This window comes from Ictidomys tridecemlineatus, chromosome 3, assembly GCF_052094955.1.
Source record: "Ictidomys tridecemlineatus isolate mIctTri1 chromosome 3, mIctTri1.hap1, whole genome shotgun sequence".
Taxonomy (NCBI): domain Eukaryota; kingdom Metazoa; phylum Chordata; class Mammalia; order Rodentia; family Sciuridae; genus Ictidomys; species Ictidomys tridecemlineatus.
The window spans coordinates 81,169,944-81,314,122 of NC_135479.1; the positions used below are offsets into that span (position 1 = coordinate 81,169,944).

Genomic DNA, 144,179 nt, shown 5'->3' on the forward strand with positions numbered 1-144,179 from the left:
GGGGATGGAGAAGTGGGGAGAGGGTCTAGCTGTGGGTGTGCCCAGGGAGTGACCCTAGCCTTGGGTCAGCCTCTGCAGGGTTTCCAGGTTCAGTGGAGAAGCAGGGACATAAGGAGGCCTCAGACTGGGAAGGGACCAAAGACCTACAGTGGCCTTCTTAAATGCCTAGGACCTTGGGATGGCTCTGGGAGCTAGTCCCAAGCAGAGTTGATATTGAACTTCCAGCCAGTCAGCAAGATGGGGGTTTGACATCCGGCTCAACTGATTTAAAGAGATAATTATAACAAGCTTGTGGACAGAGAGTCCCTCTCTCAGGACTGATAGGAGCCTGATCTAAATGTGAGCTTGTTTTTGGGCCTGCTTGTTCCTGGTTGCAGCCATCCAGGAGATGGGACTCCCTGGTGTCCCTTCACCCTGTCATCCTTCACACATATTTAAATTTACCAGAGGCCTATCCGACTATATGTTTTTCAGTGGACAAGACTCATCTAAACTCAAGGGCAGGTTAGGCCTCTCCAGGGCCTGGCACCATAGACCTTTAACAGTTTTCTGCAGAACTTCACTGGTACCTGCTCAGGACCAACTGACAGGTTGAGAACAGCAGTACCTTCAATGCCACTGGCCATGGGTTCAGAGGGCCTAGGCATGGATACTTCCTCTGTCTAGAAGGTGCAGGTTCTGTCTCTTCTTGGATAGATGTATGTGAAACAGCACAAATTCATGACCAAGTTACATCACTAGTAAAATTATAATATATTCATAGCAATATAATAGAATAAAGGATTAGGAGGGCAACCGATCTTCTAGAACCTGAAGGTTGACATTCATTGTTCATGAGCTCAGGTGAAGGCAGCACCTTGGGAATTTGGTTAAATTGTAGCGAGAAAGACCAGGGTTAGTTGGAGGAAACCGTTTTCCCAAGCAGAATCATTGCAAATGCTGAAACTAGCCCCTGAGGTGGCCTGGAGCCTCCTTTCCTGAGTGAGATCTGTGGAAATAAGGCTGGTGGCTTTGGAAAGAGGGCTGTCTGTCATAGTGGCTCCCAGAAGACATGAGTCTCACAGCAGTTGGGCCACTGACACAAACTGCTGACATGAGACCTTTCCAAAGGTGGCCTCCACTATGCTGCTGGAAGGGGGGGTCTTCCAAGAGGAGCAGCACCAAAGGTCATGCATGGCATTGACCAATGCCCAGCTACTCCAGGGGACCCAGTGAGCCAGGTCTCCATCACACAAAGGACAAGGTGCAGAGTCAGTCTGGAGGGGCCATGGATGGCACCAATGGTCATGTCAGTATCCTTCTTACCGATCTTGGGTACTTGCTGTTCTTGACAAGCATGTGTGTCCCCTACATGCATTGTCCACACTGCCCATGAAGCACACACTCTGGGAGGAGGCCCTGGTGTACATGGAGGGAGGTGAGGTAAGATCTGAGGCAAGCTTCCTGGAGAACCATACACTGGCACTGCCCAGCACAATGCCGGTCTCCAATAAATAGAGTAATCGATGAAGGCCTCCTCTGTTGGCCTCTATCTCTGACCTCCATCACGTAGCAGCAGTATCTCCCAGCCCAGGCCCACCAAGGGCACTCGCTCCTCTGGAGTTGGTGAGAAGAGGCTGAGAGGATGTGGAGGATTATAAGCAGGTCTGAAACGGGGGAAGTCAACCTTGCTTCCTTCGGTTTTGTGCCTACAGCTTGCCATTCAGGTGGGGTGACCGTTGACATCCACTCTGCTCTATTACTTGCCCATGCTGGCATCTCAGAGCGTCTCTCTCCACTCCTCGGCCACGGGCTGAAGTCCAGATGGGGAATTCCATGTGAAATCCCTTCTTCTCCTCCCAGGCAAGTGTTGGGAGGGCCTTCCTGTTACTCTGAGATGAGGGGAATCTCGTCCCCACTCTGAGATCGAGACTGTGACATTTCGGGCCTTCAGTGTGTGTGACTTTCTTTGCTTGAAATGTAACCCCAGGAAGACAGAGATAAACACAATGCAGGTCCAGGGACACAAAGGGTTCAATGTGAGCAGCACTGGGAGGACCCACCCTCAAGGCGTCTTCTGCCTGCTCTGGTGCCACAGTGCGGGCACTGGAGAGGGATGGTGCTTCCCAACATGGCAGCCTCCAAAATGGCCTCTGTAGCAGGAAGTGAGGATAAAGGGAGCCAGCCCCTTCTGGTTCTATACTATGCTGGATCCAGATGTGGAGGAGGTTATAGCTTCCCCCTCCTCTAGCCTAACTCGGGTTATGAATAACTCAGCCACTCTCTCCGTCCTTCCATTCTGCTTCTCTGTGGGGGTGTGGGCAGTCAGAGGAGAGTCAGACTACCCCCCAGGGCTGGTGAGGGGCAGGGACTGCCTAAGTGGGCATCCTGGTTGGAGGACCCATGGCTAAGGAGAACCTGGGCATGTGGGGGCTCCTTCCAGGGAACCAGGGGGAGAATGGATCCTCCATCTCTGTGCCTACCTGGTGGTCCTACCCAGCCCAGGTATATATGTCAGCTCTTAGAAGCCATGGGAGAGGCTTTGGGAGGAGGAGACAGGGAAGGCAAATAGTGGCTGGTGTTTTCTTTCTTATTTAAAAAAAACAAAAAGGAAAAGATCTGTTAACATTAGTAAAGGCAGGCAGGGTGGAGGAGGAGGCAGGGTCCACTCTGGAAGAGGGCGGTGGTCCAGGGGGCCAAAGGTCAGACAAGGCCCGCAGCCTTCTCCTGCACATTGTACTCCCTGTTCTTCTTTACCCTCCAGCTGATGAAGAAGAGCAGCAGCGTGCCCAGCGCCTTGTAGCCCACCTGCAGGCCCAGGTAGCTGTGGGACAGGAGGAGACAGGAGCAGTGAGGTAGCTGGCCACACTATAGCTGGGCTGAGCTCCTTGGAACCCACCACCCCGGATCTCTGCTAGGAGTTTCTCTCCCTTTCCATAGCCACAGTCTCTCCCTTTAACCAACTTCTTTCTATGGCTACCTGCTCCTCCCTACCCATCAAGGGCCTGTGGGGTCAGCATACTAGGGGACTATGGTTTCCACAGCTCCCTACAGGCCCTGAAATGCCTGTCACAGTGACCCTGCTCCCTTTCCATGGCAGGACCTACAGAGATGGCCCCTTGGGGAAGCCTGACAAGCCCGCACCACAGTTGCCAGACCAATGACCATTGTTTGCTCTTTGCCTAGCCTTCTGGATGCACACGCAGGCAGGACCCTCACCTGTCCCGGAGAGCGTCGTTGTCATAGTAGGCACAGGCCCCTCGCCTCCCTGAGCACTGGTAGTTCCACCGGATGCAGGAGTAGTCAATGGTGAGGCCATAGAGGGCTGGAGACGGCAGCCAGGCTGGCAGCAGCGGGGAAGAGAGTTCAGAGAGCCCAGGTCAGGTGGAGCCACAAGCAGAGGTGCCAGCAGGGTGGGGCGCTAAGCCCACTTCAAGGTTCACACAGGTGAACAGCTCTGCCTGCCCCACCCATGGGGACCACAGTGGCTTTGAAAAGCAGAATAACTATCAGCGAAGCCTGAATTTCTCTTTCACCAGAAGGCTTAGGAGATAAAAGGAACGCAGGCCATCCTTTCTGGGCAGAATGAATCACAGGGTCACCTTGATGCCAGCTCAGACATACAACATAGTTCTCGTGCCCAAGGTTGGCCCTAGGTAAAGACTTGGATTCCCCAGGTCCTCACATAGTCTCATGAAATAAGGGAAGGTAAGCTTGGTCTGTTCACTGTTCCAGAACCAAAGGGGCTCAGGACTGGACTCTTGAATCCCTATTTACCAAGGTTCAAATCCCATGTTCTTTCTCCATGACTTTACATTGTCCTATTGGGTCAGACAGGATCCCTGGAAGACCTGCCACACCACGTCCACAGCAGCTGCATGGCAGCACCTTGTGCAGCAGACACTGTGTCTTACTGCTGTGCCTTTTCGTGTTGAGCATTTTGGATGCCCACCCCCATCCCACCCCAACTCTGTACCATTAGGTCAAACGCAAGCAGCCACTGGCCTGGGAGGAGAAAGAAAGAGGTGGTATGTACTTGTGACCCCACCCATGAGTGGGAAACTTCCAGAAGTGATCTCTCTAATTAGAACCTGCTCACTACCCAGTCTCCAAGGGAACAGGGAGAGAGAGAATCTGCCCCAAAAGATTGACCTCCAGCGATCCTTTCCTACATAGAAATGAAATCCCGAAAAATGTTCAAACAAATCCCAGTGGGTAATTATAAACCTACTGCAGTTTATAAATAGGGAGTCTTTTGGTCTGTCCCAGAGTGGAACTATATTCTCCAGCGATGAATGGAATCTCTCCTGGTCTGGGTTTGCTAACCATGGCTCTGTATCGAGTTTTCTGAGCTCAGATGGAAAAAACTAAAGCAGCAAAGGCTTTGAGCAGTGGGAGAGAGTGGTCCTTTTTCTTTTCTTGCTTGGTGGTACTGGAGATTGAATCCAGAGGGGCTCAGCCATTGAGCCATGTCCCCAGTCCTTTTGTATTTATTTATTTTTTATATTTTGAGATATCTCACTAAGCTGCCCAGGCTGGCCTCACGCTTTGCAATCTTCCTGCCTCAGCCTCTGTGATCACTGGGATTATAGGCAGGGATCACTGTACCTAGCAAGAGTAGCTATTTTAAAGGTCACTGAAAGAATCAGGGCAGGGCTCATAGGAGCCTGTCCCAGCAGCTGGTTGGATGGAAGGAATCAAGGTCTCCCTCCCAGCAGAGCCCATAGAGCCTTGGCCAGGAGAACAGGGCACCCTGCATCTTGCGTATTTATAATACAGGTCACAGGGCCCGGAGGGACTCCTCAAGGACAAGAGGAACCAGTGGTATGAGACAAGAGGTCAAGAAATCCCACTGAAAAAGCTGGTTCATTTCTCATCAGTATCTCCAGCTGGGCTGGATTCCTGCAAAGGCTCCTGCTCAGCCCACCCCAAAAAGGACATGGCCAATACCCAGTGGCAGCCACTGCAGGGTAAGGTCTGGACCTGGCCCCCAGGGCTAGCATGCAGAGGGGACTGCACAGTGTTACACCTTGATAGCAATGAAGTCCCCCTCTTTGGAATCTCCACGTTCCCCTCTGCAGTTTCCACCCACCGGGTCCTTAATAGATCCATCCTCAGTTGAAGGGACCCTCAGTCCCTTTCCTTCTATTTACCTGTATCTCCAGGGTCCCACTTGTGTGCTTTATGTTAATCTAGTGCATGGATGTGTCAAAAAGGGGCAGGCTCCCAGTGTGAGCAGTCCAGGAAAGAATCTCACTCGGGGAGCGTTGGGTGTCACGGATCCCTGTGGGCAGCTTGTCCTCCCTGCAGGGAACTGTTGATCACTTGTACAAGCTGGGTTCCTCCAGGGGGCTCTGGGGCTGTTGGACAGGCAGGGTTCACAGGCAAAAGACCCCGCACAGAAGAAACATTGGCTGAATAGAGGTAGGAGGAGGGACTTTTTAAAATGGGAAGAAAGCCAGGGCTGGGTTCAGCTGCTGTTTGATGAAGGGCAGGAATGTAAGGTTTTTGTTCCTACGACAAATTCTTGGAGAAAGGTTTAAAAATACCTGCTGTTAACTCTCCAGGAGGTATTCTCAGCTGTGTCCACTTTTCCTTTTTCTTATATAATTTGGTTTGGAATTCATGCCATGGATGGAATCTTTCCTAACCTCAAGCAATCAGGGGAACGTCCATGTGGGGTTTAGCCATCTGCTGTTAATTATGCACAGTTTCTGTGTGCACTGGAGATGAGATGGGCTACCCCTAATCCTTCCCCACTCCCCATAACCCCTGAAAGCCCACAGCCCAGGTCCACTACTCAGAAAGGGGGCTCTAAGATACTCACCCAGCAAGCGCATCAGCAAGAACTGCACCCCGATGGCAAATGACTTTTCTTCCTGGTTCACCACACTGAAAAGGCAGACAGGAGATTAGTAGTGCAAAGATTCGGGGCCGTACCATGCCCTGGTCAGAGGGGCAATTATCCTTGGAGTGGGTCCAAAGCTGCCCTCATGTGGCCCGAGAAGCCATCTGGCCAACTGGATTCACCTGGGCTGAATGTCCTGCTGTTTTACTGGTGGTTTTCAGAGCCTATTCCTAGATCAGCACTTATTAGAAATGCAGGTTCTTTGGCTCCAGGGCTAGTGTATGGATGTTCCCAGAAGAGACAGACTTTGGGGAGGGGGGAGAGAGATCTGTGCTTTCACAAATCCTCTAAGAGATTCCAATGCAAGCTCACATCTGAGAATCGCTGGTCTAGGTGATTTTTCAGGGATGCCCGCTTTAAGAGAATGGGAGCAGGAGAGACTAGGAGGGAAGAATTGGTGGCGGAGGATTTTACTGCAGCAGGTCTGAACAACTCCCAGAGAGTGTCTGATACCAGGAAAAGACAGCCCTGGTATAATTAGGGCCCCTGGGCTGTTGGCTACTGTGCACAACTGAAAGAATTCTTTACCCCAGGCCAGCTTTGTGGGCATGTGACCTGCAGTGCAGCACAGGAGTGCTCCACCCTCAGAGAGGCCCGTGCTTGTTCTAATGGTCGGCTGCGGCTGTCCTTAAATTACATTTTCACTTGCACTAGGTCCTGCAAATTAGATAGCTAGTCCTGTTCCCACCTGACTCCTTCCAGAGGGGAAGTGCGTTTGGCTGAAGGAGGTTCAGAAAGAGGGTGGGTGGCCCTGCCATCCCAGCGGGGGGCGGGGGGGGGATGGAGCAGAGAGGAGCAGGAACTGGCCTCAGAGGCACCTGTTGACTGCCTGGGTTCTCTATGCAGTCAGCGCACACTCTTGGAGGGTGCTTGTTGGGAGAAAAGCATGGAGGGCTGAGGACATAGTGAGGAAGGGAATCTGCAAGGAATCCCACTTCCCTCTACAGTTTGTTTTGAGCCCACTACCAAAGTTCTCCTAGCAAAGGGAAAGGGACCTCATTCCAGACCCCTGGAGGGATGGTCCAGGGAAGGGATACTTATTGGGGTGTAGGCAGGAGAAAGAGGCACCATCTGGGATCCCCTCAATGGAAAATACCTCAAATCCTGATCTAATTTATGCTCCCTTTAGCCTATAGAGCCCTAAATGGCCCAGTCCATAAGAGAGGCACCCTCTTGATCTTTATCCCTATCCTGGCCAGACTCTCCCAGATTCTTAACTTATGAGACTTGGGAACCCCAGTTTTACTTTTGATTGAGATCCTAGTGCCCACCCGCCTTACTCCTGCCCCATTTGGCCCTGAATCAGTGCCGGCTTTCTGACCACTCTCTCCTTCCACATTTGCCCCCAAGCCTCTTTTCACATGCCTGGCTGGGGACTAGGACTAAGAGAAATCATGCTTGGGGCACCTGTGGTCACCTTAAGTCTCACCTTCCTGACAGTAAGTAGCATCCATTCAGTCTTCCTTCCCGGGGGGATTTATCTTTAAACCATCATGGGATCCTCAGATCTCCTGTCTAGTTTTACCCTAGACCATGACCAGGCTTGGAAAGGAGAGATTTTTCTAGAAAAGCCCATCTTGGGGTTGAAATAACACTCTGTTCTCCATGACTTCCCCATTCCCTGAGGTGTGGGGAAGAAGTCCTCAGGGTGATGATTTGATGGGGATTGTCCTCTCTCCCTTGAACTTGTGAGATTTCCTTACCCTGTCTCTCTCCTCCTCATGGCCTCGTCTAGATTTATCCCAGGGTTGGAGGATCTACTTACTAGGGTCCATCTGACCCAGAGTGCTAGAAGGGACTCCTACTGAAGTGCCTTAGTTGAAGGCATCAGTGCTTGGAGCACAGGATGGGGAGCAGTAGAGAAGAGGGTGAGAGTGGCGTTGGTGGAAGCAACATGGGCTCTGAGCATCCCTGTGTGTCCTTGGTGAGTTTTGCTGAGCATGCGTGGTCCTGGCTGCTCTGATGCTGGGCCATTTCTCAGGGCTGTGATTGCAGTGAGCAAACTTGGGGCATGAGTGAGACTCTAGACCAAATAAGAAGCTGGCTCACTGCTCACTGTGTCAGCGCTGGCTCTCCCAAGCTTCGCATTCCTCAGCTGTGGTAGAAACCCACTGCAGCGAAAGCATCTACCTGAGCCTCTCCATGTTACCCCCGCCCCCTTAGGATGTGGGGGGTCAAGGATAACTGGCAGAACACCAGGGTCATACTGCTTTCTGTATTGTATGGAAGTCCTTTGTCTCTGATCCAGGAGATTCCTATCTTCTGTCAGCATCTTCAAAATAGCAACCGTGCTAGGAGCTTGTTGGCTGCAAGCTAACTCAATTGGCTAAATTGTAAACAGGGTAAAAATCTCAGATCTTGACAAGTAGCTGCTTTGCTCTGTCCTTATCTCCTAGTCTTCTGGGGGAGAAGAGGTCCTGGGTACCTAGCTGTTCATAGTCATTATTGCAATTTGCTTCATAGTGAAAATTGACCAATGTATAGAAAACCGGAGGGGCTGGGGATGTGGCTCAAGCGGTAGCGCGCTCGCCTGGCATGCGTGCGGCCCGGGTTTGATCCTCAGCACCACATACCAACAAAGATGTTGTGTCCGCCGAGAACTAAAAAATAAATATTAAAAATTCTCTCTCTCTCTCTCTCTCTCTCTCTCTCTCTCTCTCTCTCTCTCCTCTCTCACTCTCTTTTTAAAAAAAAAAAAAAAAAGAAAACCCAATGTTTACAAAGCAACTGACCATAGAATTTTGACACTGACACTTTGAGGTCAATGTCATTATCCCCATTTCATAAATGAGGAAGCTGAGATTCAGTGAGATTAGACAATAGCCAAGGGCACTCAGCTGGTATGTGGCAGCATAGGGACTTTGACCTTGGCACTGAGAGTCCAAATCCTGTGTTCCTCCCTCTTGACCTTGATTCAAGGTGAGTGAGTAAGGACAGGAGGGAGGGTACCCTGTGAAGCGGGCAGCGGGTGGGGAACAGGCGTTCACTGCATAAATCTCAGAGGCACCTGAAGGCCGTTTTGATGGACACCTCTTCTCCCCGTCCCACCTTGGCCAGCCTTTCCCTTCTGTCCTGAGGTCAAGGTCCTAGCTCCAAGCATGCTGGGATTTTCTCAACAGCCCTCACTCTGTCTCTAGAACTTTCCTTAGTTCCTGCTTCAATTTTGTGCCTCCCAGCTGAATCATTTTCCTTTCTCTCAGTGTTTTTAGGATTTTAAAATAAGTGAACCTAATAGTCATTTCCACCACAGGAAGCCAGGCAGCCTGGCTCCCCCTTGGGACTCAACCATTCACCAGCTCTGTCACCCCGGGCCAGTGATTGATGGAGGCACTAAGAGGGCCTGCCTCAGATGGGTGCCATGGGACTGAACCAAGCCATGCAACAGAGAGCCCAGCAGAGAACCTTCCATCACTGCCACGAGTATTATTCCCCCCATTATAGGAATACCTTGCACATCATTATTCAAAGGACTCTGTGGGGCATCAAAGGAAGGAGAGATGAGAAGAAGCAGGTGACAGGGTGTAAAGGAAAGGGAGATGTGGGAAGTCAGAAACCTAGCTCTGGGCCTCAGAAAGCACCACTCACCGCAGAACCATCATGTAGAGGGGGTTGTGGGAGATGCAGGCTATCAGGGCCACAAAGGAGATGAGGAAGATGGTCGGGAGCAGGAAGTGGGCGCAGGGGATCGGGCACGACCCCGTCTTTGCTGAAGCAGATCCCCCGGTCACGCAGCTGCAGTTCAAATAGATCTTGAAGGGCAAGAGAGGACACAGGGAGGAGGATTACCATCACGATCTCTTCTCTGCGCACTTCAAACATCCACACCAGCTCTTGCCAGAGAGTCCCTCTGGTTTGAACCCCTCTACCCTCCAGGGAAGAGGCTGAACTGGATTTGGAAGCTGCAGAGGAGACCAAGTAAGGTTCCAAGGTGCCCCAGGGAGTTCCACTTCTCTTGATGTCTGGGCCACAGGAACCATCTTCAGCAAACCCAGCAGCCATTGTGGGCTAGCCTCCCACAGTTACGCCCACACTCAGATGCCCAAGATCCACCACCAGGCAAGGCTCACGCAGCTTGGAGCCAGAGGCCTGGGAGGACTCTCCTCGGGACAGGGCCACCCCAGGCCCAGCTGTGCTGATTGTGCAGCTACTGCTTTTGCTGTTTGTGTGTTTTCTGTGGGGGAAGGTATCAACAGCAGGAAGTGGGAACACATGGAATCGCCTGAGCTCTGCATCTCTTAGGGCTTTGCAGGAGCTTCCTGCCTGCTAGGAATTCTCTCTGCCTATCAAGGGACTCTAGAAGAGGTTCTCGTCCCAAGTCTGCAAGTCTATAGGGCTCAATCGTGTTACACAACTCAACTTTGGTGGCCACTACTTATCTGATGGTCTTCACCTTCCTTCCTGCAGTGGCTGATGGCCCAACCCCTGACCTTGTGTTACAGCAGTGAAGGGGCCACTATTGGAACGAACGAACTGGTATGCTTTCCCCGCCACACAGCGGAAATGATGTACCCTCTTTACCTTGGGCTCAGAAATATGTTATATATCATGTTGTAATATTTTTTAAAATGTATGAACTTTTTCCCTTTATACTTCCCAATATTTTCCTTTAGTATATTTTAAAAATATAGGGTTCCCCCCCCCCTTTTAATTTGCTATTTTTCCCCTTGATACTATGCTAATGGATTTTTTTTTTATCTTGATGGTACTTATGCTGTTATTGGAAACTTTTCAAGATTATTTCTGGAAGTAGATGAGTCAGAGGTAAGTAAATAAAGATAAGGAAACCACAAAAGCCACTGCAGACTCCTCCAAGTTGAAGGCAGGTGAGGGAGCATCTTGTCCAAGCCCCTCGTCCTCCCTATGTCTAAGAACCATGTTCCTTTGCCTATCGAGACAGCTGGGAAGCAGCCTAATTCTGTTCCCCCAGAGGATGGTAAGCGGGGGCCTGTCAGACCATGCCTTCCACAGAGGCTAAAGGGAGCAGGCTCACTCCTTTCCTTAGGAATCCTTTTGTAACAGTGGAGACTTCCATTGCTCTTAAGAGAAAGACATCTAAATGCTAAGTCTGACCTGTCCAACTCTGGCCCTTCCTGCTCCCTGGCCCAGCTGGGCATGACACTCCTCTGTCGGCACTCCCCTGCCCTTTCTCTGTCCCTACTGCCCAGCCCGTCCAGTGCATTCACACCTGGGGCCATTTTGCACCTGCTGTTCCCCCTACCTGCAATGCTCCCATGATTCCCAGGTTTTCATAGGTTCTCTTTTGATGCCTGCTCAGTTTTAACCAATGCCACCTTCTCAGGGAATTCCCCAGGCACCCTCTGTCCCACTAAGTCTCTCCTTGACATGAATTACTGTCTAAAACTCTCTTGTGTCTTTATGGAACAGATGCAAAGTCCAGGAAGGTAGGGACCTTGTCTTCAGTACCTGTGGCTGTGCCCAGAGTCCACTATTTGTTGAATAATGACACAAATAACTTAAGTTGGTTTGCTGTTAGCTGATCCTGAAAGGCCCGGAGCTACAGTGCTGAGTGACATTGTTGGACCTGGGTCCATCTTTAGCTGACTTTGGGCTGTCGGCATCTGGCCATGACCTCTAGGACAGGGGAGGAGGAGAGAGGGCTGACAGGGCCCAGAGGAGGCCAGGAGGCTGACAATGAGTCCCAGAGCCCAGGATGGGTCTGCAAGGGAACACATTGAGCTCTAAGATCCTGTGGGGGCTGTGCCTGTCCCTGGGGACCCCAGCTGTCCTTACCACTTGCTTGGAGCCTACAGAGCTCATGTTGATGCCGCTGCAGCCGGCATGGCAAGGAGAGATGTATTCAATCCCATTGTCTCCGCAGACAGGATGGAAGATGGAATCCGGGCACGAGCAGTCCCTGCGGCAGGCCAGAGGCTGCGGACGTATAGAACTTGATGTGCTGCCAGCAAAACAGGAAATGAGGAATCAAACAAAGAAAGACCAAAGGAAAGAAAAAAAAAAAAAAAAAGAACAACGCTACACTCCAGCCCAATGTGAGTTCCTGGCCTGCTTAGTGTGCCTGTGCGTCTCTGTTTGTCTTGGGTCAGTGCCACCCTGGGATCTAAATTATACCTATGGGAGCCAAAAGTGAATCTGCCACTGTTGGAGGGGTCACGACATCTCTATTTCTTCTGACATTTGGAGCCCAAACCCACAATTACACAGTTGGAGAGGTCTGGTCAGCAGACCCCCTACAGTAGGAGTCAAAATAACCAAGGAAGCTAAGATTCGGAGGAGAGAAACAGCAGCTGTAAGAGGAACATCGCAGGTAGCTTTTGCTCTCCTCCTCTTCCATCTGGATTCCTGGCGACGGCAGTGACTGGGACCCTTGGAGGCAACTGGGGTTCTTGTCGGCTGCCCGTTCTCTGGGTCAACCTGGGCATTGCTCAGGTCATTGCATCCCCTGAACTCCATTCAGGGGGCTCTCACAGTCTGATCTTACGTTCCCATCCTGACTCGGATCTGATATTCATGATCTTCTTTGGGGAGGGTTGAAAAACCACAGTCCAGAGCTTCACTAAAGTAATAATACTAATGATAGTTACAGTTTATGAAGCATCTCTCAAGTGCCGGGCGCAGTGCCCGGGTGCTTTCCATGTAGTCATGACAGTCAATCTACCATTAACGGCTCACCTTTGATGACGGATGAAGAAACTGAAGCTGAGATAAGTAACTTCCCCCAACTAGGAAAGGGCACCGTGAGTGGCTTTCAGGCCAGTCTGATGGCAAAGTCATGTGCTAACCTCCCAGTGAAAAATCCCCAAGGGGCTCAAAGGTTTCTGGGCTTCTCTCTACCCACCGTCAGCCTGCAGAAAAGCAGTGCATTGCCCACCCAGAGCCACCCTCCCATCACTTACGGGGCTCTCCTTCCCCTACCAAAGACAGGAGGTAATTTCAAAGGGAAAAGTGGAAACACCGCAGCTGAAAGGTTTAGCATCTTCAAATCTTGCAAAATCCAAAAGAAAAGGCCAAGTGGCATAGGACAAAACAGACACTCTCCTTGCCTAGCATCCTGCCTCTCCTGGGGCTCTAAAGCCCTTCCTGAACATGAAGCCAGGCTCCAAACTACGACCCATATTGCTTTACAAAAACTGACAGACATGCCTCTCCTGCCCTCCTCCTCACCTGTCCTGATTTTTCAAGTGTGCCATCTCTTTTATCGTTCTTCTCCAGATCTTTTCAAATCTCCTCTTATCTTTCTTCAGCTGTTCAATGAGACTCTGTAATTCTGATGCTACAGATAGCTTATTTCCTGGTTCCTGGGGCTCAGGTTGGTCCTGAAACCAAACTAATTAGTTTTGGGTGCTTCTTAAAAAAGCAGAACCCTAACCCTGACTGCTGGTGGCCCACTAGGACCCTTTGATCATGTCTCATAGTGGAATGTGTATTTAAGGCCTGATTTTCTAAGTTCCCGTGTGAGAGATCAAATCAAAAGTGAACAGGAGAGAGGACAGGAGAGGGAGCAGAAAAGAAGCCCTACGACAGTCAGATTCAGGCCCTGGTTTTAGCAAAAGATCTCTCTGCACACTTTATTCCCCTTACCTAGGGGGGTAGACCTCGGCCACAGTGGGGGTGGAGCACCCCATGAAGAAGAGAGGGGCACAGAGGATCATGGAGATGGTGATGATGGTGGCAGCCACACGGGGGATGGTTTGCAGAGAGAAAACAAAACGCTTCATGAGGATTCCTCCAAACAGCATCCCTAAGGCGGCTGCGGGGAGGTTTACGGCACCTGCAGGGGAGAGACAGAGCTGGTCTGTGTGCTGGGCCTGGGAGCTCTGAGCTGGACCCCCAGGAAGGGAGCATGGCTTCAGGATGAAACACTAGACATGTTAAATTATCATAGTAATTGCTGGCATGAATTAAGCACTTATTGTTTGCCAGGCATATCTAGAGAGTTATCTTCACTAAAGCATTATCCTGCCTGTGCCAAAAATAAAGTGCAACCTTTGCAACCCAAGAGATGGCATTTATTAAGCACCTTTCACTACCTGAGAAGGTAAAAAAAAAAAAAAACAGGAGGCATCGTATCTGCCTCCACTGCCAAGTCCATCTTCTCTCTCTCTCTCTCTCTCTCTCTCTCTCTCTCTCTCTCTCTCTGCTGTCCCTGATGATGTCAGCTGGGAGGCTGTCAGACTTCCAGCCCCTGAACAGGGAGGAAGGCAGCCCCCAGCCTCCACCCACTCCTGAATGGAATAATGAGAGTCCCAGAAACCTGCCAAGAACATTCTAGATTGCCAACCAGGAAAAATGTCCTTAAAATGCTTTCTCCTGGGCAAGTCCTCCTGTCTCCTGTCTGTGTCGGGTCTGGTCTCTCCCTCAGCCAGAGCGGCCCCAGGCCCGCAGCCCCCTCTGGACTAACCAATGAGAAAGTTGGCATAGGCCGCGGAGGCGCCATACTGCTTCTCCAGGAACTTGTTGAGGAACGTGGAAAGTCCGGCGATGACGGAGGAGAAGGTGCACTGGGCCAGGACCACGAGCATGAAGAGTGGGTTCATCAGGAGCCTCATGAAGATGCGGGGGAACCCTGCAAGCAGACTGCTGTCAGGGCCCAGGCGACCTGGAGACCTGCCACCATCCCGCTCTGAGGAACCAAGAGTGCAGGACCAGTCTAGGGCCACACAGCCACGGCGGCTCCTACAGAACATGCTCGAGGGCTAAAACCAGGCTGTGTCTAAAAGAAATCTGGGATTAACACGGAAAACTGTCTCCTCCCACGACCGCCACCTCCACATGCAGAGGGAGGAGGGACAGGACGCGGGGGTCAGATTTCACAGTGCAGTACAAACTGCCTCTGCCTACAGACACCTGCTTTTAATGTCCCTTACAACACACCTGACCACCTCCCCCACAGCCACCCAGAGCCAGCCCACCCAGGGCAGGGGAGGTTGTCAGTTACGTTTAATGAAATCCATCAGGGAGCCTCTAGTCTTTGCTTCTTCCAACTTCCTCGCCTCATCGACTATGGCAGGAGACCTCTGGAGGCAGCAAAAGGGGTGAGCATTAATGGCCCTTCACAGAGCCTGTGACTCCCTGGACTCAGTGGCTCAAGGCTGGTGTGTGTCTGAGAAAGTATCCAGAGCATGTGCCCCTGAAGCAAACAACACCTGCGCTGCAGAGAGCCTGGTGCCTTGACCGCAGTGCCTCTGCGCCAAGGTCTCTCCTGATACCTATGGCCACATTATTTCAAGTCTAACTTTCCCCATGACCGATGCCAAAGTTGTCTTCCTGGATCCTAGCTCTTATCTGTATGTCATGGCTACACTTCTCCCCTATGCTCAGATTTCAGGGGCTGCCAGCTTCTAGGACACTAGGATCTAGAATGTCCCCTGTTTTCAGATCTCTCTCTCTCTGTCTCCTCTCTGGGGTCCCTGCTTCCTCCTGGGCCCACAGGGCAGTCCTGCTCCAGGCTCTGGCTCTGTCCCTGCACTTCGCCTGCACCTTCTGGGAACCCAACTCCGTGAACTTGCCTCTACTGAATGCAGCAGCCCCGCCCACGGCCCCAGTTCCAAACTACTGCACAGATGCCAGGTCCCTGAGTGCTGTCACTATTAGGGTCCTGCAGGGGATTGCGTCACCAGTGACAGATGCTCCCATCCACTGCAATGTCTGGCTCCTCATCATTTCCTTCCCAGGTAGGTAGTCTAATTATCTTGAGTATTTTAACAAAGAGGAAGCTTTGGTACAAAGCAACCTGCCCAAGATCAACTGGTCAGTTTATAAGCAGCAGAGTTGTGCTCAAACCCAGATCTGTCTGACCCCCAATCCACCAGGACATGCTGCCAACCTCAGGAATTCTTCCCCAGTCCAAGCCAAGGTCCTCCTCCCCTGCCCCTCTTCCCACAGCTGAGCCCAGATCTCACATTCCTCATTGCCAAACATGGAGCTCCATATCTGGCTCAAAATCTGGGCACAAACAGAGTCTTCTTCTTCTCCAACCGGATCCCTGCCAAGTCCTTCTCAGGACCCCTCAAGGAACGTCTAGCTTTGCCCTTGTTCCAGCGCCCTGACCACCACCGCCTGATTCTCAGTGCATTCTCCATCTCTCACCTGTGCTTCTTCACATCTCCAGATTTCATTCCATCCTGCCTCCCCAGCCTCAGTCTAGCTGCCACATTGCCACTCAAGTGGTCACCCAGTCACTGAAGTGCCCAGACAAGTTCAGAACAAGTTTTGGGCCCTCAGCCTCACGTCCTCCCCCCAGTCTTCTCTTCCCTGTCCTCTGTTCTCACCCTCCCTGGATTTCTGTCCCCAGTGCATATGACCAGCAGATGCACAGATGGTCACCAGTTTATGTGAACTCAGTGTTTTCCAGACCTTGGAACTCTCATGATTTTTGAGATGCCATCATGGTAAAGGAACATGAATGACGAGGCTAGACGTCCACCAGTCCCTACACCTCTCAAAGCCCCTAAGATGCTCTACGTCATTGAACTTGTTCCCGTTTCACCCAGAATTTGCTTAGCCCGCTGCTGCTCCTCAGCTCTTTTTTCTTTTTCCACACCTGCATCTCTTTCTTAAACTCCTATTGGGTGGAGTTGTGGCCTCCAACAACTTACCTCTTTTCCTCTGGACATTGTTCGAGGAAAGAAAAAGAAGGGGAAAGAGGTGAGAACCAAGAAGCCTGAAGAAATGAGCAGGCCCAGCCACCAGGCTCCAATCCATCGAGGGTCACCTGGGCTCAAGTTAACTGCAGCTGAAGAGAAACCAAAGAATACAGATGTTTGTTGAATAAATGCATAAGCTTACCTTACTGGAAAAAGAAACTCTATTCAGGGTTTTTTTGTTTTTGTTTTTCCTTTTTATTATTTTTAACTTTTTTCCTCACAGGACAAGCCTGGAGACAGAGGTAGAACCTGGGTCTGGAGATTTCTTTTCCAGGTCATTCTGCTCTTGCCAAAGAACTAAGGACACTGCACATGAAGCTGAACAGCAGAAAAGCCCCAGGCTGAAGGGAGCAGCCCCTTCCCCTCACTGGATTTTATTTCCAGCTATTTTATTCCCAGCTGATCTGGGGGTGTCTTTCACTGAGCAAGTCTATGAAGTAGGAGTTACATCCATTCACCTCTAACCTATCAGAAAACTGGAGTTTGAGAGGTCAAGTCCCTCGTCCAAGGTTAAAGTCAGTGAGTATCATCTCATGGGTCAATTTCAAACCTAAGTCTTCCTGGTGACCAAGGTGTACAAACCTTAACCATGAGCCATCTTAATCTTAACCACTGAACTCTACCACACCCCGGCTTTATTACTCCCTAAATAAAGGAGGCCCCATAATGCTTTAGGAGCTGGAGGAAGCAGCCATCAACAGCATGGCCTGCCTGGCCCCCAAGGGAGAAGCTCCTCCACATCTAGAAGTCTGCCATTGTGCTTCTGAAGGAGAAGGTGGCAGAATGGCTCACAGTCACACAATGACAGGCATCCCTGGGCACTGATCTGGGTATGCAGGGAGCTCAGTTGCTGGTTTCTTTGGACAGCCAAGTATCAATCAACTCAGGAAAGGCCAGCAAAGGGCACAGATGGCTCCATCCAGTGGCATAAAACTCCCCTTGGTTCGCCACTTCCTCTTGATGTACAGGCAGATGTACAGGTCTGACAGCCCCCAGGGATAGTCATCTAGGCTCTGGCACATGGGTGTGTTTAGCACCTGCCCAGTTCTTTCTGAGATGGACAGGCCTTGCCCTGGGTGAATGGGCACTGATGTTGTGGGGTGTGTTCTTCCTGAGGGTCTGACTCGGTCCTACCTCCCAGTATCTTTGGCGAGTGGGAACTTCCCATACCACCCCCCACCTTGCACTCCCTACTCTTTCCACCCTCTTGGCTCTGATGGGGGGTTTCACCCACCTGGGTAGGCCTTCCTTCTCATGACGACTGTGCAAATGTCCCACCCACCCGCCATGGCTCCATGCAGACATCATCTCCCTAGAAAGCCCTCCCCAGTTGTCTCATGCAGGAGCTCTCCTGCCTTTGAACTTGGAAAGCACTTTGCCCATCTCTCTGCCACACTGCCACCCTTCCCTGTCTTGCAGAAGGCTCATTGGGGTAGGGCACGCTCACAAAGGCAAGAATCCCTGGCTGGATGCATGCTGAGCCTGGCTTCCTGAGTGCTGGTGTTCATGTCTTTGGACTCTACTTTCTCATTTAAGATATCCGTGATTTAGTCTATACCTTTTTTTTTTGAAAAATGCAAGCTCACATCTGCTGATCTCTTAATATCTACCAGACTCACTCTAATCTTTAGAAGATCTCTCCTACTATTATTGGCCCAATTTTACAGATGAATAAACTGAAGCACAGCAAGGTGGAGTTACTTGCCTAAGATCACTCAGCTAGGAACAGGTGGAAACAGGATGAGACACAAAACTAGTGCCCACCGGTAAAACACCTCGTCACGTTCTTCTGGATGTGTGTCATTATCATAAGGAATGTCGTGGGCAATGTTTCTTTTTTCCTTTAGCAGAGTTCTTATCAAATATTTTGCTTTTAAGCAATAAAGCAACTTCTGAAAATCAAATAACCCGAGAAATCTTTTCCATGCCACCACAAAGATGGGCAGGTGAGGTGATAACAGGTGGGGTCCTGCCTTGGGGTTCAAGGTTTCCTACTGCAGAAACCTTACGTGAGTGCATGCTCCATGGAACAGGTGATGAGGAGGGGTGCCTTCTGCACATGCTTACCTGTGTTAACCCTGCCGTAATCCACAAAGATCTGCAGCATGACCGAGCCCAGCAGGTACCCGAAAGCCGGTCCAAATACAGCGATGGCAAACAAGATGGCTGGAAATGAAAACAAAGGAAAAGAGTTTGAGGGGGGCTCAGAGGGTTTGGCAGCCCCAGGCTTCCAAGCCCAGGGAGATTCCTGAGATGTCACCATCTGTCCTCTGGATCTAACAAGCCCACACTATCTCCCACTGACGAGGCCAGACCACTCGAGATGCCAAGACACACAGAACCAAATGGGTTTCTCCTCCAGCCAACTGCCAGAGACCTGCTGTCCGGGAAAAAAAAAATGACCTTAGTATTCTAAAAATGCCAATCTGGGTGTATTGATGGGGGCACTCCCTGCAGGTGACAGTGCTGGCAGGAGCTTGAGGGGTCTAGGGCCTGTGGGTGTGGTCTGTCTGGTCTGGGTTATGGGTCTCCAGGAGCTCTCTGTGGCTTGCTCCAAGGGAAGGATTTGGGCATGCAGAGGGTCACTTGCTATCTGTTTTCTATGTGCTTGTTTGAGGTCAACCTGCCTCTAAGTGGATAGCTCAGAGGACACATGTTCCTGGACTATGCCTGGAGGACTGGACAGTGATAAAGCTGCTGTTGATTCAGGATCAATAGTCGGCACTCATTTGCTATGTTCTGGCCAAAGTCAGACCTCATTCCAGTCCCAGGACCTTGGCAAGTGCTCCAGACAGGCCTGACTCTCCCCACAGCCCTCGTCAAGCCCAGGACTCACAGATATACAGGGGTGAGTTGTTGGGTTCTGCAAAGTCATCCACATAGGAGATCCCAAAAGGCTGAATGGGCACCGTCCCAATGCCGGCCAGCAGCTGGGCCATCACCATCAGGCTCCACATGCTGCTGGTCTCCTTCCGAGTGTCCTGCATGGTGCTTTGGCACTTAGTAGGGGGCAGGTCCTTCCAGTGCTTCTGACAGAGATCATCTTGGAAGTTGCTGCTGTTCCCTGTAAGGAGAAGCTCTGGTCACCACAACTGGATCCACCAGCTGACCTCTAATCCTGGCCTTTCTCCCATGATGTTGGGGAAGAACCAAACCAGGGCCAGAGGCTGTGCTAGCAGAGAGAACGTGGCTCCCAAGGATCACTCCTTCTGTTTAGCTGGCAGAAGAGACTCTAGAGACAAATGTGGGTCCCATTCCAGGAGGAAGAGGGAGCTGCTTCTCATGGTGTCATGCTTCCTCCCGGGGTGGTGATGAACAGCTGAGCATGGTCAGTGCCCAAAGGGTCACCCACCTGGAAAAGGGGAACCCAGGATCAAAGCTCTAGCTTGTTGGCCTGCAGTACCCTTGGGGCTCTGGGTCCCCAGCATTCTCTTCAGCAGGACAGAGGTCATTCTGTCCCACAGAAGACAGGATCCCCTCCAGCCTTGATTGTGTCCCTCCTGGGTCATGACCTCTAGAACTTTCACTCCTTAATGAGCCCAGCATCAGGTCATACTGGAAGACCTACTGCCAAAGACATTAAGTGACCTTGCCATACCTAGGCAGAACCCCAAAACCACAGACCATTGTAAGCTAAAGGGACTCTTGAGACCTTCTAATGCAACCTCTTGTATCATAGATGGGGAAGTTCAAGCTGCAACCAAAGGAGCTAGGCTGCACCTCGTGGTCCTTGTGGGAGGGCCTCCGTGCGGCCTGTGAGTACTGTAATTCCTGTGACTGTGGATCTGGCCAAGCTGGGCAGTGCTTCTATGCCTCTGTTCTTTTTTAGGGGGGTGTAGGGAGTACCAGGGTTGAACTCAGGGGCACTCAACCACTGAGCCCCATCACCAGCCCTATTTTGTATTTTATTTAGAGACAGGGTCTCACTGAGTTGCTTAGCACCTTGCCGTTGCTGATGCTGGTTTTGAACTCGCAATTCTCCTGTATCAGCCTCCCGAGCCCCTAGGATTACAGGAGCGTACAATTGAGCCCAGTTTATGCCTCTGTTCTTAATTGGGCCTATACTAAGCAATTAATATTGTATCCCCAAGTCCTTGAGAGTTTTGAGGGGCTCCTTTCTACAAGACCCCTTTAATTCCTGCCCTCTTCTGGCCAATGGAAATCACTGACATCATGGATCTGAATAACACTTGATCTTCATTGGCAGCACTCCCAGAGTGGGTGTGGCCCAGAGCTGGGAGGGCTTCAAAGTCCCATGGAGAAGATAAGTGAGGTCCACAGACTAGATCTGCTTCCATATTGGATTCTCCTCAGCTCAGGGCTATCCCAGATATTGTGACTGGGACTGTGGGGGTCTTCCCTCCTTCTCCTCTCCCACATATGCCTCATCCAGCGTGGCCCCACCACTGCCTGTCTCTACCCTGGTATATGAGATGAGACTTGCTTGAAAATTGCTGGCCTAGGGGGCTCCCATAGGGCATCAAGGGCAGTCCCGGGAAAAGCAAAGCTGAGCAGGCCTTCTGTTTTGGTCAAGGTCATCTAGACCCTGTACCATCTGTGGGCAGGAAACTGAGCACCCTGGCAAGATGCCAGTCCCCAGATATCGGTTAGTGTTCCTCTGTACCTTCCTCCTTTATTGAATTCCCATTATCCCACTTTCCAATGAAGAATTCAAGCAGTGGTCTAACTCCAGGATGAAATAATAGACAGCCTCGTAGACACAGAGATAGGATATAGCTAATTAACTTGGAAAGACACTACAACGACAATCTGGTTAAGCCCCCAAACTAACTAGTAGTAGTTTGAAGAAGAATATGATCCCTAACTTATAAAACTTGTGTGCACTACCTGAATATGGAGTCAAAACCTTTGGAAGACCATGAGCTGTCTTCTATGTGATGGGATGAATCCATCTGTTTGGTCTGCCTCAGTTTATTTTCTCATTTTTCTTCAATGAACACATGATGATTTTTAAGTCAAACACACACACACACACACTTTAAATTTAAAAAGGTTTTCATAAATGAACATGCTCCCAATTTAACAATGGCTCCCTCATTTCTTGGGTCATTTTCATTGCCCTTCATCCTGATGTTGGCCCTAGGCCTGCTCAGGTGTGGGCTGACTTTCTGCACCCATCCTCCCCACTTGTCACCTCCTCTTCCCTGGGGGAGGGTGAGCCTTTCTCCCCTGGCACAGACTTTACTGTAGAGACTCAAGTTCCAGCACCAGGATTTTAAAACCTCCCTGGACAGGCTGAGCCAGACACTGTCCTCAATCTGTGATATACATTGTCTCCTGCTCACACATGTTCTTGACCTACCTAAGGTGGCTGGTTTGGGGGGCAGAGCTGGGGTTTCATTCTGCAGGTATCTGACTCAAAGTCCACACTGAAACCAAGTCTGAAAGGTAACTTTGAAGATGGAGTACACATTTTTCAGTGATGGGAGCAAAAGGCATGGGGAGAAGTCTTCATCCCTGATCACATTCAAACATAAGAGGTCTTTGACCTCTGAAAGTACCTGGAACCTTATACCTACTTCCTCTCAGGCAGAGGTGTCCTAGAAGGGGGTTGGCTGTTGGCAGGAAGAAATTTGGCAATAAGATACAATAAATACACAGCATAGGGAGTTAAGAAATTGATTATACCTAGGTAGCTAGGTAATCTTCAGCAAATTTCTAAACCTCTCTGAGCCTTAGTTTCCCTTGGAGTAGAGACCATAAGGTAGCTCTATAAAGGGATTGCATGAGGGACCAATAAGACCTAGAAGGCTATGGTTCCAGAAAGAGGCCTGGGCATATGAAGTTGAAATTGCCAGTCAGTAAGAAGGCCTGGTGTCTGTATCTGCACCTCTGAAGGAAGGCTGGGGTGACTCAGCAATGCTGCTAGGTTCCCATCCTCAGGACAGTCACTTTAGTCTAGAAGCACATGATTATAAAGTGCTTCTGCTGAGACAGAACTCCAGGGGCTTTCTGATCCACCCCCACCCCACTCAGGAATCCTTCCACCAACACTGACTGGTATCCAACACCCAGATCTGGGAATGGTGCTGGCAGGTCCCCAGGGGGAAGTCCTGGTGATTGTGGGCAAGCAAGGCCAACAGATGTTGGAAGGACTGTACTGGGAGCCTGAGATGTGGGTTCTGGTCTTGAATCTGTGACTTCATAGGCCAGCAATTTGGACTTTGAAAGGCCTTAGAAAGTTCTAGGGAGAGGCCAAGCACAGCAGAAGGGGGGAGGCTGCTGTTGAGCCAGGTGGGCAGAGGAGGCTCATTCTCACTGGCTGTCCTCGGTGCAGTAGTCTCACAGGCACACCTAGGCTGCTGGCCCAAGGTGAGAGGCTATGCCTTACCACAGGCTGCGCTAGTCCTTACAATGAATGGCAAGTACCATGGCTTCTGTGCTCTTTTCAACACCAGATGTGCATATGCAGGACTGAGGACCAAGCAGGTTGCCTGGCCTGGGAAGGGCTCAGATATTTAACACAAACCCACCTGACCCAGCGTAGCCAAATGGCCCAACACAGCTGCATGGTCACTCAAATCAGCTGGCATGAACACTCCTCTGCTCACTTCCCTGCACCAGCTTTGACCAAATCAATGAATTCTAAAGAGCCAGAATTTACTTTGGGTCTATAAATAAATGGGCTGCTGCCAAGTTTTTAAATAAGTATTTCTTTCCAAATATTCAAAATAATTTTCAGGTATATTTTATATAAGGAAATGAGCAAAATCAGAGTTCCCTAAAACCTCAGGCTGTTGTCACTTAAAAGTGTGTTTGGCTGAGCCACCTATGGTGTGACAATAGCTCTCTGTGGCATGTTGCCTCAGAGGCTAATGGGGTGTCAGGACCAGATCTAAATTATATTCAAGAATAGTTTAAGGTCAAATAATGTTATGGGTTAATATGAGGTGTCCCCCAAATCTCCTGTGTTACTGTAGGAGGTGAAGTGGTTAGTTTGTGAGAGGTATAACCTAATCAGTGAATCCTAATTTGAATGGACTGGGTGGTTGATAACTATAGGCAGGTGGAGCATGGCTGGAAGCAGCAAGTCACTGGGGGTGTGCCTTTGGATATTATATCTAGTTCCTTGGCTCCTCTTTCTCTCTCTGCTTTCCAGCTGACATAAGCTAAGCAGTTTTTTTCCACCACACCCTTTTGCCATGGTGTCCTGCCTCATCTCAGGCTCACAGCAGTGGAGTCTGCCAATTATGGACTGAACCCCTGGAACCGTGAGCTCAAAATAAACTTTTTCTTCTCTAAGTTGTGTATTTTGGCCAACAGAGATGAAAAAGTGACTAATAATGAATGATAATACTGAGAGAGGGGTTCAAAGAATTGGCTCCGAATCCCAGCTCAGCCACTGAAAGACTGTGCCTAGGTTCAAGCACCTGTCCCCTCAACTGCAATATGGATGATGCCTGCTTCACAGGCATAAAAGGGGAGTGCTGAGTCCTGAAGAAACACCTGGACCAAGGTCCATTCATTCTTCAGTCATTCAGTTATTTTTGCCAATAGTGACTGGGTGGACCCTCTGCTTGAGTGGGAGATATGAAGGTGATGGAGAGGCCCAGGCACTTTTCGTACAAAAAAATTTCGGTCTATTACGGTAGGCAGATCTTAAAAAAAAACAACATGGGACAAAATTAGAAAAGAAAAAAAAATCAAACTATCACTGTTGGCAGATGATATGATCCTACACTTAGAAGATCCAAAAAGCTCCACCAGAACACTGCTAGAGCTAATAAACAAATTCTGCAAAAGTAGCAGGTTACAAAATCAACAAACAAAAATCAATAGCTTTCCTATACATCAGTAATGAATCTACTGAGAAAGAAATCAGGAAAACAATCCTATTTACAATATCCTAAAAAAATACCTAACCAAGGAGATGGAGACTTCTATAATGAAGAAAGAAATTGAAAACACAAGAAGATGGAAAGACTTCCCATGTTCATGGATAGGCAGAATTAATATGGTAAAACGGCTATATTACCAAAAGCAATATACAGATTCAATGCAATTCCCATCAAAATACCTATGACATTCTTCACAGAAATAGAAAAAAATAGTCCTAAAATTCATCTGGAAGAATAAAAGACCCAGAATAGCCAAAGAAATTTTAATCCAAAAAAGCAATGCTGGATGCTTCAAATCTTGACTTCAAATTGTACTGTGGAGCTTTAGTAACAAAAACTGCATGGCATTGGCACAAAAAAACAGATGCATAGATCAAAGGTACAGAATAGAAGACACACAGACAAACCCACATAGAGACAATCATCTGATCTTAGACAAAGCACCAATAACATACATTGGAGAAAAGACAGCCTTTTTAACAACTCTTTATCCATATGTAGAAGAATGAGGCTAGAACCTCAGTCTGCACAAAGATCAACTAAAAATGGACAAGTGACCTCAGAATTAGACCAGAAACTATGCAACTCCTAGAAGAAAACATAGGGTCAACACTGTAGCTTTGGGGCACTGGCAATGACTTTCTCAATAGGACTGCTAAAGTTCAGGAAATAATGCCAAGAGTTAAAAAAATGGATGACATTAAATTAAAGAGCTTCTGCACAGCAAAGGAAACAAGACTGTGAAGAAAGAACCTACAGAAAGGAGAGAGGGTGAAATCTTTGCTAATTATTTTTCTGACAGAAGATTAATATCAGAATCTATAAAGAACTCAAAAAATACCACCACACACACAAAAAAAGCAACCCAAATACTAAATGGGCAAGTGAAGAAATACAAATATACAAATGACCACACACATATTAAAAAATGTTCGACATCTTTAGGAATTAGAAAAATGCAAATCAAAACTACAAAGAGATTTCATCTCATTCCAGTTAGAATGGCAACAATAAATGCTGGAGAGGATGTGGAGAAAAACACTGTTGATGGGATTGGAAATTAGTACAATCACCATGGAAATCAGTATGGAGGTTCCTTAAAAGACTAGGAATGGAACCACCGAATGACCCAGCTATACTACTCCTCCTCAGTATTTATCCTAAAGAATTGGTCAGAATACTATTGCAATAGGCACAGATCCATGTTTATAGCAGCACAAATCACAATTATAGGCAAAGTATGGAACCGGCATAGGTGTCCATCAATGGATGAATGGATAAAGAAAATGTGGTATACATACCCAATGGAGTTTTATCCAGTCATAAAGAAAAATGAAATTATGTCATTTGTAGAAAAATGAATGGATCCGAAGAACATTATGTTAAGTAAGCCAAACTCAGAAAGGGTCCCGTTTTCCTTCATATTTGGAAGCTAGAGAGAGAAAAAAGGAAAAGAAAGGTGTGTGTGTGTGTGTGTGTGTGTGTGTGTGTGTGTGTGTTTGGGGGTAGATCTCATGAAAACAGAAGGCAGCAGATGAGTAAAGTAGAAAGAGACAGGGCCCATGGGGGTGGGGAATGATACTGACCAAATCATATTGTTGTATCAGGTGCATGAACCAGTATCTAACAATGAATCCCACCATTATGTGTAATTATAATGTACCAATAAAAATGTGGGAAACAAAACAATCACAGAATTGCTTAAGCAACCCAAACCACAATGAGATCACTTCGTATCCTACAGGATAACTATTATGAAACAAACAAACAAACAGAAAGCAAGAAATGTGGGCAAGGATGCACAGAAACTTGTGCACCACTGGTGGGAATGTAAAATGGTACAGCCACTGTGGAAAACAGAATGCTAGTTCCTCTAAAATCTAAAAGTAGAATTGCCGCATGATCCAGTAGCTCAACTTCTGGATATACCCAAGATCCCTGAAAGCAGATTTGAAGAGATATTTGTACTCCCATCTTCATAGCACCATTTTTTATGAGAATTAAAATGTAGAGATAACCTAAATTTCCATCAAGGGATGAATGGATAAACAAAATATGGTCTATACAATGGAATATCATTCAACCTAAAGAGGAAGAGAATTCTGACACACGCTACAGTATGGGTGGGCCACAAGGACACTAGGATAAGTGACATAAGCCACATGCAAAAAGACATCACGGTATGACTACATCGATGTGGGCTATCTAAAGTGGTCAAATTCATAGCAACAGAAAGTGGAATGGTCACCAGGGTGGGGGGAAAAGGGAACAAAGAGGTAGTGTTTCATGAGCACTGAGGTTTAGACTGGGAAAAACAGTGATAGTTGCTTGACAATGAGAACGTACTTAACGCCACTGAACTCCATGCTTAAAGTGATTAAATTGTCCATTTCATGTCGTGTATATTTCACCACAATTGGAAAAAAAAAATATTCCCTGGCATATGCTGAGACAGAGTGCACGGGGAACAGATGGGAGAGATGTCAAACCCAGGTTTGTGAAAAATTCCTAGAGAGGGGGGGGCCTCTGAACTGAGAAAAATGGGGCACCAAGGAGGAAGGGGGAGGCACGCAGAGGGGCTCCAAGGTGGGCATAGCATACTCCATGACTCGGAATGAAGTTCATGATGTTGGTGGGCAAATATAGCCAGGGTGAGGCGTGGCTGCTCCTGAGAGCTGGTGCATTCTGGGAAGGAAGGGTATCCTAGGGAACACCCCAGAAGGTTGAAGATCCTGAAGGCACAGTGTGGGGAAGACATGGAGAGATTAAGGCCAGTTTTCAAGGCTCCACATGGAAGGAGGGGAGCTCCCCCATTTGCTGGTGGGAGGTGGGAGGGGTGGGCCGTGCAGTGGCTCCGTAGTTGTGCAGAGGCCACAGCGGGTGTATGTAAGATGCACAAGGTCAGGCTGTTGTAGGGGAATGGGGACATGAGAAACTCCCCTGGGTCAACACAGGGACCAGAGAATTAAGTGTTCCTTTTAAGAATGCTAGTTTGTGATTTTGCTGACTCTCATTATTTTACTAAATTCACATTTTATTAGCACATTGTTGCTGACTTGGCTGGCGAAAGCATTGCTTGTGGGACGTTTAACGATCATCAAATATCATAAAAATGTTGACCGTCTTATGAAGTCTTCACGTGGCACGTTGTGTGGTACACCGAGGCCACAAAAATCCTCATCGAGTTTAACCTAATGAAGTTGTCCAGGAGGCAAAACACTCTGGGGATCGTTTAACTGTTATTGTTAACTTTAAAAATGTCAGATGATGTGTCAGCCGCTGCATTGGTTAAAAAAAAAAAAATCTGTGTTTAAAAAAAATTAATCAGTTGGCCCCAGTTACATCCAAGTCTACCGAGTTGCTCTTCACTATTCTGCATTCCATATTGATTCAAGGTCTGCCAACCCTGAATGAGGCCCAGATCTATCCTAGAGCAAGCTCCAACTTTTGTGGAAAGAAACAGCAGTGAAATAAATGTAGCCCCAGAGGGTCGAGCTTCTCTCCCCTGTTTGCCCACAGAGAAGTAGCAGCCAGTGGTCCCCAGGCTGGGGAGACTTTGCATCCTGGAGCCAGGAGCAGGGTAAGCCAGCCAGTAGTAGCTGTGTTAATAAGAACCACTGATTCTCATCTTTCTTTGGGAGCTTGAACCCATGTAAGGGGAACACAACAATCTCACCCCTTTTCACACTCTACACCTGGAGAATCTCCCTGTAACTTACTGAAGAGCAGTAGCCACCCCACCCCATCACCCCCACCCTGCAGGGGGCTGCTCACCCCAGCCTTCCCACCATGTCAAATCCAGTGGTAAGGTCAAAGAAATGCCAGCCACCACAGAGGCCCTCTTCCAGCATCCATCGGCCCACCCAAGGCTGCCCACCTCCATCTAAGAGTGGCCTTCATTAGCTGGATGTCAGTCTGTTTCTCATCTCCCCTGAAGCAATGTTCTGGAAGAATCCAGTTCATCAGAGCACATTCTTTTTCCTGCAGGATTGCAGAGGCCTGGCCCTGCCAGTTTTTGCGGGACTGTGAAATGCTAACTAGAAACAGGCCAGGACCTCTCCCCTCCTCTGGCTCCCCCAGCCCCACCCCAGTGGCACGTGAGTTAACCCTCTGATTCATCCCACAATTTGAATATGCAGAATTTTAGTTCTCATTTCTGGGCCTTTCCCCATGGTGTTTGGAAATACAAGAGACTGTGTCAGAAAAGGATGCTTCCCCTAGCGGGGAACCCACAGAGATGGGGCAGGTTTGGGGCAGAGCAAGGGATGGCCACTTCCTTGTTCCAGGCTCTTTCCTGCAACCTCAGCTGGCCAGGCTGAGGCTGGCTGGGAGGCTGTTGGGGGCATAATAACAGTGTCTGCACATAGGTCAGGAATGGGGCCAAAAGAGGGTCTCAGGAAGACCAAGCAACATAAGAAGGTGGTGTCGAGTGGGCTTCCTTTGACTGGTCAATCTGTCATTATGCAGAGCAGAGAGAAAATCCTACCAGGACCCAAAAGGGCATCAGCAAATCCTCCTTCAAGTCATGGTTCTTGTAAGGGTATGGCTATACCTGGGGAGCCTGTGGGTGAGTAGGGTAAGATGGGGAGGAAGATTAACAAGCCCATACCCAGATGCATAAAGCAACAGAGACAGGCAGGAGTGTCTCTGGAAAGTTCTCAGGAAGCTGTGGCCAAGATGCTGAGCCCCTGGGTTATCAGTGCAACCCCTGGAACCCTCTTTCAGAATGTTCTACTCTGAAGGACTGATTTCCTCATCCTCCTAAATTCAGCGACTCCACAGTTCTTCCTGAAACTGGCAACACCCACCAGTAGGCTTGGAACACACTGTCCGGAACTCTGTCATGATTTGATATCTCAAAGTCATTTGTAACTTGGATTGTTTGCAAATCCAAAGTGATCAGGTTCCCAGCAGAGTCCACAAGTTAATCCAGAATGCCTCCTGTAATAACGTGTTCTATTCCAACTAAACGGAGCCCCCTTTATAAAATAATTTCCATGAGCAAAGACATTCTGAGCCTCATCTTGGGAAACTAGGAGAACATAATCAGTACCAGCAGAAAAAAAATTGGTCAAGGTTTATAGCCTGGGGGACATTCTGGGGCAATGGAAAAAATTTACCCTTTGAAACCAGATGACTGGGTGCAAATCTTGGTTTTACTGCTTATGGGTCAGGGACCTTTCTGAACCTCAGTATTATTGTCTTCAAAATAGATATAATGATACTTGAAGTATTCTTATGACAATTAAAGATAATGATAAAGTTGGGTAATTATGGCTGACAACAATTAATTAAATATTTCCAAATAGCTAGTAGCTATGATTTTGAGTATCCCCAACATAGAGAAATAGCAAACATCTGAGAAGATACATATGCCAGTTTTCCTGATCTGATCATTACACATTGTGTATATGTACTGAAATGTCACACTGTACCCTATAAATATGCACAGTCATTGTGTCAATTAAAAATGCAACATATTTTATTTTAAAAAATTCATGTTATAACTTTGAATGTAGGTGACCCTACCATAATACCAATTTTCAACCAAAAAAGATGAGTAATGTTGAGAAACTCAGATGGATAAGAGAAATGGCAGAAGCCTGGAGACAGACAGTGTCACCCAGGCTTTTAAGAACTTGGGGACTTGCTGGGTGCAGTGGCACATGCCCATAATCTAGTGGCTCATGACTGAGGCAGGAGAATTGTGAGTTCAAAGCCAGCCTCAGCAAAAGCGAGACACTAAGCAACTCAGTGAGACCCTGTCTCTAAATAAAATACAAAATAAGGCTGGGGATGTGGCTCAGCGGCCACGTACCCTTGAGTTCAATCTCTGGTACCCCCTCACCCCTGCAGAAAAAAAAAAAGGAACTTGGGGGCTGGGTTTAGAAAAGAGACAAGATTAGAGCTGGTGTCCAGCAACAGATGGATTATAATAGAGAAATTGCAGATCAAATGCCGAGAAGAGTTTGCTACTGTGCAGAGAACGAGTGAACTCAGTGGGGTGGAAGGAGAAGTGTCTCTGCTTAGATCGGAGGCTGAGGGTGGATTCTCCTTTCCACACTGCCACCCTGGCCCCAGCGGCAGGGGTGGGGTCCCTGGGAAAATGCCTACTTTTACAGAGGAGGCTGAGTGATGGATGAACCGGGCGTGAGCAGGTGGGCCTGTTGTGTACTGCCCTAAAGGCTGAGTGACATGCTGCTGAGCAGGGGCTCCCCCACCTGCCTCCTCAACCCCCCTTTCCAGTGCACACAAGCCCACCCCCTGGGCAGCACCTGGCTCAGCTCATCATTGAGTTACTTCTTCAGTGGGGAGCAGGGAAGGAAGGCATATCTAAGCAGGCGGATGGCAACTCAGGGCCATTTAATTTTAATATTCAAAGAAATGTGCACTTAATTAGCACCCGCCCCCATTGAGTATGAGGCAGAACTTGCTGTTCACAGATTTATTCAGGAGGCTGATGAGGAGTTCTTTGAAGAAAAAAAACAAAGCTGTTACAGAGCCAATGTGAGTTCATCAAAAGCCATTTGTATACCCCGCCCCCCCACCCATTTCCTCTGTTCGTGGGGCTCCCAAACCAGCAGGAAGCCATAACATGGTGTTTATTGACAGAGGAAGCCTGTTGACAAAGCCTGTCATGATATCCCTGCTAGACAAGATGGGGACACGTGGCTGCAGAGTCCTCAGGGGACAACTGCTCACAGTGCACCTAGTATGGAGTGGCCCTGTGAGCCAGCTATCCCACTCCTTGGTATTTACCCCAGAGAACCAAAATCAGCACATTACAGTAATAGAGGCATACAAATGTTTATAGCAGCACCCATTTTTATAGAGCCAAGCTATGGAACCAGCCTAGAGAGGCTGCTATTTCACTACCCTGGAGACGAGCGGGGTCTCCATCCAGCTGGGTGCAGTGGCGCATGCCTGTGATCCTGACGACTGGGGAGGCTGAGGCAAGAGTATCACAGGTTCAGGGCCAGTCTAGGCAACTTAGCAAGACAGGGTCTCAAAAGAAAAAAAATCGAAGGGGCTGGGGGATGTAGCTCAGTGGCAGAACACTTGCCAAGCATGCACAGGACCATAAGTACTGCGCCTGTCAACACATAAAGAAAATGTGGTATATGTATACACAAGAGAGTTTAACTCCACCATTAAGAATGAAATTGTGTCATTTGCACGTAAGTGGATGGAATCCGAGAACATCATGCTAAGTGAAATAAGCTAGACTCAGAAAGTCAACAGTGAAATGTTTTCTCTCTAATGAGGAAGCTAGTGGGTGGGACAAACAAATGAAAAAAAAAAAAGAAGAACCCAAGAAATATATAATAAAAAAGGTGGACAGGGGGCAGATCACACAAAAATAGAAGACCAATAGAGTAGAGGAAGGGGATCATCGGGAGGGAGGGAGGAAGGAGGGGAGGGAAAGGGGAGGTACGGGGCAATGAGATTGAGAAAATTATGTGATCTGCATGTGTGATCAGGCATAATGAATCCCACTATTATGTATAATTATAATGCACCACTAAAAAATGAGGGGGGGGAGGTCCAAGCAAGGAGTATGACTCTTACGGGGGTAAAATACAAAGCCTTACTTTAACTTCAAAGAAGTCAGCTAGTCAGCAATTGGAAGGGTTTGTGGGGACAAGTCCCTGGTCCTCTCGATCACGTGTTCCTAATTTCAGTCTGCATTAGGACTCTGTCTTCTTCCCAGGGAGGCCACCCTGAGGGCACCATTTCCCTGCAGCCTGGTCCCCATGGGCCTGAAGCCTCATTCCATAAGGATGAGAGAAGGGAGTGAAGCCAAGTCAGCACCGACTTGCTGGGTGCAGTGGCGCATGCCTGTGATCCTGACGACTGGGGAGGCTGAGGCAAGAGTATCACAGGTTCAGGGCCAGTCTAGGCAACTTAGCAAGACGGGGTCTCAAAAGAAAAAAAATCGAAGGGGCTGGGGGATGTAGCTCAGTGGTAGAACACTTGCCAAGCATGCACAGGACCATAAGTACTGCAAAAAGAAAGAAAGAAACAAACAAACAAAAAACTCTGGGCCATATGATGGCTGTTGTAGCTGTGGGCTGCTGGGCTTGTTCTGGATGGTTCTAGGAGGCAGACCCGGCACCCATGGAATATGTTAGGAGAGACCTAAGAAAAGGAGTTCACACTTGGGGGGAAAAGGGGAACTTGTCTCCATGATCCAGGCTGGCGGGTCCTTCACCTTTCGGATTTGGCTCTGGCTGTCCAGCAGCTGCAGTGGACCTGCCTAATCTTGAGAACTGTCTGGTCTAGTGGCTGGCAAACTATGCCCTGTGGGCTAACCTTGGTCCCCAGCCTGTTTGTGCCCAAATGTTTTGTGGGAACACATCTAGACCATTTGTTTCACTATGGTCAGGGGAAACTTTCGTGCCACCAAGGCACTGCTGAGGCGTTTCAGAGACCTCATGGTGGGCAAGCCTGAAATATTTACTACCCAGCATTCCTGGTGGCACTTTACCGGAAATGTCGACTCCTGGTCTGATTCAGTGGTTTTTAAACACATCAGCCAGTAAAATCTTTCTGAAATCAGAGTATTTGGAGACATATCATGCATGAAACAGATTCAAACAGAGGTCTTGTCCAGGCAGGTGTTCCCCTGCTGAGACCTCTTCTCCCCCAGGGCCCCAGGCCAAGAAGAGGGGAAAGGCACCAGAATAGTGAGCTGTCCTCCTTTCCACCCTGGATGCTGGCTCCCAACGAGACCCTCTCACTACCTTAGCCGGGCCCACGACACAAGACCCACCAGCCTTCCCTGAGAAGCGGCTCTTGCTGGAGGAGAGGGCCGTAGCTTGGCTCCAAGACCCTTGACCTAAAGCAGGCCTGCTTTCCTGCCTCATTCCCGAGCAAGAAAATCAGGTAGACACACCTGGGGGACCAGAAAAAGGAGGGGAGTGAGGCTCAGGGGTCCCCCAGGACTGTGCCTCAGGCCCAGGAGATCAAGCCAGCTGAGAGGGGCTGTGACTTGTCAGAAAAACAGACATTCAAAGACCGTGAAGGAAAGTCAACTAGATCAACTGCCCTGGGCTGTGGAGAGGCTGCTATTTCACTACCCTGGAGACGAGCGGGGTCTCCATCCAGCCCTTGAGGACTTTACTTTTTCGCCTTTGATGTTCAACATAGCTGCCTCCTGTTTTCTATCACTTTTCCACGTTTATTTCTACCCTTTCCTACACCGTGCATTTAAAAAAAAAAAAAAAGTTCCATATCAAATCTCATTAGGTTTTGTTCTGCTCATCTGTTCAGGGCTATTTTTCTTTCAGCTGAATTAATAACACCCATGTGTCTTGTGATTTTTTTTTTCCTTCTTGTTTATTTTCTCTTCCATTTCAGGTTAAATAGATCCAACGGGTCGGGTTGGACAACTCCCACGCTGACCACCCACCTGCTCATCCTGCAGTGGATTCGCTTCTCTCTCTCCCCCTCACATAGGCCCCCACCTCGGCGCACCCCCAGCCATCTCTCCAGCCCATCCTGTGCATGTCCACCCATCCTTGCATCTCATGTACACCACGCACCCACCACCACTACCACCACCATGTTTAGCTTCCTACCTGTAGAAACACCCCGATCATCACACACCTGTGCACCAGCAAAGCACTCACACTGCCTAGCTTAGGGGGTGCCCTTCACTTTCCTCTGGGACTTACTAATATATTCATTTCACCTGCAGGTGGGTTTCACCTCCTGAAATTTCCCAGAGCCGTGTTCCCTCAGCTCAAGAACCCTGTATGGCTCACAAGGTTTAGGGAATGGATTCTGCTTTGGGGACTGGGGGCTGTGTGTTGTTCACCAAGGAAGGGACCTAGTCACTCAGGATCCCAAGGCCTTCCCACCAGGCTTCTTCCCAGGGACAGCCTTGGGATGGGTGACCACAGCATGGGGACTGGCAGCTTCCTGAATAAAGAACTAGAAAGTGACTCTTCTTTTTCTTTTCTTGGCTGCTCCAAAAATACAATCCCCACTCCCTCTTCCTGCTGCACCTGGGGGGGAGGGAGGAGGGAGGAAGCTTCCTGCTTGCAGCATCCATTGTCTGTGGGGGTGGACTTCCCTCTGGACTTGGCCTTGGGATCTTTCACAGGTTACACCTACTCCCGCCAGACGCCAGACGCTGGTTTCCGAAGACCCTTCTCTTATCTCCTGGGAGAACTGGTCTCCGCTGGCCTGTTGCCCGCCTAGGAAAACCTCTCCGTGCCTTCCAGGAGTGGGCTTGGAGGCTTTGGCTGGGTAACCAGTCTCTCTCAGAAAGGCGCCAGGGCACATTTCCGGACCCCACTGACATTTAGAAAATCTAAATATCCATAAATGTCTGCGTGGCCTTTTTAAAATTAGCAATTAGTTGTTAAAGGTCTCCTTGATTCCCGCAATGCTCAGCCCTTCTTTAATTTCTTTTCCTAAAACATGGGAGTTAGACTTCATTTCCCATGTTTCTTTCTGGGGCAGCTTTGTTCCAAGGGGGAAGAAATCGGTGGTAAGCACATATAGTATAGGGCTGTGGGCCATTACTTATGCAGAACAGAATTCAAATACCACAAGGGCTGGCACATGGAAACGTGCTGGAGAGCTAATATGAGCCAGGCACTTCACATATGTTACTTGTTTCATATATTTATTTGGTAACAAGGATTGAACCCAGGGGTGCTTAAGCATTGAGCCACATCTTCAGCCCTTATATTTGATTCTGAGACAGGGTCTTGCTAAGTTGCTTAGGGCCTCATTAAGTTGCTGAGGTTGGCTTTGAACTTTCTATCCTTCTGTCTCGGCCTCCCAAGCCACTGGGATGAAGGTGTGTGTCACCACACCCAGCTCATTTTAATTTTACTCTCAGATCATAGTGAAAGCGAAGATATTATTGTTCCCATTCTACAGGTAAGGAAATAGACTGAGAAAGGCAAAGTAACTTCTCTAAGGAGAAATGGTGAGTGTGGCTGAGCTAGGACTAGAATGTCCTGTTTTTGCTCTACCAACAAACATCACCAGATTGCACCAACCTGAGAATCTGGGCATAGAGCAAAAGAGCATAAAGAAATCCCATGGCTTCACATATGAGGATGCAGCAGCGACCATGCCCAGGGAAGGGCCTTCCTCCAGACCAGAGCCGAGGATCAGAGAGAAGCCCCCTTCAGATGCCCCCAATCCCAGGGCTAGGACTATTGTACTCAGCTCTTCCCAGGAAGCAGGGCGCTTTCTCATTTGGGATCCTGAGCAGTTACTAACTTATCCAAACAGCACACATGCATTGTCCCCACCACCAGGAACAAGAGCCACCCATTCACGATTATGCCTGTGCCAGCCACTGGTTAAGCATATGGATGCAGGGAGGAATTGAGTGAGACTCGGCAAGGAGGAAGCGGGGTAGTGGCCCAAAGCCACACCGTCAGGGAATCTCAAAGCCCAGCTCCAGAAGCCAGTTCAGACTCGCACCAACGTTCAGGGTGTTGCATTTTAATGAAATGTGCTTATTTTTGATGAACTCACACAATTCAAAACTAAAGTTCCCATAAGCATACATTTGAAGTAAGAGTCACATGTCAGACTTTTCCCATGAAGGGAATTTTGATGAATATTTTTCATTTGCACATATGATGCACGCTGGCACCCAGTGCACAGCCCCACCTAGATCCCACAGATGTGCTTTCTGGGCCAGAGTCCTGCTCATTCCTAGCACTTGGAACCAGGAAGATGCTCTGAAGGTAGCCCAGCCCTGAGCATTTCCAGCTGTTGCTCTGATCCCAGCTCTGGCGAGCAAGACATCATGCCCCCTTCTTGCAATTAGAATTTGCACAAAAAGAGCAACAGTGATCAACAGTCCACTCTCCTGGCCTGTGGACACCCCCTGCCACCCTGCAGGAGAAGCGATGGCCCTTCTCACACCCACTTCGCGTCCTCTCTCGGATGATTTTGGCTAAGACCACTGAGGTTGAGGCTGAACTGGCAGAATGTTTTCTTCTGAGCTGGGTGAGCTGAACCCAAACCAACTGACCGTCACTAACAAGGAACAGAGTGGGGCCCCTCTCTAACCACCTTCCCATGGCTGCTCTGCAAAGCAAAGGCCACTGGGATCTGGGCCTAGGCCGTGGGGAGCCAGTCTGTGAGGCTGAGCAGGCTACGGGTGTGTGGTGTCTGGCAGGAAGCCTCCCCTCGGCTCCCTGGCTAATTTCATTAGCCCTGTCTTCTTGCTCTGGGGAAAGTCCTGTCCTGACTCTCTCCTCGAGAGCTGGCCTCCAACTCCTTGTCCAGACTGAGGGGGTGGAAGGACTCATGGGGCAAGAGCCATTGGCTCAGTTCTGTCGTTCTCTGCTCACTGGAAGAAGGACTCAGCCTTGAAACGGTCCAAATAGACCCAAGACCAGAATGTTCTTAAGGGAAATGACTAGCGCACTAGTGATTTACGGAGAGGTGGAGAACAGATTTGCAGGACCAGAATGCATCAGACATTTTGTCGTGAGACATCCCTGTCTCTGCTCCATCCTTTTCCCAATCCAGCTACCTATCTCCCTCCAGCACAGGTCTCAAAACATACAGAGGAATCCCATCTATCCTTCCAAGTGATTCATTTCTTGAACATGTTCTATACATCTGACTTTTTAAAAAAATATTGTTAGTTGTAGATGGACACAATATCTCTATTTTGTTTATTTTTATTTATTTTTATGTGGTGCTGGGGATCAAACTCAGTGCCTTGCATGTGCTAGACAAGCATTCTACCACTGAGTCACAACCCCAGCCTTACATACTTGACTTCTACAAGAACTTTGTATTTAAGCAAACCAGAATCAGTTATTCCCTCAGCACATCCCTGAGTGGCTCACTCATCCCCAGACACGTTTAACTCCACTCCAGGGGACTAAGGATGAGCATTTGCAGACTGGGCATCTCACTGCTGTTCATCGTCAAACCACAGCTACTTCCTCCTCCCTACTTCCCTTAAAACAAGTGCAAATTTCTCCCAAGCTAACAAAGTCATATAACATGAACTCCAAAGCGCAATGTTCCTAGGGTGCTGAGGAAATGCACACACAGGCACAGAGTCACTCAGTAGAACTATTTCCCAACCCTGGCCACAAACAATTTCTTCAGAGGGAAAAAAAAAATGCCACTGTAAATGGCTCCATGGTCAAACACTGTAGACCATACAAAGAGATGGTTTGCCATGAACAAGAGCAAGCAGACACTAATCAGCAGGAGGATTAACATTCCCCAAACTTGAGCCAGTAGCAAAACTGGAAAAAGATGACCGTAAAATAAACATATTTAAAATAATTGAAAACATTTTAAAAAATTAGAAATCATAAGGAAAACACCAAGAAATCATGAAATCAGGGCAGAAAGATTTGCAAAACCATCATATGAACTTTGAGAAACTAGCCAAATAGAGTTATTAAAATTCACAATGTAAAGGATAGACTTGACACTAAGAAAGCTAAAGAGAGGCTAAAGAATCAGAAAGACCTGCTTGAAGGAAATCACCCAGGGTACAGTGGAGGTGAACAAAGCACTGAAAAGTATATAAGAGAGATCAAAGGACAATAAGGCCAGAAATTAAATGACCAACATACATTTGTAGAAGGAATTTAAAGAAAGGACAGGGGAAAAAAATGGTGTGACATTAGGAGCATTTTTGGCTTAGCATTTTTCAGAATTAAAAAAAAAAACCCTAATCTTCAAGCCTAATCTCCAGAAAAACAGCACCATGAACTTTCAAATAGACGAATAAAAATAAACCCATACTCAGATACCTTATGGTAGACATGCAGAACAACAAAGAAAAGACAAAAACTCTTAAATACAACTAGATAGAAAATATGGCATACCTAAAAAGGAATGATAATTAGCAGTCCCAACACCATCAAGAAATGCCAAAAGACAGGTAGGTATGTTATCTTCAAAGCACTTAGGAGAAATAACCATTAATTTAAAAGTTTGTATTTATTTAATATACAGTTATATAGTTTGTAGCTAAACTATAATTCAAGAACAAAGATAAAATTGGCACATTTTAAGATAAAAGGAGATTTTCTCACTCATGGGCCTACCTGAAAGAAGCATTAAAGGACATACTTAGGAGAAAGAAAATTGAATTAGCAGGAAGGGTGAAATACAAAAAGCAACGCTGAACAAAAAACCCGGCAAACTTGTGGGTAAATATAAATAAACATCAACTTATTCATATGTAACAATATAATAAAAATACTAATGACCACTATGGAGATTAAATACAGATGGAACTAAAATTCTATTCAGCCATAAAAGAAGATAGGAAAGAACAGGGGCATCAAAATATCCTAGGATTCTTATCTTATTCTCTTGAAGAATAGATCAACTTCAGAGTTTGCTAAATCAAGCTCAATGTTAAATTTAAGAAAAATGGTGAAGTATATTGTGTTCACAGGTAAGTAGACCTGGCATAATAAGCATGCCAATTTGTCCTCAAATTGATCTGGAATTATAAAAAAATTCCAGAAGGATTTTTCTTTTAAGTACAGACAAACTAATTTTAAAATGTATATGGATAGACAAATGAATTAAAATAGGTAAAACAATTTTGAAAAATAATGAAGTTGGAGATGTACTATGAAACATCAGTAAGAAAGACCTTGTGATATTGGAGAAGATAGGACACATGGATCAATAACGTGGAATAGAAAATACAGAAACTGACCCACATGAATATGATCCTTTTGGGGGGCATTGCTGTGTATGAAATCCAGGACTTTGTGCATAGGAGGCAAGTGCTCTGCTACTGATCTGTGTCCCTGGCTCAAGTCAATTTATTGATAATGGTCCAAAAATAATTTTATGTAGGAAAGAGGATTTTTCAACAAATGGTGTTGATCCAATTTGATAAACACTAAAAGGAAAAACTAAAAAAAAAGAAACGCTATAAAAATTTAAATGAGAATTGATCACAGATCTAAATGTAAATGTAAAACTGGTACACCTTTAGAAAACATGTTGAGTCCTGAAGTTGGCAGAGTTCTTAAAGGCAGCACCCTGGGCACAAGTCATAAAATAAAATTTAGAAAAAAGATAAATTGGACTTCATCAAAATTTAAAACTTTTGTTCTACAAATGATACTATTAAAAGGATATAAAGGAAAAGCCAAGGATATACGGAAAATATCTGCAAATCTCATATCCAGTAAAGAAGTAGCCATAATTTATAACAAACTCTCAAAATCAACAATAAAAAAAATCGCATTTAACAATGGGTTGAAGGCTTGAATAAACAATTCACCAAAGATGACATCTGGATAACAAACAGCACAGGAAACAATGTTTCACCTCATAAACCTACAGTCCTACAAAAACCTGTACACAAAGACTCATAACAACTCTGTTAATAATGGCTACAAACTGGACACACTCCAAGTGTCTTTCATTAGGTGAGTGGATAAACTGAGGAACATCCATGCAAAGTATGTCAGGAATAAAAAGGAGGAAGCTATTGATACATGGATCAACTGGGATGAATTTCAAAGGTTACATGCTGGGGGCTTCCACTTACATGATATTCTCAAAGCCATAAATCTGAAATGACAGAAGCAGAATAGAGGTTGTAGGTCTGGGGAGAGTGAGTATAAAGGAATAGCAGAATGGAATGTGGGGGGGCAATGGAACTGGTAGGGAGGGACCCTGACTATGGTGATTGTTACTTGAATCTATAAATATATTGAAATTTATAGCCATCTAGTCTACCTCCAGCAAAAAGTCAATTTTCTTGCATAATAAATTTATTAAAAATTTTAAATGTAAGGTAACTAATAAGCCAGTAGGGAAGAAAACCAGGTCTAAAGAAGTAGGACACTAGAAGGAGGAACAGTAGGTACACAGATCAGCAGTGGCTTAAGAACACCAGCTACAGGCCAGCATCTAGCCATGGGGGAGAGGCGAGGGAGGAAGGGAACAGCTAACTTTCTTTTTAAAAGGAGGTGTCTGACAACCCCAGTGTTATGGTTTACATATGAGATGTCTTCCAAAAGTGCATGTGTGAGACAGTGCAAGAATTTTCAGAGGTGGAATAATTAGATTATGAGATGTAGCCTAATCTTTGTGGATTAATCCACTGATGGATTAACTGGGCGATAACTGTAGGCAGGTGGGTATGGCTGGAGAAGGTAGGTCACTGGGGTTGTGCCTTTGGAGATTATGTTTTGTCCCTGGTGAGCGGATCTCTCTCTCTGCTTTCTGGATCCATGTCTTCTACCACAACCTTCCGCCATGAAATCCTGCCTTGGTCCCAGAGCAACAAATTCTGCCATCTATGGACTGAGACCTCTGAAACCATGAGCCAAAATAAACTTGACCTCCTCTAAGTTTTTCTTGTGAGGTCTTTTGGTCACAGTGATGAAAAAGCTGACCAAAAAATACCAAGTGTCTACCAACAGATGGCTGCATAAATAAAATGTGTCATATACATCAACAAAATATACTCAATCATGATGGAATAAATCTGATCTATTCTACCACATGGATAAATCTTGAAAACATGATGCTAAATGAAATAAGATAGGCACAAAGGATAAGTATTGTATGACTCCCCTTTTACCTGAAATATCTAGACTTGACAAATGCATAGAGGCAGCAAGTGGATGAGAGGTGAGCAGGCTCTGGGGATGGGAGTGGAGAGATATTGCTTATGGACACAGAATTTTTTTTTTGGAGCCACAAAAATATTTTGGAAATATTTTGGAAATATTTTCAGGGGTGCTTGGACAACATTTAGAATGTGTTTAAGAACACTGAATGGTTAAGACAGCAAATTTTATATTATGTTCATCTTATCAAAGTTTAGAAAAAATAATGTAGTATATCAAAATTAATTAAATTAGGCACTTAAGATGGATGAATTATATGCCATGTGAAGTAAATCTTAATACAGTTATTTTTTTTAAGTTCTGAAGGAAAACCACTAAATCTTGATGCTCAATACGTAGATATGTGTCACATTATTTACTTTGCTATGCTTTGAATTTTTTCATATGAAAAATAGAATAACTTTTTAAAAAGGGATCAGTTCTTGGGCAAATTTAGTACCATTTAATACAATGCTTATGAATCATGTAAACTCTACCCATCTCATCCTGGCCCGGATATCTCACCAAGGAGAGGTGCAAATCCTAGAAGGAGCATTTCTTCAAGAGTCAAGAGACCTAAGCCTGCCTCTCTCTCTCTCTCTCTCTCTCTCTCTCTCTCTCTCTCTCTCTCTCTCTCTCTCTCCCCCCTTAACCAACTGGTCCTTGGGGGAAGTCACTGGACATCTGTGAATCCTTAACTTATACCTTTTCTCTGCTCTTCACTAGTGTCCAGGGGAACAAATGCATGCACTATAGAAATGCAATGTCACCTAAAGAATGATAGACACATGTTCAAATGAAAGGAAGTGCCATTAAATATCAAGAAATGCCCATATCTCATTATGATTGGTGTTGGACTCTATTTCCTCCAATTATTATCATGGGCACTGTTCATGAGTGTCCTCAGGCAGGTGAAGTTTGGGTCATTTCTGGCAATGGAGCCTCAGGAGTCATACGAAGGTGGTGGGGGCTGCATGCTCCATCCTCAACAAACAGGGCTTGGAACAACTACTCAATGCATCTAGGGTAAAAAATCTATATTTACATACTTTGGTGTGTTCTGAGCTTCAGATAAGCATTATGGAGAAACCAATCAATTAAAGTCAAGAAAACTCTGGTTCAAGCCCTCTGCCTACTTTTAAATTGGGTTACTTGTTGTGTTTTATTAAAATATAAATATATATAAATGCATAATATTCAAAGTTCATTCCAAACTCTGAATACAAGCTCTTTATTGGAAGAAGATTTGCAAATCTTTTCATGGCCCCTATGGTATCCACCACCACCCCTCCAGCAGATCTCTCTGTTGCTCCTCCCTGTGAGGCAGGGGTCAGAGGCCACTCACCAACGCTGACCGAGGTGTACTGGTAGGGCTCCGAGAGGAAGTGTGGCAGGGTGAGGACAAAGGCACCAGCAGCCAGGAGGAGACCCCCAATGCCGATCAGTCGTGGACGGTGCACCCGGCTGCCAAAGTAGCTGACGAAGATGATGAGGATGGCATTGCTGATCTGCAGAGGAACGGAAGGGCCCGGTGAGCCACAGATCCCGTCCTCACCCACCCCACAGGAGACGTGACCACACCTCACCCGGAAGACTGGAGAGGGAAGAGGCTCCTCCAACTCCAGCCAGGAGCCCCAGCAGAGATCCCCCAGCCAGTCCTGAAAGCCTTCCCCCACCCCGACCCCCCAGCCACACATGCGCAGCCTCAGTTTTCCCTTTTGTCCAAAACCCATCCCAGCCTCCACCTTCCAGACCAGTGCTAGGGAAGTCATTCTTGGAAGACACGAAGAGCCCCAGGCTAAACACCAACCATCATAGGACCAATCTTTTGGGGCAAGATCTAAGTGAGTCTCCAATTCTGATTGACTCCTAGGAAAAGTACGTGTTCCCCAACTAAACACCCAATCAGGATCTAACAAAAGGAGCCAAGGACTTTGGTAGACAGAATGACTACCGAGCAGTAAGCATTAGCTCATGTAACCACACAACTCTCATCATACTAATGACAGAAGGATATTAATACCAGGCCTACCATAACGAGGTCAGGAAGTGGCTTGAACTAGGCCTGCCTTTAAAGTGTCTAGGCTTCATTAGAGTCGTTGGCTTCTTGTGGGACAAGTGCTGTCTGCCCTAGCCCCCTCTCTTACCCACCACTTTGATCCCACAACTATCTTTTTTTGCAGGGAGAGGATACCAGGGATTGAATTCAGGGGCGCTCAACCTCTGAGCCACATCCCCAGCACCATTTTGTATTTTATTCAGAGCCAGAGTCTCACTGTGTTGCTTAGGGCCTTGCTAAGTTGCTGAAGCTGGCATGCACAGCTGCAATTTCAGGAATTTTCTAGAAGGGAAGAGGACTTCTTTCAGAGGGACTGTGCTGCTGAAGATGAGTTTGACAGCAAGGTCAAACTTGAGATGCTCCTTGAGATCCTCCTGCCTCAGCCTCCTGAGGCGCTGGGATTACAGGCATGAGCCACTGCACCTGGCCTCAACGATTTTTCTTCACTTATAATCATCTTATCTACCAGATGCTTTATCTTTGTAACGAGAGATTCCATTAATCTTTTGATTTTTGTCCCTCTGTTCATTCCTACCTCCCAACATGGGGTTTGACACACAGTTGGTGCCCATTAATATGAGTTGAGCCAGTGAAGGCACTAACGGGCACATGGAGGCTCCTTAAGAGGAGGATGCGCTGTGTGGAGCTTATAGCACAGCCAAGAGTACAAGGCTGTGATACCCAGAGGAGGATGTGAAGGTGCATGAGGAGGCAGCCTCAGCAGAAGCTGCTCCAGCCCCTGCAGGGGGGAGGAGTTCTAGAACATTCTGAAACCTGCCTCTGGAAAAAGCGCTTTATTCTTGGCTTCTTGGATGTCCTGTCTTTGCTTCTTGCTTCCCCATAGAATATGCAATTGTCAGGCCATTTTGGCTATGCTAACTGAGGCTGACTTGAAAAGGCCTGTGTGAGAGTGGGCGAAGGCCCCAAAGAGGACTCAGGGAGAACGGACAAGTGGTGGCCACCAGGCGGCACAAGTCCTCTGGCCTCTCCCAGGGCACACCTCCTCAGGTGTTATGGCTGATGCTGGCTTAGGACCTTGCTGTCAAACTCATCTTCAGTAGCACAGTCCCTTTGAAAGAAGTCCTCTTCCCTTCTAGAAAATTCCTGAAATTGCAGCTGTGCATGCCAAGAAGAGGTCCTTAGGCCTCAGCCCCCAGCCCTGGAGTGCCCCTGGGACAGCTCCAAGAGGAGCTGGGGGGCCACCTAGAGCTGTCACAAAGCCCATTAGTAGCACATCCTGCTCTGCCGTGTCTCAAGCCCAAGAGCCCCCACAGCTCTAGTGACAGGCGTTGAGGGCAGGGGGCTCTGGGCTCCTGTTCACCTTGGTTCCACAGCCCTGGCTGGTAGAGGACACAAGAAGAGCCGCTGCTTCCCAGCGCCAAGACTCCCATGGCTCTTGTTCAAGGAGCCCCTCCTACTGCCCCTGAACTTCATGCCCAGCCAATGCCCCTTCACTTCACGTCTGCCCCAAGAAGGTTTCTGAGGCTGTGAGCTGCATCCTGAAGCCTCATACAGACCACACAGGCCACACCACAGATGGCCTCCCCCTCCCCTGTACCAGGTTGGCTTCTTCTCACACCCCCCAGGCCTCACAAACATACACAAAGACACACACCTAGTCATACACAAATCCTCAGAACCCACAGATGTGGGCACACACAGGACACACACACACAAATACACAGCCACACACATAGTCCCACACAAATCCCCAGTTACTCACAGATACACAGATACACACAATCACACACAAATATACACAGAGACACATAGTCACACACAAGACATGAAAACATACAAGTACAGATACACACAGTCCCACACATAAATCATGACTTCCAGACACAGATGTAGACATACACACAATCATACACACTGTCATGCACAAATAGACACATAGTTACACATAAATCCTCAGACACCCATAGATATAGATACACTAGACATATACAGTCACACACAGAGACTAGCTATAGATACACATAGACATATACAGTCACACACAGTATTTGTATGTGACTATTCAAGTATCTGTGTATATATAGTCACACACACAAATATATACACAGATACTTGAATAGTCACACACAAATACTGTCACACAGACACAAATATATACAGAATAACAGACACACACAAGTACACACACACAGCGACACACAATACTTAGACATATGGCCACACACAGACACACACAGTAGGTCTGAAGAATGAACTCTTTACAACAAATACTTTGGTGGTATTTGTTTCGAGTTGTACCCATGGGCACGACGTGAAGTCAGATTCTTGCAGTTTGGGGAAGGGGAGATTTAGTGGTTAAGACATTTTCATCTGGATTGAATGAATGATAGCTCTGGGGCAATATGACACCCTAATGTGCCTCACCAGCCTGCTGTCTTAAACAGACCCTTTATTGTATCCCAGCCAGCTACTCCCTGCCCCTTGAAAACTCTAATTGTTCCTGGACCCACACTTTTTTTCCAAGCTCAGGGACAATATGGGTGAAAACAGCCATGGCAGATGATAGATTGGCCGGTTTTGGGGGCTGAGCTGGAAAAGAGAATTTGCCTTCCGTGCCAGCTCTGGTTCTGATTCGTAGAGGGGTGTTGGGAACACTAGAACACTGTGCCGAGAAGGATCCAGAGGCAGGGTCCAGACTTAGTAAGAAAGAGGCCTGGGGCTGGGGATGTGGCTCAAGCGGTAGCGCGCTCGCCTGGCATGCGTGCGGCCCGGGCTCGATCCTCCAGCACCACATACCAACAAAGATGTTGTGTCCGCCAACAACTAATAAATAAATAAATATTAAAAAAAAAAAAAGAAAAAGGCCTGTGGTCTATTCACTCACTATGTGCCAGTGCCAAGGGCCAGATAGGACTGTGGTGACACAAATGTCAGAGACTTGTCTTCCTTGCTGTCTGTCATGAGTGAGGCCAACACATGCCAGGGTATTAAGTCAAAGGCCAACTTTAGGAGGATACCTTCTGTGTCCTGATACAGAGAGAGGCCTGAGCCCTAGGTGCACCCCAGCCTCCAGCCCCCAGTCCCCAATCCCCTATTCTGCTCCTCCTGCTTCCTATGATCAGGGGGGTGTACAAGGGGGAGCTGATGGCCCGGTATCTCCTGCTCACCTCGTTCAAACTGGAAATGAGACCCGAGGAAGAACTGGAGAGCCCAAAGCGCTTCTCGATGGTGGTGAGGCTGCTCTTGAAGTAGGCACTGTACAGGAGCTGGCAGAGCTGCAGGAGGCCGTGGCAGAGCACGAACACCTGTGGGGAACAGACAATGAACAGCCCGTGAGGCCTGCACACACAGAGGCCTGGCACGCCCCCCCCCCCAGCCTTCCATGCTGGGGCCTCCGGGGTGAGGCCCGGTGGGCAGGCCTCTGTTTCCACATCTGTTACACGGGGACATTTAGTTCATTGGGAGGTCCTGATGGTGAAATGCCTCCATCACTATAGCATATCTTGCTCCACAGGAAAGACATCCTCCAGGGAAAGGCTCGACTTATCAGCCCGACATCTAGGGCATTCACCACCTTGAGTTGTCCTCAGTGCCCCATGGGCTGCCGGGCTGACTTCCTCCTGTGCCCTGTGAGGGCTAAAGCCGCACCCCCCCCAACCCCATCTAATTCAGCTCACTCCCAGGAGCATGTACAAATTCCAGATCCACTTCTCCTGACCTGTCCTCCATCCCCAATACCCAGTCTCCAAGGACCATCTCTAATGTCTTCAATAAGGCACCATGATGTACCACCCAGTTTGAATAACTGTCCCTTCACATCCAAACTTGTTATGGCTTCTTGTTAGGCCTATCTTGGCCCTTTACCGGGGTATCTATGTGCTGCAGTCTGTCTGCAGCAAAATAACCGGGAGGTGACGAGCAACTTGTGTAGATTGATACAGCAGGAGTGGGAGCCGTTTATTGCAGGACAGAAGGGGTATATATACATTCCACACAGCTTATCTTAATTAACATAAACTAGATACAGTCAACCAATAAGGAATCTCCACACTTAATGGCTCGCTGGCGCCACCTCATAAACCACTCCCCCGGGCAAAATGCCAGACGCTATCCTGACTTGTTTACAGATTCTAACATCTATGGTTGTAGTTGTTCCTTTCTGGAAGAATGATCAAGGTCTTAGGGAAGGGACTGAGGCCATTTGTCACTGTATCCCATGTACCTTGTCCTGTAAGTACTGAGTAAATGTGAATTCCATGGTTCCTGAGGACAGATGTAAATCAGGCAGGTGGGCGAGGGGTTTGAGGGCATTCTTAGCTCCAGGCTAAGACATAGAAACTCTGGTGGTCCATTATCAGAATATAGTATTTATCCTTAAATGTAAAATTGGGATGTAAGAAAGGCAGCCAGAGGGGAAATAGATCAGAATGGAAAGTTACACAATAGCACCATGGCCTATGGATTTCTTTAAATAACCCAACTAGCCATTTTAAGCTTCTAAACCTGTATCCAATTGTAACTATAACCCTTCCCTTTGCCTTCCCCAATTTTAAAATTAGCCAACCTCTTAGATTGTAACCCTGCATCTCTCCTATCACAGCAAGGGGCAGTGCTATGTTATAGATAAAAGCAGGTGTTTGCTTGCCAGACTTTGTTCAGTAGCACACCCTTCTGCAGAAGTAAATTTTGCCTTGCCGAGCTACTTCCAAGTATGTGTCTGATTTCTCATGACACCCAGTATTTCTAACAGTCCAGGCCCTCCTGGGTTCTCAGCTATTGGGTCAGACATGAATGGGTTCTAGGCCAGGAGTCTCAGTTCCTAAGTGGTCAGTGGAAGGTACCCTTCTGGCTCATGCTTTTGCTCCAGGGAAGGGTGGAGTGTCATTATGATTGTTGCAACATGTGTTACAATCACTGGACTAGAGGACAAGTCCTGGCTCTAACTATCTGTGCAGAGGGTGATGTGTGGAGGATTAGAAAGTGAAAAGCAGAATCTACAGGAGCTGCAACTGTGGGCAAAAGGAGAGACAAGAACTCTAGAACAGATTATGGAAAAATAGCAAATGCTGATGATGGTGAAGTGCTGAGGCACTTAATGCTCCAACATCAAATGTGGGGAGCTCAGGGGAGTGGAGGAACCACTGCGGAAATGGCTTCAGAGAACAGCATCTGCTTTATTGTGCAGCAAGAATGGCTTTTGTAGCAGGTATGTGCCAGGTTACGTATAACAGTCATGATAGGCCAGACATGATATATACATATCATCTTAAGGAAGTCCAGAAACTGCCACATAGCCCAACCCTACACCAACAGGGGAATGACTTCTTGTCAAAGGAACGAGGAAATTGTGCTTACCAGTGTTCTGACAGCACTTTGTCCCAAAACATAGCGTTCTAAGTTAGGACTTCCCTGCTGCACAATGAGCAAGATAAGCATTCCTCCGGACCCAAGGCTAGGCCCTGCAGCAGTGGAGGTGGTGGTGTTAGTAATGGGAGAGTGACAGCCATGATGAAAGCAATGGTTATGGTGATGGGGAAGAGAAGGTGATGCTGGTGGTGAATGAGAAGGTGAAGGTGATGGTGATGAGGAGTTGATGGTGATGCTGGTGGTGAAGATGAAGGTGAAGGTGATGATGATGTGGAGTTGATGGTGATGCTGGTGGTGAAGGTGAAGGTGAAGGTGATGATGATGTGGAGTTGATGGTGATGCTGGTGGTGAAGATGAAGGTGAAGGTGATGATGATGTGGAGTTGATGGTGATGCTGGTGGTGAATGAGAAGGTGAAGGTGATGGTGATGAGGAGTTGATGGTGATGCTGGTGGTGAAGATGAAGGTGAAGGTGATGATGATGTGGAGTTGATGGTGATGCTGGTGGTGAAGGTGAAGGTGAAGGTGATGGTGATGGTGATGGTGATGGTGAAGGTGAAGGTGAAGGTGATGGTGATGAGGAGTTGATGGTGATGCTGGTGGTGAAGGTGATGGTGATGGTGAAGGTGAAGGTGATGGTGATAGGGCGGGGAGGTTAAGGTCATGGTGATGGTGATGGGAAGGTGGTGTTGATGAGAGGTGATGGTGAAGGTGATGGTATTTGTTAGCCTGATCATTTTCCACAGGCACAGGACACCAAGCACATTCAATTCTCTGGTCTAGGAAAGACTTGGGAAAGAGGCAATGTGATCTTTAATTCCTTTCCAGGTCCTTCTCCTCTGGCCATCCTCTAAAGGTTAATGTCCCCCAAACTCTGCAGTCTCCTTCTCTGGACATGGACCCTTTTTGCAATGGCATTTGCCACTAGAATGATGGCACTCAAATCTCAGTTTTTATTCCAGAACTTTCCCCAGAGCTCTGTACTCAGGTGCATTTACTATCTGTTGGACAGCTCCACCTTAGGTTCTCGGACTCCTCAGAATAATGACTTGCCAGATGGACTCATGGCCTTCCCCCACAGACCTCTACTCTTTTCCCTTCATTTCCCGTCACCTTCACTCAGCTTCCCACGAATCCCCTGGACACATTTAGGACCTTGTGAAGTTGCTGAGGTTGGCTTTGAACCTGCGATCGATCCTCCTGCCTCAGCTTCCAGAGTCCCTGGGATTACAGGTGTGGGCCACCATATCTTCCAAGAGCAATGGTTTTCATTCCCCTAACATTCACTCCATTGCCAGATTTCTGTATCTTAGATTGTCGTATTCAGCTCCTCCCTCATGTCCAGGTGCATGCCTTGGCTCAGGCCCTCACTATGTCTCACCTGGATTACTGCAATACCTCTCACATGCCTCCTGTCTGATCCCTCCAAATTTTCCACCAAACCACCTCCAGGAGAGCTTTCTCGAGGGAAAATAAGAGCAGGTCACATCCAAATAAACATGTCTCACTGGCTCCCACTTCCTGTAAATGAAAACCAATGCCCATGGCAGGTGTGGTGGCCCACACCTATAATCCCAGACACTCCAGAAGCTGAGGCAGGAGGATTGCAGGTTCAAAGCCAGCCTCGGCAACTTAACAAGGCCCTAAACAACTTAGTGAGACCCTGCCTCAAAATAAAAATAATTTTTAAAAAGGGCTGGGGATGCAGTTCAGTATTGAGCATTGCTGGGTTCTATCCCTGGTAGCAAAAATAAAAAATCCCCTGCCTGCCTACCTCTTTGGTTCTGTCCCCTGCTGAAGTTAATCATATTTTGCAAAGATGGCCATACCAATATCTCCCATCCACATGCACCTCTTATAACATGCCAATGACATGCCACAAAGAGGCAGGGTATATGTTCTGTCTCTTTAAGTATGAGCCACCTGGCTACTTGCTTCTAATGAGGAGAATGAAGCAGAGTAGAACTTTGTAACTTCTGAGGCTTGGTCCTAAACATGGGTAGAGAATGCATGACCCATTCTCTCTTAGAATCCTTAGAACTCAGACACTGTTAGGAAGCCCCATCTTCTTTACTTGTGGGGAGCCCATAAGTTGGTGTTCAACTGGCAACTCCGGCTAAGATTTCAGCTCTTGGTCAGAGTTCACTGTCAGACATATGACTGAATGAGCCTTCAAATGATTCCAGTCCCAGCTTCTGATGCCAATTAAAACAGAAATGAGCTACCCCCACTGAGCCCTGTACCCATTGTAGGTTGCCAGGAAACCAAGAGCTGTCACTGACTGAAGCCCTAAGCTTTGGAGACCAGCAACACCTGCTATCCACTTTGCTCCTCAGACACCATCAAGGTTATACTCTCAAAGGTCCCCAGAGCACACACACTGTGCCTTTGCTCACAGTCTGTACAGAATTATCTTCCCCTTTGTTATCTGGATTGCTCCCCCTGGCTTTCAGGAACCCCCGTACCCAGCACAGTGCTCAGTTGCGTGACAAGTTCGAGGTTGCTTCTGACAATCCTAAGCATCCTGTTGCTGACTTCACAGAGGCACATGAAGACTCAGCATGTGGCATCCAGCAGAGGAGTGAGGACCATCATAACAGCGGAGGAAAGACAATGATGGCTGGATCCAAGGCCTCGCCAGGGCAGTGGGCATGTAGGGAGGGCAGATCAGGGCCTCCTGCAGAGGCTGAATTGATACTGATTCCTGGTGGAGGAAGAGAGGTGATTGAGTTTCTATCATGATGGCCAGAAAGAGGCAAAGCTATGCTGGACACAGGACCATGGAAGAAGAGCTTCTGTGGAGATGAGATCAGTTTTGGAGCACTCGAGTTTCTAAGCACTGACCTCAGAAAAGACCATTCTCCTTCCATCCAGTTTAGTAATGAATTAACAGCAGTTACTAATCTCTACTCGCTTCCTCAACAGTCTCATGAGAGGTAGATGGGGATAGTGCAAGAGAATATCTATCTCATATTTTTTCCTGAAAGATAGATTTTAAAAATTTCCTGTAAGTACAGAAATTCCCCAAGCTGCTAGGTGGAAGACTCCAACAAGAATCAGCTGACACCTTTCCTCCCCACTCACCCCCAACCCCCTTACAGGCCAACCTTATTTCCACCGGTGGGTCACTACAGCCCTATCAAGTCTGCATATCTCATGGGTGGCCTAGCAGAGGTGCTGGAGTGGATGTGGACCCCAGGTATAGACACAGAGATCAGATATATGACTATGGGTGGCGGGGAGGAATGCTTGGAAATGAGACAGCAGTAGATGAATGGTTCAACAGAACTTTCTGGCCAGGGCTCTTCAAGGTCACAGTCATGACCTCAAAAACTGTGTAATGTGGATTACATGACCCAGGCTGCTCAAATCAAATACCCACTATATGGCCAGTCAGAGACAGAGTAAGGAATACTCAATATGGGGCAGAAGAGATAAAAACCCATCCCTCAAGGACATAGGTTTCAAAGTATTAATATAGATGGATTGGAGAAAGCAGAAAAAGATCCCCTACACTGTCACTCAGGCAATTCAGTGCTCTGATTTTTGATGGTTTGGATTTTGGAGTTTCAGATCCTGGCTTATAGGACCACAGACATGAGCCACGACACCCAGGTTCCCCATACTTCTTTAACTACGTAACCCCCCCCCCCAACCACCACCACTATTCCCCTCGTATTTTATGGATACTAGAACTCTGCAGAATTTACTTTAGGGAAAGATAATATGTCCCATTTAGAAGTAGCTTATTTGGATCCTGTGATTTCTTTCTTTTTCTTTTTAGTTGTTGATGGACTTTATTTTATTCATTTATTTATATGAGGTGCTGAGAATTGAACCCAGTGCCTCACACATGTGAGGCAAGTGCTCTACCACTGAGCCACAACCCTAACCCAGCCTGTGATTTCCTTGCAAAAGGAAAACAAATGGTGTGTTACATGGGCTGCCTTACCTTCTTTAAAATAGCACACTATCATTTTCTATCTCCTCATTCTACTTTCTTTTTCTGGGCATTTATTGCTTCCTAAGATTACATCATGCATTTGATTTCTCCTTTATCCACCTCTGGCCCCCACCGGCATATTGACTTCATGGAGGAAAGATGACAGGTGCTTCTTAGGACAAAAAATTCCCAGTGCTTGGAGCAGTACTGGTTCATGATGGGGGTTCAGTCTTTCTCAAGTGGGCAAGCGTTTTAGAGTATTCTGTTGACCCACACTCACAGGACTTAGCCATCAGAAAAGCCACCTGCGAGGCTCAGATTGTCAAGGATCTGTCCTCCATCATTTAAAAACGTCCCCTATGACGCAGCTCATTCCATAAGCCACATAATTCCCAAGGCACAGAAGAGCATTTGCCAGTTTTATCCCCAACACACTTAACTTGGTTCAATCCTAAATCACTTTTGCATATTTCTAACTCAAAATAAAAGGTTGAAGAATTGCAACTGGCCCAAGGAACTTTCTGGTGTGGAGGGAATAATCTATATTTTTATAATGGTGGTATTTACATAGGTATAGTTTACACTCACCCAAACTCAAACTTACTTTATATACAGAGATATAAAAAATTGTGTTCTGTATGTGTAATAAGAATTCTGATGCATTCTGCTGTCATGTATTTAAAAAAATAAAAGCAATTTTAGAAAATGAAAAAATAAAGTCTATGCATTTTATTATATACAAATGAAACCTCAATGATATTGACTGAAGAAAGACTCTTTCAAAAAAACAATTTGTAACCACAAAGGTATTTAATCTTCTGACGCTTTGTATGAACTCCACAAACATTTTTTTTTTTTTAAGTTATGAACATTGGCAACGTCATTGGAGTAAGCTTGTTTGTTCAAGGGGCCTACTTTGAAAGGTTCAAGACCCGTGTAAATATCTAGGTTAGTGTGTGAGTGCTAATTTAAACATCCAAGTTTACATGAGGGGTGTGTGTGTGTGCATGCATGCGTGCGTGTTAAAATTAACATGTCGCTTGAAGCACATCTTGTAGAAGGAAGCTGGCAGAGAAATCTCATACTGGGGCAACAACATTTTTACAGGGTGGAGTGGGACTGACTCTCTCAGATGTCTAAATGCAAAGGTCACACTCACAGCCCCATCCTCCCTCTAATTCTAACAAGCCCAGAGAGGGAATGTGGAGAGAAAGGAATCAGAGAAACTGGAGTGGCCATGAAGATCTTTCTTCTAATAAAGAGGGGACCTCTTACCAACTGTGCCAAAGAGCTAAGGACGGCTGAAGAGATGCGGAGACACCAACTGAAGGTGCAGAGGTGGAACTGCAGTGATGTAAGATGACCATAAAAGATAAAGCATGAGGACAAGAAGGGACACCGCCACAGCCAGGGAGTATGGGAAAGGGCCACAGTACAGCTGATACACGGTTCCTCTCCACCTACGTGCTCACCACTGGCTTTTCCCAACTGAACATTGGAACTAGGATCTAACCCACGTTAGACCACAGAGGCATCTCACCATGGTCACAGGGACACTGGACACAAATTCTTAAGTTCAGTAATGGTACGGTGACCGCCTGGTCAATGACTGATTCCGCTGTCAGCCAACTCTGATTTTTGTTGACACAAATCTCAGGGAAGCCTAGAAACTCTAGAAAGTTCACCTGATTCCTTCTGACCCCCTGTGATGTGACTTCACTGAGGCGATTCCATATGATCAGGGAGCCCAGGAAGGGGAAGGAAAGTCCTTAGGAGCAGGAGATGGGATTGTCACACAGCCAGTGACCTCCCAGTTGGGAACAACTGCTTCTTGCCCTAGATGGTAATTGTTTTCCCAAACAGAACGGCTTTTCCAAAGGGAGGGGGGAGGGAAGGAAGGAAGGAGAGAAGAAAGGAGAGGACAAAGAATAGAAGAAGAACTTTCTCTCACATCCACAAGGATGCAGGGGTCACTCAGGACTGAGTTGAAGGCCACTCTGCAGCTCTCTACATGACAGAGGGGACATTGGAGATGCCATTTGCTTCCACTTTAGCTCTGTTGACCTCTAGGAGTCAAAATCTGGTCTCAGAGACCATCTGTCCCTCTTCTCACTGAGCCCAGAGCTGGCTCCACCCCAGACCCAGAGCTGACTACACTCCAGATGGACAGGAACACATCTCTTTGGAAGGAGAGCTTCCCATGCAATGCTGACACCCCAGGGCAGCAATTTGCATTTAGGAATTCCTTTCCATAGCCAATTGGGTCCCACCTGTGAAATTAAAGTCTATTTACATTTCTTCTTCTCACTTTTAATTTTTAAATTTACCTTGTATAAGTGTAATACTTGCTGCACATGTTCGAAAAGTCAAGCAGGGCTTACCATGGCAGGACTGCACTCAGCTCCAGCCCACCACCAGTGTCACAGCTCAGGGACAATCACTTCTGTGGGTTTTTTTTTTTTTTTTGTAGTTTTAGTTTTTCTGTTAATTACACCCACATATCCCAAAATATACTTGTTGTGCAACTTCTTGACTTGTCACTTTAGAGCGCTTGCTACTAGAGAAGAGAAATGAGCTCACTTAGACTTGCACCTCTGCTTCTCCCCCACTGCTCCCAGCTTTACTAGTCCTGGATTTTTATTGTGATCAGATCTCTTCATTTTGTGGCAACAAGCTGGGATCGAGAGGGACAGGCCTTCCCTCCTGGACAGAAGTACCCACACTAGTGAAAGTTCCCCGGATCATGAAGGGAAGGTGTCTGGAGTCTACCCGGGGGGCAATGTGCTGTCCTGCACTACGACTGCTGATTCTACACTTGTCCCCTCTCTGGGGCTGTGCCTAGCTTCAGAGATGCCTACCATGGTAGGTAGGGTACCAGCACCTGAGAAATTGCCCCTTCCCCTCCACTTCATCCATCAATATCCCATAACTACTTCCTATCCTACCATGGACTTGAGATCTTCCATATGTTCTCTCCTTGTTCAAGTTTTTTCTGTTACTGTTTTTAAAATTATTTTTATTTAATAATTTCATTATAATTGGGGTACTGGAGATGAGGAGAGACAGACATTCCGCCATCTTGAATAATAAACCTAATCTATTCCCTGACATTAACCTAGCAGATAAATTATTCTGTCCCCATTTTTTTTTTCAGGAGGAAAAAAAAAAAGATTCTGAGAAATACATACAGCTGCTTCTTGACTTCCCACAGGTTACATTCTGACAAATACATCATACTTTGAAAGCACCATAGGGGAAAAAATGCAATTAATCCACATAACCTACTAAATCCCATAGCTTAGAATATTTCCATGAGCCTACAAATGGGCAAAATCACCAAACATAAAGCCTATGTTATATTAAAGTGTTGGATATCTCCTGTCATTTATTGAAGAGTGTATGGGTATGTTTTCACACCATGGTAAATTTGAAAAGTTGTTACACTGAATCTTCCTCAATTGGGGACCATCTGCACTTATGAACTAAGCTACCAAACCAAAAAGTGCATCCCAATTCTTTCTCTCCCCCTACTACTTTCAAGTACCCTGATACTGTAACAAGGACTTAAAGGAAACTTTTGCTAAGCTCATGGACTCTTCACTTGGGCCTGCTGCTAACTACTTTTGGGGTAGATTCCTGTATACTTCTGGCCCCTGGCTTTTGTCTTCCCCACCCCCGACCCCCGTATAATCCCTAAGCTCGTCTCAGTATCTCAAAAAACAGGGCTTCAATGACTGGTCCTCTTACTTCTTCCCAGTTTGGCCAAGTATTGTTGGCATTATAAATCCCTTTCTTGCTTCAACACCATGCATCTCTCTTGATTGGATTCTCAAGGTGGTGGATGGCCGAATCTGATCTGCTGGGACCTCCAGAAAAAGGTCTCTGGCCTCAGACTCTGGAAATAATACTTCATTTATTTGACTGAATCTTCCAAAGTGGTCAGGTGGCCAGAACTGGCTCTGGGTGTCTGCTCATCTGCACTTACAGTTCTCTTTTTTCAGTGTCTCTGTTCTCATAGCTCATCCTCAGTCATGATGGGCACTTCACCAGTGGGTAAGAACTGAGGGGTGAGGCTCAGGGTTCAAGGGTCCCTAATGCAATGAGGACAAAAAAATGAATCCACAAGGGTGACTCCTCGCTATCTCCCGATGTTGTCAGAGAGGCAGACACTTGAAGCAGGACTGAGTGGGCTTCTTAACTGAAAGAACCAGGGAGCTGGAGACAGAGGGGCCCTTTCCCCCTTGTCCTTCCAAAAGAAAAAAGGTAGTAAAGCAAAGAATCAGTGTGTCCTTGAATGGAAAGCTCCTTCAGTCCGTCAGCCTGCCTGCTTCTCCATACCTTCAGCAGGGTGTGGCTTTGGATCCAAACTGTGGTCCAATGCCCCAGCAGGGAATATCTCTTTCAAGAAGTAATTCAGGAAATCAAGTATGTTCCCACTGTTCCCACGCAGGAAGAATGTCTGCACAAGATAAAGTTCAGAGATTCAAAATAGCCATCCTGGGGTCAGAGTTGGTGGTGTTCACAGCAGCAATAATAAAAGGTATCTTTAGCATTTTATTAGTATTATTATAAGCGAGACAAAGATCTTTGATAAGACAGGGCTCTGTGGGCCCTGAGGAGTAGAAAAATCAGAACAATCTAAAAATAAACACATAAATTTCCATCACAAGCTCCTTGCTGCTTCAGAGGGAAGGAGCCCATTAGGGGAGCCGGGCCTGGGACCAGGAGGGAGATTGGCAGGGGCCTGGGGAGTCAGGTCCCTTGGAGTTCTCTCAAGGTCCAGTATCCCCCACCCACCGCCACCTTTTCTCTCCAATCCCTTTTGGCCAGCTTCTACTATCCCAGAGCGACTTTGTGGTCTGACAGGGCTCCCTGTTAGGCCTTTAGAAAAGCCGCCCTTGAAGGCCCTGGAGAACAGCTTCTGGAAGGACAGGTGTGTCTGGCCTTAGTGGAGGCCACAGGAAAATACAACAGGCCCAGTAAGCCAAGTCCAAGAGGGACACTCTTCCCAGCTTTTGCATTGCCTGGGGGACCCCAGCCAATGGCATCTCTCTGAGCCGAGTCCTGACTCAATCAGACCCAAGCAAGGTTTTCCAACCATTTTTAGCCTCCTATCCTCCGCTTACACAAAAAAAATCTCACTTGAGGGCCACCAGGAAAGACAAGACTAATATGGATTCCGGAAGTCCTAATCTGCATAGGTATGTGGCTTCTGTTGTTATTTTGAATTTGTCTATTTTGTGCTATTATGAACTAAAAAAAAAAAAAAAAAGATCTTTTGATAAGACAGGATCCTGGGCATCCTTAGAAGACAAAGATCAGAACCATCTGAAAATGATATGTGCACATTTCCATGGTGGCATCTCATTTGAAAGGCAGGCCATGAAAAAGAATCTGAAAAGCTTTCTAGTTCATGATAATACCAGAAATCCTACTGTGGTTGTTTTGTTCTTTTCCTAGTGGTGTCCTGTCTGACACTCGGCGGCAGTGGGACCCTGTGACAGGAATCTACAGAGGGCTGCCTTTGCCAACAGCAGGGACCCTTTACCTGGATCTGCAGATGTCCTGTGAGTAACTGAAAGCGGATAAAGCTCTGGGCATCTCTGCCTTCGTTTTTTATCTGTCTTCTTTATTACATTAAATGCTGGGTCAGGCCCCTGCTCAGCTCTGCCTGTATGTTAATGTTAATGACTTAAGGAATGTTTATCTAAAAAAACTAGTAAATCAAGGTTTATTAGCCCTAAATTAACCTATTTTATTCCCCTCCAAGACAATCGTCAGATCTACAGAAAGATTTGTAGCATCCTGTTCCAGAACCCTGAAGTGGCCCAAGACGTTTTCAGTCCTTACCCCACGTCTTCCAGGAACAGCGGAAGACTGGCAGGCACATCGCCCCAGGATGAGACTCCCCGCAAGCAGGAGTAAGTGTCTCAGGAGAACTGAACTGCCCCCTTCCAAGATCACAGGCCTGATGGATAAACATCCTGAGCTGTTCACAAGCTGTAGGAATTGCCCCCTCAAGTGATAAAGACGTCTCTCAAGGGTGTCTCTATAGCCATCTCACAGAACCAGACCAGAGACAATAAGCCATCAGATCACAGTTTGACCAAGATTGTTTAATTATGCATCTCTCTCAAGTTCTCACCCAATTCTTCTTTTATTTAAACCTAAAATTCATGTCAGCACCCTGAAGACAGGGCTGAGACACTGGATCTCGCTTTGCCTTCCCAGTATGGATGTATTGATGACTTTTCTGCTTGGTGTTTGCGGCAAGTGGCCAGACAGGATTTGTTGGGACGCCCCCCCACCCCACCCCAGGGTTAGGATTTTGGTACAAGTGGATGAGGTAGACAGCTGGATTTGTGTCTGGGATTTTGTAGTGAGATTTGTGAGAGGATAAAAGAGAAGAGCAGAAAGGTGAGAGATTGCCTGAGGGCTTGGATCTGGGATCTGGGCTTTAGAAGTCACAGATGCAAAAAACTAAAAGTTCTGCAAGAGATGAAACATAAGCATGTGAGACTAGATGAATTTACCAGATTAACTAGAAATGTGGTGCTCAAGGTTTCCCAGAAAAATAAACACTTTAAAACAAAATTATCAACTGGCAGTTATCTAAATATGTGTCCAAATTCTTCTTCAGAAATTCCTGAAGTCTTTTTTTTTTTTTTTTTTTTTTTTTTAGAGTCGAGAAAGCTCTCCTTTATGGAGAGCAAGTGCCATCTTGTCTTTTGGGGAAGTTGGCTCAGGAGTAATTTGTTAGGACAAAAATGAGGCCTCATGAGGAGACTCTGCTTTGAATCCATTCAGGGCAGGAAAAGGACGTTCAGACCCAATGAATATGGAAACTTTGCTATTTTATATCCTTCCTACTCTTTGTTCTCATAACAAGATGGGATGTCAATGTTTTTGCTCACATCCTGGAAGGGTTTGAAGATGAAGCCCTTCCCTTCCTGCCTTCAAGGAAAGGGAAGCCAGTTTTTCAGAGAGAGAAAGTGAGGATTGGGGACACTGTCTTAGAGAGGCCCAAGAAGCTGGGTGACAGCCACAGGGAAACACTCTGGGAGATGGCGCTTATTTCCTTCATGTCATTGCATTTGTTAATTTACTTGTGCATTTCTGCCTCCCCACTTGTCAGTCTCGATCACTCTGTCTTCTGCCTCTGGCTATCAGCACATAACAAATGCTCAATAAATACTTGCTGAAATAGTCAATCCTCATACCTGCCCTGAAAGGTACAAATGACTCTTTGGGCTTATGGAGGAAGAAACAGGTTCAGGAGAGCTTGGAAAATTATCTCCTATTGTATTTGGTAGGTGGTAGCAGCCAACAGATGTCAAGTCAGCCCATCACTCTGTTCCATCACCACACCCAGGCTCATGAGAGTTCAGCAGAAGGAGTGCCAGGGAAATTGCGTTCAGCAATGTTGCCAGTTGCTGCATCCAGTAGGTTCTCCAACAGTTGCTTTACCCGAGTTCTACAGGATTTGACACTCGCCATTTGTAATGTCACTTGACTTCCTAGTGTTCTCGTTAGCTCCAACTGTTCCCCCTTAGTAATCCCGTGAGAGGCTTCTCCTGTCTCCCTGCCTGATGGTGACGGCACAGGGGCTCTGTGCCCAAGTCTCCACATACTCTTCACTCTGTGTCCTGTTCGTCTGCTCACAGGGAGTCCTGGGCTGTGTCCTGAAGATGTCCCTCCTAGAAAACTGTGTCCCTTACATTTCAACTTCGACTCCCGATCACCCCTCACATCCATGCCCCAGACCGGCACTGCTCCCCCGTATCATCTCCTCCTGATTTCAGTCTTTGCTTGGTGCTACTATCTTCAAGTCTTCAAGCTGCCATACCCACCTCCTCTAGCCACCCTCCAATCCCCAGCCGCTCTCACGTGGCCCGTGACCATGACCTCCTGGCTGTTTCCTACGCCCACTCTCTTCCCCTTCCCATCTATTTTTTAAAAAACAGCCAGAGAAACCTTTTTTTAAAAAATTTATTCAAGTATGACATTCCCCCCCAAAACGCATAAATTGTAAAAGTATGGCTTGAAAAATTTCACAAGCTGGGTATACCTAAGGGATTGGTACTCAGAGCAAGAAACAGATTGTTGCCTGCTTTGCCGGAAGCACCCTGGGGCCCCCCTCTTACCACCTACCTTACCTCCAGGGTAATGACTCTCTTGAGTTCTAAGAGAAGAGGTTGGTTTATCTGTTCCTTACTTTATAGACAAAGAATTAGATAATACATCAGTACAATCTTCTAAAAATGGAGATCGGTACTTGTCAGGACTGTGGAAACCCTTTCAATGGATTTCCAGCACCTTAAATTCAAATCCAAGCACAGTATCCAGCCCACAGGGTCCTTCCTACTCCAGGTCCCATCTATCTTCTGCTTTCCCTGAGCTTCCTTCCTCAATGGCTGCCTCTCAGGTTCCAATCTATCTATATGCGGTGCTTGGTAATAATCAGTGGAAATGTGTAGCTAAGAGTCCACATCAGATGGTGCATTGCCTTAGAGACTCTGGGGCTGGGGGATATGGTCTCTGCTTGGAGTGCTCTTTATTCCCACCCACTCCTTTGGTTAATTTCTACTCATCTTTCTGGTGCAAAAAAAAAAAAAAAAAATCCCTCCTGTTACAGTTCTCTATTGTTCCTTCAGGGCACTGAGTTCAGATTGCAATTACAACCACCAGGAGTGTTTTGGGTCCTGTAGCAATTCTGGTACCCAATGCAAATATGTCACCAAAAAGACATAAGGAGGGATCTTAAGTGGAAGAAGCAATCCTCTCTATAAATGATGATGAATGAACAAATCAAATAATAATCTTTGGTGAATGACCCCACCAGGTATCCAAAAGCCAAAAGTTAGTAAATACAAAATTATGAAATTGGGTTGTAAATTCATTGAAGAAAAAGATATCTTCCCTTTACTGTGTCCATTTTCTCCCGAGAAAATTCTGGAGACATGGGAAATGACTTAGCAACTGCTTGCAGGTTCTTTCACTTTCTTGAGAATACCCAAGGCCTATCCATCCCAGAGCTCCCAAGAAAATCATCTGTATTTAGAGAATGGAAGCCCTGGACCCCGTTTTGCCTCTTTGGCTCTACCAGGTTTGATCTGGCAGACAAGAGACTGGAGACTCACTCTCTGAGCATGAGGAAGGGAGAGAATCAGGCTGTGTCCCCGAGGCACCCAGTGAGGAGCTCCAGGAAGTTTCATCAGGATCTAGTCAGTGTCCCCTGGGGAAGGGGAAGGAACCCTTGCCCAGGGAAATCCCTGCCCTAAGGCATCTGCATCCATCCACCACCGGCTAGCCTCTGCAGCAAAGCCACAGTGGAAGTCTGAGAACAATGTTTCAAGAGTCTGTAATGGGACCCCCAAGTAGTAGATGCTTAAGAGAAGGGCCAGCAGGCTGCCCACCAGTAGAGGAGACTGCATGGAAGGACAAGGCGCCTGATAGCCCTTCCCCCAAGGGCAGCCCTGAGCCCTGCTGCTGGTCAACACTGTCTCCACTGACTGCTCAGATGTCAGAGTCTGTCCTGAGGCTATGCATTCCAGAATTTCACCTAGGACAGACAGGCAAGCTCAACTGCCGTTCCTTTCTGACTTCCAGAGACAGGGGCTTCCCTGCAACAGGCTATCACTGACAGAGACATCTGTTTCCACACAAGACCATTCCCACACCCTGTCCTGATCAGCCTGGATTCTCCTTCCCTGACTGCCTGCCCAGGGACCCTGATTCACAACCACACACTGTCTTCACAGGTGTCCTCTCTCTTGCAAGACACTGCCACTCCAAAAGTAATGAGCAACACTTTAGGGGGAAAAAATAGGAAGTAACAAAGCAGATTGACCCTATGTAGGAAAAACACCTCACTTCTAAGGGCATCCCTTCTTGTTTTTCTGGTGGCAAGTAGGAGAAAAAGGCTTTCTATCTAATCCTCAAATCTCTGTGTCCCACTGAACAACTCAACAGAAAGAAATGTGTTCCCTAAGCACTAAGCTAGGAGCACATTCCTGATCATGAAGCAAGGCCTTCTATAGATCAGAGAAGGGACATATAACTTGGTCAGTTTACCCACTGGCCAACAACAAATACCAAAGATATGGACCCAAAGGACCACATCTCCTGTGGATGACTCTGGGCACAGAGGACTGGATGCTCATCCCCGCCACACCCCGTGGGGCTCCACTTCCTCCCAAGTGCCTCTTAGCTTCAGTTCCACCCATGACTCCCAGCATACTTTGCTGTGATCTCCACAACAAATTTCATAACTCTCTCCAACCTACTGGATCTTGCAGCAGGACTTTCTCTGCCCCCAAGTTTCCTCGATGAGCATTATAGGTTGAGTCATACTCCCAAAAAACATATGTCAGAGTCTTAATCCAGGGACCTGAATGAGACATGGATCTTTGCAGATATAATCAAGTTGAGAAGTCATACCAATATATGGAGGACCCTAATCCATTGGCTGATATCCTTTCAAGAAGACGAAATTTGGATACAGAAACACATGAGGAAGAATACATGTGACACTGGAGGCAGAAATTGGAGCAATGTATTTCCAAAGCAGTGAATGCCAAGGATTTCAAATAATCCCTAGAAACCAGGAGAGAGGCATGGAATGGGGTCTGAGCCTTCAGAAGGAACCAACTGAACCAGGACCTCAATTTTGGATTTCTAGCCTCCAGAACAGTGAGAGAAAAATTTCTGTTGTTTTAAGCCATGCAGCTTGTGATATTTTTTTTTTGTTATGGCAGCTCTAAGAAACTAATACCCTGGGCCAGGGCTTTGGTCTGAAGGCAAGGGCTAAGGGCATGAGCTTTGCATGAGATCTGAATTTGATTCTTGACTTTGTCAAGTACTAGAAACCATGATAGGCAACTAATATTTCTTTGAGGCCTCTGTCTCTTCATGTGTAAAGTATTGATAATAGTAATGACCATTAATAGTCATGCAGGATTATTTGGAGACTAATATGATATGTTTGTAAAGTGCTTAGCACACAGCCTTGCTCTTAGTGCCAGGTAAGTGCTCACCCTTTAATGGCTGTCTCCTCTGGTAATGGTACAAAATTGAATTCCCTGGGTCTGAAACATCTTTGACAGATTTTATCCAGGGCTATTGGTAGCATATAATTGCTAATTCTGCCCAGAAGGAGCATTTAAGATAATGAGCAAATATTTGTCGGCTATCATTCTCGGCCAAGCACACTGCAGGAGAGACCAAGGATCAAACAGGAGGAGACCCCACCCCACCCTGGGAGCAGTTTGTTAATGAGATGAGGCAGGTGGACACTATAGCAGCAACCACCACTCTGGAGGTCACATAGCAGATACTGGAGGTGACACAGTGTGATGGTGTCAAATGACAAGGGAGAGTGAGGGAGAGGTCCTTGAAGAAATGAGTTGGAGCTGGGTTTTTGAGGACAAGTCGAATTTCAGAAAGTGGAGAGGAACAGAGGGGCCATCCCCAGACCTAGGACACAAGACAAAGAGTGGATTACAGGGTAATCACGGGTCAGGAAAAAAAAAAATCTGGTGAGTCTAAGAAAGTTCTGGGTAGGTGAGAGGAAGAAACCAATTAAAAAGAGGGTTGGCACCCTAGAGGTACCATACTTCCGGCGAAGTATGACTCCGTCTGGCATTAGTGAGGACTTCTGAGCAGGGTTGATGGCCGCAGACTTTTTAGAAAGGTTGACCTGCAACAGGTGAGAGAGCAGACAGGTAGAGGCACAGGGACAAAGTAGAAAAGCCCCCATCAGGGGGTGGTATTGACCAAGGAGAAATATGGTAGAGAAACTCAGGCAAGGCAATGGCCCGAGGACTGAGGAGGTGCAGGGGTGGAGAGGGGCTTCTGATGACCAAGAGAGGGGAGGGTAATGTTAGGGAATCAAGGGGTTCAAAAGACAGGTGGAGTTGAGTAAGAGGGGGGACAGATGGAGACTATTGAGTCGAGGGGAGAATAGTGGAGACCTCCAAGGAAGAGTGTGGGGGCAGATCCAGGGAAGCTGGGGCAGGACACCTCTTGCCCACCTGGAGTCACAAGACCAGTTCTCTCCAGCCTTGTAAACAGCTAGTGTCAACTGGAGTTGCATAGCTGGGGAAGAGTGTGCAGGGAGCTGACTAGCGGTGGTATCAAGAAGGGATCCCTGGGTTTCAGCCAAGCCAGTAGGTGGCTCTAGGGAAAGAGAGTCTCATTTTTGTCAACTATTCAACTTCACTCCCTGGAAGATTCTTTCTGGACCATATGGAACCCAAAGAACCCCATTAAATTGGGAATCCAATAGCTACACTTGGATTCATTCCAGGCTGGTGCCCTGGAGGAAGACTGTGCTTAGAACAGTCCTGTCCATCATCTCTGCTCTTTCGTCTCTTCTCCCATGAACAGAACCTCATTGGTAGACTCCACACAGTTTGCATGTTCCCATTAGTAAGTGGAAGACTTAGCTGAAGCAGAGCCCCAGGGATGCCTCCTGACAGAACCTCACCAGTTAAACTGGCAAAAGAACCAGGACAAAGGCTCCATTGATTGACAGATGTGCTAACATATCTGAACCCCAGCTTTTCAGACATGGAAGAACCGGAGCTAATGGAGGTCCTTGATTCCTACTAACATATATAATTTGGGCCAAGTCAAGTTTCTGGTGTGGTCTTTGGATGATAGAGGTCTGCCAATGTGGCCCCACCATGCCCCTTCTACAGGACAGGGGTAGATGGCTTTGTCAGTGAAGGCAGCACCAGGAGAGCAGGTGGTCAGGCATCTGCTTGGTCTTATGTGGTCACCCCACCCCCACCTCAGCACATGGCCTGGGCCACCTGCTTACCCCAAGAAGCCTCTGCTTCTGCTCTCCTCTTTCACTTCGACTAATTTCTGGACCTTTCCAGACAGGGAGCTGCTGCTTCCACAGCCTCCCCTCTCTTGCTTTCTCCTATGTGTCTCCAAGTGTCCCCTCCTCCTCCCTCCTCCCCTCCAATCCTCAGCTCAGCAAGGAGGGGAAAGAGAAGCATTTGCAAGATTTAGATAGGGGAAGGGGGAAGAAACTGGACAAAATAGGAGAGAGTGACATTCACCAGTACCACTGAAAATGCCCAAATCCTTGCTCAGAAAATCTCCTTCACGTCCCAGGCTGATGTTAAGAAAGGAAAGGAAACTGGTTCATGCGGAGGTCAAGGCAGAAGGTCAAGAAAGGCATGCTTGCGTCTTTCCCGTGTTTAGATAACAGCCACCAAAACATGCCTCCCTGTACCCACACCCTCTGGTACTCCCTCCCAGCCCCCATGCCAGGGCTCCAGAGAACAAGGGAGTAGGCCACAGTGAGGCCCTCCCACCCATTGCTTGGGATGGGTCAACCAGGGCATCTTCTTTGCAATGTAAGCTGTCCAGTCCAAGCCTGGGAAATAAGGCCAAGAGCAGGTACAAAGAGAAAAGCAAACCGATTTCTCAAATTCCCTGTTTACCTACAGTATTGAAACTTGAAGCTATAAATATTCTTTGGAACCCTCCTGACCTCAGCTTCCCAGACCATTTGTCCTTTCCAAACTATCTGGGGACAAAAAGAGGTAGATGTGGAACTCAGTCTAGCACAGTGAGTCCGTGCGCCCCAAACACCCCTGGAGATTCTCTGAATTCCAGTATGTGTAAGCCATTCCATGGTAACAAGGCCCCATCTCAGCACCCTCCCACTCTCAGGTCTCCCGGCTCAGGAAGATCTCAGGGTTCATGGTGCATAGCCCTTGGCTTTGCCCAAACCACGGAAGGAGGTGCTGGGAAGCCTTCACTGGTCATCTGGAATGTCCCCGCCCCCCTGCAAAACTCCTCCCATCCCTGGTGGCTCCCACATTAGAAGCTCCTGTTCTTTGGCAAATGTTTGGATTGAATACTGATTACTTCCTCCCAATCACTTTAATGAATGAGTATCTTGGCCACAAGCATATTTACAGCTACCTCAGTGGCCTCTGCATGTGAATCAGTGCTCCAAGATGCTCTAGCAGCATCTTGAGCAGATGTTGTCTAACTGGAGGGCACATCAGAATCACCTAGAGGACTGGCTGAAACAACTAGCTTGGTCCCTCCAGATTTTCATTCAGTGGGTCTGGTATGGGGCTCAAGAATTTGCCTTTAAAAGGAGCCAATTCCATTGGTCTAGGGACCATACTTTGAGAACCCATGCCTTAGAGTCAAGTAGGTATTCCTGAGCTCTAGCCTAAATCTTTCTTTCCTGTCAACTCTTTTCTCAACTTCTATGTGCCAATCTATTCTGTGAGTGGGGTAGCCAAAAAGAAATCTTTCTCTAGGGTAAAACGGAGTCAACCCCTTGATTTCTCTACTCCCTGGGCATGAGGACTCTTCCCTGGGCATCTTCCCTGGGCATGAGGACTCTATCCTGGTGAGGGTTGGCCTGCACTGTTGGTATGGTTGGGAACACCCCAACAACTGGTTCATCTTCCAACTACTCTGCTTTGTCTAGAGTTCCTGAAGGCAGTGCATGGGAAGGTGGTTTGATCATCCACACCTGGTTGGTTTTGGCTGGACTGTCTACCTGTAGGTTTCAAAACTCCTGAGTGAAATCATCAATAAGCATCTTTAGGTGGGGAAAGATTAGCTAAGCAAATACTTGACGCCTACCAGCTGAGGTCCTCAGAGCAGCAGACATGAGCTCACCCCCTTTCCAACACCACTGGTTGACTCATGTCTACAGCCCAGGGGCCTGTGACCCCAGTGACAAGCAAGGTAAGGAAGGGGAATCCAGGTACTGGTGATATGTTGGGCCTTGGATCTCTGTGGCTCTGGAAGAGTTGGTGCAGAAGAGGGAAGCATACCCCAGACATGGGATTTTCAAGCTGTGGGGAGGAGCAGACAGGAAGCCCCATTCCAGGAACCCCTTGCAAAAGTCCACCCAAGCATGCCTTCCTTCCACCAGCAATTCCACCAAGGCCCCCTGGCTCCCTGCATCTGTCCTTTAGTGTTCTCTGTGGCTAAGTGGTGCTCACCGCTCCTGGGGCCCCCCGACTGCTACTGCCACATTCTGTCTTGTATGTGCCCAGAATGTCATTGCCTTTGTCATTCATGATTCTGTGACAGTGGTTTTGATGTGTCAGCTTGGCTAGACTACCGTCTCCACCTACTCAAACACTAATCACAACACAGGTGTTGCTGAGGAGGGAGTTGGCAGATGTAATCAAAATGTACCATCCCTTGGCTTTGAGTGAGGGGAATTCTCCTAGATAATCTGGGTGAGTCTGATTTAATCAACTGGAAGACCTTAAAAGCAGGGTTGACAATTAAGAGTGTGAGGGAGGAAAGAGAAATCCCACTCATGGAGAGCAGCTTTGGCTCATGCCTGTGAGTTCCAGCCTGCCTGTCACGGTCCCTTCTGACTGTCAACTTTATGAATTTTGGATTTGCTTAACCAGCCCCCAGGATTGTGCAGACTAATCCTTTGTAATAAATCTGTTAGTATATATTCACGAGTTGACTAAACTCTTAGTCGTACAATATAATGTCCTCCGAACCTTTCAATATGGTGCCTTACGTGGCCAAAGGGAAATTTCCAGGTGTGATCAGTAATTTTAAATTGGGAGATTATCCAGATCATCTGGGTGAGCCCAGTGGAATCACACATGTCCTTTTAAGAGGAAAGCAAAAGTCAAAGAAAAAGGTGAGATGGAGAGAATTCATGATGTCAAACTGTCAGTTTTGAAGACAGAGAAAGGGGTCATGAGTCAAGGAAGGAGGATGACTCTAGAAGGTGGAAAAGGCAAAGACAGATTCTCCAATGAAGCCTCTAGAAGAAGTACAGTTCTCCTCATTCCCTGAAGACTCAAGGATTCCTGACCTCCCAAACTGTAAGACAGTAAATGAATGTTGATTGAAGCCACTACGTTTGGAATCATTTGTTACAGCAGCAAATAAGGAACTAACACAAACCTCGATTCATGCAGATTCCTTCCCTTTACCTCACTGCCCTTATTCAGGTTGCTTCTTTTTCCTGGTAGCAGAATGACAAATAAAATTTGTAGGAGGCCACCTGCACTGGGCACAACAAAACAAACCAATATAGAGTTTAATTGTAGTAACTGAACCTGGATTGGTTGGTTGCTGAAGGCCCTACAGCTATATAAATAAGCTGTACCCAAACAGATGACTAATCTGTAGCCTATTAATTAGTTTTCTATGCCTCACTTCCATTTTTCTATAAGTGCTATCTGATCACATTGTTGGCTAGAATTCTCAAAATCTGCACTGGTCTGGGAGTTGCTGGGATTTGTCAATCATTTTTGTTTCACTTCTTTGTTCAAATAAACTGTGCTTGATATAATTGACCTAAGGAATTTCCCCTTTTTAACAGGGACCATGCCTTTTTTTTTTTTTTTTTTGCATCAACCCTGTTTAAGACACTGATTCTGTTCTCTTCTTCTCCAAAGGAAGTCTCATTTGTTTTCTCTGTTCAGCCCTAGTCTGAGATCAGCTCCCCTTTTGTTTTGGAGAAGGATACCTATTTGACCTATCCATGCTTCAAGCATTCGTCCTGGCCAGAGACACAGAAACCAGCTGAGCCAATCACAGCCCTACCCTGGGACATTTTCCACATAGGAACCCAATGAAGAGTAGCAGGAATGCTCTAGTTGCTAGCTGTGATTGAGCAGTGGGGAAGTCAGAGGTTTATAGTGGAAGATAATGACAGGTGACATTCAGAGAGAAGGAGAGAAGATAGATGGAGCCCAGCTGGCCCTCCAGCCCACCTGCCCAATCCTTCACAAGTTGAGCGACTGGGCTTCCTGTTGATTGTCAGGAGTTACTTGTATTTTCTAGATATTAGTCCTTGATGAGTTTTAGAGTCTGCAGTCATCTCACAGACTGGCATTCTTTTTTGCTTTAAACACTCTTATCTGTTACTAAAGTAGATAAATCATCTTTCTTTAGCTGGCATTCTTCTGGTATATCTTCTTCTGCCTCCGGATTTCCAGCCTTTCTGTGTCATATTATTTTAGATGTCTCTTTTAAGGAGCATATGACTACATTGGCACTGTTTTTAAACATCCAATCCTGGATTCTCTAGCTTTGAAATGGTAAGAATAGTCCATCGCATGTGCTGCAATGCTGGATAAATCTAGATTCCTCTCTGCTATATAGTATGCTACCATTTATAATAAAGGGTTTTTTTTAAATTTTTTAATATTTATTTCTCAGTTCTCGGCGGACACAACATCTTTGTTGGTATGTGGTGCTGGGGATTGAACCCGGGCCGCACACATGCCAGACAAGCGCGCTACCGCCTGAGCCACATTCCCAGCCCATAAAGGGGTTTTGTTTGTTTGTTTTTTTCTTTCCCCCTCTCCTCTTTCCAGCTTTCTGTTATTTGGTTAATTTTTTAAAATTTTTTTTTGTTATTTTTTTTATTCTCCCTTGAATTCTATTCACCTTGGAAAACTTGCATCCAGGCTGGGGCTGTAGCTCAGTGGCAGAGACCTTGACTTGCACATATGAGGCACTGGGTTCAATCCTCAGCACCACATAAAAATAAACAAATAAAATAAAGGTATTCTGTCCATCTATAAATTTAAAAAAAATAAAAAAAATGTATGCAATGTCTTTTGTCTTAATGATTACCCATATATTTTTAAAATTGGGGTACAATGCATATAACAACATTTACCATCTTCACTATTTTTAAGTATAAGTTCTGTGGTATCAAGTACATTCACTTGTGTAACCGTCACCACCATCCATCTCTAAAACTCTTTTCATTTTACACAACTCTATATTTGTTGAATACAACTCCCCATTCTCCCCACCCCCAGTTCCTGTCAACAACCATTTAACTTTCCGTCTTTACAAATTTGGCTATCATAGAGCATTTGACTTTTGATAGCGGGCTTATTTCACTTAGTGTAATGCCCTCCTGGTGCATCAATTGTACAGCCCGGGTTAGAAATTTCATTCCTTTGTAAGGTTGAATAATCCTCCATTGTATGTCTACACCATACTTGGCTCATTTATCCCTTAGTGGAAATCTTATTTGTTTCTACCTTTTCATAATGCTGCTATGAATACGGGGATGTAAATATCCCTTTGAGACCCTAATTTCAATTTTTTTTGTATATATCCCCAGTAATGGGATTGATGGATCCTACAGGGATTCTATTTTTAATTTTTCAAGGGACTTCCATGCTATTCTCCATAGTAGCTATACATTTCACATTCCCACCAGCAGCAGGACTTCCAATTTCTCCACCTCTTTAACAACATTTATTTCCTGATTTTTTTTGTTCTGTTTTTTAGAGTGGCCATCTGATTTGCATTTCACTAATCATCAGTGATGTTGAGCGTCTTTTCTCGGCTTGTTACCTACCCAGGTATCATTATTGGAGAAATGTGTATTCAAATCCTTTGCCAGTTTTTCAGTCCCTTATCAGATGTCTGATTTGCAAATATTTTCTTCCAGTTTGTAGACTGCTTTTTCACTCTTTCAATTGGGTTCTTTGATGCACATAAGTTTTAAATTTTGATATAATGCAATTTGTCTATCTAACTTCTGTTGCTTGTGCTTTTGATGTCATATCCAAGAAATCTTTGCCGAATTCAATGTCATCAAGCTTCACCTCCAACTTTTCTTCTAAGAGTTTTATGTCTTACAGGACTTTGACCCACGGTGAGTTAATTTTTATAGATGGCAAAAGATATATCCACTATACAGATAGAATAAATTCTGTTGCTAATTCTATGTGGTATATCTTTGAGGTTTTGATTTCCCAGAGGAATTTTTTTTTCACCCAGGGATCCTGTTAGAAACAAAGCTCCTCTGTCCCTGGGGTGGTGGGATGAGTGTATTAGTTCCCCTTTTACCAAGGGACCCAGCTTTATGAATGGGTTTGAGTTCCTTCCAACTGCCCATGTCATCTTTTACACCTGTGTGATTACTAAATCCCATTCCCCATGAGGAATTTCTTCATTTTATTGTTCTAATCAAACCACATTCATTTTTCCTTTTACTCTGCCACAAGATCAGCTGATGGCCTTATTTTCTGGTGTTTAATGCATTCTTCATTTTGCTCTTTCTTGCAAGCTCAGCTAGTGTTTAAACCTTTGGTGTTGGGCTGAGGATGTGGCTCAAGCGGTAGCAGGCTCACCTGGCATGCATGCGACCCGGGTTCGATCCTCAGCACCACATACAAACAAAGATGTTGTGTCCGCCGAAAACTAAAAAATAATATTAAAAATCCTCTCTCTCTCTCTTAAAAAAAATCAAAAAACAAACCTTTGGTGTTGTTCTATATGATGCAGCACCTCTAGGTGTTTGTAGTAGAGTCTGTTCTGTGGACCCATCATGTTGATGGAACCCATAACTCACTATAACTTCACTATAACTCTTCATGGTCCACCTAATCCCATCTAACCACAGCCTTTGGAGGACAGGGATCTTACCTAATTCACAGCTGTGGTTCTTCCATACAGAGGATCTACATGAGAACCACAAAGGTGACTTGTTAAAATCCAGAGCCCATAATCTAGATGTATGAAGCAGAATCCAGTTCTATTTCCACCCTGGTCTCCCTCCTAAAACAGTTCTTTCCCTACTTATATGACATGCTTTATAACTTTGCATTATTTGTGTACTTATCCACTGTCTATATCACTCTTGAGGACATAGCCCACGTTGTTTTACTCATCATTAGGTCTATAATGATTGTTGATAGGTGATAAATAATAATAAGCAAATGAATAAATGAGTTTCAGGCACACCACTTGTGGTCTCAGAGTTCAGAAATCCATGCTGTTCAGAATACCAGCAAAGAGTTGTCTGGCAAACAGTGGGTGGTCAATCAAGACTCACCAAATGACTCAGTGAAAGCCCACTCTGAGAATTCTTTCCACATCCTCCCAGGTGTAAAACCCCAGGCACAGGACCAGACCCCTAATCAGCCTTTTGAAGATCCTATCCTAGCTTCTGTTCTTACCGCCTCACCCTTGGACCCACTCTTCCTATAGGGCAAGGAGCCAATCAGATACACTCATTTCTCTAAGAAGTGTATCTAACCCTTAGGGCTGGATTCCTAAGCTCTGAACCAGTCCCTGAGAGTGGGCACGAGAAGAGCAGAGAGGACTTCCTGGACAGAATCACCTCCTAATCTTCCCAGAATATGTTCTGAATTCTTGCCTCTCTTTAAGACTTCAATTATTGTTATCTGACTTTGCCTCCATCCTTGGAGAATTGTGAGACTCAAATGCAATAATAGATACAAAAAGGCAGTGGGAATGGGGACAGTACTGGGAGACATGGTCCTTCCAGACAATCACATCCGCCTGGCTGCACTCTCAGCAAGGCCAACATCATTCTAAATGGAGAAAAATTGGAAGCATTCCCTCTAAAAACAGGAACGAGACAAGGATGTCCTCTTTCACCACTTCTATTCAACATCATCCTTGAAACTCTAGCCAGAACAATTAGACAAAAGAAAGAAATTAAAGGGATACGAACAGGAAAAGAAGAACTCAAACTATCACTATTTAGGGATGACATGATTCTATATCTAGAAGATCCAAAAAATTCCACCGGGAAACTTCTAGAACTAATAAATGAATTCAGCAAAGTAGCAGGATATAAAATCAACACCCATAAATCAAATGCATTCCTATACATCAGCAATGAATCCACTGAAAGAGAAATTAGGAAAACTACCCCATTCAGAGTAGCCTAAAAAAAGGGGAGGAACTCAATCTAACAAAAGAGGTGAAAGACCTCTACAATGAAAACTACAGAACATTAAAGAAAGAAACTGAAGAAAACCTCAGAAGATGGAAAGATCTCTTCTGCTCCTGGAGAGGCAGAATTAATATTGTCAAAATGGCCATACTACCAAACGTTATACAGATTTATTGCAATTCCTATTAAAGTCCCAATGATATTCATCATAGAATTAGCAAAGGCAATCATGAAATTTATGTGGAAAAATCAGAGACCCGGAATAGCTAAAGCAATCCTTAGCCAGAAAAGTGAAGCAGGAGGCATCACAATACCAGACCTCAAACTATACCACAGAGCTATAGTAACAAAAATGGCATGGTATTGGCACCAAAATAGACTTGTAGACCAATGGTACAGAATAGAGGACACAGACAAACCCACATAAATACAGTTATGTCATACTAGACAAAGGTGTCAAAAACATTCACTGGTGAAAAGACAGCCTATTCAAGAAATAGTGCTGGGAAAACTGAAAATCCATGTGTAGCAAAATAAAATTAAACCTCTATCTCTCACCCTGCACAAAAATCAACTCAAAGTGGATCAAAGGCTTAGGCACTAGAACAGAGACTCTGTGCCTAATAGAAGAAAACATAGGCCCGAATCTTCACCACTTTGGCCTAGGATCTGACTTCCTTAACAAGACTCCTAAAGTGCAAGGAGTAAAATCAAGAATCAATAAATGGGATGGATTCAAACTAAAAAAAAAAAAAAAAAAGCTTCTTAGCAAAAGAAACGATCAATGATGTGAGGAGAGAGCTTATAGACAGAGAAGATCTTTACGACATGCACCTCTGATAAAGCATTAATCTCTAGGATATATAAAGAACTCAAAAATTTGACACCAAAAAAAATTAGCCCAATCAATAAATGAACTAAGGAACTGAACAGACACTTCACAGAAGAAATATAATCGATCAATAAATATATGAAAAATGTTCACATCTCTAGCAATTAGAGAAATGCAAATCAAAACTAAGATTTCATCTCACTCCTGTCAGAATGGCAATTATCAAGAATACAGACAACAATAAATGTTGGTGAGGATGTGGGGGAAAAGGTACACTCCTACATTGCTGGTGGGACTGCAAATCGGTGCAACCACTCTGGAAAGCAGTATGGAGATTCCTCAGAAAACTTGGAATGGAACACCATTTGACCCAGCTATCCCACTCCTTGGTTTATACTCAAAGGAATTAAAATCAGTATACTACAGTAATGCAGCCACATCAATGCTCAATTCACAATAGCTAAACTGTGGAACCAACCTAGGTGTCCCTCAATAGATGAATGGATAAAGAAAATGTGGTATATATACTAATGGAATACTACTCAGCTTTAAAGAAGAGAGAAATTATGGCATTTGCTAGTAAATGGATGGAGTTGGAGAATAACATACAAATAAAATAAGCCAATCTCACAAAACCAAAGGCCAAAGGTTTTCTTTAATATGCGGATGCTAATTCATGCCAAGGTGGGGGTAGGGGGAGGGTGGGGGACACTAGGGAAGAATAGTGTTACCTTAGATCAGGTAGAGAACAGTGAAGGGAGGGGAGAGGAGGGGATATGGGGATAGGAAGGATAGTAGAATGAACGAAACAGACATTATTACTTTATGTATATAGGACTGCATAACCAATATGATTCTACAACATGTATACTCAGAAAAATGAGGAATGATCCCATCTATGTAGGATATATGAAAGTACATAAATGCATTCTACTGTCATGTGTAACTAGTTAAAATAAATTTTAAAAAAAGGATTTCAACCATTGTTATCTTTGCCTCCATCCTTGGAGAACTGTGAGATTCAAATGCAATAATAGATACAAAAAGGCTGTGGGAATGGTGACAGTACTGGGAGTCATGGTCCTTGCAGACAATCACATCCGCCTGGCTGCAGTCTCAGCTGCATCATCTTTGGCCTATCCTTAGGGACCAGAAGGTAATGCAATGACATTGCATTTCATATACCACAATTAAGATGGCCAGGGGTACCTGGTAAAGGAGGGTGGCTGTCACCATAGACTTTAGGACTTCTCAATTGACAGTTTTTTCCTGAGTTTAATACAGGACATATTTACTGTAGGAAAAAATGGAGAACATAGAAATCCACAAAGAAGAAAAATGAAGCTGTTAATACATTTTCCACGCAGAGAGACTCATCACTATGCAGATATACCCCCTTCAAGTCTTCCTGCTTTACATGTTAGTAACTTAAAAACTTTTGGATCACCTCTACATATGGTCGTCCATAATTCTTCCTCTCACTTCACAGTAGAGGATGGACTCTTCTCCAAAGTTTAAAGTATTTTCAGCCAAACTTTAAAAAATGATTTGTAAATACTCTGTAGACAGACATCCTGTGATTGACTGGTGATTCTCCAATTGCTACCTATACAAGCACTTTCCTCCTTCAATGTTTCTGAGCAGATGAGTTACATGATAAGATACAGTGTAGCTGACCAGTTCCCACTCATTCTTTCATTTAGAAATCAAGTGTTTCTAAGCTCAAGGTTGCCCATACCTGTATCAGTGCTAAATGTTCCCAGCTGCTCAGCTGAAGTGGAGGGGTCTAGGCCCAAGATCAGGGGTAAGGGACTGTGCACCAAGAAAAGGAAACTGAGGATTGAAGACTTGCAGGACTACCATTGCCAAATTTGGCTTGGAAAACACAACAAGAAATAGAAATAGGCAACTCTGCTGTGTCTGTCAGTATGTGGCAACGCTCTGGCTTGGGGTTTATGGTGAAGTACAAAAGTAAACATAGTGGAAAAAAATCTTGAGCCGGTGTCACCCGGAGAGCCCCACAGTAATGTGGCAATGCCCATAGGCTGCCTCCCAATTTTTTCCAGTATAAAATGTGGATAATAAGTATCTCACAGCACTGGGAGAGGGGCTTAGTCAGGTAGTGTTTCTGAAAGGACCTAACCTTGCCCAAAGTATGTCACTAAATTTTCACATAGTGGATGCTTCCAAGCAGGAGGGCTCAAATGTATTCACAACGAAATATCCATAAACCCCTTTGTATGTTTCCCCATGCATATAGATCCTAATAAAATAGATCCACATGGGGGATGATATCTCAGAAAACTATAAAGGCCACTCAGAATGTGCTGATTCTGAGGGTGGGAATCCTGAATATATGTGATTTAAAGACAACCCCAAACTGGGGTGACTAATGCCCATCTCCTGGTAAATTTTACATGTTTACACATTAAATTGACAGATAGGCTCCACGAACCCAAGATTTTCTAGATTGCTAAAGGCTGAAGAAGAAGGAGACTTGAGAAATATTTTCGCTGCACAGAAAGGCAGCTTCCTAATGGAAAGAGCATCTGACAATGAGACAGACTATCAATGACCCCTGTGGATTCATGGAGCTGCCCCGACAGATGAGGCTGGTCCTTCACTAACTTGGCCCTGCCAGCCTGGGGGGTTGGGGTGTAGCCACGGAGCACAGGCTGGACCCACAAGTACATTCCCATGAGCATCAGGCCAGATTCCTTCGGAGAGGCCTTGATTGGGCCCTCTGGCAATGAAACCAGGGCATATGGTCCACTTCTCTTCTTTCTTCAGAGGGCCATTGATGGTCTAGAGGCTGGACTTGATGACTGATCCACGGCTTCTCTGGGCTTGTTGTGAATACTCCGTGAAAGCTTCCAAAGTTGGGAAGGAGTGAGAGCTAGGGTGTGAGAATAGAGGGATGTGAAGTGAGAAGGAAGAGTGTGAGAGATGGGAAGAGCAGGTCTTAGAGATGGTGAGGGCATCACAGATTTGCAGGGCCTGGTGGGCTCTGGGTCCCCATCATAAGATGTGCCACTTCTTAGCAGCTGTCCCCAAGCCTGAGGCACTCACATGAGTAGTGATGGAGCTTTTTGCAGAGATAAGACAAGCAATGAAACCTTTGTGATCTGGGACAGCAGGAGTCAGGGGTCACACTGCACCCACCCCAGCCATGCCCACCTTCACAGCCTGGTCTGGCTTTCAGAAGAGGATGGCTCAAGCCACCTGGATTTCTGTTTCAACCCTGCTAAGCAGTCCCCAGTTAGGGACAGGGGAGACCTTCCTAGTGGAGACAGGAAGGTGAGGGGTTCTGCCAGCTTCGCTCCGAGAGGGATACACCACAGAAGGACAGGCAGAGATTTCAGTTCAGTATGGGTCTGCTTGGTGAGGTAGTGTGATGTCCCCATCCCTGGAGCTATGTGACCAGAGGTGGGACTTCAAGACATTTCTGCATCTTGGAGCAAATGAGCTCATTTCTCATGGTCAATTCTGAAATTCAATAATTCCTGACACCAGGAAGCACTATCTTTCTGTAGCTTGATTTTTGTCATCATTTGTATAGATTCTGTGCAGGGAGAAGTTTCAAAAGGCCATAAAAACCATGACCAACAATGAAGGAAAGCTGAGGAGGAGGAGGAGGAGGAGGAGGAGGAGGAGGAGGAGGAGGAGGAGGAGGAGGAGTTGTTGTTGTTCAACAGAAAGAAGACAGAGAACCCAGCCTTGCCACTCTGCAAGAGCCCAGCCCCGCCTCCCAGCCCCACTCATCTGCTCTCAGGAAGCCACACCTTTCTGCCTCCCTGAATCCCTGAGGTTCATTTTCATCTTGGTCACCATCTCTGACCCTCCTCGATTCCTTTCAGGGGGCAGGAGTTTGTTCTTATAAAATGTCTTAGCAAGAGCAGCAACAAGGTAACTACTTGTTCCAATTTTCTTAGAACATTCCACCTTTATTTTATTTTATTTTATTTTTGGGGGTATCAGGCATTGAACTCAGGGGCACTTGACCACTGAGCCACATCCCCAGCCCTATTTTGTATTTTATTTACAGACAGGGTCTCACTGAGTTGCTTAGTGCCTCATAGTTGCTGAGGCTGGCTTTGAACTCGTGATCCTCCTGTCTCAGGCTGCTGGGATTATAGGCGTGTGCCACTATGCCCAGTGAACATTCCCAGTCTTAAAGCTGAGAGTCGTGGGTCCCTGGAACCCACTCAGCTGATTACCCTGGGAGACTGGGAACTTTGCAGGCAATTGTTTCTTGGAAACCTGGGAGCCTCTTAGGGAGGCTTGGGGGGAGGAAGTGCAACACACATCATAAAGGGCCTGACCCACAGACACTCAATAAATTCTCAGTGACTGAGCGAAACCCAGGCTCCTACACCAGCACTCAGCTCCCAGCTTTCCCTCAACTGCACTGTGAACCAAAGGGAAAGCATCAAGTTGCAAAAGCGCCTGGAGCGCAAGTGAGGAGTGACTTATAAAACAGTCTGAGAAAGTGATCAGTTTAATCCCATCCCGGGATCTCTGGCAGTCTGAGGGCAGGAGGAGCGGGACTCTGGAAGCCTGTTGTTCCCTCTACCGCTGCCCCTTTCCCCAGGCCCAAAGGAGCCTCACTGTGTTCCCCTAGCTGGGCTCCTCTCCTGAAGTCCCATAGCGCTCAGCCCAGGAACTTTGGGACACCCACACCCCACACACCTGTCCCTTCAAACTATCTAGGTGCCAGTCCCTCTGCACCCAACAAGTTAGCTGGGTGCACTCACCAGATCAACTAGTTCTGACTTCACATCTGCCTGTGTTGCTCCCCAAACTTGGGACACTCCACCTGGGAGTCCGCATTTGGGAGACAGCTTCCTGGAGCATCAAGATTACCCCAAGATTTGGGGGGGAATACTTTTATTGGAAACAGGTGATTGTGGAGCAGAAGAATATATAATTCACTTGAGTTTCAGGCAAAAATATGGAAATATATCTACAAAGTGTCATGCTCAGGGTTAGTCCACATCCCGAGATATCTTCTAGAATTCAGGGCCTTTTATTACAAATGCTAGCTCGATGTAGTCCCCTCTGATGACAACTGCATTCTTACTGAGGCCCCTGGTGGTCCAGAGCAGCATCTCCCAGAGGTTGCTGCTCCTGGCTATGCCCCCAGGCTGAGCCCAAGACTCCCTGAGAGCCTCCTAAGCATTCGCCTCCAGTGATCCAAGATCCTGGGAAGATGGGCCCTGGAAGAAGGCTGCTCAGAGACTTCTGCTTTGCTTTCATTTCCTGCCCGTGAGCACATTTAATCCATCCCAAACAATAAGGCACACCCAGAAAATCAAGGTCCTCTAACCCAAGTGAGCTGGGGATTGATCAAGGACAACCTGGCGGCTTCTGCCAGGTTTCATAACAATTCCCAGCAAAGATCAGACTCAGCTGGCGCCGTTCCTAGTCTCATCTCAATCAGTGATTTAAGAGCATGAGATGAGAATCTGAGGATGGAAAAGAAAGTCTAAGATCACAAAGCTCAGGTCCAAATGGTCAAGGATGAGAGGATACAGAAAGGGACGGGGGAGGGAGATGACCCAGGTGCACATTCCTGCTTTGCCAGTTACTGGATATGTGGCCTTGAATCAACCTCAGTTTCCCCAACTATGAGATGAAGATGTGGCTACCTCCATTGCAGGGCTATCGTTGAGATTAGAAAAAAAGAAAAATCAGAAACATAGATCTAAGATCAAGTTCAAGAGAAAGGATATACTGATCAGTTAAAACCAGAAGAAAAGCTGGAGCATAAATACACAAGATCCTACACTGTTACCAAAAGTGAGCTTTGTTTTAGAAAGTAAAGTAAGCTTGCGGATTTTAGGAAGATTCCCGAGACCTTTATAAAAGTCAAAGTAGAAGGGAAACCGAATGGGTTATAAAATTTGGCAGCCATAAGCTAAACACATATAATTGCAGGATAAAACCAAGCTTTCTCACAGCTTCAAAACTTGATCCATACCTACAAAAAATCAAGACAGAGCAGGCTTGGTGGCACATGCCTCTGATTCCAGTAGCTTAGGAGACTGAGGCAAGAGGATTGCAAGTTCAAAGCCAGCCTCAGCAACTTAGCAAGCTTCCAAACAACTTAAAAAGACCTTGTCTCAAAACAAAATAAATAAATAAATAAAAATGGCTAGGGATGTAGCTCAGGGGTTGAGTGCCCTGAGTTCAAACCCCAGTTCCAAAACCAAAACACAACATCAAGCAAGAAAGCTATTCACACAGATCAATGGAACAGAATAGGAAACCCAGGATAGACCTGCACAAGTATGGTCAACATTTTTAATGGTGAGTTTTTGTTTGTTTTGTTTTTTGTTGTTGATGGTGCTGGTTATTGAACCTAGGGCTTCACCCATGCTAGGCAAGCACTCTACCGCTGAACTACATCCCCAGTCTACCAACTGATTTTTTACAAAATGCAAAGGCAAATCACTAAAATAAAGATAGTCTTTTTAATAAATGGTGGAGGAACAACTGGCCTGCAGTAGCTCTCTCTATCCCCCAAAAGAAGAACCTTAACCTAAACCTCACACCTATAAAAAAAAAATTAACTCGAAATAGAACACAGATTTAAATGTAAAATTAGAAAACTAAATTTTAGGAGGAAATACAGGAAAAAGCACTCAGAAACTAAGATTTAGTGAAGAGTCCTTAGCCCTCAAAAGCAAGATCCAGAAAACTAAAAGGTTGATAAATTAGAATTCATCAAATTAAACATTTTTTTCTGTAAAATACTTAGTTAAGATGATAAAAAAATAATCTACAAACTAGAAGAAAATATTTGCAAACTACATACCCAACAAAGGACTTGGATCTAATATATATGGAGAGAACCCTCAAAGCTCTAAAGAAAAAAAATCCAATTTGAAAATGGACAAAATGGGGCTGGGGCTATAGCTCAGTGGCAGAGCACTTGCTTTGCATATGTGAGGCACTGGGTTCAATCCTCAACACCACTTATAAAAATAAATATATAAATTTATAAAAATAAATAAATAAAAATATTGTGTCCAGCTACCACTAAAAAAATATTTTAAAAAGAAATAAATGGACAAAATACATGAACAGATATTTCAATGAAGAAGAGATACAAATGGAAATTCATATAAGATGTTCTATGTTATTAGCCACGAGGGAAATTAAAATTAAGACCATGATATGATGTCATTACACATTAATTAAATTAGCTAAAATAAAAAGTAGTGACAACATCTAATGCTGACAAGGCCCAAAGTAGCTGGAATTCTCACACATTGCTGGTGCAAATCTCGAAAAGCAATTTGGCAGATTTGTAAAACAGCTCAGCCTGCAACTACCGTCTGACCCACCAACACACACCTGGGCATTTACCCTAGAGAAATGAATATTTCTCTCCACACAAAATCCTGTCCATAGTTGTTCATCGGAGACTAATTTGTAATAGTCCCCAACTAGAAACAACCCAAATGTTCTTCAATGAGTGAACATTTAAACAAACTATGGTACATCTATACCATAGAATACAACTCAGCAATAAGAAGGAACAAAGGCTTTATATGTGCAACAATTGGGATAGATTTCCAAGACATTGTGCCAAATGAAAAAAAAAAAAAAGCTGATCTCAAAATGTCATGACTTGTATGATTCCCTTTATGTAACATTCTAGAGATGACTAAATTACAGAGATGGGAAAAAAGGTTCACGGTTGCCAGGGGTTGCCATTTGGTAGTCAGAAGAAGAATGAATGTGACTCTAAATGGGTTAATGTAAGAGAAGCCTTTGTGGTGGCTTCAAGCAGTGGACCAGTGGTTACAAGAACCTACACAAGTGATAAAATGGCACTGAACTGTACACACATGATAGCAATCTCAATTTCCTGATGTTGATTATATAGTTACTGCAGTTATATAAGATGGAACCACTAAGAGAAGCTGGGTGAAGGATACCCGAGACCTTTAAGTACTATTTTCCTGTGAATCTATAATTGTTCCAAACTTGTTAAGGTTAGGATCTTGAACATCCTGCAAAAGCTCATGTGTTGAAAGCTCCGGTCCTCAGTGCAGCATTGTTCAGAGGTAGGGCTTCTGGATCATGAAGGCTCTGACCTCATCAATGTATTAACCTATTGAGGGATTCACAGCTCACGGACAATTGGGAGGGGATGGAAATTGTAGGAAGTATAATTTGGTTGGAGGGATGGGTCCTTGGGGTCATGCCCTCAGGTATTTTGTCATAGCAAGAAAAGCTAACAGAAAACTAAAAAATAAAAATAAAAGACTCAAAATAAACCAAGTTTTGTCTTATATTAAGAACTCAACTGACTTTCTCCTGTGATCCCTTATAGGAGAGTTCCCAAGCACTACGGTGATAGCCATCTGTGTGGAACCCATGGGATATGGACAATGGAAACTCACACACCTATTTCTTCATGTCATTCTCCAAAAGAAATGGAGGACGGAATGGCCATGTAGAGATCAATGAACCTAAGAATGTAAGAACAGGGGTCTCTGAAGGACCCTTCCACTCAGGAATATCCCTGGCTTCTCAGGTCCACTTTCCCTGCTCTCATGCTTTGGCATATAACTGGAGCTCTGAGCAGGCCAGTAAAAGGCAGAAAAGAAGATCAGGTAAGGTCCAGATGAAGTTGAAACCATAGCGCAGGATAAAACCTAGCAGAGGCTGCAAAGAGAGAGACTGAGGAATGGGGGAGGCCAGATAGAAGATAATGACTTCCGGCCCAGCAAAACCAAAGAAGGCAAGGGGAGGCCAGACTTCCATCCTAACACCCCATCCTGGGTCTTCCAGAATGGAAAAAAAAGGTAGTCACTCTCATGCACAGAAGAGAACAATCAGGAAGAGATGAAATGAGCCATTCGTGCCGTGGAACGCAAGTCACTCCCCAGTTTGTTCTGTGTCTGCATCACTAGAGAGGAAACATAAGCCAAGAAGGGTTTTGAGCATCACCCAGGACAAGGTCTGAGCGACCTGTGACGCCCTGACCCCAACAGTTCACGTCGTTCCCCACCAGAAGCAGTGCCCAAGGGTGGCCTCTCAGGCGGGGCAGATTCCTGAGAGCTAAAGGGTGCTATCTTAAACCTTAGAGGAACCACCCCCTGGGGAGGACTGGGGATCTTAATACAGAAGGTCAGAGAAGGAATTCTTTGGCCCTGAAGAGTTGATTGAGAGTGGAAAGAGAAAAAATAATACAAGGGGGAGGAATGAATTACAGTAGAGGGGGTAGAGAGAGAAGAGGGGAGGGGAGGGGAGGGGAGGGGGGATAGTAGAGGATAGGAAAGGCAGCAGAATACAACAGACATGAGTATGTCAATATGTAAATCAATGGAAGTGTAACTGATGTGATGCTGCAGTCTGTATACGGAGTGAAAATGGGAGTTCATAACCCACTTGAATCAAAGTGTGAAATATGATGTATCAAGAACTGTGTAATGTTTTGAACAACCAACAATAAAAAAAAAAAAAAAGAAAAGAAAAAAAAGAGAGTGTTTTCCGGAGCATGGAAACTCCGGATAACACTTGCTGGGATAGAGTATTTTGTTCTAGAAACTGAGAAGTTAAAGCCCCAAATGCCTCCCTGTGATTGAGAATTGAAGGCCCCAGAGTGTGGCCTGGACACAAGCCAGGACAAAGTACATTCCCCCAAGTTTTGGTTCTCCCAAGTTAGAGGTTACCAGGGCTGCTGGGGCCAAGCTAGAAGCTTGCCTTCTTCCCACCGTTCTTCCTCACCCTTCACCCCCCAATGAAACGGACCCCACCCTACCAAGTATATATGATTTCACTACACTGGAGCCGTGGGCAGCAGTGATCCAATGGCCACTCCCACTATAAGATAACCTCAGTTTGGCCCCCAAAGAAAGCGTCATTTTAAGGAAAAACAGATCCTTTGAGGCTGCCAGGATAAGTTAGCCACAAAGTCTCCCTTCTACCAACACCCGCCCCCCACCCCCATAATCGCTGAATGGACCTGTTTTTAATTTAGAGTTCTGGGCGCTGGACTACTCCCTCCAACAGTGATTCTCCAGCAGGTCCTGAACTTCCTAAGAATCCCGAAAGTCAGAGGCCAGAGACTGTCTCTGAATTAAATACCAGGATATTTACTGCTGCAGGGGAGTCTAAAAAAAATGAACCCTGAGAGTTGCCAGGCTGTTTGGATGTGAAGAATGATGAGTGAAAGAGTAGAAACCAGCGAGCCACTGGGAGCACACATCCTGCAGCCACCGCAGCTCCCCTGGGTCACAGCTAGGACTCGTGTGTCACCAGAGCCTGAAGAAAGCCCTCTTAACTGAAACCCATGGAATCCCCTGCTAAACCAGCTGATGAGAGGGCTGGGTGGTACAGTGGTTAGAGTCCATGTTTCTCTACACTCCATCCCTTGCTGGTTATATGTCCACACAAAGCCTTATTATCCTCATTATTAAAGGGGACAATAATTCACCTGATGGAGTTGCAAAGAGGACAAAATATGGGTACCATATTTCTGTAGTTCCTGGTATATTCATATAGCTCAATTGTGGTTAGCTACTCTTATTATTATTTTGGACATTATTATTATTATTATTATTTGTAGTTTTTCTTCACTAATAATTCCATGATGGAATTGATAGAACAAAACTTCCAAAATGGTATTTGCACATACAGTTCTGTTTGTTGAAGGAAGAAGCAATCTCGGATTGACCAAGCCCACTTCCTATGCCTCATCCTGGTTAATCCTTACTGAGCTGACTCCCAACATGGGCATGGTTCATTTTATCCACTTTTTAAGGTAAGGACCCTGAGGATCAGGAAAGGTGAGAAATGCTTCCTTCCCTATGTCACACAGTAAGTGATTGATATGGGGTTTCTCAGGAATGTCCACAAGACCAATAGGTTAGTCTGTCCTAGGAAAATGACAGATCCTCAAGTTGAGTGTCCCCTTTCCTTTCCATATCTCAAGGCATGTGCAGCCCAAATCCTACTGAGAAGGTGCAAGGCCATCGCCCACCTCTCACTGGGAGGAAGAAATTTCCCCTCAAATAGCAAAGCCCTGGATTACTTATTACTGTTCTGGGAGGGACACTTAACTAATCTGGGATTCTAGATTCCAAATTACCCTGGTTTCAGGCTCCTGCGTGATGCTCAGTTGAGATTTTTCCAAATTCTGATCTTAAAACTGTTATTCATCCAAAGAGGTGATGATTAAGAGAATCTGGTTGTTGGAACTGGTGAAAACCTCTTAACTGATGAGTCTTTAACACCCTCAGGGGGCCAATTGGCCTGAGCTCAGAGTTCAGGCCTCAGGCACAAATAATGAGCATGTGAGAAGTTATCTTATTCTTACAGATCTTCAAAGAAATTGCTGCCATAAACTGTTTTAGGGACTAGGGCAGGCCAAGCCTTATCCCTCCTCACCCCTCACTGTCAGGAATCTGGGCTGGAACAACCGCCCCTCCTGCCATTCCTGGGGGTAAAGGAGTTAGATTTCCTGTACCCTGTTTCCTGCCACGGCTCCACTCCTTTCAGACTACCCAACCCCGACCCCGGCCCTTTCCTTCCAATTCCTAATTTTAAGATATCAAACTTTCCACAATTCTCAGCTGAAACTTCTCCAGAAACACTTGGAAATGGTGAAATGGAAATTGCACACAGTGTTCTATGCAGGTCTGGCCAAAAGGTGAGGTTTGAGATTATTTTAAATTATTTCAAAATTTCGGTCTTATTTATATTACACCATGAGATCAATTTAACCTTTATTATTGTGGTTCGGGAAAAGAACAGAAACAGGAATGGGGAATTCCACTGGAAACAATCTAAGCACATGTATGTAGGTGGGATCCCCTCTGACCTCCAGATCTGTTTCTGTTAGATACATGTAACCAGTCCACAGAGACTCCCAACCTGCCTTTGTGTGATCTGAGTTCCCCTATCTGCACCACTGGAGGCTTTACCCATTTCCATCTGATTGTATGATTGTGGGAAACAACCTAATGTCTCTGTGCCATAATTTCTACCCTGACCCCAATATGCCCTCAAGAAACTCTGAAGCCTTCCACTTCCTCATAGGGGAGCTTCCCTCTATCAGGAAGTCCCCAAAGAACTTGAGTGTGGATTCAACCACTCTAGGTCCTCCTGGACTTGTGAGAGAGTAGAAAGTGTTTCTGACTCTTGGGGAAGAAAGTGTTGTCATTCTAATAGCTGCCAACACCCCATTTTCTCTTCCCTGTGTCCCCATAACTTACTGGGCCAGAGGCACCTGCTCTGATCTTTCTGACCACTAGGGCCATGATTTTCAGACCAGGAAAGCTGGTCCTAGGAGAAGGGTTGGTTGCTGAACGGCAGAGCGGGAATTGCAGCCAGGTAGCACGGTCCCCGCCAGCGTTGGCAGAAGTTGAAAGCCCCGAGAGGAACATCTTGTGCCATCAGGAACAGGTGTGCTCTGATCGGCACCATCTCAAAAGTGCCCCCAGCCCATCCCCACAAGGCCCCATTAGGCACCTCCAAGCCCGTCCCAAGAACGAAGTTAACTGTCTGCGGGAGACAGTGTTCCTCCAGATATTCTTTTGCAAAGATGGCAATTCTCTCACTGCCATATCTCTACACAGTTGTCTCAAAACAAACAAACAACAACAGGTACTTCCGATGTCCTGATTCTTAGCCTGATGCGGGCATGTGAACATACACATGCGATCGCGCGCGCGCGGCGGGTCCAGGTGCGCCCTGGCCCGTAACGCCAAGCGCCAGGGATGCGACCTGGATGGTGGCCCTAAGGACAGAGGAGGGAGTCAGAGCACCCTGCACCCCCTGGGCTTCGACAGCACCGACGCCGGTGGCGCCTCGCGGGACTGTCTGCGGACTCTGCTCACCTTAATGTTGCCAAAGACGGAGCGGGAACAGCGGCCGGCTCCGCCCGAGGAGGCGCTGCTGCCCTGGCGCGCGCCGGGGTTGGGCAAGAGCCCCATGGTGACGGGGTGGCGGGCCGGGCTGCAGAGCGACACGGGGGCCGCGTCCCCTACCGCCCGGCCGGGGCGGTGGTTGCAGGCTCCGGGCTCTGGGTGGAGAGAGACCGCGCGGGCTGGTGGAGCCGGACAGGCCGATGGCGAACTTGGTGGCGCTGACCTTAGGAGGCGCGCAACGCGGAGACTGAGCGAGAGAGTGCGCGCCCAGAAGTTTTTATAAGTGGCCGCCGCCGCCGCCGTCGCCGATGATGAAACGCGCTCTCCCTCCTCCCTCTCTTCCTCCGGTGTCCAAAGCGCAGCGAGCCCCCGCCCCCCGCCGCCGCCGCCGTCGCCTCCTTAGACAGGTGTCTTCGGGACGCGGGAGTCGGTGCTGCCTGAGCCCAGGAGGCGCTGGGTACGCCGGGGCTCGACCTCGGCTCGGACCCGCGAGGCTTCACGGTCTCGAGAGAAGGTCCCGCCTGCTGGGAGGGGTGGGGGAAGGAGGGAGTTAGTTAGTGGCAGGAGGGACGCAGGGCTGTAGGCGGGTAGGGGGATGCCTGGGAAAAGGTGGGTGCGGCCGGTGCGGGCAGGTGACTACAGGGGATCTTGAAAGGAATGGGCAGGGCCAGCGGGTGGAAGGGGTAGTAGGGTCCGAGGGGCGCTGGGGTGGGGACAGCAGGAGCAAGGTGAGGGAGGGAGCCCGGGGTTCCTGGAGAGGTGAGCCCCGGCTCCCCGCCCGCCCGCCCGACGCACTTGGGAAGATTTACGCAGCCAGTCTCTGCTTGTTTGCACTCGCCGCGGCAAACGTGGGCCCTCAGTTCCGGTGATGGCTCTGAGACTCGCCGAGGCTCTGTTTGTGCTGCGGGCTGATTTATATTTAAACTGCTCTTTGCGCTGGAGAGGGGGGTGGGGTAGCAAGGTGGAGGGGTGGGGGCCGTCCCGGGCTGGGCTCGAACTCTCTGGACCTGAGCCAAGGTAAACGGCAAGCGCTGTCAAGTGTCAGCGAGGCTAGGTCTGGCCTGGAGTGCTGCGAGGGACAAAGGGGGGGGGGGCTGGACAAACGGGATGCACCCCACTGACCTCCTTCTTAGGGTTGGAATGAACAGCGAGTTTATTTTACCCCGAGGTTTTTTTTTTTTTTTTAAACCTCTGGCACTGCAAGCTCAGAAAAAGGAAAGAAGGTGAGGCTTTTGCAAAGGCCAAAAAGAATCTGCCAAAAGCAGCTACAGTGAGGAATCCAATGCTAGAGGCTTTCTTCCAGCTCCCTAATTTCTGTAGTCCCCTACAGAGCTGATCTCTCTGAGCCCACCCCACACCCAGGAAAAGACGCCCCTCAATATCCAGGAAACTTCAACTGTCACAAACTCATAGGATGATGAACCACATAGGCTGTTTGTTTCTACCCAGGGCCTGATGCATTTAGGCGAGGTCTGGCCTGGCCTGTGACCACAGGCTTCTCCTGTTCACCAGTACATTAGGACCTCAGGCATGGCAGCATTCAGAAGCTATTGGATAATGGGTAACCTCTGACCACTTGGCTCCTCCACAGAGAGGTGTATCCAAACCGGCTTTCCAGAGTTCTGCAGCAGCCCCAGACCCAGAGCAAGCAGGAACTCCAGGTCACGTTGTGTCTGGCTGGAGAACAAGGAGCACAAGGACAGTTCTCATCATGAAGCACTCAAGGTGTGCTGGGCAGACAGTAATATCACAGTGGTAGATTGATTGTGCCAGGCTCTGCTGAGCACCCACAAGCATGATTCTATCTAACCCCAAGATTAGCTCTGCAGTCTGGGCTTCATAGATGGAAATGCTGGAGACCGATTAAAAATTGCCTGAAAACCACATAGCAAATTAGTGAAATCATCTCTGCCTGATTGTGGAAGCCCAGACTCCAAAAACTTAAAGAGTTGTCTAGTCCAGGAACTTCATTTCACCGGTGGAACCAAGCAGGGACCAGACAATGCCCAGGTCAAGGTCACAGGCACATTAGGGCCATCATGGCTGGAGCTGCTTTTTCAATCTCCCGGCCTAAGGATGAACCTCTAGTGGAATTCCAGGGAGGACCAACCACTTCAGCCTTCACATTGTTCTCAGTTAACCTTGACCTCGGGCTGCTCTCAGGATCAGCATCATCTCCATAGGAAAGGCCTATTCAGAGTTTCCATTTCTGTTCTGGTGGGAGTTCAACTAAATGGAGATTCAATCAGTGACTTAAATGAGATTCATTTGATGGTGGCAATAGGTCTGCTAGTAGGTAGTGCAGAGGTCATGACCTAGACCCCTTCAGAATTCTTTAATGTGTAGTTCTCATCCCCCTGGTTTGCTCACAGTCACAAGAAGGTTGCTCCAACTCCAGGCTCCTCTTCTAATTCCAGAAGTACAAGATAAGAAATGAAAGGGGCAAATCTTATGTACATGCACAGCCACTTTTCCTTAAACCTTGATGCCCACCCTAGCTATTTTTGCAAAGGATGCTAAGAAATCTATTTAACACCAATGCTGCCTCCTGAGCAAAATTGAGGCTCTGTTAGGGAAAGAAGGAGAAAGGATATTGTATCTTCAGCTTTCAGTGTCTACACACAGAGTCACCCATTAAAAGAGCACCCTCCCTGGGTCTGTCTCCCTGAGTTTCCATCTTTCTATTTCAGCAAATATTTCCTAACACTAAAAAACAAATAAATAAAGCATAAGAGCAGCCCCTAACTTCAAAGCCTTTCTGGTCTCAAGGTGGGAAGAGAGAAGAGAAAGCATCGTGATGTACAGAGCTGCGTTGGGAGCACGAGAAGAGGTCCTTCAATCCTTCTGGGACAATGGGAAGGTTCCCTGGAGAAGGTGTCCAAGGACTAGGAGGATTAGGATTGGGGTGACAGAGGGTCATGCTGTTGCCTGGTGTCATTCTGACTGGAACAGGAGACTAGGGATGGTGGGAATGTGTAAGAGGCTAGAACCTTGAGTGGCATAGCTTGCCAACCTCTCAGATCCTCGAAGCCTGATTTAAGATGAAGATATAAATGTTTGCTATAAAGCATGTATGAGAAGATGTGAGTGTCTGGTGCCCAGTAAGGGCTCAGCACCACACAGCTGTCTTTGCAGTGGTGATTGGTGGTATTGATGCCAGAACTACACCCCGTGTCTCTTCTTCTCACACAGCCTTAAGCTACTTGGGGACATAGTTTTCTGGGTCAATTCTCCTTGTTTTGGGCCCGGTTTATTTCATTGCTTAAAACTGTTCAGTAAAAGATATCAAGCTGAAAAGAATTCCAAAAAGACCCCAGTGACTGGGGAAGACCTCGTTGGTCTGAGGCCTTGGGGTCATTGCTCTCTCTGTCAAAACCCATTTCTGGAAGCCACTGACAGTCTCCAGGCTCAGCCTTGTCTGTTCATCCTCACTGATGACTGGCCATGAACTTGGTGGTGGGTCCATCAGTCCATACTGCCCACTCCTGCAGCAGTGGGTGAGGGTCTCTTGAGCACTTTGGATACCCAACTATTATCATGGATGAACTCTGGTGACCAGCTCCTTGTGAGTCATCCACCAACAAGAATTGGGGTCAGGGAACTCCCCAATAACTGCCTCTCCCTGAGTTGTAGGACATCTCTGCAGCCAAGAGCCCCACCTCATTGTCACTGTCAGTGGTAGGGCAGCCTGCTCCCTTTGTGGGCCACCCTGACCCTGACCCTGACCTTATAAATATATTTCTGATAAGTAAAAAAAAAAAAAAGTATGTTTTTATTTAACAAACACACAGTGCTAACAGTCTGTGCCAGGGACTGGTGGAATGTGACTTATTTAATCTTTAAAACAACCCATCAGGAGAGGTTCCTTTTCTACTGCGTTTTACACTTGGTGAAATGGAGGGTCCAGAAAGGTACAATAATTAGGAAAGCCACATGGCTAGTAAATGACAGAGCACACATTCAAACCCAGGCAACACAGGAACAGAATCTAAGTTTCTGATCAAAGGGCCTTAGCTGCACACAGGGTGCAGACAGGTCAAGTCCAGTGCCCATCCACACAATGACCCTTTAGGGGTTAGAAGCCTACCTTGGTGCCTTGACCACTCCTGTACCCTTAGGAAGCCTTGCCTCCCTCCTCCCCGGCTGAAGCAGCAGGAGAGGTGTAGCCTCTGCTGTCAGAACCACAACCATGCCTGACCTGGGAGATCCTCCTTAAATGAAGGCTGGGGGCCACTGGCAGGCCCTCCCTAGCCCAGCTCCAAGAACCCCATTTTCCTGTTCCCTTCTCTGTGCATTTCTTCCCTGTAGCATGGGTTTCTGCAGCACTTCCTGCCTGCTGTTCTCTCCTCCACCCCGATCTGCCCTCTCAGAATCCAGGCAGAATTTTCCCTCCAGCTCCCCCTCTCCAGCCACCAAGAAAATGCTGTGAGTCAAGGGAGGGACACTGGAGCATCAGGGTGTCCTGCCTCCTGAAGCCCCAGATGCTCTGCATTCTCTCTGGGCTTGGCCCAGGGCCTGGTACAGCCAACGGGGTTCCCACAGTGTCCATGATGACTGGTCCAACTCCTGGTATTACTCAGTGGAGGTCACTTGCTGCTTTGGTAGGAAAAGAAGAAACTGCACCAGGCCTGTCCCACACCCCACTGATGTCCACTCCCTCAGCCAACACCTCCCCAGGGGGTAGGAGCCCCAGCCTGGCCCCATCTGCACTAAACCCACTTGGGTACAGGTGATATTCCCAGCCTGCACTCGGGTGTTCCAGCTCATCACCACTCCTAGGTGATACTCAGCAGGATCTGAGCAGGATCTCATCTCTGCTGTCACTCAGCCCACATTCAGCATGCATCTAACCTGTCCTCAGTCCTGTGCTGCTCCTGTGTGTCCTGCCATCTCCAGATTGCTGAGCCAGACAACAGGAACCACAGTTTATCTCTGCCATGATGCTTGTTTTTAAGCTGATGGATAACTTTTATATTATACCTTTTCAGAAAATAATCTACTGTGTTTCAACTCTGGTGGAAGAGTTAAATTTTTATTGAATTCACCTACCATCCCACATCACTTTTTAACCCAATTTGGCCCCTCATCCTAGATGTGGAACACCTAAAAAATGTTAGACATGATATACAGTAGAGAAGGGCACAGTGGCACGTGACTGTAATCCCAGAGGCCTGGAAGGCTGAGGCAGGAGGATGGCAAGTTTGAGGCCCACCTTAACAAATCAGTGAGGCCCTGAGCAACTTAAAGAGACCCTGCCTCAAATTTTTAAAAAAGTAAAAAAGGACTGAGAATGTAGCTTAGTGGTAAAGTGCTCCTAGGTTCAGTACAAAAAAAAATTACATATATATACACACACGTATATGTATATATAAATAATATAATCCATAACAATGATATAATAATAATGATGAGCTAGTTCACAGTGGCACACGCCTGTAATACCAGCAGCTCTGGAGGCTGAGGCAGGAGGATTGCGAGTTCAAAGCCAGACTTAGCAAAAGTGAGATGCTAAGCTGTGGGAGATCAACCTTGCACACTCCTCGGCTGGGTGCTGAGGCGCTCAGTCACAGAAATGTGGCAGAGCTTTCCCCACCTTTCTTGGGTTCCAGGGTGGGTGTCTAGTGCATGGGTGTGTCTTGCACAGCCCCATGGGTGAAGCTGTGCTCACCTGTTCCTTTGTAATATAACCCCTTGCCCTGTTTAGGATAGAATCTTCCATGGAAGTGCCTTGGGTGTGTCCCCTCCTCTTACTGTGCCCTTGGGTGTGGCCTACCCAGGTGTCAATCAACCTGCTGACAGTGGACATCATGAAGATAGACTCAGCCCCCTGAAACCTGACCCCTTGCCTCATTTGAATAGCTTCTCCTCAATAAAAGGGGTCAGTGTGTGCTCTCGCTCTCTTGTGTGATTATTTTGTGCAGCCCAATTAGCCCAGTTCAAATGGAGTGACCCCTGAGCCTTTTAGTTGTGAGAACAGAAACCCAGCACTAAGCAACTCAGTGAGACCCTGTCTCTAAATAAAATACAAAATAGGGCTGAGGATGTGGCTCAGTGGTTGAGTGCCCCTGAGTTCAAACCCCAGTACCACACACACACACACACACACACACAAAATAGTAATGATGAAAACATAATTATAACACGATAATTACAATGACATTAATATATTAACATATACAGACTCTGGATTGTGATTTCTAACCTATCTTAATGAACCTGTGCCATTTCACTGAAATATTTACAGAATTGAAAGCTTGGGCCTAATGGGTTTAAACTTTGCAGAATTTTCTACTTTTGCTAATTCTTTCTCATAAGCATGGTTTTATTTAAAAACTACAGTAAGGTATCCTACTTTTTTCAATATGTGTCATTCCACAAGAGAGGAGCCCTTCTTTACCATCTCATGTGTGGCTGCATGCAGTCAGGAATTATAAATAACTGTCCACTGGTGTTGAATGGTAAGGGTGTATGTAACTATCATCTTACAAATAGTGACTTGATAGATAATTTTGTGCAAGAAGTCCATTGTTTTAGAACTGATCGACAGCAGTCTAATTACTGGGATTCAGTAATTAAGTTCAAAGCTGGGTGTAATGGCATATGCCTGTAGTCCCAGTGACTTGGGAGGCTGAGGCAGGAGGATCACAAGCTCAAGGCCAGCCTCAGCAACTTAATGAAACCTGTCTCAGAATAAAAAAAGAAAAATGAATGGGGAAGTAGCTCAGTGGTAAAGCACTCCTAGGTTCAATCTCTAGTACCTCCCCCACCAAAAAATAAATGTAAAGAAGTTCAGTGGGTTTGAATGCTTTAGAGGTTCTAGACATTTTTCTCTCTAATACTCAAACTCACTTCTCATGCAGATTTCATCACCTAAGTCCCTCTTCCTCCAGTGCCTCCCTCCCTGCTGGCCTCTATAGAGGAAGGCCAGCAATCCAGGGGGTGTGGCCTGACTATCCCAGCTATAGAATTCCTCTCTCTCTCAGGCCCCAGGGCCTTCTTGGGCCTTCTGAGCCTCAGCAGTCGAAGCTCTGGAGCTCAGCGTGCCTGGCTAATCCACCCCCCTCCCTCCCCCACCACCTGAGGCTGACCAAGAATATGATGGGTTGTGGCTGCTCCAGACCCCCACCTTCACCTCATCTCCAGAGAGAGCTCAGCACCGGGGACAGCAGATCAGAGAGAATGTGTGCCACCCACATCCCAGTGAGAACCTTACCACAAGATCAAGGTTTTGAACTTCATGGTTCAAACGGGGCTTTTCCTCTTGCTCTACCCCAGCACTGTTAGCTTACCAGCCGGGTGACCTTAGGCAGGTCACTCAGCCTCTGTTGGTAGCTGTTCCGAGGAGTGAACTGGAGTAAATGGAGGTCTGGGCTCCTGCTTTCCTTGACTCTTGTTCCTTGGTCTTGCTCCTTATTTGTCCAGATCTGTGCCCTCCTCACTACCCTGTTCTCTGCCCTCCTGCTCCCTCTGCACCCTTGCCATGGCCCCCACGGGTACTGGGTCCTGTTTCTCGCCTGCAGAAGGGAGCCTGTGCCCTGCCTTGTCCTGCACACACCCTGTTTGGATTGACCCCATATCAGGTGGCTTGGTTGCCTTCAGGGCAGGGACCAAGCACAAACACAAATGTAGATAGCAGGATGCCACTGCAGGAGACACAGCTGGACTGATCTGTGGAGCGAGCCTGCTTCTCCCAGCCTCTCAGGCATGAGGGGCTCATGGGATGAGGTTATCATGTATTTTTTTTTTTTTCCAACTGAGCAAAACTAAGGCCCAAGCACTGGGAACAGAGAACAGCTCCCAGCTCTGAGCCTCAGCCCCCCACCTGTTGTGCTGCGCTGTCCTCTCCCTGTGCAGGATCCCTACTCTCATCCCAGCCTGGCTCTCCCAGGGAACATCAGCTCTGCTTTCTGAGCTGTAAACATCAGGCCTATAAACGTTCCATGGGGCCCTTCCGCTGGGCCCGGGGACCCTAACACACCCTGGGCCTGGGCTGTACACGGTGCGCTGAGTCACCTGATGAGGTCACTGGGAGTCAGGCCTCCTCCCAGTTCATGGTCACAGGGAGGGAGCGCCTGGGGGTGTGGCCTTGTTGCAGGGAATTCGGGAAGAGAATGGTCACCGATTCCTTGCAGGACTGACAGGAGGGGAGGTCGAGGAAAGTGACCAGGGATTTCAACCAGACTGCAGCAGACTGTGCAGACCAAGCCCATGGGCTCCTGGCCTCACCAGCTCTGAGAACCTCCCTCCTGCCCCAGCAGTAGAATGATGGTCAGTGAGGTGGACAGCTGCTGTTTGCCCTTCCCCCAACCTGCCCCTCTTCTGGTGACAGCACTTAGACTCTCTGTCCGGGTACCACACTCAGGTTAGGCGATCTAAGTGAGCTGATGCCAATCTGGGTACAAGGACCTGGGCCAGGCCTGGCAGCTTGGCCCTCTCCTGGAGCCATTAGGACCATGTGCTGTCTCCTAAGGCTGCCAGGGTTGGGGCACCTCCCTCAGTGTCAGGCTCTAGGGAGTCTTGGGGAGAATCTGCCCCAGGATGAAATGGGAGTGTGGGAAAGAGGTCACCGAGACCGGTGGCTGTGTCCTTCAGGCTCTGGTTTCACTGGGCAGTTGCATCTGGGCCTTGCACTTTTGTGAGCCCATAAATTCCCTTTATGGTGTAAGTTTTGTTGGGCTGGATTTCCTGTTGCTAGCATCTGAAGAGTTCTGATCCATCCAACAAACCAAGGTTTGGAGAGCACTGGGAAGTTCACCCAGCAGCCTCCGAGCAGGCACCTCACTGAGCCTGGCAGCTGCCATGAGAGGCAGGTCTGGTTCTTGTTTCAAAGAAGGGAAACGGAAAGCTGGAGTTGAAGAAAGTAGGGTGATCCGGCACCTGGGTCTCAGGTGTCAAGGAGCAACTATTTCCTATGGGGATCAGGCCCTGAGGGGTATTGTGGCTGCAGGGCAGATGCAGGACTGCCCGGTTCCTCAGGGACAGGCTGAGCTGCATAGGGTTTCAGACGTGCAGAAAACAGCCACTCAGTTATGTCCACGAAGGACTTGTGATAACAAGGAAAAGACCTATATCAAGACCTCAAATAAAAAGACAGATGTCCATATTACACAACATATATAATAATTGCCATAATGGCTTTCAAAATGCTGTTACATAGAACTTAAGGCCAGAATAAAACAGAGCAAAAGAGTAATAAAGGTTATCTTTCCATGGTGGGAATGTGGCCTTTTACATTTTAATTTTTTTTTACATTTTAATTTTTATGATAAATATTCCTTTATAAAGAAACAAATGTAATGATCCTTATAAAAAAAATAAAAGGAAGGAAAAACTGACTGTTCCCATGGTAGTTTTGCATAAATGTCAATTGCAGAATGGAAGCAAATCACAATAAATCCCATGGCTGGTTGGGCGTCAGGGAAGATGCTCCTGGTCCTACCCTGCCTTGACCTTCGCGGACTTGGGGGGAGTCACTGCTTTTCCCTGTCTGTTGCTTCTCTGCACTTGGCGAGGGCACGTGGGCGGCCTCCAGTACCGACTGACGTCCCAGTCACTGCCTCTGCCAAAATTCACACTTACTCTCTGCCCTCAAGAGAGCTCAGCTGCTTGCAGCACTCATTAAAAAACCAGAAAACGCTGCTGCTCTGGGGTTATTCCCCTCACGGGGAACAGAGCTCATCTTTATGACTCCTGCCTGTGTTCCAGGCTCTGCTCATTGCAGGAGGCTTGCATTAACAGCCTGCGGGGGTGGGGGGTGGGGGTGCCGGGGAGATCTGGTCCTTATGCCCTGAGGTTCAGGGAGAAAAACCACTTGTCCATCACAGAACTAGTGCGGAACAGGGCTGGAACGTGAGCTGCAATCCTTCCAATTCCAAAGTCCAAGCTATTAGCCACACTGTGAATTGCCTCCGTTCCAGAACATTCCTGGGTGACTTGTTTATTTGTCCCTTTCACAAATATTTACTGAACACTCGCTATGCACATAGCAAGCCTCTTGTTTACACAAGAGACACCAGGAAACCTGAGACACTAGCTTATCCCAGCAGTTCCCAAAGGGGAGCGTGTGCACCCGGTAGGGACACAGGACCATCCATGAGCAGGGGGCAGAGAATGTCAGTTTCTTTTTGTAGCTCTTTTCTATCTTGTAATTTTAAATCCCTACTTTGTTTTATTTTTTTTCTTTTTAGATATATGTGACAGTGGAGTGCATTTTGACATACATACATGGAGTATAATTTGCCTTTTTTTGTCATTATACACTGTGTGGAGTTACACTGGTCGTATATTCATATATGAACATAGGAAAGTTATGTCCAGTTCATTCTACTGTCTTTCCTATTCCCACTCCCTCTCTTCCTTTCCTTTCCCTTTTGTCCAATCCAATGAAATTCTATCTCCCCCTCCCCACTTATTGTGTTAGCATCCACATATCAGACCACATATCAGAGAGAATACTCAGCCTTTGTTTATTTGTTTTTTAGAGAGAATTTTTAATATTTTTTTTTTAGTTCTCGGTGGACACAACATCTTTGTTGGTATGTGGTGCTGAGGATCGAACCCGGGCCGCACGCATGCCAGGCGAGTGTGCTACCGCTTGAGCCACATCCCCAGCCCCAGCCTTTGGTTTTTTAAAAGTGGCTTATTTCACTTAGCATGATAGTCTCCAACTCCATCTATTTACTAGTAAATGCCAGACTTTCATTTCTCTTTATGGCTGAGTTGTATTCCACTGTGTATATGTACCACATTTTCTTTATTGATCCATCTGTTGAAGGGCATCTAGGTTGGTTCCATAGCTTAGCCTATTGTGAATTGAGCTATAAACATTGAAGTGGCTGAGTCACTGTAGTATGCTGATTTTAAGCCCTTTGGGTATATACCAATGAGTAGGATCACTGGATCAAATGGTGGTTCCATTCCAAGTTTCCTGAGAAATCTCTACACTGCTTTCTAGAGTGATTGTACAGATGACCAGTCCTACCAGCAATGTATGAGTGTGCCTTTATGTCTATTTCCTCACCAACATTTATTGTTACTTCTATTCTTGATAATTGCCATTCTGACCAGAATGAGATGGACTCTCAGTGTAGTTTTAATTTGCATTTCTTTAATTGGTAGATATGTCAAACGTTTTTTCATTTATGTACTGACTAATCATATTTCTTCTTCTGTGAAGTATCTGTTCAGTTCCTTTGCCCATTTATCGATTAGTTTATTAGGTTTTTTTTTTTTTTTGGTGTTAAGTTTTTTGAGTTCTTTATATATACTGAAGATTAATGTTCTATCTGAGGTGCAAGTGGCAAAGAATTTCTCCCATTCTGTAGACTCTCTCTTCACATTCTTGATTGTTTCCTTTGAAACTTTTTAGTTTGATACCATCACATTTATTGATTCTTGATTTTACTTCTTGTGCTTTAGGAGTCTTATTGAGAAAGTTGGTTCCTGGGCTGACATAATGAAGAGTTAGACCCATTTTTTCTCTCTGGTCTAATGCCTAGGTCCTTGATCTACTTTGAGCTGAGTTTTGTGCAGGGTGAGAGTTAGGGATTCAATTTCTTCTACATATGGAGTTTTAATTTTCCCAGCACCATTTGTTGAAGAGGCTATCTTTTCCCCAATGTATGTTTATGGTGCCTTTGTCCAATACAAGATAACTGTATTTATATGGGTTTGTCTCTGTGTCTTCTATTCTATTTCATTGGTCTTCATGTCTGTTTTTAGGCCAATATCATGCTGTTTTTATTACTATAGACCTGTAGTATAAGTTAAAGTTGAGTACTGATGCTCCTCCTTTACTTTTCTCACTAAGGATTTCTTTGACTATTCTAGGCCTGATGTTTTTCCAAATGAACTTCTTGACTGCTTTTTCTATTTCTATGAAGAATATCATTGGAATTTTAATAGGAATTGCATTAAATCTGTATAGCACTTTTGGTAGTATGGACATTTTGTTAAATTCCTACTTTTTATAAATTGTAGAATATATATATATATATATATATATATATATATATATATATATATATATACCTATGTGTTCATTTATATGTATAACATATCTAACATACTACTATAGTAACATCCACATAAAACATATATGATAAATTTCTGATGCTTCTTTTCTCCACATCCCATGACCTTGGCTACTACCTGCTAATGACTCACACGCATCTTTCTCCAACCCAGATTCTCTCTGCCTTCTAAACCTTATATACCCAGAGGCCTCTGGACCTCCCACCTGGACAGCCCACAGGTGCCTGAAACTCGAGCTGAATGCATTCTCCTTTCTCCCACATCTGTGCATCCTCCTGCTCATGTCTTTCTTACCAACAGCTCCAAGGCATAGAGCTAGATGTCTCACCTGACACCACCCCATCCCCCGCAGCCAGGAAGTCGCAACACAGACCTGCGGCTTCCCTGGAGGTCTTCACTTTCCTAGGGTTTAGTTACCTGCAGGCAGCCAGCATTGTGACCGTCCTCCTGATGTGTGGTCAGAAGACCTCACTTCATCGTCATCTCAAACCATCATGAGAGGAATGACTACAGCATGGTAAGATTTTTTTTTTTTTGGTACCAGGGATTGAACCCAGGGGTGCTCAACCACTGAGCCACATCTTCAGCCCTTTTTTTATATTTTATTTTGAGACAGGGTCTCATGAAGTTGCTTCAGGCCTCACTAAGCTGCTGTGTGCCCGGCTTCAGAGAGAGTATGAGATAAAGAAAGGGAGAGAACACATTCACATAATTTTATTGCAGTCTACAGTTATAACTGTTCCATTTTAATATTAGCTCATCTCTTGCTGTGCTTAGCTTCCAAGTTGAACTTTATCTTGGGCATGTATGTGTAGGAATAATATCGTCTAAGTGTTCAGTACGTTTTGCAGTTTCAGGGGATCTTTGTAGTGGCAAACTGCAGTCATGAAGCTGGTATTGTCAATGGGGGCTAACATAACTCATTCTCTGGAACTTGTCTAGAACATTGAGAATGTGGGTCTCACTGTCCACACCGTGATGTTCCTGAAGGTTATTAAGTGACGTGAAGAAGGGTAGCCCATATGGGACCTCCTAGACCTCATGCTACCACTAATCACTTTCCCTTTCTATTTTTTAAAAACTCATTTTATTGAAGTCCTCACTTTTAGAAATTAGCATGTCCATGTTTTTTCTGCTCCTGATGAACTTGCACAGATTCCCCCATGAGATGGGAATCTTGGCCATTCCTTCTTTTTTGTGTATGTGTGTGGGGGTGGGGAGGAGAGGGGGTAACAGGGATTGAACTCAGAGCACTTGACCATTGACCCACATCCTCAGCCCTATTTTGTATTTTATTAAGAGACAGGGTCTCCCTGAGTTGCTTAGCACCTCACTTTTGAACTCGCCATCCTCCTGCCTCAGCCTCCAGAGCCCCTGGGATTACAGGCGTGTGCCACCACGCCTGGCAAGGCCATTCCCTCTTTATGTAGAAGGTGCGTGTGTGTAGGGTGGGGTGGGAGGGAGTTCCAGACTCCTGATGGTGGAGGAGTGTGGATAAATGTCAGAATGTCCTCCATTTCAGCTGCAATTCACTTCTCGCCCCTTTAATATACCTGAAGACCTAAAATAACTTAAACATAGCTCATGAGCCAAAGGTAATCCCTTCCCAGTTGTATGAGATTTGTCCCTCTTAGCTAGCCTAACTTTGTTCTAACCATGCAAGGAGGCCGTCTATCCATTCCCTGACTTCAGTTTACCTTGCAGAACTTTCCTGCTTCTACCTGTTCCTGAGAGGAAGCATCCTGGGTCATAGAGGAGGTTGGCTCATCAGATCTCTGTGGAGCGTATCTCAGGTTCCAGTCACCTCTGCCTTCCACACACTGTGGGACTTCAGTGAAAGAGAGGAAGAGAGAGGACAGGGGGGCATCAGCAAGGGCTTGCATTGTTGCAGTGGCTGAATCTGGGGACCTGGGTGTTCTGGCCTGCAGAGTCTGTGCAGTAACACTCAGGGGCTTGGCACAGGGAGGTCAACAGACATCTGTGCTTCTCACACTTCACTGTGCACCAGAAGCACCCAGAGCTTTTCGGAGCACTTATTGCTGAGTCCTGCCTGGGGTTTCTGATTGAAGGCTTGGGATAGAGTCCCAAATTCTGCATGCCTAACAAGCTCCTCGGTGACGCTGCTGCTGCTGCTGCTGCTGGCTCAGCAACCACATTTTGAGAGCCACTGGTTTAGAGGAAAGAGCCTCACCTTGAACCCCTTCGATGAGTACAAGAGACTCAAAGAAGGGGCCTCCCCCTGCCTGAGCTGGAGGGGTGGTTTGGGTCTCCTTGTTGGCTTGGCTGGCGATGGTGAGTCTCTGTGCCTGGATTCCCTCGTGGATCATTTTCCAACTTGGTCGCTGTTGCTGTGGCTGGCAAGCAGAAAAAAAGGTATAGAAAGGTTGGGACAACAGCCACCAGACGGGGCTCTGCTCCACCCCTGCCAGAGTCGGACATTTGTTTCATGATCTGCACCTTCTGTAGACACCTTTCCTGTTTGTTTTAAGAGGACACAAAGCTGAAAACATTATAAATTGAATTCAGAGTACTTTTCTCAGTTTCCCCTAGCACCGCTCAGCTCCCCAGCAACACCCATATTCTGGGCCGACAGTCAGAAGGACTTTCCACACATGGAGGACGCCAGCCCTGGAGAGGAGACAACAGAATGCATTTGCTGATGTCGGAGCCCAAGACAGCCTCAAAGCAGGTCAGCATCGTTCCGTTCCCCAGGGTCACAGCCCCAGAGCCACCCAGCTAACTTCCTCTCTGCCCTCCATCTGCTCCAGGAACTAAAGACACAGCTTTCACCTTGAACCTCTTGCCAAATTCCTGCCCTGTTTTCAACAGTTGGCAAGAGCTGATCATATCTGCACAGGAAGAAGGGGGCTGATGCTCAGAGGATTGAAGACATAAGGACTCGGTGGATGTGTGAAGCTGCGGGGGCAGGGCTAGAGTTTCCTTGGATAAAGCCTAAAAGTATTTGATATTTTCTTTGGTAAATACTGTAATAAAACGATACTCACTTCCTTCCCAAGACCCAGATCCGATTTAATCATCCCAAACAGCCACACTTGAATAAAGCCCGTGGTGCTGGGCCTGGATCATTGCCTGGCCCTCCAAAGGTGCTCAATAAATATTTGCTGGATGAATGAACGAATGTGCTCATTCCAGGATCATCTCCATTCCAGAAGCTCTGATGTGATCCTGGCTGCTCTCATCTAAATGGAGTTTTTCCTGTTTCTTTTAATCCTTGCCTTTTTTTAAGGTCTTCTACTGGGCATAAAACAAACTCTCTTTGATCCTTCAGCTGTCTCTGCCAGGGAGCAATGCAGCTGTCACTCAGCAATGCACAAATGAAAATTCTTGCATCATGGGCCTCCAGTCCAGTTGGAGAGGAAACAGTCCTTTCCTCCATTGACCCCGTTCCTACCCCACCCGCATAGATTTCAAGCATTCAGGGTTCCTTACCTTTCTCTGGATGGTTCTATCTGCAGAAATCTGCATAGGGAGACCAGCCCTCTAATTACAATGAAGATGTCCCCCTCCTTGTAGTTCTCTCAGTCTAGTGGTGCCCGGCCTCCCCAGTTCTCAGTCCTCAGGAGATTTGGAGGACAATAAAGAAAGACCAGGCGTGGGGGACCAGGAGTCAACAAAAAGCAGACGAAAAAAGTTTTAGAGGATTGATGTGGGTGTCAAGATGTAAAAATAAACCTGTTTTGCTAAGAGGTGAGTTGAGATCGCTCATGGTTGTGGTTGTTTTCCTGCCGGGATCACCTTGTTTGTTGGGCTCTCTGTGCCAGATTCAAGGGGATGCCACACAAACTCAGGCATAGACCCTTTCCTTAAAGAAGTCACTCTTCAAATCTCCCAAGGGAGGGTCTGCCCCACTGCCCCTGCACCCAGCCCTTTGCCTGACCGAGTAAATGAGAAAAAATACAAGGTGCCTAGCAGGTTTCTGAGTCAACTAGCCAGTGATTTCAATGAAGGCTGCTGTCCAGAACAATGTGGCTACAAATCCACTCGGAGACAGGGAGTAGGCAGCCCACAGCAATGCCCTGGGCCAATCCACAGTCTTCTCCCAGGGCCCGCCTAGCTGTTGTCACATCTTCAAAATACTGTGCAGACAAATAGTAGAGTGTGCTCTGGATATGAAATTTTGGAGCCATATTCACCCCAAAACATTTCACAGGTATAGGAGTAAACAAATCAGTTAAAATTTGGTGCTTTACAGAATTAATTCTCAAGATTAATTAGAGTTCTTGGATGCCAAACATTTTTCAACCAGTATTGATTTGGTTTATATATTGCTGATTTGTATTATTAATAGGTTCAAAAGTATTACTAAAGCCTGAGAATAAATATTTGTTGTTTAATTGACAGATGATCATGAACCTGAAAAACATTGGACCAAAGCCCAGCTCTGGCCTCATGTGGGAACCACTCACAGGGATGTCATCGTGGGCTTTCGGGCAATGTTATAAGGTGCATGCTCTTGACATGCTGTCTTTATTGGGCTTATCATCTTCCTTCCCTAAAAAAAGCTTTCATGGGTAAAGAAGAAAAGGAAAACTAAAAGGACCTGTTGAAAGATAAGCTCAAAGCACTACCCAGCCGGCAACTTAGGTACAAAGCACTGAACTGACTGACCTTTGGGGTCTGGGCATCTCTGCGATTGGCCAATTCCACTTTCTAGAACCAAGAGAGGGGCATTATTACTGCAGGAAGGACCTGAATCTGCCCTTGAGTATAGATCAATGACAATCTCAGCTGTTGCTATGGTTACAGTTTCCTCACAGAGCCTCTGATGCCTGGTGGTACATACCAGAGGGTGTTGGAGCTGGATTAGGCTCGCCAGATGAAGCCCTGGTTGCCAGTTCACTTTGAATTTCAGATAAACAACAAATTTTCATTACGAGTGTAGTAATGTAGTACAATTTTGGCATACTTGGGATGTACTTATACTAAAAAATTATTCATTATTGATTTAAAATTAAAATGGAACTGGGTGCCCTATTTTTATTTTTACTTGCTCAATCTGGCAACCCTCTAGTAGGTGGCTGGCAACTGTCCTGAGCTACCTCCAACGTGCCAGTGACAAACATCCATCCTGGCCAAGCCTTCTAGGACAGTCAGACCAGGGGTCCACGGGACAGCAAAGTTATACTCCAGTGGTGTCCCAGAGAATGGATCTATTTGACCCATGCCACAAGCAGGATGTCATGGCACCAGCATTTCCTCTCAGACACATGAAGCATCCCAGTGGGATAAAAGTAAATAAGAGCCAAATTTAATGTGAAGATCGAGGTCGACAGTCAGATGCTTTACACAGGTCTGATGGCTTCTTTGTTTGCAGTTGCCAATGTCAAATGTTTAATGGGAGAAGGACTCCAAAAGAGAGTTCTCAGTAGGTATTCCATTTCTCCTGTGGACTGGGATAAGACGATTGTTATTTTATTTGCATGTAGAATAGACCCATCCCATCTGGAAGAGGGTCAAGGGAACATCAGGTCACAGCTTGTTGGCAAGTTGTCAACACAGCCCTAAAGGGTGGGGGTGGGAGAATCAGGACGCTGAGCCCCAGGCAGAGTTGAACAGTTTGCAGGGGTTGTGAGAGGGGGCGGCTGGTCAAGGCTGGCAGGTCCTAAGGAGCACAGGACCTATGAGGTGTGCGTGCTGTTGTTTTCAGAAGCCCTCTGGGGAACGAAAGCCTCATGACTGTCCAACAAGGCATCAGCTCTAAGAGGGCAACGGGTGGGGCACAGTGGAGATGGATATCTCAGAGCAAAGGCTGGCCTACTGCTTGTTCACAGGACAGCCCCACCTGGGGGTGGGGAGGATCTGTCAGGTAGGATGGAGTCTCTGTGACAGTGACCAGGGCCCTCCGGGCTCCTGGGACTGTAAAGGCAATATGACATGGTGAAGGGCCAGAGGGAAAGATGTACCAGAAGTCCTGCTGTCTGGCATAGCCTGTTAGGAAGAGGGACTGGAGTTGAGTGCCTCCCTTCACCTATTGACCAACCAGCTGGACGTCCTCCCTCAATGCCAGGCCTGACGGCTGTTCTGTCACCCACCCTGTGTTATTTTGGACAAAGCGCCTCCTCTCAGAAGCACAATGAGGAGGATCAGAGAGCCATAGCTAAGTCACAGCCTGTCTCATCCGGTCCCTGGGCTGGCAGATCACAGCAATAGATGTGCACAGCTCCTGAGCTTGGAACATTGCACACAGGATTGCACCCAGGCCTTCACAAAAACTAGGGACTTGGACACACGTCGCACCATTGCAGATGCGCCTTCCTCGGTGCTGAAGGCAGGGAGTCTGAAAGTGAAAACAACAGGAAGAAAAGTGAAACTGGCCTCTCCTTCCTTGTTGAGGGAATGCACAAGGAGCCTGCAGCAAGCCCCAAGTGGCACAGGCAAAGGTCGTGTTCTGCCCTTTGAAATGAAAATCCAGAGGAACCTTTGAGACTTCCTCATTCCTAGTCTTTGACAGCAGTTCCTGAATGGCTCTGGCTCCTGGGTCACAGCAGGCCCCATAAAGGTTGTCATTATAGCCCTGCCAGTCAGGTGGCCCAGGTGGCCTGCCCCACCCCATCCTGAGCTATGACTCTCGTGGAGCTGCCGAGGGCAGAGGAGAGTTGCCTCACACACCAGCCAAGCACAGAAATTGCGTAGACACTTGGGCGTACATGGCCATGCACACAATCACACACCTGGGCACAGGTGTTCATTCCAGGTGCACACCTGCTCCAGACACCCACAGCTTTCTCAAACCCCACAGGTACCAACCCGCAGACTCAGAAACCCCCTCTCCTCCTGCTCTGCCTGCATATGCATCCATCCTGGCACAAGCACAGACATTCTCGGACACAGGACACACACACACACACACACACACAAACACACACACGCATATCCTGTGACTCCTCTCCAAATACATGCCTCCTTCACACATGCACACATGCACACAAACACATACACAGCCAGCTGCTCAGCCTCTCTGCTGACCTCAAGCCTCAAGAGTGTGCTGCGGTTCCTCCTCTGGATGAGACCAGGACACCATCTTCCTCCTCCCAGTCTGCCTTGAAATGTCCTCCCCACCCTTCCTGTGGCCAGCTGGGCACTGCCCCTTTCTTGAATTTGGTTCTGTTTGTACTGATCTGAGGGGTGCTTTGAGACCCAGGCCCTTCAAGGGCCAAGCAGCATTTCCCATGTGTGTATGAACAAAGTGGGAACCTGTGCTCTCTAGAATCAAGAGAGTTCATTTTATTTCTAAGTTGGAGATGCTCTTCCAAGCTGCAAGAAACAGATATACTCAAGTTACTTTGAGTGATGACAATATATTGTAAGGTATGGATAGATAAACAGATGAGTAGGACATGAACAGTGCCCTGCAGTTAGGACCTGGGCTTGGGGATTAATACTAAGGCCAACTCAACAGTGAAGATAGCAAGGGTTTATTGAGCACTTTCTCTTCCTGGGTGCCAGACCCGGCTCCAGGCACTCTGTGTGCATCATCCTAAATGGTCACGCAGACTTATGGCACTGGTTACCACCATCATCCCCCATTGGAGGAGCAGGAGGCTTAGAGAGGGTTGTAACAGGCTAAAGTCCCAGGGCTCATAAGGACAGGGCTGGGATGCACCTCAAGTTGTCAGGAGCCCGTCAGTGTAACCCAGGACCCACTCTGCCCACCTGAACCCTATCTTGCTGTTCCCCTGAAACTCCCATCTGCAACTCCCACCCTGCTGGGTCTGCTATTTCCCCGGCACCTCTGCATCCGTTTTTCATTCTGTGTGTCCCTGTGGGAGAACCAGCAGGGTCAGTCAGATTCTGGCTAATGTGGAACCGTTCCGAAGCAAAGAAAGAGAAACACCCACCAACAAGCCTGGGCTCCGTCTCACCAGCTAGCAGCTGTCTCGGGGTGGGACCTGGGCCTGGGCCGGTGGGCATAGTCATCACCATCTCTGGACCACAGAATGACCATTGTGGCTTCACATGCCATTCCTGGAACTCTTTACTAAACATATTTCTCATTTTCCTGACTCTAGGAATCGTCTAGTAAGTATGATTGAATTTTTTTTTTTTAAAAAAATGATTTGGTTAGGATTTTATAATTCCCAGGACATTTTTTGAATTCCAACTGGATCCAACTGCAAAAGTAGGAGGTAAGAAGAGCTATGGTGTGGTGACAATCAGGAAACTCCCTAAACATCTTTAAAAAATACATTCCTACTTGGTTATTTGCTCTTGTCTATGTGGAGGCCCCAGCGAGAAGGAAAAGTCCCTGGCAGAGGGCAGAGAGTTCCAGGGAGCTCAGGCTACATGCTACAAGCTACAGATGAAGGCAGATGTGGTGTCTATTCTTGGACTGTTCAGTGCAGGCTGCAGAAAGCCATCTCAATGGAGAGGCTTCCAGGGAGGACTGGGACCTGTGGGGATCCAGGCCAACTTCTCCACCATCCCCCTTCTCAGAAGCTGCCTCTACTAACAGAAAGAAGATGGATTTCTCAGGTCATTCCGGCCCCCAAGAGCCACAAATTACAGACTGCTAATCTGCTCTTGGGACTGTCAGGAAAAGCCCATGGGAGTCTGATCCTTGGTTCAAATAGATTAGAGGCCACCGACCTTGACATCTGGGCATGGCTCAGCTTCTATTAGAAAACATCCCCACCTAGGGAGCCTGGGAGATGTATGGAGGAAGGAGCAAAGGTCTACAATGTCTGACCGGAAACACTTGATCAGAACTAACTATTCGGACCAAAGCTAAAGTCTGAATTCCACACGTCGCCCGTCTGGAGCCCAACAGGATCTGAATCACCTAAAGCCTGCAGCTACCGAGGAGCCAGTGATTTTATGGGATAATTGATTTTTGCTGCATTTATCCCCACAGCCTGACCCAGGCTAGCTGGCCTTTCCTCTCCTTAAACACAGGAGGCAATTGGGAGCAGGGCTGTGGGGCTGGGATTCAAACCTCTCTCCCCATAAGCCCCAGGGTGTGTCTCCAAACACACAGGAAAAGGGAGGAGACCTGGGGGTGGGGGTGGCATCAGATGGGGGTTTCAGGCAGCCTAGGTCCTGGCAGCTCCTATTTTCCTAAATCAGGAGTGAGTCAATGCCACGCAGGGTGACAGTCACATGACAATAGACCAAAACACAGTTACTCCAGGCAGGCCTGGCTTCTCAAGGGGAGTGTATGTGGGTGGCCTTGTTTTGTCAGGAAAAAGAAAAAAAAATGTTTTGTTAAGCTTCTTCCCCTTACCCTGCAGAAGAAATAAGATCTTTCTACCAGAGGTCACCCGTGGGTGACTCGGAAACTCTTCCGCAAGGATTAATTAATCTACACAATATTGACATGTGGGTCTCGTGCCTGTGATCTTTAGCCTGGACTGTTGACCAAAGCAGTTGAACAGGCCAGAAGAGGGAATGGAGTAAGGTGATTTTGGGGAAGATAAGAGGATATCATGACATCTCATATGACTAAATCAGAACCCAGCTCGAGACGGGAGGGGTAGGGATGAGCTGTCCCAACAGGAGTGATTAATGACTAAAGAAGCAGGACACAGAGATGACCTGAGTCTATGGCTCAAAGGCCATAGCTTGAATCAAACAAATCTCCCAACTCCAACGGCCCAGCGTGCCCAGGCAGGACCAGGAGAGATGGAGGGAAGAGGGGGTTTGGGCCCAGGGCCTGGGTGTTTGCTGTCCCCTTTCCAGAGAGTACGGATTCCTCTCCTCTGATTGACTCAGAGAAAAGGTGAGCAGAGGCTATTCTCTCCCTCTTTATCCATGTGACCCAGATCCTTCCAGAAAGCCCTCCTCATGGAACCTACACAGGATGTGTTCCTCAGGGTCTCTACTTTGATACGGCCCCCACAGTGCCATCGAGACTCCTCTTGAGCTACCTGGTCTTTTAGGTTGAGACACCCAGTTGGACATCTCTGGGAACATCTCTGGGATGGACTCTGGGGACCTATGTCTGGGACAACTGCATGGGAGAGGATTGAGTGGCAGCAGTCTCTGGGCCTGCTGAAACTTGCCAGTTCTATCCAGACATATCTGCATTCATCTCCTGGGGCTGCTGTAACAAAGTACCAGAGGTGGGACAGCTTCAATCACAAAAAGGTATTGCTTCACAGTTCCTCCTGGCCTGGAAGTCCAGGAACAAGGAGCTGGCAGGATTGGCTCCTTTTGAGGCCTCTCCTTGTATCTTCCTATCATATTTCCTCTGCACAAGGGCCAGCACTCTGCTTGACCTATTTGCCAGTTTTACCTTGTGACTAAATAAAGTCACTTTTCCCTGCCTTTGGCCCTGGCCTGGTGCTGTGAACCAGGTACTCTGCTAGATATTCATTAGTGGTCTATCTCTTCATAGCTCTTCATATTTTGTAGGTGAGGAAATGGAGGCTTTAGGAGGTGAGACAAAGCAGGGAGTGCTAGAGGGGTCCGCTGAACTCTGAGTAATTTGGAAGCCCAGGTTCTTTTCAGGGCAGTGACCTTTGACCGAGTCATTTATTCAACAGTGTTTATTACCGACTGCTCTGCCTCCAGGGCCTGTCCAAGGTACTGTTCTAGATGCTTAGGAGTCTTCAGTTTACAAAACAGACACCAAGCTCTGGCTTTTACTGTGTTTTAAATCAGAGGTTCCCTGTGGCTTTTTTTTTTTTTTTTTTTTTTTTTGAGATTCTGGAAAGATCTCTGAGTCGCTGGAGTTCATATTCTTCCAGGGGGAGACAAAGAAGTAAATAATATTAAGTAATATTAAATAAGTAAATAATATTACAGACTAGGACATGCAAAATGCTATGGGGAATAAAAAAAAGTGGGGTACAGGATAATGGTGATCTGGAAGGTCAGGGAAGGGACAAGCTGTGACAATCTTTGAGGTGGTCAGAAAGTCCCCACGGAGAAGGTGATTAAGAATCCAGCATCGGGCTGGGGTTGTGACTCAGCAGTAGAGTGCTTGCCTAGCACATGCAAGGCCCTGGGTTCGATCCTCAGCACCACAAAAAAATAAATAAATAAATGAAATAAAGGTATTGTGTCCAACTACAACTAAAAAATAAAATATCAAAAAAAAATTAGAGGGGCTGGGGATGTGGCTCAATAGGTAGCGCGCTCACCTGGCATGCGTGCGGCCCGGGTTCGATCCTCAGCACCACATACCAACAAAGATGTTGTGTCCGCCGAGAACTAAAAAATAAATATAAAAAATTCTCTCTCTCTAAAAAAAAAAAAAAAATTAGAGAAAAAAAAAAAAAGAATCCAGCATCGACTCTGCCGGTTTCCAGCTTAGTGAACTGGAAAAAGGATCTCCATGGGCCTCAGTTTCCCCTGAGGTCGGTCTGGCCACCATGGCTGTGCTTCTCTCCAGCTCTCTGAGGGAGTTGTCTGAGCCTGAACAGAAGCCCACGCATGGGCTGCCCCATGTGTTCTCGTCTCCTTACTGTCCCCTTGTGATCCGACCCTATTTCCTGACACCTTCCTCTCCCCAACTAATTCCTTAACTTCATCTAAGCCACTTTTATGGGAAGGGCTGATGCATTGAGCCATGATCAGAAAAGTCCTGGAACAAGCCTGAGTCACATAGACTCACTGTCCCCCGCTCCAGGATGGGGCCTCCCTTAACCCCTTACAGCCTCGTAGGGAGATATAAGGATGTGATCATGATAGGTACCGATGGTCCCAGGAAGGTCCCTTAGAGACTTCCATTTTACAGGTGGGAAAGGGGAGACTAAGAGAAGTAGAGGACTTACCTAAGGCCTCCCCGAGGTCACTGGGAACCTGTGACTTAAAACACAATCACAAACAGCTTTTGGGAGGCGTATTTGGCATACATGATAGTGTACAGTTTGATGAGTCTAGGCGTTCACGTACACCCATTAATCATCTTCACAATCGAGGTACTTAGATTCCCATCATCTCCCAAACTCCCTCAAGCTGTTTCAGCCTCCTCCCTCCCAGCACCACGGATCGGCTCCATATCTGGATGAATTAGTCTCTGCACATATTTAAAGGTACCGCTGATAGAACCAGCTGACAGATTGGGTGTGGATTGTGAGAGAAGGAGAAGGGTCCAGATGACTCTTAAGATTTTTGCTTGAGCAACTGGAAGGCTGGAGCTGCCATGATTGGAGAGAAGGGCGGAGCGAGTCTGGGGAGAGCTTCCAGGATGCAGGGTTGGGACATGAGCTGTCCAGCCGTTGCCCATGTGGGAAGGGAATGAGTGGCAGCTGGAGACACAGATGTGGGACTGAAGGCCAGAGCCTTGGCCATGTCTCCTCAGGGGGTGAAGAATGAGCCTGGTCTGCTCACACTTTCTAGAAAGTACACCCTTGTTCCCAACTCTGCTCCCTGAGAAGGGCAGAGCTGAGTCATTCTGTCTGCACCATCCCAGTGCCTGGCCCCTGGTTAAGAGCTTGGTATGCATTTGGTGACAATAGGGCTGGGAAGGGCCAAGGAAAACCATTCACCTCTGCAAAGTTAGCTGGAACTCAGCTCTGCCTTCTTCCCAGAACTACAGAGAGTCACACAATCCTTTGCCATCGACTGGAGAGCAAGTCCTCCTCCCAGGGACCAGCAGGGTCTCTGTGATTCTGCAGAGAAGGAAAAAGCAAAGTGACCTTCAGTTCCATAACATCCTTCAAGGACATTTCCTCTGCTGACATTTCAATGATGCCATCAGTTAGGTCTCCTCCCCACTTTACAGATGAGAAGCGGGGGCTTCAGGGAGAAGGCAGGATCTGATGGGAGCTCTGCTGCCTCCTTCTGCAAGGAGGGAATTCTGTGAAAGGGGAGGGGTGCTTGGCGACTGGTGCAATGGCCTCAGGAGTCGGCCTCTGGCTGTCTGTGTGGGCATAGCCCCTCCACAGGTCTCACTTCTCTATTGTAAGGCATCTGGGCCCATTTCGACCAGCTACCCCTCCCATCCCTCTTCCCAACACCCCGTCCAGGCCTGGCCTCCCAGTGTGACACCCACAGGCTCTCTGCCCTGCCCTACCATAGCTATGCTCCTGACAGTGCCTGCCTCTTCCAGCCTAGGAATGTGGAGAGCCTCGTGGGAGAACCTTCTAGAGACCCAACCCTGCAAGAACGTTCCATTATCCATTTGCCTAGTAAGCACTATTAGGTCCTCACACTGTGTCTGGCCAGCGTACAAGCAGTGGTCACTATCCTAGGCCTCCTGGCTGGAGAGAAGGAGTCAGTGCATTGTGAACTATGGCAGAGGAGTGCTGGGGGGTGGGGGAGGAAGGTCAGAGCATGGGATAGAGGGCCCAGTCTTCCAGAGTCCACAAAGGAAAGGCATCCTAGGAAAGTGTGGTAAAGATGGGGTTGAATGGTGAATGGGAATCAGCAATGGTGAATGGGCAGAGGAGAGAGGAACAGAGAAGGCATGTGTACCTGGAGGGGAGACCAGGAAGAAACACTTGGCGGGGGGGGGGGGGGTGTCTGCAAGAGACACAGGACCAGAATCTGTGATTCTTGGGCTCCAGCAGAGAAACAGGCTCTTTGTCTTCTGTGCAGTGGCTGGGGTCCAGGAATTGGGAGCAGGTGATGGTCTGGGGCCCAGTAGCCTCATTTTGTGTAGGTAGGAGGACCGCAGGCCCATTCCCCCTGTGGAGGCCAAGCAGCTGTCCAAGAGCTCTGACTGTCAAAGAGGGACCACTAGTCCCCCACCCTGCCCACTGACGCCTCCGAGGGCAGCCCGGGGACAGGATGAGGCCCAGGCTGTGAGTATTGGGCGGAAAGGCTCAGCCCTGGAATGTGCTGACCTCTGCCTCCTGCAAGGCTCTGGAGCTGAGGCCCATTCTTTCCAGCACCAAAGACCTGCTGAGGCCAAAGTGGGCCAGGCCCAGAGCAGGGCAGGGCCATATAGGAGTGACCACTTCCCTCAGGATGGTTCCCAGAAGGGCTTTGCCTCTCCCCAGAGCCTTCTCCACCCTCCCCAGCATCCTTCCCTAATGAGGAGAGGAAGGCCCCTGCGGCCAGGGTCAGCCACAAGTGCATGGCCGGGGAAATGCTGCATCACTGCTTCCTGGGCAGGGCTCTGCCGAGAGCCCTTGAAGCCTGTCACCCTACAGTGCCTTTCAGGAAACTTCAAGTTGGTTTTGGAAACCAGTCCATTCTGTCCAGCAGGAGCAGAGCACATGTGGCCTGCATTCAGATGGAAGTCATCTGGGGGCTATTGGGAAAGCTGAAAGGCAGGGCCCATACCCACCTCCAGTGCCACATTCACCCTCTTTAAGCCTCTATAGCCTCAACTGCAAGATGGAAACCACAGCTGCTCTGCTAAGTTCAAAGGAGGAGTGCGATACAGCAGGAGTGGGCAAGGCACTTCCCAGATGTGATCTTGGGTGAGTCTGAGTCCCAGTTCCTCATTATCCTGGGGGAAGACACAGAGGTCAGCCCATGAGGTCAGCCTTTGATTGAAGCAGGGAACTTGGCAAGCTGGGATCTCCCTGCTGGGGGCATGGAGAGACCCTCAGAGTGAGGAGTCTTGCAAGATTTCAAGAATACTAGCTCCACCCAGTACCCTTGATTTTTAAATAGATCACCCTGGATTCATTTCCTCCAGTTGATGTGAGCTCTGAGCTCCCCTGGTTCACCAAGACCTGGACTTGCATTCTAGCTGATGGCTCTCAGCTGGAGTTCTCGGAGAATCTTCCTGGGAGGCAAGGGAAATGCACATGTGTGTGCTCTGGGAATTCGGACACGGGTGCCCTAGGCACAAGATCTGGCTTCAGAACCCTGGAGGTGGGTGTGTATGGAAATAGATAAATTCCCAGGGAGCCCCTCCTAGGCAGCTCCCCCAGCCTTCTGTATTCCATTTCGGATTGGCCCATGGAGACTTCCTGTGGCTGGGGAATTATTGGGGGCCTGGACCATGCTTCATTCCTCCAAGAACCTCAGTGCAGGCCTTACAGCAGGATCTCTGTAAAATCTCCACCTTGGTCTCCTGCACCTAGAGCAACACCTGATGCATAGCAAGTACTCCAACGACATGCACCAGCTCACTCTCTTCCCTGGGAATAAACCTGCCCACAGCCAGCGTGCACTATTGGACACTTCCCAAACATGCATCTTATTTTCCAATTCCCGGGCCTCATTCTTTCTTCCTTGGGGGTCTTACCAAGCACCTCTTCATCAGTAACATTCTGAATGTTCTTTATGGAGCTTTATTTTCTAGGGATTTCTCTGACCAGCCAGAGACCCCCCAAGGATGTTCCTCAGACTCACCCAAGATCACCTGAATCTAAACACTCACTCACATACCCAGCCTCTAGCCCTTACCCTAATCCCAGCACCTAACACCACAGATGGCAGATGACAGTGAACACTATGCAGAGACTCATGCGCGAGCTTGTGCCCTCTATCATGCCCACAAAGTGCACACACACACACACACACACACACACACACACACACACACACACACGGTCCCTGCTTCTGAGGAGACTCCAGGTTGGACAAGTCACCTTTCCTTTTGGAAAACAAGTGTTGGGTTTAGAAGAGTCCAGAGCTGTCAGTCAGAAAGCTTGGGCAGGTAAACTAGGAAAAGTCATCTCCCTGAACCTCAGTGTCCCCATCTGTAAAATAAGGATTTGGATCAGATTATCTAGAAGGTCTCTCAGCACACAGTTCTGACACCTGAAGGCTGATCCATCATAGGACCACAATGGGATTTCTGAGAATGACTCTGGGAAAGGAGAGAAGGTGCCTGGTGTTCTTGGTGGATAGTGAGCATTGGCACCTCTGTGCTCCCAGCTCCCATCCCATCAGTCCTGGACCAGGCTGCCACTGAGAACCATCCCCAAAGCTGAGAAGATGCAAGCAGTGGTTGGAGTCCCTGTCAGGCCTTTGCCTGTTTTATTGTGTCTATTACAAATCCCCTTGGGGGCGGTAGTAGGTGGCCTGTGGTCAGCAGCCCCACTTTATTTTAAGCAGATTTCCTGAGGAGCAAACCCTGAAATCCGCTCCCAATTTCAGAGAAGGGAGAACAAATTGATTCCATGAAGGACCACTCTTCCAAGAACATTAAAGCCAGCTGTGGTTTCTGCAGCCTATGGCCCCCTCCTCCTTCTCTGGTTGCTGCTCCCCTGGGGGTGGGGTGTAGCCCCCCCACCCCCACCCTTGCAATCTGAGAAAGAGGCTGTCTTCTGGTCCCCTGTCCCACCACCACCCTCTCAGTTCCAACCAGCAGCACTTCCGGCTGGGATTCTCCCCTTTGGACTTGCTCCCGGGAATTTCTGGAAGCATCAATGGTGCAAACAGATTGTTTTCATTATGATTATTCTGGGTTTAACCTCCTGGCCCTGCGTCACCAAGATTACAGGCTCCTTGTTAGTGCCGCATGGGGCCAGCCGCAAGGCCTTGCTGTCCTCCTGCTCACATACTCTGCTTCCTTGCTCCAATTCCAGACCCTCTCGGGAGGGGCTCTCAGGCCTCCAAAAGCCCTCTCTGCCTCCAAAGGCTACATCAGACACAACAGAAACCAAAAGGGGTCTCAGGGCAGCAGGCAGGTCCCTGACACCCCACCTCCCACCCCAACCTGTGACGTTATCCAATCCTCTCTATGTGAAACTAGCATTGCTGGCTCCAAATGCATCCCAGAGGACTCCAGGGGTTCTGCCAACATTTGGTTTGAATGTTTTTAACATGAAGATTTTCTTATTCTCCAAAATCATGTTAAAAACAACACACCCACTCAAATGTGTTACACACAAATTTTAGTATACTGAAAACTACTAACACATTAACTTAGGGCACTATTTTTTATCTTTTGTGCAGAACTTGGAATAAAACTTCTATTGAATTAAAGGTGTCAGGAGAGCTGATTTTAACAATATAAAATAAAGCCGGGTATGGTGGCGTGTACCTGTTATTCCAGCTACTTGTGAGACTAAGGCAGGAGGACCACAAGTTTGAGGTCACTCTGGGCCAATGGTGAGACATTGTCTCAAAATTAAAAGTAAAAAGAGCTGGGGGTATGGCTCAGTGGTAGAACTGGGTTCAATCCCCAGTACAATAAGATAAAATGAAATAAAACTTTCTTCCTTATTGCAAGCTCTTCTCCCTATGAAATAGCATTTCTTGATATTGTATAATCAAAATAAATGGCAGTGATTCTAAGCTGGGGTGATTTTGTTCCCCAAGGGACATTTGACAATATCTAGAGATATTGTCGGTCTTCACAACATAAGGAGGTATTGCTACTGGCATCTAATGGGCAGAGGCCCAAGACGCTTGTAAACACCCTTCAAGGCACAGGATACCTACTCCCAACGACATAGAATTATCTAGTTTCAAATGTGATAAGTTGAGAAATCCTAATACATGGGAAGACATGAGGCACCTAGATTGACATGAAACAGACTGACTTCCCTGGATTTCAAGTGTTTTTCTTGATCAAAACTGACTTACTGTTCTCACCAATAGCTTAATGAGTAAATAGTATATATAGGAAGTCCTCAAATAAAGTTATGCTAATAAAACATTTTTATGTGGGATTCTAGTAAGATTCCTTAAAAAAAAAAAATCTGTAGCCAAACCAGGCAAGGTAGCACACGCCTATAATCCCAGTGGCTCTGGAGGCTGAGACAGGAGGATCACGAGTTCAAAGCCAGCCTCAGCAACAGAAAGGCCCTAAGCAACTCAGTGAGACCCTGTCTCTAAATAAAATACAAAATAGGGCTGGGGATGTGGCTCAGTGGTTGAGTGCTCCTGAGTTCAATCCTTGGTACATATCCCCGCACCCACCCCTCAAAATCTGTGGCTAAGAATTCTGTGTCCAGCTGGACTGGTTCCTATTCAAGGCACTGCTATCTATCTCTGATCTGTACCTCACTGACAGCAGGAAAGGCATGGTCCCTCAGGGTAGAGGTGGGCTCTTGGGAGCTGTGATTTGGGTCTACTATGTACCAAAGTAGGTGCTCATTAAACATTCTTTGAATGAGGGTGTGTACAAGATGATGGTGATGAGGTAAGTTGCATTTCTCAACTCCTTGGCAATTTGAAATCAACTCAGTGAGAGAAGAGCTGATCACAGAGGTGGGTGACAGGGAATGCACTGATTCACCATACTGGAAGGGTCGAGCCTCGGAAGCACTCTGAAAGTCTAGTTACTAGAACAGAAGTGAAAGAACTTGTTAACCTCACACCAGCAGCTGCACCTTCAGGGCAGGCATCAGGGGAGGTGGAGCAAGAGGAAAACGGTGACCTGCTTACTTTGGAAACAGCATTAGAAGAGACTGTCAGACTGAATTAGTTGGGACAGGAGCTGCAAAGCGACCTGTAAACCAAAAGTGCTCTATTTTTCTCAACTTGCCAATGGAGAGCTGTGGTAGGTGGCTAGCTTGCAAAGACCATGCCTATGCTTTCAGTTTGGAAAGCAATTAAATCTCTAGAGCTTCACCCCACCTAGAAAGACCAGTTAATAATGTCATAGGGAATGCCTTGAAAGTGGGCCAGCCATGTAACCTGTGTAGTGAGATTGTTGCAACCTGCAGGCTGCTCAGCACCCTCCCACCATGCCCTGCACCCATCATCTACAACAAGAGTCGGGGGAGCTTATGCATGACCCTCCCAGAGAGTATGGAGCCCAAGAAATAGCACCACTGGCTGCACTATGTCCCCTACCACTGGTGGCCTCCCAATGGTCCAGCCCCTGGCCACAGTCTCACACTCCCCTACTGCTCCACGCCCTATGCCTCAGCCTCCAGCTGCTACACTGAGCCCCCTGCACCCCAGTGCTGATACCCGCCCTGGGACCCCAGCTGCCTCTCTGTGATCTGGCCACCACCCCCCTCCCCAGCTGCCAGTCCACCCATGTCTCTATCATGTGCCATCTCATCCAAGGCACTGAAAACGACAAGGGCAAGTCCACCCCTGTTTTTAAAACTACACAAGTGCATAAAAGAGAAATTTCCATTTTAAAAATTTCCACAAAAAGAAACTAAATCTTTGTATGATTGTTGAGGCATTAGCTGTTTTGAGTAAAGTGTGTTGTTGTGTCTTCCCTGGTTATTTGTTTATTTGTGGTTTTATTTTATTTTATGTGTTTTTTTCCATTGGTTGGATTTTTTTCTTCATACCTCCTTTTTCCTTTCTCCTTCCATTCTCTTTCCTTCATTGCCTTCTTTCTTTCTCTCCTCATTTTTCTTCTACTTCCCTTCCTTTCAAACTTCCCCTTCCCCTCTTCTTTCTTTTCTATCTTTTTTCCTTCTTCTGATACAATTTAGTACTAAGTATATTATCATTAATGTTGAACGTTTCAGTCTATTCTATCTTATTTCTCACCCACTTTTCTCATTAGTTAGTAGAGTTGTAGACTTCACTAGCAATGAGTTTTTTATGTATGTTGATATGTGGTTTGCTCTGAAATCATCACTATTACTGGCAGTTTCTCTGTCCTCTCAAAGTGGGACTGATGGTTAACTTAGCCCTTTGATTATGCTAATTAAACAAATGGATGGTAAGACATACCCCCAGCTTAGGGATCATTGTAAAGAGATAAGAAAAACATACTGCTTATTAGAAGATTCTCACATGAAAGAGGAACAGGACTGTATCACAACAGATGTGCAAATAGAGGATCTCAAAAAATATGAGGAAAGAAGACAACACAATGTCTTCCAAAGGTCATAATATCTCCAACAACTGAATCCACACACATTGAAGTGGATGGAATGACAGATAAAGAATTTTAGAAGTTTCTTGTTAAAATGATTAATGCTGTTTTTAAGTCCTTTGGGTATAGTCCAAGGAGTAAGATAGCTGGGTCAAATAGTGGTTCCATTCCCAGATTTCCAAGTAATCTCCATACTGCTTTCCATATTGGCACCAATTTGCAGTCCTACCAACAATGTATGAGTGTACCTTTTTTCCTGCATCCTTGCCAACACTTATTGTTGATGGTCTTCATAGTAGCTGCCATTCTGACAGGAGTGAGATGATATCTTAGAGTAGTTTTGATTTGCATTTCTCTGATTGCTAGAGATGATGAGCATTTTTTCATATATTTGTTGATTGATTGTATATCATCTTCTGAGAAGTGTCTGTTCAGGTCCTTGGCCCATTTATTGATTGGGTTATTTGTTTTTTTGGTGCTTAACTTTTTGAGTTCTTTATATACTCTAGAGATTAGTGCTCTATCTGATGTGTGAGGGGTAAAGATTTGCTCCCAGGGTGTAGCCTCTCTGTTCACCTCACAGATTGTTTCTTTTGCTGAGAAGGAACTTTTTTGTTTGATTCTATCCCATTTATTGATTCTTGGTTTTAAATCTTGCACTATAGGAGTCTTATTAAGGAAGTTGGGGCCTAATCCCACATGATGAAGATTAGGGCCTACTTTTTCTTCTATTAGACACAGAGTCTCTGGTTTAATTCCTAGGTCCTTGATCCATTTTGAGTTAAGTTTCGTACATGGTGAGAGATAGGGGTTTAATTTCATTTTGTTGCATATGGATTTCCAGTTTTCCATTTGTTGAAGATGCTATCTTTTCTCCAGTGCATGTTTTTGGCACCTTTGTCTAATATAAGATAATTGTAATTTTTTGGGTTAGTCTCTGTGTCCTCTATTCTGTACCATTGGTCTACCAGTCTGTTTGGTGCCAATACCATCCTGTTTTTGTTACTACTGCTCTGTAGTATAGTTTAAGGTCTGGTATAGCGATGCCACCTGCTTCACTCTTTCTGCTAAGAATTGCTTTAGCTATTCTGGATCTCTTATTTTCCCAGATGAATTTCATGATTGCTTTTTCTATTTCTATGAGGAATGCCATTGGGATTTTGATCAGAATTGCATTGAGTCTGTATTGTGCTTTTGGAAGTATGATCATTTTGATAATATTAATTCTGTCTATCCAAGAGCAAGGTGATCTTTCCATCTTCTAAGGTCTTCTTTGATTTCTCTCTTTATGTTTCTGTAATTTTCATTGTATAGATCTTTCACCTCTTTTGTTAAGTTGATTCCCAAGTGTCTTTTTTTTTTTTTTTGAGGTTATTGTGAATGGGGTAGTTTTCCTCATTTCCCTTTCTGAGGATTTGTCACTGATATACAGAAATGCCTTTGATTTATGGGTGTTGATTTTATATCCTGCTACTTTGCTGAATTCATTTACTAGTTCTAGAAGTTTTCTGGTGGAGTTTTTTAGTTCTTCTAGGTATACAATCATATCAACAGCAAATAGTGCTATTTTAAGTTCTTCTTTTCCTATACATATCTCTTTGATTTCTTTCGTCTGTCTAATTGCTCTGGCCAGTATTTCAAGAACTATATTGAATAGAAGTGGTGAAAGAGGGCATCCTTGTCTTGTTCCAGTTTTTAGAGGGAATGCCTTCAATTTTTCTCCGTTTAGAATGAGGCTTAGCATAGATAGCCTTTACAATGTTAAGATATGTTCCTGTTATCCCTAGTTTTTCTAGTGTTACTCAAAGGACTTAAAAACAGCATACTACAGGGACACAGCCACATCAATGTTTATAGCAGCACAATTCACAATAGTTAAACTGTGGAGCCAACCTAGATGCCCTTCATTGGATGAATGGATAAAAAAAATGTGACATATATACACAATGGAATTTTACTCAGCATTAAAAAAGAATAAAATCATGGCATTTGCAGGTAAATGAATGGTGTTGGAGAAGATAATGCTAAGTGAAGTTAGCCAATCCCCAAAAAACAAATGCTGAATGTTTTCTCTGATATAAGGAGGCTGACTCATAGTGAGGTAGGGAGAGGGAGCATGGGAGGAATAGATGAACTCTAGATAGGGCAGAGGGATGGGAGGGAAAGGAAGGAGGCAGGGAATTAGCATGGGTGGTGGAATGTGTTGGACATCATTATCCAAAGTACATGTATGAAGACTTGAATTAGGTGTCAATATACTTTATATATAAACAGAGATATGAAAAAATTGTGGTATATATGTGTAATAAGAATTATAATGCAAACAAAAAACAAAATACATGTATAAAGGCATGGATTGGCGTGAACATACTTTATATACAACGACATGAAAAATTATGCTCTATATGTGTAATAAGAATTGTAATGCATTCAGCTGTCGTGTATTTAAAAATAAAATCAATAAAACTAATAAAATTAAATTAAATTAAAAATAAAATGATTAATGAAGTAAAAGATCTAAGGAATGAACTAAGGGAGAAAGTTCAGGGTATGAAAGAGTATTTCAATAAAGAGATAAAGCTTATATAAAAAAACAATCAGAAATCTTGCAAATGAAAAGCATAACAAAGATAAATAGTTCATGGAGTTTTTCAAGATGGTGGCATAGAGGAGCTCATATTCTGGGCTGCTCTGTGGAATGAAATCAAGAAAACTAATAGGCAACTTCTCATAAAGGTAGGTGAACAAAGAAAAGCAAGAGGACTTTACTGGAATTTAAAACTGGGCATTCAAAGCAGATCAGGGTCACAGGAGGTTGGAGGTAATAAAATAAGGAAGAAATTCCCAGTGGCACAGCCACTGCCATAGCCAGGCCAGAAGCTCCAGACAGAGAGGTCCCTCTGTGAACACAGAGGAGGGATCAGGGAATTAAAGGAACCCGCATTTTTAGGAGGACTGAGGTGTGTCTGGGTGTGGAACATTTAGAGACCAAGGATATTGCCTGGAAAACCTGAAAGACGTGCTGCACAGTATCTGTGTGTGGGGAAAGAAGCCACCATCTCTCAGGTGGCTTGTGGAGGACAAAGGAAGGAACCGTTTTGCAACTGCAGCATGGTGGCCGACTCCTGGCAAACCCAAGTTTGGTCCAGAATACAGTCCCAGTAAACACACACAACACGACATAGTGTGCTTAAGTGACCAGAAGAAAATTAAACATGGAAGAGGTTAACACAGGGGACAACTGGTCAAGGAAACCCACCCAGTTCAACCTTACCCTCCAATCCAACTGTTTTCAGGACCTGCTGGGAGAGATGCAGCTGGCCAGGAACTTGGAAGGGTGGAGGCAGGAGAGATAGGAGACTGAACCTGAAACCAGAAAATCAGGAAAGTGGGGTCTGCAGGTGATATAGGGGACTAAGACTTGGCTCCCCTACAACATGAGTGGAACCCAGGGGAGATACCTAAGGTAAAGTCTTTCAGTGTGGACCAGCAAGTACTGGGTGCTGGAGGTGAGCTGACTTAAAATCTCTAGACCAACTGGCATTCAGCAAAGAGCCTGGAGCCTACATAAGCCTAAACCCTGCCTCCAGGAACTCCAACTATCTGATTACCTCTCTCACTCCAGCAACCCAGAGGGTGGAGCATCACACTCTGGAAGAACCCACCTATAAAAATGCTGAGAAGAGAAGCTGAGAATATTTTTAACTCCAACAGAAAGAATTCTTTAACTCTTCATCAAGATTTTTTTCTTTTCTTCTTCTTTTTTTTAAAATTCTTTTTCACTCTTTTAATTGTGACCTTAATGGTAGATGGACATTTTATACAGTCTCCTATTTTTTTTTTCTTTCCCATCTCTAGCATTTTTGAAGCCAGTTATTTTACATGGATTAGTTTTTTGGTAAACTGGGATGTTTGATCTGAATGTTTTAGTTTTGTTTTGTATTCTTTTATTTTTATTTTTAATTAAAAAAAATTTTGCTTTATGTATATTTTTTCTTCTACCTGTTCTCCTACCTTGATTCTATCTTTTCTCCTGCTAACAGCCAATTTCTACTCTTCTCTTTCACTTTTTCTTTAATCTTTTTCTTCTCTTCTCCTTCTTCATAATCATAACATCCTATATCACTTCTATTCTCTCTCTTTAAATTCTTTTTTAAAATTATTTTTCATAGTTTATAGTTTCACTTGAAACTATAAACATTTTTGCAAACTTGCTGTTTTTATTATGTCAATAACTGATCATATAATTTCTGTTTATTGTGTTAACATTATAGACATCATAGTAGGAACTATTTGGTTTAATACTGTAAATTGCATTTGTTGTTGTTATTAATTGTTTCCCCCTAAACAGTGAGGTACTAGAAACCTTCAGGGACACTGTAAGTCCACAGGGTAGAAACTCTACTGCCTCAGATCCTTACTGTTAGATGGGTAGACCCACAAACAACATGAAAAAACAAGGAAACAAATCATTCCAAGCAAACCAAGATATTCCAATAATAGAATCCATCAACACCACAGTGGAAGAAACATCAGAATCTACATAGTAAACTGATCAGTGAAGTAAAGGATGATGTAAGAGAGCAAATACAGGTAGCATAAGATCACTTAAATTAAGAGACAGAGATTCTGGAAAAAAAATCCTTAAAATGAAGGGAACCATGGGCTGGGGATGTGGCTCAAGCGGTAGCGCGCTCGCCTGGCATGCGTGCAGCCCGGGTTCGATCCTCAGCACCACATACAAAGATGTTATGTCCGCCAAATACTAAAAAATAAATACTAAAAAAATTCTATCTCTCTCTCTCACTCTCTCTTTAAAAAAAAAAAGAAGGGAACCAAAAACCAAATTAAAAATTCAATAGAAAGCATCACCAAAAGACTACACCACTTGGAAGATAGACTCTCAGGCAATGAAGACAGAATATATAATCTTGAAAATAAAGGCTCCACAGAGAGAAGATATTAAGAAACCATGAACAGAACTTCCAAGAATTATGGAATAACATGAAAAAGACCAAATTTAAGATTCATCAGGATAAATGAAGGTGCAGAGATACAAACCAAAGGAGTGCACAATCTTTTCAATGAAATAATAACAGAAATTTTCCCAAATCTAAAGAATGAAATGGAAAATCAAAAACAAGAGGCTTTCAGGATCCAAAATGTGCAAAATTACAACAGACCCAATTCAAGGCACATTATAATGAAAATGCCTAGCATACAGAATAAGGATACAATTTTAAAGGCTATGGGGAGAAAACATCAGATTACATTTAGGGGGAAACCAATACGGATTTCAGCTGAATTCTCAGCCCAAACCATCAAAGCTAGGTGGTCCTGGAAAAACATACCAAGCTCTGAAAGAAAATGGGTGCCAACCAAGAATCCTATATCCAGCAAAATCAAGCTTCAGATTTGAAGATGAAATTTAAAAAATCCATGATAAACAAAAATTAAAAGAGTTCACAACCAGAAATCCTGAACTTCAGAATATTCTCAATAAAATATTCCATAAAGATGAAATGAAAAAAATGTGAAAACCAATGAAGGGAGGAACTACACTAAAGAAACAGTAAGTCAAAGGAGAAACTAATTCAAATTAAAAACAAGAAATAAACCAAAATGACCAGTAACACAAATCATATCTCAATAATAATGTTGAACATTAATTAACTAAACTTGTCAATCAAAAGACATAGACTGGCAGATTGGATTAAAAACAAGACCCAACAATATGTTGTCTTTAAGAGACTCACCTCATAGGCAAAGACATTCACAGACTGAAGGTGAAAGAATGGGAAAAAACATGTCACTAGGGGCTGAGGTTGTGACTCAGCAGTAGAGTGCTCACCTAGCATGTGAGAGGCCCTGGGTTCAATCCTCAGCTCCACTTAAAAATAAATAAATAAAATAAAGGTAAGACAGACCCTCAGGCAATGAAGACAAAATATATAATCTTAAAAATAAAGTGGATCACAGAGAGACGATAATAAGAAACCATGAACAGAACTTCCAAGAATTATGGAATAACATGAAAAGACCAAATATAACTCACATGGATCATGTAAACAAGCAGGGGTTTCTATCCTCATATTAGACAAAGTGGACTTCAAGCCATAGTTAATCAGAAGAGACAAGAAAGTACATTCCATACTGCTTAAGGGAATTATACATCAACAAGACATAACAATTGTAAATATTTATGACCCAAACAATGGAGCATCTACGTACATCAAACCAACCCTTTTCCACTTCAAGAATCAAAATAGACCACAACACAATACTACTGGGTGACTTTAATAAACCTCTCTCACTACTGGATAGATCTTCCAAACAAAAACTAAAAAAAGAAACCATAAAAACTAAATAATACAATTAATAATTTAGATTTAACAGACATATATAGACTATTTCATCTATCAATTACTGAATATACTTTCTCCTCAGCAGCACACGGATCCTTCACTAGTATAGAGACTACATGTTGGTCTCACACGTAGTAATATTACCTTAATATATTTTAGCATCTGTGTTATTTTGATAACTTCCTTTCCAATGCTCTTCACATTACTTCATGAACTAGAAAGGGAGGGAACACATCCAAATTCATTCTATGAAACCAGTATCACCCTGATACCAAAATCAGATAAGGACTCTTCAAGGAAAGAAAACTACAGATTAATATCCTTGAATAGAGATGCAAAATTCCTTAATAAAATAACAAATCAAATACAAGAACACATTACAGAGATTATACACCATGATCAAGTTGGTTTCATTGTAAGAATAGTTCAACCTATGCAAATCAACAAATATAATATGCCACACAAAAACTAGAACAAAGGACAAAAATTATATGATCATTTCAATACATAAAGAAAAAGACCTTCAAAAAAATTTAGCACTTGTTCATCACTTTTAAAATGTATCCAGTGGTGGAAATGCAAACCCAGAAGAAATTCAGGATAGAAGGAATTTACCTCAATAACAAAAAGAGAACATAGGACAAACCCAAAGTCAGCCTCATAGTGGACAGGAAAAACTAAAAGCATTTTCTATAAAATCAGGAGCAAATCAAGGATGTCCGCTCTCACTGCTTCCATTCAAACTAATACTTGAAATTTTAGCCAGAGCAATTTGGCAGGAGAAGGGAAAAAAAAAGCATACAATAGGAAAGAAAGAAGCTAAACTATCACTGTTTGCAGATTATATGATCCTATGATCCTATATTTAGAAGATGCCAAAACCTCCACCAAAAGACTTCTAGAGCTCATAAACAAATTTGGGAAAGTAACAGGATACAAAGTCAACATATAAAAAAATAATAAATCCACTGAAAAATAGATCAGGAAAACTATTCCATTTAGAATACCTTTTAAAAATATCTAGGAATAAATCTAACCAAAGAGTTGAAAGACTGCTAGATGAAAATTCAGAAATTTCATGGCCAACAAATATTTGAGAACATGATTCCACTTCTTTAGGAATAAGAGACATGCAAATGAAGACTACATTGAGATTTCATCTCACTCCAGTTAGAATGGATGCTCAAGAATAGAAACAATAGCTGGGTGCGGTGGCACACACATGTAATCCCAGTAGCTCGGGAGGCAGAGGCAGGAGGATCCTGGGTTCAAAGCCAGCCTCAGCAATTTAGCCAGGCGTTAAGCAACTCAGTGAGATCCTGTCTCTAATAAAATACAAAAAAATAAAAAATAGGGCTAGGAATGTGGTTCAGTGGGGGTCGAGTGCCCCTGAGTTCAATCCCCAGCATCCCCCTCCCCACAAAAAAGAATATAAACAATAATAAATCTTTGAGAGGATGTGGAGACAAGGTAGTGCTTTTATACTGTTAGTGGAATTGTAAATTAGTGTAATCACTTTGGAAACCAGTATGGAGGTTCTTCAAAAGACTGGGAATGAAACCAAATATGACCTAACAATACCAATCCTTGGTATTTATCCAAAAGAATTAGAGTCAGCCTACTGGTGTCCAGGTGTGGTGGTGCATTCCGGTAATCCCAGTGGCTTGGGAGGCTGAGGCAGGAGGATCATGGGTTCAAAGCCAGCCTCAGCAACTTAGCAAAGCTGTAAGCAACCTAGCAAGACCCTGTCTCAAAACAAAACTAAAATAAAATAAAATAAAAAGGGCTAGGGATGTGGTTCAGTGGTTAAATACCCTCGGGTTCAATCTCTAGTACCAAAATAATAATAATAACAATAACAACAACTATAATAATAATAAAAATAAAGGCTGCATACTATAGGAATACCTGCATCCTCATGTTTGTAGCAGCACAATTCACAATAGCCAAGTTATAGAACTATCCTAGGTGTCCATCAACAGATGAATAAATAAAATGCACTATTTTCAAAACATTGGAATTTTACTCAGCCATAAAGAATGAAATTATGTCATTTGCAGGAAAATGGATGGAACTGGAGAACAACATGTTAGGTGAAATAAGCCAGATCAAAAAAAATCCAACATCATGTTTTCTTTCATGTGTGGAAATAAGCTAGAAATTTTTAAAAAAGAGAGAGAGAGAGAAAAATAAGGAATCTCATGAAAAAAATAGAAAGGAGACCAGAAGGATGAAGGTGATCAAGGGAAGGGAGGAGGTGAAGGTCAGGCGAGGTACTGGGCAATGAAACCCATCCAATTATACACATGTACAAATATGTCACAGTGAATCCCACAATCATGCATACTTATGTGTACCAATAAAAAAAAGTAAAAAAAATTATTTGAAAGCATGCTATACTTATTCCCAGTGTCTTCCAGGGTCTAAAGTTCCCACCTGATTCTTTCCAAGGGCCCAAAAGTGGAATGGGATATTCTGGAAACCCTCCTGCCTCTATTGCCCTCTTTTCATGGCCCAGCTGGGCATGTCATACCCAAGGACACAAGATGGGCTCCTTTGAAAAGAGCCTCTGGACATCACAGGCATGCTTATCTTCTCCATGTCCTTTGGTCATGGAGATGGGTCAGCCTGTCCACCTGTGGGGGCAGGTCTCAAGTCTTCTTGTACATCATCAAAGGCTCCTTCCAGCATACCACCCACTGTGGGAGGCCACTCAATACCTGGAGAATCACTCTGGTGGACATTGGGCCGGTGCTCAGAAGTACATGCATCCATAGTAAGAAAGTGAAGCAATACAATTCTGAAGTGCTGACCCTTCCCAAGGCACAGAACAGGGCCAGGTTAAGCCACAGTTTCTCTGTGCCTTCCAGATCCTCCCCAGGTCACCCGTCTTGCCAGGCCTGCCATTCCAATGGTGCCGTGATCCCTCCCCTTCAGTAACCCACGTTTCTTTGTTCTCTGGAGCCTCACCAGGCACCTACAATGTGCCAGGTCCCATGCCAGGCACAGTGAGTGCCCAACAGTCAAGGATGCTCATGGTTCATTCCCACTGAAATTAAAAATTAGCCATTTCTAGAAAGAGTTTTCGGAAGTGTAAGCTCCCGGAGACAAGCATCATCAGTAATGTCTACACCCAGCAGAATTTACTTACTTATTTATTGTACTAGGGATTGAACCCAGGGACACTGTTGCTACTGAGCTACATCCCCAGTCCTATCTATCTATCTATCTATCTATCTATTTATTTATTTATTTATATATATATATATATATATTTTGAGACAGGATCTCTCTAAGTTTCTGAAGCTGGCTTCAAACTTGCAATCCTCCTGCCTCAGCCTCCCAAGTCACTGGGACTACAGGCAGGCACCACCACACCCAGCTTATTTCTTTGCTTTAGTTCATCCAGGGAACATTACTGAGCAAAGACCAGCTCAGTGACACTGTGATTAGCTCATGATCTTTGCTTTGCTAGACCATAAACTGGGATCCGTGTCCCATTTATCCCTGAGTTCCCAGAGTGTCTGGAAGTGTGTATGAAAGGTGTCAAGATGGCAATGCCTCACCTTGTGTCACCTGTCCCCTGCTCTAGCTGAGGGCAGCCACCACCATGAGGGCTCTCACGTTGGACCACATGGCTTTCACCCTGGTCCCAGCACTCCTAGACTGTGTGGCCTCAGACACATTGTCAATCTAGATTTTCTCAACTAAGGTGACAGTAATATCATCAACCTCATTAATCCATCAGGAGGATTGGACAGCATAATCCATGTCAACACTTAGAATAGGGCCAGGCACAGAGGAAGCCCAATATGAAAGCTAGATGCTACCATTTTATATTCCTAAGGATTCCAGCAGCCTGCTGATCAGAACAGGCCAGAGGAGGACACCTACTTGCCTCATTGTCTTCCTCATAGTGCAGAGCCCTGGCAGGTCTCAAGGAAGAGGAGCACGGCAGCACCCCACCAAGGGGTGGACAGTTTGAGTTGCCAAGTGATCAGCCAAAGCTTCAAGACACAGAAACTTGAGGAACGGCCCCAATCTTCTGGACCTTCCACTTCCTCATGAAAGATGAGTTGTGCAGCTATTATTTGCAGAGACCTTGAGGGAGGGGAGAGGTGATGTCCCAGGCAGGACATCCAAGGGGAAATGCCGCAGTCTGGCTGCAGCAAAATAACCGAGGGGTGACGAACAACTTGTGTAAATTGATACAGCAGGAGTGGGAGCCGTTTATTGTAGGACAGGAGGGGTATATATACATTCCACACAGCTTATCTTAATTAACATAAACTAGATACAGCAGTCAACCAATAAGGAATCTCCACACTTAATGGCTCGCTGGCGTTACTTCATAAACCACTCCCTCTGCAAAATGCCAGGCACCATCTTGACTTGTTTACAGACTCTAACAGGGAAAGGGCACTGTTTACATTTCAGCAGTCTCTATTGTTGCAAAGGACATCGTGCTCTCTCGTGGTAGCAGTGGTAGACTTTTCCTATGATGGTGGGACTGGGTCTGAATTCCTCATGTCTTGCAGTTGAGATTGCTCTGTTCCCAACAAAAGTCCTCCCTTAACCAATTATCCACCTAGCAAAGCAAACTGTCTTCTGGTTCAAGTTGGAGAATCTGGGTCTACATATGACAACTGAGTTTACTTTGCCACAGATGGTCTTCCTGCAAGGAGAAGAACAGGCTTCCTCGAGATGTTGGAGCATCATGGAGGGCCCCGTCCTCTCAGGAGACTCCACAGAGCAGAACATGCTGGGGCAGAATGGGGTGGGGACGGGAGGGGTTCCTGTATTTTCTTTGCAGTGCAGAAACCCCTTGGGCATGGGTGTGAGGAAGAAACTGGAGCCCATTTGGAGAAGGATTGTTTTGCTGTGGACATCTCAGCCTGTTCCTCCTAGGAGGTCCTGCCTCTACCCCAACCCACTCCCATGTCAGTCTCCTCATCCCTGCCTTTGGGTGCTCAAGGCAAAAACATGTGGGTCATGATGATTCCTCTCTACTCATCATCAGCATGTCCTTGAGTATCTTCTCAGAATTAGGCCACTTCTCACCATCACCAGGCCACCCTGGCTGGGGTATCACCCTCTTTTCTGGCTCCCCTGCTTCTGCCTCCACCTGAGATAGTCCTTCCCCACACCGATGCAGAGTGATGGTTCTAACAGGTAAATCCGCTCTCCTAGGACGCTCAGACCCCCCCCCCCAGGGGCACTTCCCATCTTACACAGTGTAAGATCCAGAGTCCTTTCCACCATCGGCCCACCTCTAACCCAGCCCCCTACTCAGGACTTCATGAGTACCCCGGCCCCTGCCTGCTCCTCCTCCAGCCACACAGGCTCCTTGTTGCCCCTGAGCCCTCCCCCAGCTCATCCCAGCTGCTGCCTGTCCCCCTGTCCCAGGTCTGCTCCCAAGCACTGCACGCCTCACGCCCCACTTCCTCCCCTGTCATAATCAGAGAGACTTTCTAGACCAACTTAAGGTTCATTCCTGATGTGCTTTTTGCTGCCCTCTCTCCCCACAACAGGAGCTTCTCAAGGGCTGCATGCTGGGTGATTGGCAGCTGCATCGCAGGGCCCAACAGTCCATGGAAGGGACTCAAGGGCCAGTGGTGAGGGCAAGCAATCCTGAAAAGAATGGGACAGCAGGAACAGCACTCACCAGGTCAGCAGAAGACGCTGGACTGGGCAGATATTCCATGGAGAAGAACCCGGAGGCCACAGGCAACGACACAATCACTTCCTGAGCAAGGGCTGGACTGATGGGAAGGAGTCACCTAAACTGGCTGCAGTGTGGGCTTCGTGCTGGGGATGAGGGGCAGGAAGATATTTCGGCAGTACCTACTATGTGACAGAGGATGAATAAGGCCTGATTTCCCCAACCCCATCATACCCTACATGGGGCAGCGGCATCAGACACACAAACACACACACACACACACACACACACACACACACACACACACACCAAGATACCCTCAGATGAGAGGACCAAGTGGCCTTTGCTAAGTCTCTGACATAGTGTCTCCTAACAGAAAATGGACCGTTTTGCTAACAACCCACAGGGCCACTCAGCTGTACCCCTGTCCAGCAGTCAATGCCCCAGGATTACCTCCCTCATCAAGGTCAATCCCTCTCAGTGGGCTCATTCCAGCCAAAGCCTACAACCACCTCCTCCCCACAGAACCATCTAGAGGCCTCAGATGTGTTGTCAATGGGAAAAAGCAGAGCAGGGAAGGGTATGTGAGCAGGGTGGTGCCTCCTGCCATGTAACCTGTGAAACTCACGATAACAAAAATGGATGCAAGTTAGATCTGCAAGGGAACAAAGATGTGTGTGGTGGGGCGGGGGTGGGAGCAGGAGAGGGACTGGATCTCCCTGTGCCTCATGACAGACGTTTCGAATTTCATATCAGGTTTTTGCATTGCTTAACCAAAATATGTAATTCATTAATTTTTAAAGTCATTTGTTTTCAATTCCCAGGCTCTGAGGAGCCTGTTTATTTCATACATGTGTCCTCAGTTGCGGTGGCCCACGGACCTTCTTTACCACCAGGTGCCCACCAAGTGCTGAGACCCCCGGCGCACCATGCACTCCCACAGGTTGTGCGGCCCAAGGAGGCCAGAGTCTGGACAGCGGTCACCTCTGAGCTACTCCAGGAGCTTCAGCCTGGTGGGCTGGAGTCCAGGCGTTGCTGGGCCCACCCACTGCCCGCTCTCCCAGGAGAAGAAGTGCCACTGAACAGACCTTGGCCTGGTGCCTCCCTGGGCTATATCAGAATGGCAACAGGAAGGGCCTGGGGCTGGTAGTGGATGTCCTGCTCTCAATTGGGGTCACCCTGCCAGGGCTGCCCACAGTGAGGAGGCTTCATTCACCAAGGAAATTGGTGCTGTTTGTTGTGTCGGGAGGCCATCAAAAGTGGTCATCCGTTGCCCACGGAGTTGAGAGAGCACAGTTCACTTGAAATTGCAGAGGAAAAAATTGCAATGGTAGACGGTTCAGATCAAAGGGAGCCTAGAGCAAGTCAGAGGCCACAGGAGGCTTTCCATCCCCATTTTCCATGGACGGAGGACCCTGGAGGCAGGGAAGGAATCCCGGGCTTTGAAAAATCATTATGCTATTTTGAACATGAAGTTATAAATCTCAGAGACTATTAATGGGACTTGGGATGTATGACTCAAGTTGTAAATCCACCAGGGCTTAAACTTCAGAGGCCCAAGGGGCCACGCCTGAGACCGTTCCTCAGCTTCTCCCAGGAAGCAGAGCAGGAGGCCCAGGTGCTGCCCCTGGGCAGACTCCGCAGTCCTCGGAGTTGGCGTGGGGAGCAGGATTCCAGCACAAGCCCCAGTTTTCCGGATGAGTGTCCCCACTACTTGGCCATCTTGGAGAGTTCCACCATCCATTCTTGGAGAATCTCGAAGGACGTTTTTTTTCTTTCATGAGAAGGATGGAAAAAAATTGGCACTGAGAGATACCCCCAGTGACACAAATCTGACTTGAAATTCCTGTCGTGAGTGTGAGTCCCGAGGCTCACGCTGCCAAACACCAGAGTTCTCAGTGGCTTGGTCACAAACAATGACTAACCCAGTGAATAAGGATGATGAAATTCGGTTTCATGGGACTGCTTTTTATTACACTGAAATCCGTATCTCAGAATAGCTGATGGGCTAACTCTATATCTCTCGATTGGGATTGTTATCGGTAAGACTGAACAATTGGGGCAAGATAGGGGGTTTTCCGATTCATACAAACAGGCCATTAACCTTTTCGAAAGCTGGTCCCAGCCACAGACTGGGAGAGAGAGGCCACACACCCCAGTCATCCCTGAGGGCTCAACATTTCAAGAGGAGGGTCCTGTTTTAACTTCAAGGTGTTTCTGGTCTCTTCCGTTGTCAGTGACCTTGCTTTTTATCTTCTGTCATGGGAGCTTTTGAGAACAGCCAGGTAGAGCTGTTTCCACCTCCAACTTCCATCCAGGCCTGTCTCCCCAGTAGGTAGCCAACTGTCCCCATTTGCCCAGGACTGAGGGGCTTCCTGGGGGCTGGACATTCAGAGCTAAACCCAAAAATGTGTGGGGCAAACCAAGGCAAGCTGCTCAACTTACTCTCTACACATTGAGTCCTAGTGTAGCTGCCTCCCCCAGCAGGGCCGGTGAGGGACAAGGAGGGACAGGGAGTCTTAGCAAGGATAAGTCAAACAGAACTCAATTCCCCTACACAGTGGTCCACCTGGACCAGCCTGGAGCCTGGAGGTTTTTCATGCCTCATCGAGTCTCAGAGAGGTTAAGGGACCTGTCCAGGGTCACCTAGCCAGCAGGTGTGGCATCAGGAATGCAGGCACAGGTCTCTCTGTTGTCAAAGCCTCTCACTTCACCTAGGAGTAAAACATATAGATAGAACTGATCACTTTACAGTTTCTTATACCACTTCTTTTCCAAAATATTTACTTGAAACTAAGTTTTTTTTAACTGATACATAAAAATATAAAAGTTGTACATATTTATGGGGTACCAAGCAATGTTTTCATGCATGAGTACAGTGTGTGTGTGTGTGTGTGTGTGTGTGTGTGTGTGTGTGTGTGTGTGTTGTGGATGGAACCCAGGGCTTCATGTGCTGGCCCAACACTCTACCTCTAGCTACATCCCCAGCCTTGTTTGATGTTTACGTAAAGGCAAACATTCTATTTCCTCAAACTTTTATCATTTCTCAGTGGTGAAAATATCTCAAACCCTTTCTTCTGGTTTTTGAAATACATAGTACACTGTTGTTACCTGTAGTCACCCTACTGTGCAAGCACACATCAGAACTTCTAACCCTATATTACTGTAACCTAATCCCCACTGGTCAACCTGTCCCCATTCTCTCCTCAGCCGCTAGTAACCACCATTGTACTTTCAATTTCTGTGAGACCTATTTTCTTAGAATCTACAAGTAAGTAATGTTATGTAACACTTGTCTTTCTGTGTTTGACTTATTTCATGTGACACAATGACTTCCAGGTCTATTTGTAGCAAGTCTTCTGCTGAAATCCATGAGCTTGGTGGCATTTAATATAGCATTTAATCCTAGTCATGGCTGAATAGTATTCCCTTGTGCATAAGTACCACATGTTCTTTATCTATCCATCAGCTGATAAACAGTTTGTTAGCATTTTTTGGCTAATGCTAAGAGCGGCTGCAACAAACATGGAAGTGCAGAAGTCTCTTTGACACAACTGATTTTACTTCCTTCAGAGATTTATATCCAGTAGTGGGATTGCTGGATAATATGGTATTTCTATTTTTAATTTTTGAGGAAGGGTCTTACTATTTGCTGTACTGACTGCACTAATTTACTTTCCCACCAACAGTGACCAAGTTTCCCTTTCCTCCTCCACATCCTCACCAGCACTAGTTATCTTTTGTCTTTTGATAAAATAAATTTTGGAACAGCTTTGTACTTTCTCCATATTAAGTGATAACAGGATTTGTCTTACAAGTCTAAAATTCTCCAAATGTGTCATTTCTCATGTATTGTAGATATTTAGTAAAATTGTCACATCACTTTTGAAATGTATCCAGTGGTGGGAATACAAAATAACACAAACTCTATGGGAAAAAACTGGGCGATATCTAACAAAATTGCATTCACATTTACCCTTTTACCCAGCAATTCCTATTTAGGAATGTATTAAAGACATATTAGCAAATAATACAAAATGGCATATCATGACACTTGTCACTAAAACACTGTGATAGCAACAGACTGGAAATGAACATTTAGAGCAATGTTTTGAGAAATGACTTATACCCCAGGATGCCCACACAAGGGAGATCTATATATATACATCCACACAAAGGAATAAGGAAGATCTCTGTATACATTCTTGGTGTAATGTACAAGGCATATGTTAAATTTTTTTAAAAAGCAAGGCATAGAGTCATGTGTATAGAATGCTACTTTTCATTTTAAAACTATGGGAATATAAATATTCACATTTTCCAATATTTTAAAAGGAAAGCAGCAATAGTTGAAGAAAAAATGAAAATGGTTTTCTATATGGGAAGGGAGTATAAAGGAATTAGAAGAGAATGGAAGCTGAATTTCTTTGAATGTACCTTGCTTTATAGCCTTGACATTGGAATCATATACATGTTTTACCGAATAATGAAAAAAAAAGAAATCAAAAGAAAATATCTCTAATAATCAAACACAAAGCAAAGCACGTGAACCTAACATATAAAGAATTGCTAAAGTAATGTTAGTATATAATTATTTGATTGACTATTCCAAATAAGAAATATGGGGCTGAGGTTATAGCTCAGTGGTAGAGCATTTGCCTAGCATATGTGAGGCACTAGGTTCAGTTCTCAGCACCGCATGTAAATAAATAAAATAAAGGTCCATTAGCAACTAAAAAACAAGAAATATGTTAAATCAACTGCAAAGAAATCTTAAGTTGATTACTCCAGTAATCATATTGTGATAGTAATGTTAATAGCATCATTTTGAATTGATTATAATTAGGACAAAATAACTATATTTATGAAAAATCAAAAATTTCAGCATAATACAAGATTATAATATATAATTATAAAAATTTAAAAGTTAAGTCCAATTCTATAATCTGAAATTTTAATCCAAAATATTAATATTTATTCATAGTAGGTTTGTCTATTTGAAAATAAATGTCTATTTCCTTGCTCTGTCCTCTGAAAGGAATGGAATCAATACCATCCAACAGCACTGCTTGTACCCAGATTGTGTTTCCAAACACCACGTCCCAAGAAACGTCTGAAGGCCTGAAGTAGGACACGAACCAACACCTTGTCCAACTAGAAGACAAGGATGCTATACAAGTCCCCTGTGATCAGGTCAAAGATCACAGAAGCCAAATCCAAAGGGCTCCCACTGGCTGGAGGTGGAACCATTTGCATGCCAAAAACATGATGACTGGAATAGAATCCATCAAATATATTTAAAAACAATTTAATCCATATATAATAATATCCCAAGCCAAAACACTGTTGTTCTTGTTGGATATACAAGGAATTCAAGGCCTTGTCCCCTCCTTACCCAGAGTTTTTGCACAAACCACTCTTGCAGGGATGAGCAATGTTATACTGCAGCAAAAAGGTGACCCCCCCACCCTGCCAGCCTCCCAAGTCCAGTGCTTCTCAGGTGCTATGCAACCCCAGTAGCCACTTGGGGCTCACCATTCTGAGTCGTGGGACTCAGAATACAGGAGAACTGAGCAAACCTGAGGCTCATGCTTCTTATTGTGCTGTGAATGCAAAAGTCCTTCATTGCTGACTTGGGAGTTGCAAGCCTTCTGCTGAAATCCATGAGCTTGGTGGCTTTAGTTAGTGAAATCCCAAATACTAACATTGGGCCCTTTAGAAATGATCACAACACCAGATCATTATTTGGAAAATTGGTGAAAGGCTAGCATATCTGAAATTCCTGCACAAATTGTATTTCAGGGTAACTAAATAGTTGATGTAGTAAAGTTCTTTGTAAAAGGATTTAGCCAATAAATTCAGAAGGGATAGATAGACTGGAAAATCGCCATCTTGCACACCCTAAGGTAATAATGAATCTAAGCAGTGTTCATCCAGGTCGTCTTTTAAAAGTACTAGCTGGTGTGTTGACACTGTTAGCAGTGTCCCACAACAACAGAAATGACACGCATGGGACTCCTATTGCCATAAAACAAAAACCCAAACTATACCATTTATGAAATTATCTTATAGAAAATTGATTAAAACTCCAGATCTAAATACCATTGTCAGGAAAGATAGAGGCCAGAGGAAAACATGAACAATACCATGAGGATGCAAATCAACAATGTTCAGGATATGGAAAATTCTACAGTCCATACAACTTGGTTTCTTTAACAAGTAAATAACCAGGGAAGGAAAAAGCAGTAGTCTTAAGGAGACTTACCAACCAAATGCAATCGATGTATGAACTTTGTTCAGATTTTGAATTTAACAAACCATCTGTAAAAAGCCATTAATGAGACAACTGGGGAATTTAAACACGGTGGAATATCTGATGATATTTGTGGATGACCTTTGGCTCTTGGGTGTTATATTAGCATGTGACTCTGTTTTTGAAGAGAGTCCCTACTTTTTGGAGGTACTGAAGTATTCACAGATGAAATGTAAGTCTGGAATTTGCTTTATAATAATCCAGTGGCCAGAGGCAAGGGAAGAGGTGGGAGTAGAAATTGGAGATGAAATAAGATCAGTCATATGTTAGTAATTATCAAAGCTGGTCATGGACACAGGAGATTTATTTTACTCTTTTCTCTATTTTCATGTTTGAAATTTTCCATAGGAAAAGGTATTCTGAAGCAAAATGGTACTATTCCTGGGCTTCTTAAATAAGGCACCTAATGGAATTCAAACACATAGAAATTATGTCTTTGGACTAAATAGTATGTAAATAGGAGAAGGAATTAATCCTATTGGAGCAAAGCTGACTCTCGAGAGGTTGTGGGCATTCCATTCCTAAACAACATTTGGGAACATTTTGTTCCATGCCCATACCTAAGTAGATGGCCTGCTTTTAATTTACTTTCTGGAAATTATTAGGGGGGCGGGGAAAGAGTGAAAATATTATTGTGTCAATCTTGTGAAAGATTTTTGCATGTGAGCAGGGTCAAGACTCTTGAAAAGCTTGGATCTCACTGGATTTGAGGTGAGCAGGAAGGTGTCCTCCCATTCGCTATCTCCTCTACCACAGGCCATCTCTGAAGCCTCTGGACTGGAAACATTGTGAAGCTCCTGTTGGGCGCCCTGACCTCAGCTTTCTCACATGGATCCTCCTCCTTCTCTCCCTCTTTTTGCTCCTTTCTCTTCAGCTTCCTTCTTGGGTCTGCAGCCAGGGGCTTATGGCACAGTGCAAGATGGGGAACAGACTCCTAGCCATGCTGTAAATCTGCCCATGAGAATAGCCCATACCCTCCCAGAACACCAAGGGGCTGTGATCTCCAACTCCCACCTCCCTTGGGTCCTACTGTCCATCTTCGTTTTTCTTTCTTAGGGTCCCTTTGTTACCCCTTTCTAAGAAGGCAGGGGCCTCCTAAGTGCTCCCCAGGGCCCAGCTCCTGTGTTGTACGGGCCTCCTGAGGAAGCCGCCAGACTGGAACCCACTACCCTTTAGCCCTTTGCCACATGCTACCTGGGATGGAAGGAGAGTGAGGAGCTGCTTGTGGAACAGGGTGGAAGGTCAGGGCTGTAGAGCATGTGGGAGAACAAAAATGATGGACTTACATGACTCCAAAGAGTGCACAGTTGAACTCAAAGTGAAGAGTCCAGAGGACAGTCATCAGGTGGTCAGCTGGTGTTCATTTAGAGACTGTTAGTGTGCTGGGGCCAGGAATTCAGAAATTCTGGACTTATGAGAAGGAAGGACAGCCCAGAAAAAGAATCAGTTAGTTACTGATTGATTCATTCAGAAAACAGACCTGGGGCCAGGTTCAGAGTTATGCACCTGTCATCCTACCTACTTGAGAGGCTGAGGCACGAGGATTGCTTCACTCCTGAGTTGGAGACCAGCCTGGCAACACAGCAAGACTCCATCTCAAAAAACAAACAAAAGCAACAACTGTTGTAGGGACAGACAAGGCAAGGCACCAAAGATAGCAGGAAACAGTTTTATTTGGCTGCAGCCAGGTTCAGAGGGCACAGCTTTTGCTGTAATCAATCAATCCCCTGAACCCCAAGTTCAGGTAATTTCAGAATTTTATACACAGCATGTAAGGGAGACGCTCAGAAATTCACAGTCTGTAGAAGTTCACATAAAAGCAGCTTTTTCTTTCACTGTTCTGGGCAAGTTAACCCTTCAGGGTCAACACCCGAGAAAGAGAGAGCTTCTTCTCCCCTTTCTTTCCTCCCTCTGCCAGCTGTTACCATGTAGCCCAATTGGTAACTTCTTTTATCTTAGAAATGTAGACATCTCTGTGAAGCCCTAGCTCAAGGCCAGAGACCTTGATTACACATTTCTACAAACTACTGTACTGGATACATGTTTGTAAAAAACTAGTAAGGGAGTGTCCAGCACCTAGAGTGCTGATTTCTTCCTGGCCAGTGGCCAAGTAAAACAGGGCAACATGAAAATTGGAAGTTTATCTACACTGAACTCTTGTAGAGACTCTTTTGCTTACAATCCTAAAATCAGCCATGGTGAAGATTTCTGGAGAAGCCCTGTTAAGACTTTTCTGGGAAGAAAGAGGGGTGCCACTACACAACAATAAATAGACCATGCAGATCCTGGGTGAGCAGCTGGGATCTGCAGTGCCTAAGATATTCCCCTGCAGTTAAAGACTTTCTATATAGAAAATGCCATAGTTTGATACTTGAAGGATCCTCATGAGAGCCCAGGCCTAAGATAGCAGGAAACAGTTTATTTGGCTGCAACCAGCTTCAGAGGGCACAGCTTTTGCTTTAATCAATCAATCCTCAGGCCTAAGAAACCACCAGATCTGAGGGCTGGAGAGAACAGTTCCATTGTTCTGGGCTCCTGGGGGCTACCCCTAAGAGCCCCACAGTTTGCAGGAAGCATCGTGTCAGTGTTTCAGGGTTTCCAACCCTTCCCGATAGCAGGACTGTGAACTCTTCTCCCAGGACACCAGTTCCCGCTCAGGAAAGGTTGACTGGCAGGGCAGTGGGATCAGGTCAGGTGAAAAGAAAGGAAGTGTCTTTCCCAGTCTCTTGGCTATAACCAGCATCTAGGCCAGATTGTCACTGGAGAGAGGAGGAGCCCTTACAGGAAATGCCCTCTCAGATGAGGGACTGTGCACAGAGGTTGGCAGAGCACCACTTCCTAAGACTCTGATGCCTCCACTCCCTGACTCTTGGCTGAACTCCCTGATGCTGTAGCAGCCCGAGCAAGGAAGCAAGGGCCAGAGGAGGATCAGGTCCCCAAGAAGATCTTGTCCCTGTGAATCCAGCCACCTCTGTGCATCTTACTCAGAGGCACTCACAGCCCAATGTGAACTCCTAGGCTCTCTCTTATCTCCCCCAACTTCTGGTTTCTTTGGGGCAGAGTGGGCTATATCCAGGAGTCAGATGGAGGACAAGCCAACCAAAAGCAAGAGCATTTCTATCAGACTGACTAATGTGTACACCATGCTTCATGTCCCAGAGATACCTACCCCCCCACACTGGATCCTGCACATACTCTGTCAGGATACTCAGTTGGCTATCTTCTATGAGGGTGTCACATGTGTCTCCCCACAAATTTTTGGGCCCAGCAGCAGTATGGGACAGGAATTGAATCGACAGAGAAGAAAGGAGAGGATGGTGATTTCGACCTCGGGAACCTTCCTAAAAGCACCCTGATCATTTGGCCTTTGGCTCTATGGCTGCAAAATTACATGCCACTTGGCCAACCTCAGAGGGTTGAAAAGTCTGATTTCCAAGGGTGTCGAGAAGGAGTAAAATTGCGACGTATGCTGTCGAGGGGAGAAATAAAGAATGTCCACATGCTTCTGCCCCTTTCAATGCTTTATTCACTCAAATTACTCAATATAGTTTCACTCTATAGGTTTTTAATCAAGAAAATGACAATCCTTAATGCTAGGCACTGCCATAGACATAATCAATTCACAGCAAACAATTCTAGATTAATTCTGAGTGTGCAAAACACACTTAATCATGATAAGCTAATGACAGACATTCCCTCTGCCTACTAAGTTCAAAAGTCTTAAGCCTTAGGCTTTATGTCCAGCAGATGCACACTCACTCTGACCACAGTGACCAGGTCCGGAACCAAGGCAGGCTTTTCCTGGTGTGGAGTGGACGGCTGGTTGAGGAGGGGGTCGTAGGGAGAAGTTACGGCTCTCTCCAAGGTCCAGGCGAGGCAGTAGAGTTTGAGAGTGGTGAGGATCATGCAGAGGCTCAGAAATCATGACAAGTGATGGGATGTCAGGTCCTCATTAGGCTCTCTAGCTCGAGTGCATCCTTGTTTCGCCTGGCTGAATCCCTGTTCATTTGATCTATCATTTATACTAAATTTTAGGGCTTTTGACTCCCTTTTCAATCCTTATCAGCTACCACCAGATTTCTCAGTGACATCATTTGTCCTGGGGTCAGCAACATCTGGTCTGGTGGTCTCCACCCTGATCTTCTCAATTTCCTCTCTTATCAGGGGAAGACAGTCTTGAGGGGCTTCACTCTGTTTATCAGGGTGAGAGGAAGTGACTTGTTTGAGGCCATACTGGAGGGATCTGTGGATGTTGCCTGGTGAAACTGCAGGTTTTTTTAAATGGAGTTGCTTAGGCTCAGGCCTAAGGCCATCCTAATAAAGGGGAAAAGGAAAGCTAAAGTACTGAAATTCCTCAGTCTTAGAAGAAGAGGCTCTGTGAGTTTAGAATCAATTTTCCCAGGATGTCCTCAACTTCCATCCAGATATGGAAAAACCAGGGCCTCCAACATTCCTTACTCTCCTGATGGCCCAGTCAGCAAGAGTGGCCATTGAAATTCCACTTATCAGAGGTCCCACCCCCAAGTGGCTCAGACCCCTGCACCTGCCCTTGGGAATCCAGTTCAGAATCTCCTGGGTCAGTAAGCCTGTGTTGGAGGACAAGTGGGGACATCAGAGAATTGCACCCTCTAAACCAGAGATGCTCAACCTGGGTGGCACATCAGAATCACCTGGGGTAGAGGAGATTTTTTAAAATATTAATATTCACGTCCCACTCCAGCTTAGTTTATTCAGAATCTCTGAGGTTCGGACCAGGCCTTACTCATTTTTAAAAATTCATCAGGGTGTGACAATGTTCAATCAGGACAGAGAACCCCTGGCCTAGCTATAGTTGACCCCACATGAAATGTAAAAAGGTGGTGTGAAGGAGGGGCTGGGACACAACATCCACCATCTGTGCATTACAGCATCCTGCTAAGTGAACTTGTCCTCCAAATAAAGTCCAGACTCCTGAGCTTGGCAAATAACAGAGTGTCCCTGTCCAGATAAAAACTCCAAGTCAGACAGGTGTGCTGCTGGGTCTCGGGCTCCTCAGGGTGTGGGAAGAAGGGAGAAGGTGGCTGGGGAAGGAGACTGCAGGGGTTAGAACCCAAGCTTTGGGACCTTGACCTCTTGGAGCCTGCTTTTCTTCTATAAAATAAGGACAGTAATTCTGGCTGCCTCCGATGGAGTTTTGACATGAGGGAATTAACACAGCAACCTCCCTCCCCCCACCCCCCCTCACCCACCAGCCCTGCCATTTTGCCAGGCAGCAGTAAGGGATCAGGTGAATGTGGGCCTGGCCTGGTACCTGCAGTGATAGGCAGGAATGTCATTCAGCTGTCTCCTCTGAGCCTGGCCACAGGGTGTTTGTTCCTACCAGGCCATTGGTGAAGGCTTTGAGCTCATCCCTGAAGTTTGCTGTAAAACTTTCCTGGCTTCATTGACAGCTAAGAAGTCTGCCTGATCCAGGTGAAGCTAAGCTTGGGGGCAGTTACGGAGCTCAGAGTCACAGCACAGGCTTTTGCAGTATTGGGAACCCAGAGGCTATGAGGGTAACATCACAGATGTCACTTTCCATGGCTTGGGACTGTCAGAGAACTTGAAGGCAGATCCCACAGTTCTGTGGCGTTATGGTTTAGATATGAGGTGTCCCCTGAGAAGCTTGTGTGTCAGACAGTGCAAGAAAGTTCAGAGGTGAAATGACTGGATTATGAGACACCCAACCTAATCTGTGGGTTAATCCACTTGAATGGATTAACTGGGTGGTGACTGCAGGCAGGTAGGTGTGACTGGAGGAGATAGGTCACTGGGGGTGTGGCTTTGGGGTTTATATTTTGTTCCTGGTGAGTGGAGTGGTCTCTCTCTGCTTCCTGGTGGCCAAGTCCTGAGCTGCATTCCTCCACCACACCCTTGCGCCATGATGTGCTGCCTCATCTCGGGCCCAGAGCAATGGAGTTGCCCATCTGTGGACTGAGACCTCTGAAACCATGAACCCCAAATAAACTTTTCCTCCTCTATGTTGTTCTTGTCGGGCTTTGGGTCACAATGGTGAAAAAAGCTGACTAACGCACAAGGGAAGGGCTTAGGCTTTGAAGCCTGACAGAACTGTGGGCAGAGGCAGACAGGGCATCTTCCTGGCTGTGCAGCCTGGGACTAAACCAAACCCCTCTGAGCTTCCATTTGCTCATCTCTATAATGAAGGTAATAATACTGACCTCTCAGAGCAGCACTGGAGATGAGACGTCCACAGGCCATAACACACCCAGCCCGGCACCAGGCACAGGGAGGACGCTGGTTTCCCACCTGTACACCCTGTGTATTGGGGATGTTAGAATCAGCCCTGCACCAGGCTTCCAGCTGAGGATCTGACTCACACAGGATGGCCTGGTGACACTGGAATAGGTGTGCTTCACTTATCACAGCCATTGGAAAGGAAATATCTGAGTTTCCCACCTCCACCCTTCAAGAAACCAGTGAGGTCTACAGTGACTGTTTTTCTTCAGAAATTGATTTATGGCCTTCCCCGGAAGCCTTTCCTGGTTGCCAGCCACAATCTCAGGGACAGGTGAGTGCCTTCTTCCAAGTACCTGCGGCTTCAGTGTTTGGTCCATGACCATTTGCCTATCTGTCTCCCCACTAGAGGGTGAGCACCATGAGCCTCCTGGTGACCTAGCTCAAGGGGCCTGCCTGTGCGTAACCTCTGGGACCCCAAACGTGGGTGAAGACATTCCAACACGCCTGGACCCTGTCTTCCAGATGGGGTCCACCAGACACCCTCCATGACAAGCAGGCTGCAGATGGACTGCTCACGGCAGCACCATCTAGAGTTGACCCCCATCAACAAGTTCAGCTGGGTACAGTGGCACATGACTTGGAGACCGAGGCAAGAAGATCAACAGTTTGAAGCCAGTTTGGGCAATTTAACAAGTCTGGGTGCAGCTCAGTGGAGGAGCACCCCTAGGTTTGATCCCCATTACACTTCCGACTAAAAAGAAAAAAGAAAGAAATTAGCCAACTTGGTTTCTCCAGTTGATAGACCTTGTGGGATCTGTCCAGCTCCCCTGCTCACTGATCTGACAAGTAAGAACAGGTTGTGTGCCCAGCACCCCTTTGAGACTGGCCCATGTGCAGTGTCAAAGACCTGTCATCTCAGGCAGAGGACAGACTTGGACTGGTCAAGAACACGTTTTCTGGGAGGCAGGGTAACCCAACTACAGGGAAGAACAACTACCTTCATCTGCTCCCAACAACTCTCCCAAAGCTTCTGACCCAGCTACTCTACTCCGTCCCGTCTACCCTGACAAAGGTAGTGTTATTGAAGACTCTCAGATGGATGGGCCCTTGACTATAACTCTGAATGAAATGGAACCATGGGAGGACTCCGAACATGAGAGTGAAGTGTTCTGACCCCGGTTTTACCAGGGTCTGTCTGCTGGTTATGTTGAGAGCAGAATCAAGGGAGGCAGACTGGAAGTATGAGACCACTCACGG

General features: G+C 46.2%; 1 protein-coding gene across 2 annotated transcripts; it reads right to left on the bottom strand.

Moving 5' to 3' along the window:
* Positions 1-734: 734 nt before the first annotated feature.
* Positions 735-87,662, bottom strand: Slco2a1 (solute carrier organic anion transporter family member 2A1). Of its 2 annotated transcripts, none has more exons than XM_040269817.2 (15): positions 87,523-87,662; positions 86,698-87,248; positions 46,163-46,300; positions 42,321-42,483; positions 19,349-19,576; positions 18,580-18,678; positions 16,465-16,601; positions 14,805-14,883; positions 14,268-14,432; positions 13,448-13,637; positions 11,639-11,804; positions 9,473-9,636; positions 5,807-5,871; positions 3,199-3,322; positions 735-2,803 (listed from the first exon to the last, which is right to left on the bottom strand). In XM_040269817.2, the coding sequence occupies exons 2-15, from the start codon at positions 86,791-86,793 to the stop codon at positions 2,683-2,685; spliced, it is 1,935 nt and encodes a 644-aa protein (XP_040125751.2). In that variant the 5' UTR covers positions 86,794-87,248; positions 87,523-87,662; the 3' UTR covers positions 735-2,682. The 2 variants fall into 2 exon arrangements, with proteins under 2 accessions (XP_040125751.2, XP_077899466.1); XM_078043340.1 differs by having other exon boundaries at positions 86,698-87,251; positions 87,523-87,625.
* Positions 87,663-144,179: the final 56,517 nt, after the last annotated feature.

Bases quoted from the DNA above. Each gene is read 5' to 3' on its own strand.
- Slco2a1 (XM_040269817.2), bottom strand. From the start codon at position 86,793: ATGGGGCTCTTGCCCAACCCCGGCGCGCGCCAGGGCAGCAGCGCCTCC. The intron at 18,679-19,348 runs GTGAGTCCTGGG...TTTCATTTCCAG, and splicing joins CAACTCACCCCTGTATATCT to CCATCTTGTTTGCCATCGCT. The intron at 14,884-16,464 runs GTAAGTTGTTGG...TGCTGCCTCCAG, and splicing joins CAATGTCCAGAGGAAAAGAG to AGGTCTCCTGCCATAGTCGA.